Consider the following 144,179-nt stretch of genomic DNA (forward strand, 5'->3'; position numbering starts at 1 on the left):
TTTCGCATATACAAGGACTGCAAGGTGTTTCTGCAGGTGTTGACTAAATGGCCAATTTACATCAAATCTATCAAGTTGTTTAGAAACAGTTAGCTTATTAGCACCATTCCAAGCATGTTTTCCATGTGGGTTAGATTTCCCCATAAAAGTCGTCTTCTGCAAACTTTGACTTACTAATTTAGCATTTATGAGGGATTCTAATTGCCACTGCTTTATCATCTGGTCGGCCATCTGGGAATAAGATCTCTCAGAACATCCAAAAATCATCAAAGCTACAACAAACCCATCAGAAACTGAGATACAATTATAAAATTTGATCCAGACTTTGGGAAAACCCCTTCTTACCCCAAGTGACATCGCTAATATTTCAACATCACCACTTCAGACATGCAATGTGGGCATTTTGCTTTGAAGTGAGACCCACCCAAACAGACTCCAGCTGGCCTGCGCTCTATCTCCACTGTTCAACTCTCTGATTAGCATATCCCGCCGGCTCTTCATTATTACAGCATGTATGTGATGTTTAATTTACGACATCAGCTCTCCAAAAGAGTACAACACATTCAGAGAGGGACAGAAAGCAGCAGGACCAATATGTGAGCCAAGAACAGCGGCTGCATGCCACATGTGAGACCAAGGTAGTGTAGTGAGTGGTCGGTTGCCTACAGAGTAGCGTGTACAGTCAGCCCAGGGTCAAGGAGCAGTCCGAACTGTTTCTGAGCTGCTGACTCATTCATTCAGTCATTGGGTTCATTTCGAGTACATACAAGTGATGCAAAACACTTCCCTCAAAGGAAGAGTGACAGGTGGTCACAAAACACATGACACAAATTCTATTGGTTCGATTTCTTTCAAGTAGGTGTAATGATTGTTAATCTTTTCTATCGTAAACGTGTAACACCACCACCCAACATTTACTTACACTTGTAAGACACCAAATCAGTGGTGAAAAAAGACAGGAACCTAATTTCCTATAATTATACACAGCAGCCAAAGAGTGAGCCCGAGGGATATATCCTGCCACAAAAAAGAAATAAACCTAAAACACTATAGGCAACCATATACATGCACACAAAGATCTTAAACTTTTGGCTAGATTCTTCACATACCCTTCCTCAGGATCTCACACAGCAGATGCGCTCTCATTTTAATATATGCAGATGTCTTTACAGGCATGTTTCTCAGCTGCGTTACCCGCTCGTAGGCGCAACTTTAAGCGTATATTTAGGCTTTAAATCTATTGTTTCAACAATACACATGTAAACGTGAGGTTGTTGCTCAATAAAAAAGCATGGGATAACTGTGTCTCTGGCCATGGACAGACGCATAGATGCACACGCACAGACTCACTCACGCACACACGTGGCCAATGTCCTTATATCCTGGTGGGGATAATAATAAATGATTTTTAATCAGGAAATGTATCCATAAAAATCAGATGAAACGGATCACATCTGGAGAGCAAACGTTGTGCTGTGGTTTGACCAATTTGTTTCTATTTCACTTGCGTCCCATTTATATTTTCTCCTCGTTTTCTCTTCACTTTGATTGAAAACATTTTGTGAGTTTTCTTCACAAGAAGACTTCACTCACTGTAAACTGTGAACTGTAAACAGTTTACAGTGTGTCCTGGCAGCAGGAAACACAACATGTCACGGATATGCAGCCGGATGAAATCATGGTGAAAATAAACAAACAAAAAAACAATTACAAACAGAAATTCTTGAACCATAAATTATGATCGTTGCAAAGAAGTGAAACTTTTTGGAGGTAAAGTAGCAGTGCATTTTTTAGGGACTGCTTAGATCTTAATAGCTGTCAGACAGGAAAATGTTTATGAAATGTTTGTAAAGGTGCGCCATATTTTTCAGTCCAGAATGGGCTTTTTCAGTAAGGGGTCTTAAAGAGACAGGCGCTAAAACGGAGCGTTTCAGTCAGAGGGACAAACAGTATGGGAAAAATGAAGTGTTTTTTTAAACATTAAATTATCTAAATATGTTCGAGTAAAAGCATAAAACACAAGTGTGAACCTGAAAATGAGCATGACATGTCACCTTTAAACATTTAGTGATGATTTCAGACCACCAATTGTATTCAGTTAAAGTTCAAACAAGTTTTATGTGCTGGAAATTTTCACCATAGGGAGTACACCCCAGGTTCAAGGTAGAGGTATTTCTCCGGAGCACAAACATGCAGGCCGCGGGAGCACTGCCAATTGGGGATTTGCACTCAATTGATAACTGGCAGCTGGTGAGTTCATGACAACGTGTCAAGTGTGTGTGTGTGTGTGTGGAATGGAGATGTGGTTGCGTCCACCAACGTGTACGAGTGTGTGAGTAGCCATGCTTTTATGGTCCAACCTGATGTATTACTCTCCTGCGAGCAGAACGCTGCGGAACACTTTAACATCTGCACAAGTATTATGCACTCTTATAATATTTATCTGAGCCCAGTTCTAACTAAAGGCCAATGGAAACTCTCTGTCCTAAAACACTCATATCATCATCTTTAAAACAAACACCAGAAGTAGGGGGTGTTTTCTGTGAGTTTATTTTTTGTCTGTATAGGTGCCGTTACCCCCACAATGGATACGCAAACATCACTGCCTGTCTGCGTGGAAATAGAAAAGGCCTCATATTTCCCCCTAATGAAAATATGAAATATTCTATTCGAGTGTGTGACGGTCCTCTCTTAGCAGGCCCCTCCCTCCAGGAGCCTGAGTCAGGTCATTAGGGAGATTCAGCCCACCTGGTCTGGCTGCGCGCTATCACAGAGATTTAGCTCACTTTAGGCTGGTCAGCCAGTCTTTCTCTCTCCTGGCTTCCACCCCTTCCACTTTTAGTTTATCATTACACTTATTTATCGTCTAGACTTCTTTTTAGTTACAACCTGTGGACTCTCCTCCTTCGTCCAGCCTTGAGCCTGGTTGTGATAACTTGGTGATGGACCACACAGGAGTGTAATAGGTCTGCCTTCATTCACAATCAAAATGGCTTTCAAATAAGGTTGGAAAAATAAAACACACAAACAGACCATTAAAAGTTTACTCATGGTTTATTGTGGCTGGATTTATTGTTCCTTATTTCTGTATTTGTTTTATATGACTTGCCTGAACGAGCAGCCAAATCTCCAACAGCTGCCTGCCTCATGGTTGAGTCTACGTGGTCCACAAGCAGACCGTGTAGACTCAACCATGACGTGATGGTTGAGGTGACACGGCACCGTACGCTGGTCCCATTTGAGAGTTTCAAAAGGTCGGAAAAAAATGTCAGCAAAAACTTTAATATGTTGTATTCATCAAGTCAGTCGGTGCTGCCAAGTTGTCCATTTCATTCAACAGAAAGTTCAAATCACTGCGGAACTGTACTTCGACGAGAGGGAGATCCTAAAGCCGTGTGTGTTGCCCACACAATGGCTGTTGGCTCGTTCAAGAGGCAGCAGGCCCCCGTAAATGATGACCCTGACCTTAAGGTGTTCCTTTTCAATGCGGGAACAATTTCTAAATCCTGCAAGAATGTGGAAAGCTTGTGAACTAATGACCTACTGGGATGCCCATGTTATGTAATGCTGTACAATTTGGGAGCACTACTTTGTAATCAACACATGCGTTCATAGGGAACATTTTTGGGGTATTTGCATTATGAAGGAGAAAGAAGGGAATGTAATTTTTTTTAATTTTTAAATAGATCCGTTTATATTTGGAAAGTTGTGTCTCATCAACATACAGTATAAGCTGAAGAGTAACAATACTGAGAGTCTGCAGCCACTTTAGCAACATGGTGCTTCCGGTCAGCATACATGCTCTCAAAGCTGAACACAATCAGATGCTGGTGTTTCAGGTGTAATATTTACTGTGGTCACCGTCTGAGGTTAGCGTGCTAGCATGCTATTATTTGTTGATTAGCACTAAACACAAAGCACAGCTGAGGTTGATGAATGTCATTCATTTTGCAGGTATGTTAACCAAAGACTAAGACATTGAGGGATGAACAACGATAGCATCACCCTCTCAACCTGTTTGCATCACATTTCATGGCAATCCATCCAAAAGTTGTTGGGATATTTCAGTCCAAAGCGGTGGACTGACCAATCGTTGGTGCCATACCGAGTGCCTCGCTGCTAGAATAGCTTAAGATAAAAGCTGACCACTCATCACGTTAATGTTAAGTCAATTGTTACTTTGATTTTGGTTGTTTCAGTGCAGTTCTGAGCTGGTCACAGTTTGTAAAAAATATTCTTGGCGAACTGCTACGGCGTAACCTTTTTGAGTGGGATGAAATGGAAAATGGTCTGAAGAAGTGAGTGGAATATAAACTGGTGTACATTTTTCAGATTCTCCAGCACTGACTTTGGCCTTATAACAGAAATATGCTTATTACCACTTTGAGATTTCAGTTTAGTAAACAGCTTGGAGTCTGGCGGTAGTCAAATTAACCACCAATGACTCCACCATTTGGAGTATTTTTTTTTTTTTATAAATGTTGCGACATTTTACTCAAAATATCCTCACATCTAAGGTAGTCAGTGCAAAAGACACAAACGTGGTCCTTCTTCTTGAGAAAACTGATTGGAAACAACGAAATTATATAATCTTAAATCAGCTGTTCTACTTTTACAAGAGTGATGTATTTTGTATTTAAAAAAAAAAATATCACACCATACTATCATACCTGTATTAAAATGAACACTTCAAACCTCAATGGACACAGACTAGCAACTTGTTTGCACAGTGTCACTCTTCAGACCTTTGCAATAATGTCACGAGCCGCCTTCAGTGAGAGAAGAACATAAAGCGTGGGTCTTATTAAAACACATGGGTATGAACTGCCTTCCATAATAACAGTCACCACTACAAACAGCCGACAGGGCGGAGCTGGGCTCGCAGGGCTGGGGAAGGAGACATGGTTAGTTAATTCCTTAGACGACAGGCGACAACGCTGGCACTTTTATTCCTGCTGCTTTGGTCGAGGCATTTCATTTTAGGTCTCGTCGCTGGAGAGGTGATACAGCAGTTTACAAAAAAGAAAAGATTTGCCTTCAAAATGCACTGTAATGTTTTATAGGGATGTTTGTCATAGGGGGAAACCTTTGCAATTATATGTGAGATTGGCCTCTTTACATTGTTATAACATATGATTTAGTCAGTCAAGACATAACGCACTTCACATTCATGATGCTAGACAACCCTCATCTAATTAACTTCTACATCAAAGCCAGTGTCATGACTCAAAGTGGAATTTGTTCAAGTCTTCCCCCCACACTGAAGAAGAAAACACGTAAAGGCTTGCTCTCTTTCTCTCACCATCTTCTTGATTTGCTCTGGCTTCTTGTTTTTGGCAACTCTGTGACAACTCTGTGACTTCTTGTTCATCGGTCCTTAAGCACTTCATGTGTCAGAAAACATTAAACGTTCACCAATCTACAAATTATCTACAAATGACACATGATCATGATTTAAAAAACTTAATTTGTGGTGAAAATCCAAGAACACATCCATGTATTTATTTGACATATACAATATGCAATATCTTGACTTGTGGTACAATGGTGAAAGATGCCCTTTGTTGTTTCAATGGTATATTGTTAAGACATCCAAAGTGTTTCAACAGTGCTCATTTTCGATATTCATTCCTATCTCAGTCACCCGCTCAAATATTAGCACTCCAAAAACGTACTATGCCTGTTCTACAAATGCAAATCTAGACTGTAGGTAGCATTTTCAGTGAAGGGGAAAAAAAGATTGTTCCTACATCCTGTGGGGATAAATGGTGAACTAATGAGTGTGTTGAAGTACAGATCAAACAAGACTGTGTGGGTTTCAAACTCACAAGTCCCTTCCTAAGAACACCAATGCAACGGTTTCATAAAACATCACCATGAGCCACAATTGTTTAAGAAGAAAAAAATGAATTCAAGCAATTGGCTGTGGTGATATTTTATAAATACATGCGAATTTTGAAGCTTTTACGTGTCTAAAAAAAGGTGGTTGCTACCAAGCACTTAACGTAATTTTGCTGACTAGTCGCACTCATGCAACATGGTGTAGATAGCTTATAGCCTAACGTTAGCTTTTTACCTCTGAAGATTGCATTGACGCTTCAAAAAGCCGAAGACATCTGCAAGCTGAGTGAGCAGTCATGTTCTTCACACTTAAAAGTGGCGGTAAGTAACCAGGGTCCATCATAATAGAGTGCACTTGGGCCAGTTGTAGCTACCTTACACCACTGCTGTAACTTGTCTCTTTATGCAAACTTTGTTACGTCAATTGTTCTCTTATTTCTGCTTTAATGTGAAACTGTTATGCTGCCATCTAGGCCAGGACTCCTTTTCGGAAAAAAAATATTTTAAATCTCAATGGGACTAGCCTGATAAAGTAAAGGTAAAATAAATATGTAACATGCACGAGCTTAACAATGAGAAACAACTGGCTGACGATTGTTATCAGGGAGTTCTCGGAACACTTTTTTGAAGATGTTCTGCATTTCTTGAATGGCACAAGATGGATCAAGCTCTGTATTGTTAAAACAGGAAGAAGGTCACGGTCCCACTGAACTCAAGGATCATGGAGAACACAGGAGGTTTGCCTTTGCCACATGGGTATAAACCAAACTCATTGATGCCCTCTGACAAAAGCACGTTGTCTCTGCAACCTTTTGAGGATTAGAGCAACAGTTCACTGTTGGCACAAAGGTAATGCTCCCTGATCCTCCCTGCTTCAAGCTTATTTTTGCATGGACTCTTAACTGGTGACACCAGCGGGGGCGCGTGACGTTTTGAGGTGGGCAGCGGTAAGCCATACATGCATGCTTGTCATGTTGTGTTTAGTATAGTTAATACTCATTGATTGAATCATGCCTGGCATCAATATTTTTGGCCTGCGTATTTGTAGAAGAGGAAATCTGTGCTTGCAAATCTTTTCCAATACAACATGTGGATGAGCTGCATTGGGGAGCGTGAGCAGACATGTGCAACTGACTCCTTAAACACCAGTGTGTTTTTCTTCTCTGATGACAGACCTTGCTTTGTCATTATTCCAAGTGTATATCTAACCGTAAAAATATATATATTTTTTCTCTTTCTAGACTTAACAGTCAGGTCTCCTAACACTACAAAGTTTCCCTGCAGTGTGTTTAGGGAGGTGTGCCATAATACAATCTGGCACAGGATGGAGTCACCCACATTGAGGAATGGAAAATATGGTGCACTGCCATGAAGCACCGAGCCAAACAGGCTTTAACAATGCATAACATCACCACTGTCCATCTGACAGGGAAGGCTTTGCGGGTTTGTTTTATTTTCAAAAGATTCTACTACTTTCTTCAACATCAGAAAATCTATTTTTTACACAGTTTTTAATATATTCATTCTGCAAAGTCTTGATAATCTAATAACGCAACACTACAAATTGAGAAAAAAAGATCTGCAAAGTAATCTGGATATTGCACATGTGTGTTTCAGATGGCTGTCTGACTTAATTCTTTGATTGTGGTTTGAAATACAAAACTGCCGCGTCGACTCACGCTGTCCTTTTTCTATTTTTTTTCTCAAAGAGAAAGTCAGCTATTGGGTTTGCCCCTTTTTACACTCGCCTTCTTTATTGCTTCTATGCCAAAGAGCAAACAACACAAGGGACGGAAACATGCAGATTCACACTGCGAAACGGTATTTCAAGTATACCTTTTGTTCCTGCCAGATTCTTGATCTTCAGCACAACATCCTACATTGTGAAATGAAAATCAAATCTCTGTTTGAAGCTGCCAGGAGCTGCTCAGTGCCAGGATTCACGATTTATCTGGTCTTTTGTAGTACTGTATTTGAGTTTCCTCCTTCTGGCTCCTCTATAATCTATCATTAAAGTGACACCACAGAATCAACTTCATTCTGTAATTCATCTCCATCACAACTCAAGAGAGCTATGTTTTGATGGAGGGTATGTGTTTGGGAAATGATTGAAAAGGTCATAAAAGACTGCAAGAAATCGCAAAGTTTAAATGTGTAATTTAACTTGTCGAAAGTTTACAAGTTCATGACAAATGAAATGCTTCGATTTACAGGGAACCTGAGGAGGAAGAGGACCTGCAGATGCAAGTTGTTGTTTGTGTTGTCTCTTCTTTACAATCTTGCCAATAAAGATGTGCTCGTAAAATCCTCCATAGAGTTTAAGACGCTAATGTCCAATTAAAACCTTAAAAAAAACACCATTCTAACCGTTGCAATATGCTAAAATGCAGGCATTTGTTTCAAGTCAAGAACTTCAACATAAAATAGTTATGATGGCGTCAGCAAAATTTAAGTATTCAAAGAATGTGTCTTGTGTCTGCCTTTCCATGGTGGCCGACCTGGATCGGGTTGCACCAACTTTTTAACCAATTTGTATTCAAAACCAGGTCTCGTATAAACAGGAAGTACAATGTAGCCATGGCGTTGGTAAGTTGGCTAACGCTGGCTGTGGGTAACAACTTGCGCAATGTTTACATTTTGGCAAATTGGCACCGTTAAATATTTAGTAAGTATGACGAAATAGCTAATGCCTGTTTGCAAAGTAGCCATGAATGTACCGACAACTGGATTACTTTGACATTGAAGAAAACCTAAAAATGCCAGTTCTGCCATTCTAAGAAGTGTCTTTTTTCACCCTAGATTTGCAAAAACTCTTGCGCGACACGTGGCCCGACAACCTATCCTAACGTTAACCAATTGAGGTCAATGCCTAACCTCAACTATCTCGCCAGGGTTTCCCAAATCGAGGGTTACCATGGACAGCTATGCGAATATTCCAACAAGTCTTTACATAAAACTAAGACAATTTGTGTGCAACCGGTTTTAATTTAGTGATCTCCCTTCACTAAACACTTATGTTATAACTAAGTTTGAACCTGGAAAGAGCTGATTCAAACTGTTCCTGGTGTGTGTATGTGCCGAGAAAACTGGAATTTCTCTGATGAGTCCAATCATCTGTAGGTGTTGCTTTAATTAACAGTGGACAATAATAATGATGAATTGAAGAAGGTTCTCCCTTACCTTCAAGTGTCGGGCTCGACAAAGAGAATGGCTCTAATCGTAGTTGCCCTCTATTCGTAATTCATCTCTTTGTTTCACTGTGTATCTTTTGTCTCGCATGGACTTATTTAGTGTAAGAATGTTCTGTCCGAAAGTCCTCAAATGAGACATAACCACCAATGGTCCAGCCTCATGAAACACCATGTTTCTGGTTAGAAGAGAGTTTAAGGGAGCGAGTGGAAGCCTTGTACAGGAGTAGTTAGAGCTTTGAGATTAGTGTGGTGTAGGTATAAAGCCACCCTAAATACAGGGCGCAGGCCATAATTTAAACCATATATCTGACCAAGTAACCATTATATGGCGAAGTGGTCCGTTCAGAAGTGCTGGTGTATTCGTGATGTAAATATCCTCTCCCCTTTTTGAGGACCAGCTCTTCATGTTTGCAGGTGTGTGCTTTTCTTTTTGCTAAGTGTCTCTATCAATGTTGCCGCTTGTCTGATTCTTACACAAGGACCTTTTGAGATATGGACCAGTCGTGTTATAGCTGGTCTCTTCGTTAACTCTGTGCTCCAAAGCTTAGAGTTTTTAAGATGGTCCAAATTAACACCTCAGAATGTGACTGGCTGTCAGATGTGGCCACAATATCGTGCTGTTTTGTTTATTGCGCGAAAGCCAACTTTTACTGGGCAGTTAATGGAAGTCGGCCCCCCACTGGAACAGCCATATGACAGCTTATAAAAGACAGCTGCCATATTTGGCCGTTCTTGAGACAATGTTCTTCAGTGTAGATCATATTTGACAGTAGCAATATGTTTTTTTTGTAATTAGGCCATATATGAGCTGCTTTTCCAAAGTTGTGACTATTCTCACTATATAAACGACCACAGTGATATCTCACATTGTACTTGATCACCGCTTCCATGAGAGGTTGGCTTTTAACGTTGGTTAGTTGATGAACTAGAGTTCCCTTTACATTTTTGAAACAAGAGTACAATATTTCATGCTGAAAATGGATCTTCCGAAGGCACAAAAATCTGATTTGGGAGTTGTACTTTCTCAAATATACTGAACACTTGAACACGAACACTTTGAACACTTCTGAACACTTTAATTCATTCAAAATATAATCCGTGCAATCCCGTGCAATATCCAATACGTTCTTATATATGTCTGTATATTCTGTATATACTGGTATATTTAATATTCTTCTTTACTGTCTTATTTTATTACTGTTTTACTGTTTAGTTTATTATATTACTTGATTTGTATCTTTTATTTTTTACTTGTGAGCAATGCTGCTGTAATCCTGTAATTTCCCCACTGAGGGACTAATAAAGGATTATCTTATCTTATCTTATCTTAAATAATAAAGTTAGTAATATTCAACAATCATTTTTGAAGCAACATGACTGGTTACATGAAATAAATACAAAATCTTAATAACTTTTCAGTAATAGATCACCAATAGAATACTGGCCCAAACCTATATGTGGAGGTACAGACTGGGTTAAGCGATGCCCACCTGTTGATACCAAATGCCCCCCACACTCCCAGGCTATTAGATCCAGATTAAAGAATCCCAACTACACAGAACAAAAGTTATTAATCTGCATGCCTTTTGCCTTCATCATTTGTCTCAGGAGCAGCTTTTTTCCCGCTCTGACTCTACTCCTCTGGAAATAGCGGACTCCTTGTAAAAGGATTCAGAGCGCAAGAATTGTAGGCGTGAAAAACTTTCCCCTCAACTTTCCCTCCCCACCCACGGCCAATAACAGGGCCGGCTCTAATGTATGGACTGCTCTGATTTGCCCGGGTTTCCTGTCCGCGGAGTGAGTGACAGCCTTGAGACTTTTTCTTTTTTTCCCCTTCTCTGTGTTGCCCCGTTGGACTTGAAGGGGGATCTACGTGACGACCGAAAGAGTGGGCAACACTTCTGAACGGAGGCGCAGCGGTGCAGGACAGTTCAGAGACGCAGCGCGGAGAGGAGCAGTGCGGGAGAGACGGCGCCCATCCGTCAACTAGCTGGATGAACGCACACCAACAAACCCTTATGGCTGCTTGAGAAATAACGATACACCCCCCCTCCCCCTTTTTTCTCTCTTTCTCTGGGACTTTTGGCTTTTTTTAGTTTTGTCCAGACCAGAAGCTGTTGCAAGTGTAATTAGTTGCTCCAAGTTGAAAAGAAAAAGGTGAATCCACTTGCCGTGGACGTCTCTGGCGGTCATGGATACCCATATAAGGTGGAAAGTTAAACGGAGGATAAGGGACGCCCAAATCACTTTAGCGGTGATTCTGCTTTTTGTCACATCGCAAGCAAGTTCAGGTAAGATGCGGCTGTGAGATCTGCGCGTGCAGTTTGGAGCTGCGCTGCAACAAAAAAAAAAAAGTTCTTCACTGTGATGACCGCCCCTGCTCCTAAACTCATCTTTGTGCCTTTTTTGTAATGTATGCATCTTGGTCTGTTTGAAAACTATAGGACTTGTCAGTGTATCAAAAGACTCTTTTGAGAGAGGCTCATATTGGAATGGCCACTTATATTGTGTCTGGGGAACTGGCACTCCGCTGCAGTGAAGTTGTGCAAAAATGTTTTGCAAAAAAACATCCAGCAGCTGATAAATATATAGATCTAGGCCATAAATAAGCTTAATGGCTTGTTGTGGCAAAGTTTACATGCATAGGATAGTGAAAGGGTTAACTGCACACTATGTCCCTGAATTACAAATACAATGTATCTTTCAGATGTCACTTGAAGAAGACATCACATTTCTTTTTGGCATTTTGCAGACTCATTATTAAGCTGTAATTACAACCTTTCTGCAGCGCAGCTCAAAGTTTAAAAGTGCTTTATCTCTAGTTTTTTTTTTTTAACTGATGAGAGGTGTGAGCATAACTTTCATGAGAAGGAGGGGCTGCTGCTCATCTGGAGTGGTAGGGTGGAGCCGCCTTAAAGACTGACATCAGAACTTCAGTTTCTGAAGCACAAGTGCCCTTTTACTTAGGCTCAAAACCCCCACATAGTTCATGAATTGCATTCCACAAATTCCCCACATGCTTCTCGGTAACAGTTATGTCACTAAGAGTGGGAAAATATGAACGTAAAAGTTTAGCATGCCACTTAAATATCAGTTAAACCCAGTCTGTGAATAAGGCTGGAAGGAAGACGAGATATCTTTTCTTTTATCATTCGACCCTTCTGTGTGGTGCTGTTGCGTCCCATGGGTGCTCGGAGGTCACGCGGCGCTGTGGTAGTGGGTCCGGGGTCTGGCCTACATGTATTATTAGCACCTTCAAGACTGCCTGGCATGGTTGGTGGTCTGTTGTCTGCCGCGGGGCTCTGACACGGGGGCTTTGAGGTGAACAGGTGGTTTCTTCCGTCTGCTTCACGGACAGTTAGAAAGTGTCCAAGATTGTGCTGATGGTGTGGACCAAGTCGGAGGCTCAATTTGAAGCTCAGTCAGTCCACACCATTTAAAATGATTGTAATAAAAAGATGCAGCTGAAGTGGCTTTACAAGCTCATATATGGGCTGTCCTGTTAAACATACAAAGGATTTACTGCAGTCTGTTTATTTTCATGTTGCCTATAAACAATAATTGTTAATTGAACACAGCTTAGGTCACTTTACAACCGTTGCATCCATATCTGGGTCATTTTTAATGACGGAGGAGGAGATGGACTTGAGTGTTGGGGACATAAAAGAAATTGGGACTGAAACCATTTTGATGCTGCAAGCTGGATCTGATCAGCTCATAATTCCGATAGAGAGCAACCGCAGTCTTTTTAAGTGATCCTTAAGGGGTCTGGTGCAATTCCTGAAACCTGACATAGTGGGAAGTTGATGAGTAGCAACATGCCACCTACATTCTGGCTTTATTTGACATGCAACTAACTCAGTTTTTGCTTTAATACTCACCCTAATGTGGAATTATGATAAAATAATACATTTTGGTATGAGCCTTCCCCATACAAACGGTAATTGCAAACACTTAGCGAGTTTGTCAGCAGTAAAAGATTAATTTTGACTCAAGCCACATGACCTCTTAGCCTCAGGGAGGACCTACATTCAAGCTTGTAGAGGCCTGCCAAACTCACCAGCACTGCTTATCTAGGACGTGTCAACTCTACACACAGTATACTTGCATTCAAATGCAGGTATAGCAAAATGATTTGTCATATTATTGGGTAACTATAATAAAACAGTAGACACAGTTTAGAGCTGTTACATGTCTGTTAACTGTTTCATTTAATGATGCTTTTGTATAGTATGTAGTATATACTATAGCAGATTTAGTAGTTTATAAAGCTTTATTCATGCTGGCGATGATTTTGTCACCACCTGGTGAAGCAGATCAAACAATCATATTATAAAGTTCAATGCGTTAGCAAACAGCGGCCTATTTCCAAATGCAGCTCTTTAGCTGAAAGGTCCCCCTGTGCTAAGTAGCTAACAAGTTGCTAATGTAGTCTGTGTCCTGGCAGGTGTTGGGCAGCCGGGCAGGTGTAGGCTACGGTTGATGTACCTGAGCTTTTTCACGGAAAACAGCCTTCTGATTTATATTTTGATTATATTTTGTAACTTTAGCTCCAAGGTTGTACTGGTGTAATTAAAACGATAAGTCCGCAGTCCAATGTAGCTTAGCTCATTAGCCTGTTAAATGGTTAGCCTGCCTGAAATGATGTGATATCATTTTACATTGGCCTACTGACAGACTGAGATATACCTCCAGTGTTGCAGTACCTTCAACATGTATGAATAAAACATTTTTTGCACACTACCAAATCGTTTGAAGTTAACAGCAACCTTAGGTTGAGGATCAGCGCAATAAATGCAAGTCAAGACTGAGTCATGGTCCCCAGTTCTTCACGGCGTTCATCTGTCCTTGGCATTGATAAGGAAACCTTACTTTTTATCCCATGTGACAAGTGGTATTAACAGGAGGCCGATAGGACATCGAGGTTAAGAATGAGAAGAGGGGTCAGAGTTCGAAGGTGAAGGCCGGAACTTTGGGATTGCTACTGCTGTCAGGTTTACAGTTTCATTGCCTGAAGAAAGGAATTCTTGCTGTTGAAGCTCCACTGCTCCTTGTATCGGTAAATGCTCCGCTGAGTCTTGGAGTCTGACTCTTGCGCCGGCGGCCGCGTCGAAGGCATTATGCTTTCGGGTTATCCGTCCGTCCCGCTAACTTGAACACAGTCTCTCTCAGGACTGGAGGGAATTTCATTACGTCTCGCACAAACCTCCACATGGGCAATAGGATGTATGCATCAGAATTTGGTCAAGGTGACTGAAACTCAATAATTCATACGCTAATTATGACAATTTCACACAAATATCGAATAGAATAAAATGATGGCGTGAGGACATTTTGGACAGACATGGAAGCAACCTGGTGGTAATTCTAATTAAGAATAGAATCTCTGCAACAATTTTCCTCTTGTTGGACTAAACGGTCCCATTGGCATCTTTAGCCTGAGATGCAGAATTTAAACTGATTTAGATGTTTTGTCTTTCTTGTTTTTAGCTAGTTGATGTTTCCAGATGTCTGACTGAATAACATCCATTTATATGTAATAGACACCCTGGCCTCCTAGTGGGGGACCTCAGTTGCTTTGTAGTTTAAAGATCGACATAACCGCTGTGGACCAAATATACCTTCTTCTCCAAGTGGTTTCCTTTGTGTTTTTTGCTGAGTTGCTTTTTCTACTTAGTTTCCTCAATCAATGAACTCTTTTCATAAATCGTAGAAAATCAGTTTTGACTCTTTGCGCCGTGGTTTGTAATCATTAATTATCCAAAGGTTTTTTATCTGTAACAAACATCCACGCAGGACCAGAACCTATACCGTGTAGAGCACTTTGGTCATCAAAAATACTGAAATAACATTCTTTGAATACCTTGTGCAAATGAAAACAAGGATGGATTTTGGCCAAAGCTACTGATGCTAATAGAGAGCAGTTATGAAAGGACCACTATGCTAAGAAATAAGGAAATGTGGTCATAATTCAAGAATCTATATATTTAGTAGGAGTTGACATTTCTTTTACCCGTATGGAGATTTGAAAGGAATGAACAGAATAAAGCCTTGCTGTTTTACTGAGCGCCTTAACATCTGGATTCGATAAGTTCCATTGTGCTGTCTGCTAAGCCGTCCAAAAAACCTCGAAAAAATGTCTTCCAGATGTTTTCCTTCCATTCTTGGTGGAACAGGGGACCATGAATTTTTAAAAGAAAATACACCGTTCTGTGCTGGTTTTAGAGAAAAGTCCTAATTGAATGGGGCCTAACATCTGCAGCCTTATGGCAGCGTGCCTCCACATCCAAGGCCATTATAAGGTTCTTTTTGTTAAGCCAGCCAACTTCATGACGGGGTTAAAGGTTGAATACAGCTGGCCGGCAGCTTTTCTTCATTAGTGTCTTTGTATCTGGACGGCTCTTCTTCTAAAGGAATTCATATGGATAAGTAAATTGTGCCTTTTTGTCAGTGTGTGTAAAGTGATTCATGAGGCCAATTAAAAGTCAATATCGGTGATTGAATCCATGTCAAATTGAACAAATTGCATAACTTCCGGTGTGCTTCGTTTGTAAATGTTACAGCTGGTTGTCCTGAAAGATGCGATAGAGCTCAGGTCATTCTAATTTTGTAAATGTCAGTCGCATTTATGTGCCTGAACCAAAGGAAGAAGATGCAGTTGCACGCTTACTTTTCATTTGTCTGATACACAGATGTGCCTCTGAGTCATCGCCTATAGCTACATGGCAGCCATGAGTCTCGAGACACTGACATCACCCGCTCCCATCAGTAATCATGTAACTGTACTATTTCCTGGGGTCTCAGCATGTCGTTAATTACTCACCTTTAAGTGGCAATCCTGAGGTCATGTCCGACTCAATCAGATAAGTGGCGGTGAGAAAAAGTGGCTTCTTGTGTGCGCCTATTGCCGTGGCGCTGAGGAAGGAATCTGAGTGAGCTGGACTGTGGCGAAAAGCAGTGACCCTGCAACTGCATGAGCCACTTCAGCCTGTAAATGCGCGCTTTGTGGAAAGGACTCTGTAAATCAGCTCTAATGCCTGAAAACAACATGGGAGATAAAACAAAATATGCAGGGCGAGTTCTTGACCCCGTGTCAGTGTTAAGGAGATCCTTTGTGCAGCACAAACAGTGCATTATCCTGGACAGTCTATCACTTATTCCTTTCCAGACTAATTAAGGGTCAAATAATTGTTTCGAATTGCTCAATGGTCCTCTGTACTCATGACACGGCGTGCTTGATTTGAAGCCAGATGCAGATGGTTTTCTCTTTAGGTGATGCTGGCCCAAAGCAAGAAACTGCTAGAAAAACCCAGGCAAAGACGGATCATTTGTTCCCTGAGAAAAGGGGAAGAAAATGGAGGCGCTTGTGTTTGAAAAGTCAACGCAAACACATCAGTGTAAATGTTGGATGTGCTACCTCATGATGCAACTCCCACTCCTGGATTTGATTTTTTAAAGTATGCTTTGTTGCAGCATGCAGTGCATGACAGGGTGAAAGGCTCACAAGCTGAGTGTTCACTTCAGCTGGGGAACAGTGCTTTTCTCTGTAATGGGGTATTATAATCATTGAGCATGGAAAGCAATGTATGACTCATCCTTTCCAACCCCATTCCCCCCTTCCCCAGCCCGAGCTTAGCCACAGCCTTGTAGGAATACTGAGTGTAAGCATTTCTTTCCTACTTGGGGAAATACAAAGGTTTCTGGTCACTCCAAAAACTTCACTGTTGTCAGATGTATTCTATTTTTACTTTACGAGGTGATGAAATAAACATCAAGCCATTAAATCTGCATTAACTCAAGCCTCAGAGTTTCTGATTATTCAGCAGTACTTTGTAATTATTTGGTTTTGTCGTAACAAAGGACCAATCTTGAGTTTCACCGCAAGCTGAAGGAAACGTGTCAGACAAATGGAGAAAGCTGAAAGTGTTTGAGCAACACGTTACCTAGAAATTACAGTCACATTAATTTGCATAAATTTAATGAATGTGTCTGAAGATGAATATATCAGTAAAATGTTCACTGACAACATATTTTTTTTAAAACCGTGCCTTAAAGTAGCCGTTAGGACTTCCATAAGGTTGTGATGTCACACTTATACGGTCACCAGGAGAAGAGCCGCTAAGCTCCGTGTCGTTGACACTCACAGCGACAGCACAGATGCGGAAGAGAGGAAATGCTGCCCCATAAGAGCAGAGTGGACTTTTTCAGGAGGGGGGGTGCTTAAAGAGACAGACGCTGAAACAGAGTGTTTCAGACAGAAGATGAATACAGGTATATTCAGACGGACAGTATGAGAAAAGTAAAGGTTTTTTTTTTAACATTAAAGCATGTAAACATGTTCCATTAGAAACCCAAATATTATGTATCAACCTTAAAATTAGCATGACATGTCCCCTTTAACTATGGTTATGTTTACACACTCGCAGTATGTGGTTAAGTTTAAGGAAAGACTTGTTTACGAATTAAAAAAGTCAAAAATGCACTGTTACAAGGAACCGCCATCTTTTCCCACACTTAGCCAAAAGTCTATGTGCCAAAGTCTTGAACTTTGCATGAAAACCCCCCAAAACGCCAGGGAACATAACCCAGCTGATGATGACTTAGGTAAAGTAGGCGACTGTCAGTCTGGCAATTTATTGGCACAGTAACTTCTGTTCACCCACAGGGTTGATGTTGCTCAAGTTATCTCTCGTTAAAGTGTCAGCAGGAGACGAATTAATGGTTGAATTGGCTGTCAGTGCAACTCCGGCAGATTATTTGGCACTACGTGATATGGCAAACTTTCCTTACCCCAGGCTGCAAATACAGTATGTTATTATCAGTGGGTGTTATTACCCCTTTCACAGAACAGTGCTTGATAACCTCTCAATGTTCCCTTTATTTTTCCATGTTTGTGTTGTCACTCTTTCCACCCCTCACTGAAGCTGTCGAGTGCTTTTTTTTAACCTTTGCCCATCCTTTCCCTTTTAAACATCGTTTACATTGATTGCTTATGCATCAGGAAATGGCTGCTTTTGATGCATTGCCTACATTTCCTTCCTTTTTGTCTCACGTTGGCAGTATTCAGCAATCCCTAGAATCATTACAAGATTTTAATTAGGAGTTTGATTGTTTTAGTTGCAGGGAAAATATCCTTGTCAATCATTTTGGTGTTGCGTTGTCATCTACTCTTGTTGCTGTATGTTGTCCATCTATTGATTACGTGGACTGGGTAAAAACATCTCACTAATGATGATGAAAGTGTTCCTTTTGTGAGTGTACGTTGCATATTTAGATTGATTCCCATCATTCTTCACCTCAGTGAAGTGTTGGAAATGGTGCCACTTAGCTTTTGAAAGGCCTTACTTGTGTGTCAGCGCAGGATAAAAAGGAAAAAAGCTTCATTCTTGTGGAGGATTTCATATTTTTTAGATTCAGTGTCATTGTTTTGTGTCTATTGGTTGGGTGAGAGGAAATGGTGCTCTGAAGTCAGTGCTGCGGGGACCTATTTTATCATGAATTTCTCAGCAGTCATCCATCAAAACCATATCTGCTGTGGGAGAGACAGAATGGGGAAAAGATAAAATAGGCAGAGGGAAATAAAGTTGCTAATGGAGGCAAGAAAAATAAACAGAATGAAGCCGCCACAGCCGACAAAACTACAAAGGGTGGAATTAGAAGAAGAAGAGATAAAAAGACCGTGATGAAGGCCATCACACATGCACCTCACACATAAACCATTCATGCAGTTTCTTACTGTCAAATGAGCATTCGGAGGTGCACATTGGAATCTTGAGTCAGTTTTTCCATCTTACTTTGTGGTGGACGGCAGACAGTGATTTATCCTCACTGCTGTGAGCTGCAGCAGGAGACAGTGAAGTAAACCATCTGGTATTCACCCTGTTAAAGCAATAAGAGTCTGGCTAAAGCACGGAGAGTACAGAGTACACGAGAGCAGCTCTGGTCAAAAAACTCTCTGTTCTCTGGATCATCTTTCAGGATGGCGTGCTTGGGTTCTGTCAGTACGTCTGTGGATGTAGGGGTAGATATGCACGACTATATCTGCAGCTTCTGGGTGGATGTTTCGGTCTGTCTCTGCATGTGTTTCGGTCAGACTGCTTGTCATTTCTTTTGTTTCTAAATCTTGATTGGTGTTTCCTGTAATTTTGCAATCTGCGGCTGGGTTTAACCTTTGACTATCTCATTATGAATGAGTCAGAGTGGGTTGATCTTGACCAGACAAGTTAGGACATTGGATGTATAAACTGAAAGCGCTCACTCTTCTCATTTCCTTCTTTGCCTCTTCCTCCCTTCCGCTGCTTTCATGTGCAGCGCTCAGCCCCGGTCACTGGGTCAGTGTCCTGAAAAGTCTGGACTAAAGCGGTCAGATAAAATGAAACGTAACGGATACTGGCTTGTGAGGTCACTTCACTTTACTCATGTCGGTGTAAACACTGTCCTCAGTTGCCTTTTGAGAGTTGCCACCTAAATTTGGATTTTTTAGCTTTTAATGGAGCAGCTGTGCTTTTCGTGAACAGCACGGAATGTGGCAACAAGCTGGTAACGGGCAAGCAAAAGTAGAAAGGCGAGTCAGTGAACTGACTCATGCACTGTCAGTTACTCAGCAATATCTACGTAAAGTTTGCCAACATTGGCCACTGGTCTTACCAGACCACATAAGGCTGTAGCAGCAAAACCCCTGTGCGTATTGAATATAAATTAAACTTTTAATTTCTAAGAGAACAAATGTGTTAATTCTACTTTGAGAATCATTTCTGAACTTTTCTAGTACAATATGCTGCACATGTTGGTGCAACTGAGTTCCTCACTGCAAAGCTTACGTGTGGAGGATCAGTGATTAAGTAAGCCGAGGCGCGGAGGTGTGCGAGATTGCTTAGCATCTTGCTGACTGAAATCTCACTCCGTTTTGTGCTGGCATTAGTTTACTCATGTGATGCATGTCTGCAGTAGAGTTGTGTGTGTGTGTTCTCCTACAGGATGTCCATGCAGTGTATATAATGCGTTTAATCTAGCAAGCGTTAATGCCCGCAGTGCGATTTCCAGGTCTGGTCACATGAAACCCAGAAGCAACAATTTAAGGTCAATGCTGATGGTTCTGTCTTGGGTTTTTGTTTGTTATAGCACTCTTGGACCTGATATCTTGATGCTTTTAGTACTTTGTAGTAGCAGAGGAGGGACAAGTTAATGCACTTTCTTGAGAATAAACAATAACTCTTAAGGGGAAAAGGATCAGAGGCATTATTACACACTGTAGTATTGAGTAGGCCTTGTTTCAGGATCCAGCTGGCGCACCATCTCAGCCAGCGGTTATGCTAAACCTAATAAGGCTGTATAGCTGCAATCCTTTGCTTGTGTTAAATTGAGCCAGAGCATTTTATTATTAACTCCACTAATAATTTCTGAGAAGATGAATGTCTTACTTATTTTGGTTACAGAGTATTGCTTACTGAAAGCCAATACAGTTGGCTTCAGTTTAAGTTTGAAACAGAATCAGGTGAAATAAAAAATAATAATAAAATGTCTCGCACCCTCCCTGTCTGTGATGCGCTCTAGGAGGGGGAAGTCTCTTTTTGGGCATTCTTGTTTTTGGCTGTACTGGTTTCCAAGAGAGGCAGGGTCCTCTTTATGGCTGCTAATTACTCCTTGTCCTCAGCGCCAGGTCAAGCATGTGCCTGGAGAGTCAGGCCTCACTTCAGGAAGGGCTGGAGGAGGATAGGGGGGGGGGGGGGGGTCAGGGAAAGAGGGAAGGAAGAATGTTAATCTCCCCCCCATGAAAAAGTCTTAATTCACTGGTCCGGCACCACTCCTCCTGTCAAATGAAATGGTGCCGTCTGGAGTCGCACAAGTGTTGTTGCAGAATGTGTGTATGCATGTGTGCATTTGTGGAAATTGAGGGTAGATGGATAGGTTACGGGAATGGGATCCACCACAGTTTTGGCACCGAGCCGAGAGCCGGATTATGAATCTGGCACTCAAGCTACTGTTTAGAGAAGGAAAGAAAAAAGGTGGAAAGAAAGCGAAGTGAGGTAGGGAGGGGACGAGATTTGCAAAACCACACCATGCCCACTTTTCTCTGTAACAGTCGGTTGTAAAACAGCTAGTGTCACCACACATTTTGAAATAATTCACAGATAAACTACTAGTACTTTTATGAATTCATTATCCTTCTACTCTGCTGCGAACTCATCCAGCCCACGTCTGACAAAACAAACCCATAAAAGGCTGAAGACAAAGTCAACCGCTCCTCTTTTATCACCTCAAAGATACAGCGCGTTGCTCACTCATTTGTTCAAGTTCTCACTGTGCACATGGCTTGAGAAGACCTACCTGTGGGAGTAGAAGTGGGAACTTTACACCTCATACATTTAAGAGTTTATCTTTCAGAAAAAAAGAGCTTTGAAGCATTTAAGACCAGGGTTTCATAGCAATATACACAGTTGAGTTGTGTATAGTTTTATTTACTAAGTCTACGTGCAGTAATTGACAGTGTTGCGTCTTCTCTTTTGCTTTGCTCCGTCGCATGGAATTTAGTAAAAGCAGCAGAAAGGTGACGGCCGACCGGCAGAGAGCGAATGTACAGAAGACCGTGTCATATAAACAGTTTGTGTGTACCCTGCCTCTTGGATGTGAGGGGCTGTGGTCAGAGGGGGAAAGTATTTTTAGCATCCGGTGCCAGAGGTGCTGGTCTCTCGAGGGATCTGCCATGCTAAGTGGGTAAACATCTCAGCTTAACAAGGTGGGACTCACGCCCATAGGATGCGGTCGGGACAGCTTCCGCTGGAAGGTCGACTGCCGGTGACAGAAATCCATGAATGAAGGTGTGCAAGGACATGTGAAAGATGGAGGGAAATCGAGCTGATGATGTTTGTGCCCGTCTCACAGTTTTTTTCTCTCTCTGAGAAAATGTCTCTTAGCATTAGGCGAGTCATGGGCTTTATCGGGGAAGACATTTGCTGCTCCCAGATGGGTTTCCGAAAGGTCTATTATTTTGCAGTTGGCGTCTTGAGCGAGATATATTATGCTATCCTTTCACCTTCTTCCTCGTTTCCTGTAAGCTGCTAATTGGCCCTCTCCACCTGGCTCACCTCCAGATGACCCAGAAGAGGCCCCTGTGGCCGCCTTCAGATCAATCACGGGATCTAAAAACCTGGGTGGAAAAAATAAATATCACGGATCTTGCATGAGGAAAAAGGACAATGGGAAATGGAAATGAAAAAGTGGAACGGTTTGATGATATGACATGAAGAATGCTGATTGATGGAAGGAAAAGGTTATCAGGTTATCAGGTTTGGAACGAGGGGCATCCCGATGACGATTGCTTCCTTCCCAAAAAGCGGCTGATCTTCATGGGATTAGTTTGTGTCAGTGTGGATTAGCAAATGCAACAGTCCTCAACAGGGGTCGTGACACAGTTAGCATCGACTGGATGCTCTTTACAGACCCCCCCCCCCCTTTCCTTCCCCTGTGGTGCTGAGCTGGCGGTTACTATGATGCAGTTATTGTTATTATGACAGCCATATTGTTTTGATGTTCTGTGAATGTAGGCTGCCATTGCCCAAAGGAACTAATTTGAATAATCTATCACGATTTGTGTGCTGTTGTCATCTGTAAAGTGTAAAGTGAAATGGCTGTGGCTTGACGGGAACATCTAATCGCTCCACTGCCGGTGTTTATCTGTTAGTGTTCAGACACGTGGCTGAACACTGTTAGTGTGGGGACAGACTTGACAAATAGGTTTAAGAGCAAGACCAGCATTATGAGCACCTTTGCACACAAAGTGACACTGAAACTAGAGCTAATGTGCTTCCATGTTGACAGGATGATGTTGGAGTACTCTTACACCTCTATGAGTGTTACGATAATACGAGGTAAGATATGAAGTGTCGCCATCAGAGTCTCTAGCAGAAGGGCCGACGCAAGGTTGTGTCCATATAAGGAAATGTGGAAACAGTGGTAGGGAGAGACTACAGGAAGATGAGATGGAGGGGATGGGAAAGGGAGGCTAAGGCTGGTTGGTTATAACAGACTAGTCCCACATGAACGTGATCAACCGTCGGCAGATCTTTACACTGTGGCTCGGCTTCAATGTGACTTATCAGCTCCATCATTTAGACAGTGGTCGTCGTGTTTAATTGTTCGACAATTAAGCTATTTCCGTGCCTTGTATGGGCTCCGTCTGTGCTACAGTCAGTGATCGATTGTTTTGCTTCCCATGGGAATAATGTACCGTCGGCTGTTGGCTGGTCAGAGGGAATTACTGCAGTGTCGACGCAGACTCGTGTGGCTTTTACAGGGAACATTTGCGGCTCTGAGTAAAGTGCAACAACTGTGAGCTTTGCTTTTGGTCAACCATAGTCCTTGTTAAACATGTATTGAGTAAAAACGCTTTAAGTGCCGGTTTATGCGTCACTTGCGTCTCTCATACTGGTGTCTGAGGAACCGTGCCTGCCTCACTGACACTGATTTTGAAGTCTTCAGGAATTTATAGTGAACGGAGTCCTTTGCTTTAATGATGTATCTTCTGACAGCTTTACTCACCTTTTCAGTTTGTCGTTGGCATTCACGCCCCTAATAGACAAATAATTGATAACGATGTAGGAGACATTTTTGATTCATGACAGATCAATTTGAGCATTTGTAACAGAACACTTTGTCATTCCGACAAATGATTACCCCGGTGCAGATCGCTCAGAGAGGAGCTCATTAAATGAACCTCCTTCATCACCTCATGGTGAGTGATGGAACATTTTCTGGCCGGTGGGGGAGTTTCTGTCTGTCTTCATTATGAGCTGATGACAGACAAAGCTGTCTATTTGTTGGGACCCTTCACCTGCTTAGAGGCCCCATCGTCCTGTGGTATGCACTTCTAGGACTATCAATAAAGTTAACCATTTGGCATGCTTAAATGCCGGACTAGGTTGGTTTTGCAGCTGATGTGGCGCTCAGATTAATATATTTCTCTCAGATGAGGTACTACGATCTGTGCAGAAAAACAATTACAGCGTTTTTGGTTTGGATAACAGGCTTCCTCCAAGACAGGAAGAGTGGGCTGGCTCAGGAGAGAGATGAGAACATCCTGATTGGGGAAATCACCACACACCAAATTAATCAAACTCAAATTCCACGGTTTCTCCTCCAAATGGTGTCCACCGACTTGTTTCAGACGCTTTATATTTATGTGTATAAAGTGTGTTTGTATCTTATTTCACTTGTTGACCAATCAAAAAAAGTCAGCCTACTCCATGACTGTCCGTGGGGCAAACTGAAGTTTTTATACATTTTACAAACTCTTGGTCTTGAATACTCTGTGGGCTGGCTTTAGTTGGGTCTTTGTCTTGTTGATTGCAACATGCAATCAGACGATGAGGAGGAAGTTGTTTTTTTCACCACTGTCACTGTACAGCTGTGGACGGACACGTGCAGCCAGAGGGTTCTTAAATGGAGACCTCTGTTTGAGAATGTCCACTTTGTCTTTTTTTTTTTTTTTAATTGATCTGTGCTGCACGTGAGCCATAATGACATCCAGCTGGAGGTTGTTGCAGAGTGACGCGGAGTGTACAAACACTCTCGCTCTGCCCATTCGTCTTTCCACCTTTCCCAGCATCCCTTTCACTCTCAGATGGATGGGGCTATTGAACGTTTTTTTTCTTCTTTTTCCTCTGAACGGTGTGTGTGGTCTTTGTAGCCTGACACCGGGACTTCTGTACCTGTGTGTGTGTGTGTGTGTGTGTGTGGGTGTGTATATCGGTGTAATGTCCATGCTTTTATACTTGTCCGAGGGGTTGCCTTTGAAACTCCACATTCACATGACAACATAAAAATGCATCCAGCAGAATTCCACAGGATGCTTTTGTCTTTGTTGTATTTCTTAAAGAACTGTGGCATAAAATCCTTCTGCTGTTTGGTTAGCTCCCTCGCTTTAGTGTTTGCCCTCCTCTAAAACACCCTGACAGCTCCCATTCCTTATGTGACTGTCCCTATAGACACGACCCATTGTCCCTTCTTTTCCAGACTTGATGCAAATGGGTTTCATCGTGTAGCTTGTTGTGTGCACATCTGGCTGCAGGAACAGCTGTTTGTCCTGGGTGGTTTTGGCGTGCGAGGGTGCGGTCCAGGGTCAAACCCCATGTCACATTGTTCTGACCCAGCGTACTTCTGCGGTGGCCTGGTTACAGCCGGGACGGCCGGCCTGAATGTGTGCTAATTGCATGGTTGTGGCCAAAGGGAGGCACTGGTAGGTTTAGCATCGCAGGGGAATGGATGGAAGGATGGGTTTTTCATTATGCAGCTGTAACCCATGATCATGGTGATCTATAAATGGGCTCATCTCTGTTTAGCGCCTAAATAGACAACTAAAACCTTTTCTGAACCACTACAATGGGATCTCCTGCTGAGTAACTAAAGCTTTTGAGTCAGCAAAAGACAGAAAATGGAGGTATTTGACAGATTCTGGGCTTTCAGAGGGTTGTATCTATATATAACCAATGATATTTGGGCTGTAAATTTGGACACAATTTAAGTGCTTTTTTTTAACCAATTAAAACATGACAATTAAATTGTTTTTCTCTTTGTGTCTCTTTCGCCTCCCTGCAGTGGAACCAGCAGACCTCTTGAAGATTTTAGATTTTGACAGTTCACCTGAGGGTGTTAAAAAAACGACGGGTTTCTGCTCACATCGGAGGTCAACACAAGGACCCGATGTGGCTTACAGAGTATCCAAAGACGCCCAACTCAGCGCCCCCACCAAACAGCTGTATCCAGGTGAGTGTCTGACTCAACACACACACACACACACACTACTCATTTTCTGTTTTAAACATTTTCTCTCCAGACTTCAAACAAACCAGGATCATTTTTCCATACCAACTACTCCAGGTTAATCACTACGGATGTTTTTCTTTTTCCGAGATCTTGAACTTCTCTTACAAGTTGCCTTGCCATCTGGTTCGCTTTATGACCTTTTACCCCACATCATAGTAAACTGGGATTATAACATTTAAACGTGGCTGGAAAGCAATTTATATCTACTCCCACCTATAGCCTGTTCCTGTCCTTTCCCTCACAGCAGCAGTTTTATTGGCTTCTGTAACTTGATTATTTATGTCAACTCTTTGCTTCATGGGTTGTCAAGCAAGCTATGCCTGCTGTTTCATACTTCACTCCCCTGTCTCCCTCTTATTAGAAAGCATACTGTGTGTACACAGCCTTTGCTGTAAGCCTTGTACATGTAAAGAAATATGAGCACATCTGGACAATTCTGCGAACCGAGTTAGTCCTGCTGTTCTTTCACACTCGAATGATGAAGATAATTTAGGGATAGAAAAAGATAATGCATGCTAATTCCGCCCTTTGAAAACACACAGCAGATGCATGAGAAATCCAGCCCTGTAATATTTGATGTTGTAGGAGGAGCCTCGCGAAGGAAAAGCAGTGAAAATAGGGGTGGAAAAGGGGAGGGAAGTCTGGGGTTCCACTTCTGCCTTGTTCTATTGCGCTGACGTGGCTTTGGGTTCCTGCTTTATGGTGCTCTGCAGTAGTACTTTCCTCTCTTTCCCTGCTTCTCTCCCTCCTTCCTTTTTTATTTACCCTCAAGTGCCTTTCTATTTTCCCTCTATCATTTCTCCGAGACCACCGCTGCCCCGCTGTGTTTTCCCCCTTTGTGTTTCATCTAAACTTTGTCTGGTGAGACATGCTAGGCTCCCTTTCTGTTTTATTTCACGGTCCAGAAATTCAAAACCATAAGTCTCTGACCGAGACTGCCGACTTCTAAAATTATTGTGATTGGATTTCCAAAAAAAGCAAAAAGCAAAACCTCTTCCTTTGAGCTAATCTTCCACGAAGCTTAGATTGGCTGGCAGCCCGGCTCACGGTCTTTTTGAGATGTTGCATTGGCCTCAGTGGACCTTTGATCCACGTCGTGGCTCTTCTTTGGGCCTTAGAGCAGAGTAAGAGAGCTCTTGTGGCCTGCGTGCCCTATCATGCTCTCCAATCAAACAAATACCGCTCACTTTGAAGCTCCATGACAACAGAGCCCATATGAGTCTCTGTTTAGACACACATGCTATAATTATACATGCTACAATGGATCATCCAAAATAACAGTCCACATAAAAAAAACAGACTTGGAGGAGTTCACAACAGGCACCACGTAGTCTCGAGGTGCAAACCGAATAACTAGCCACCTGTGGCTTGACGAAGTCTAGTCGAAGCGTCTGTGACGTGATCCCTCTATTGTCTTGACATTAAGAAAATGTACAGCTAATATGTTCCAGAGGGCAGCTAAACGTGTGAGCTCATTTCATCCATCTCTTCTTTTTTCCTGTTAAGTAAGTTTGCTGCTGAGTTGTGACTTTGGCCTGCATGAGGCCTTCGAGGTGCAAATTGCCCAAATTATCATCACAGCATTCTGCCTCCAAAAGGTTCGAAAAATGCCACATTTAGGAAACAAAGGCATGCAGACCTGCTCGTTTTGTTATAATGTTGGTAATAAAAACCACAGTGGCTCTGATTGAGAACACTCCAGCCCGTGACCCCATAACCACAGACGGTCTGTGACGATGTGTCGGGGGAAAAACGAGCAAGTGCAGACATGCAGTCATTAGGCAAACATGTGGAAGGGATGATTCATTTGAAACTACTGAGCCACTGAAAACAGAAGAGTCCTGTCTTACCTTTACGATGTGACTGAGAAGTGAGGAAACAGGGCAATGAAGCCACCGGCCCTCTTTAACTTTTGCACCACACACTTCCCCATGTCTCAGTAGTCTGTCCTCGTCTTGCAACTCTTGCGAGAGTTGCATCTCCGATTGATCTGGCTGTTAACAAACAGAAAGACATATAATGCTGTAGCGCCAGGTCTCTACGGTTGAACCCCCCCCCAAGAATAAGTCTTAGACTATTCTCAAACTACAGAGCTTTCGTCGCATGATGTTATTTGGTCCCTGAGCTTGAAACACTTCCATCCCGAGTCCTTCCTTTCCTCATTAGAGCCCTGTACATCAAAGACACACACATCCATCTTCCTCTCTTTCACTCTCTTTGTCCATGTTTCCCATCCTTTTTTTGCACACCAGCAGACAGGTACACTTGTTGTCTCTGCAGCAATGTGCAATCCCACTGGAATGCTGCTTTTCTCATACAGAAGGAGGGATTTGGACACAGCGATGACTGAATGACCAATTACTGGACACAAGACTTTCGACCCCATTTACCTGCTTGTGTGCGCACTGACAGATGGTGGAGAGGATCAGTCAAAGTGCTGGCATAGGTCCTACCCCTCCCTGACGTTCTCAGAGAAGTTTGGTAGATTCCCAATGCCTCCAATGTAAAATTAGAGACGGGGTGGTAAACCACTCTCTCCGTCTCTTGTAACTTTCAAATAAGACCTCTCTCCATCAACCCAGAGAATAGTCCAAGAAAAATTTAAAACGAGTTATATCACACCTGAGACATCATATCAAATTAAAAAGCAACTTTTATTGGTTATTTAATCTAGAAGAAATTGGTGGGTCGTGCCTGGTTGGCTGGTCGCGATGTCTTGTCTTTGTGTCTCTGACTTTCTGGGACCTTTTGAGTCTGACACTGATGATGGTGCTGCCAGTGTAAACTCCCAGGACTTCTGGCACCACAGCCCCCCCATTCCCACCATGTCCTCTCACACACACACACTACATGAGGAATGAGGTATCGCTCATCTGGTGGCCTGAAGTAGCGGCTTGAGAGATACATTCCACAGAAACCTGAGCGTTTCTTAATGACCCCCCCACACACACACACACACACACACACTTTGCTATGGGGTCCTGAGGAGAGAGTAAGCAGGAGAAAAGGTCACAGACACAAGAGATTGCTCTTATTTCCTCTTCTCGTCCTCAATTTTCTATTTTTCAATACAATCGCCTTCTTTCACCCTCCTCTCAGATTGAGGTTCTCTCAGGGCATCTCAGTCCTCGTAGTGATGGCAGGGAGGACAGGCCACACTGCATAAACACAAACCCACAGATGAGAAACCCTGCTGCATGAATGCCACTTCAATTTAATTCAGAGGCAGTTTTATTCTCAATTTCAGCCCTGAGTGGTCTGAGTCATGTCTTTCTGCCCTGCACTCCCTCTTCTTCAGTGCCATTGTGTCTCTTTCAACCCACAGCTGACCCCCACAGACACAGTTGTCCTGAGCCAGCGCTGAGTCATTGGGTCTACTTTAATGCAAAATAACTGCTATTACCCAGGTGTGCTGAATCATGAATCCCACTTGATGGGTGATCTTGTTATTGTTAACATAGGTGATGCCCCCTAAACAAAATATAAAAGGGCAGGTGTTGTGCCCTGTGCACATGCCCAAGAATTGGAGAGATGCCACCAAGAAAAGGCTGTAGCGAGAAGAACTTCAGCAGTAGTGAAATTGAGGTACTGAGAAAGAAACTTAAAGAAAGTAAACATGCTCTCGACCACTCATACAAGTTTCCATTACCTAAAAGAAGAGCAAAAATAAGGAAACATTGGTGAATCCTAGAAACCATTGGGTACCTACAGAATAAGAACAAATTGTGGATACGAATATCTTATACCTCTTCCTGCACGAGGCCCATTGTCTCTGCGACAGACATGGCTGATCCAACAGGATGTACTGACAATCTGTCCTTCATCTGGTTTCTTTTCCCGTCGTCCTAAATTCATCAATTTCCGCCCGCTCAAGTCTTTCTCTCACCAAACTCATCCATACGATGGTGTTTGAAGGGTCTCTTCTTCTTCTCTCTTACACCATCCTGTCGAAGCATCTGTCAATTAAAGCAGTCTCTCATATGATGCCAAGCTGAATTCCTGAGGGAGCGCACTGCCAAGGCATGTGCTCGCTCCGCATGATGTGATTTGATGCCTGCCATTAATGAAAGGAGGAATCATAGAAAAAAGGGAGGAAGACAAACAGACTCCCAGATGCTGACTGGGTGAAAGACAAAAGAAAAGAGAGAACAGAATGAATGCATGGCGGTGCTTCCATTTACTTTCTTCTTTCTTTTTCCACTATCTCTTATGGTTCCCTTTGAGACGCCACTCATTGGCTAGTCATTCCGATTTCGCATTTTCCAGCCTGTCTCCTATGATTCTGAGAAAAATGGTGGCAGAGTAAGGGGGTTTAATGGCTGCACGAGGTGCTACAAAACCACCGCAGCCGCAAACCCTGCCTCTCTTTTCCGGCCGTCTGGAAATCTCCGCTCTGCAGATACCGCACAGCAAAGATCTGCTACTGGAATCCAAGTGGTTTCTTTGCTTATGGTAAATATAATCCAGATATCTGGGTTTCTCTTAACAATAGTGGTTTCAACAAAGTCAGATTGGCTTTTTTCTCAAACTAAAAGATCAGACAGCCTCAAGTGTGGTCTGATCTCGACATTAGCGAGCAACAGTCTCCCCGGGTGGCTGGAGAGGCCGCCCTCTTTCTGGGGTCCTCAGAACACCCCACGAAGGGAATCTGTCTGGCAGATGTGCCCCACACTTCAGCAAAATGGAGGAAATAGTTGAGGCTGCACAGTGGAACAGTTGGAAGCAAACCTGTCTTTTTCTAATGTCTGTTTCTGCACTTTTTATGTGTTTGAATACCAAAGTATTACTGGTATTTCCACACTTACCGGTATGTGCCTTTAACGCTGCCTCCTGTAAGTTTATTTTACTCCCATTCCCTCATCTCCAACCTTTCTTTGGAGCACTTCAGTGTCTGTTAGACCGATCAGCTGTGGGAGAAGAGAGGAGGGCGGAAAAGGAGGGGTTTGAAGGATAGTTCGACGAAGTCTCCCAGGATCACATGCTTTTGTCATTATGCTTCTCATCCTGTACTGCGCTGGAAATGCTCCACTTTGCACTTCTAACTTTTTGTTTTCTTCCCCCTTCTGACCGGCCTCTAGTCTGCCAGCCATCCCTTTCAGATTAATCCTATCCTGTTACATTTTGGAGACTCCACAAATTGTTGGCGCTTCCTTTCGGTGCTCAAAGCCCATCCTTTTCAATTCTTCCATTCTAAACTGTCTGTTTTTGTAACATTTGTAACATCTTTCCATTTGAAGTAAAACAATTATAATTTACATATTCCCTCTTAACACCGACGAGCACAGCCTGTCTCCGAACATAATATCAAGGTTACAACATCCTGAACACAAACACAGTATTTCATTTTCTCTTTTGATGATGAATGATTACTGCTGCTACGTATAACTCTCCAAAACGTTTCTGTCTCTGTTCAACCCGCCGTCTGTCCTGCCAGGTGATGTGTTCCCGGAGGACTTTTCCATCTTGGCCACAGTGAAGGCTGTGAAGGGCAGCCAGTCCTTCCTGTTGTCTGTGTACAACGAGCAGGGCATCCAGCAGCTCGGAGTGGAAGTGGGCCGCTCGCCGGTGTTCCTGTACGAGGACCACACAGGCAAACCCAGCCCTGAGGACTACCCCCTCTTCAGAGGAGTCAACCTAGCTGACGGAAAGTAGGTGCTCCGGTTGTTGGTTCATGCAGCTTCCCCTCTAATCAAAGTCCAGGTGGATGTGTTAGACTTTGATGCTGGTTTAGTTTGTGAAGCAGCACCTTGCCCAGGTGTCCCGTTTTTGCAACAGCTTTGTTAGTGACATGCAAACTCGTCAGTGTTCGTTTTTTGATATTGTACATTTGATCCCTTAAAGTAAATGTGGATCTTTTGCATGCAAACACAGTGTTGTATTTGTATCACCGGACAAAAAAGGGTATTTTAAGAGAGCGTGAGATGAGATTCAATTTCACAGAATGGGATGTATTTGAATTTGAGAGGCCTAACACAAAAGGCACTCTTGACAGTGCCTTAGCAGTGTGTAAGTGGACAGCATGTAACCCAGTAAGTGTGTGAATTAACTTCACCTTCCCCTTTCAGATGGCATCGAGTGGCCATCAGTGTGCACCAGCAGACCGTCACCCTCATTCTGGACTGTAAAAAGAAGGCCACCCAGAAGCTGCTCCGAAGCCCTCACCCCATCATCGATACCAAGGGAATTGTAGTATTTGGAACGAGAATACTTGATGAAGAAGTCTTTGAGGTAGGCATTATACTTTCACTCCTAATCTACACGTTTTAATGGCATTATTCTAATATTGCACCGCTTAGGACCGTCTGTATGTCTGTATGTTAAGTAATCTTACCAGTTGCACACTTGTTTTCCACTCGACTGTGTCCATTTGGTATCTGTGTGTGAATTGATCGATTGGTATTTGGCATCTCCCGTTCTACGCTATTTCCAAGGCTACGAAGTAAGGAGGCCCAAAAAAATCCTTTGTGGACAATTCTCAGGCCAACTTGATTTAAAATCCTTAAGCAGATGAGATTCTCCATTCCAACTTCAGTACAGACACACGTGGCTGTGGTGTAAATGATGGCCAATCCCCAATTCCAAAGTCTGCGTGTCATGGCGCACAGAATGGGGATCGTGGTAGTGTCCACATCCTCAATAGATGTGTGCATTTAGCTTGTGGAACCCCCGCCATCTCACAAATCAAATATAATTGAACACATTTTCCTCATCTTCCACACAAAAAAACACAATGTCCCTGAAGTCTGTTCTGTTTACAGCTGTACCGCATGTTTTTTGCATGTTCAACTCTGGATCTGTTTTTGCCGTTTTGAAGTTTCGCCTCTCTCTTGTGGCTGCTCAGCAGTTAAAACCCAGTCCAACTTAAACGTTATATTTCTGTTTGTGGTTTCATGCCTGAATTATTTTTTCTCAATTGGCTGCAACATTTTTGTTTACAGAGGTTTTTAACAAGTGGTGACAGGTTTTCATTATAGGAACGGGGGCTTCACTTCTTCCGACCTCTTCTCGTATAAATGCTTCGTGGCTGGAGATGAAAGATGAATGTTTAATGTGACTAGTGACGGGAAGCCTTTTGGGGGTTTCTAATACCCACAGATACCTGATGTGCATCATGACGTCAAACACTTTTTGCCTCTAGCTAGTGTGACGAATCAGAGTTAGTTCGTATAGCGCCTTAAACAAGCTTTTGTGTGGATATTTGTGGCTCTTAAACATGACCCCTGTGAGGGCCACACACACACACACACACCAAAGCGCACACAGAGGGAGCACAAGGCACAAGGAATAGTGTTGTCTTTGTCCCGTCAGAGTTGTGCTTGTTTAAAGGCGGATTAGTCTGTGACGCTGAGGCCCTCAATAATAATTAGTAACAGAGGCTGACTGATGTGACTGATGCTGAGCCAGCTGACCTTTAACCTCACTGCTGCTCAGCGAGAGCAGACAAAAATAATGAAATATGACATCACTCCACCCCCCCACAATCCCGAAAAGTTGGTCTCGCCAAGCCATAGGGGAGATGGACATATGATTAGTCAAAACCATTAATCACAGTATGTACTGTACTGTATATGTATGTCATTATATACACAACAGGGTTTGATGTGGTTCATGAGTGAACCACTGTTTTATGTTCCACGGATTGTGTTCACATTCTATTGAAATTGTTGACTAGAGCTATTTAATGAGGCATGAATACAGAAGTGGTTGGTGTGTGTGTGTGTTAGTGTGTTACAGCTAGCCTAAGCCTAATGGCCACTCGTAAATTCCTCCAGTTGCCAACAGGATGACTGCCTTTATCCGGCACAGTTGTATTACAGCTGTAATTTCATTACTGCCCGTGGCACACTCGTCGTCAGATTGAATTGATACGGGAACAATTGAAATCCTACCCAGCAATCAGAGCAGCGGTATAACAGTCCACTGGCTATCGTGGGAACAGACAGATATTTTGTGTGAGATGTTTAAAAGCCCTCCTGCTGTGCATCCGCCAGTCGGGAGACGGGACAGGCTCCAGTGCGTGCATAAAATGGAAAATATGCCACATAGTTTCCAAATTATGCTCAGCCTGCACTCCTTTCCTCCTCTTACTCCCTTCTCCCCTCTGTAGTTTAGTCTGATCCTGTGTTGACTTTAGCCAGAGTCAGTTACCACCAAGAGAGCATGAAAACACCCACAAAATACAAGTTTTCCTTTAGAGTCCCAAATGCATCATACGGATGACCGCTGAGAAAGACTTTCCCTTTAAAAAAAGAGAGAAAATCAATGTTTTTGGATTAAATAGATAAAAAATCGTAAAATCAAAACATATATTTGCATAAAGAGACTTGAGGATGTACATATAATCTTTAAATTGACACTGAATGGTGTCGAGGAGCCTGGGCCTTTTCTCTACACACAGCGGTCAGTAGGCACGTTGTACTCACTGTATGCAGAGGTGGTTTGTGGTTTGGTTTCTGACATGGTTATTGTGGTCACAGAGAAAGCGTCTACCCTCTAGAAGTACCATCATGTTATTTTCTTCCCTTTGTAGCTTGTTTAAGAGTACTGAAGGGTAACGATTATGTAAGAAGACGGGTATTTTACTTGGTAATCTGTTTTAAAGGAAATAGTAATTACTCCTTGGTAATGACTGTAATGTAAACATTCAAATCAGTCATTAAGAACCAGTATCTTCAATGACTTTTAGTAATGTAGTTTTTCTTCATGCCTGTAGGGTTATGGATGTTGAAAGCATGTGTAGTTTAATCTCTGTTGTTCAGAATTTAGGGCTTAGTCTGTCTGCAGAGTGTGTTCCTTGCTTTCCGTGTTCACTGTTTTCCCGAGAGAAAAAACAGAGATAATTTAATGTCCATCCCTCAGCCCTAAGTAGCTTTGAGTGAAATAAATGGCTGAGGGGAACACAAACAGGACAGATGGACCACTTGGCCTCACTCAGAGGGGACCCCAGGGGACCTCGAGTGAATCGAAGTGGCCGAGGTGGAGCTGCACAAACACAGCAGTTGTTGTCCGGCCTCCATTGTTGCAGTCCGAGCAGAGCGAAAGTCCAGTATGAATGCGGGCGATCATATGGTGCAGTTTATTTTGTCACAGAGAGACGTCAATTCAGCGTATCGGAGAGTTGAGCAGACTAGCCTCGATCAGAAGAACAAGATGTTCAGAATTGAGAGGAGTGGGGGAGCGGTAGGGTCGGGTAGCGGAGCCAAAACCTTTGGGTCACACTCTGGAAAGAATGAGGAGCTCTCTTCCCGCTGATGTCAGTCTTGGAACAGCAACCATACCACATGACATCATCCAGAGGTTTCCTTGGTATCCGCTGATAGGCTGTCCCAGACTGATGGTCTGAACAAGGGGGAGGGAGGGTGGGTGGGTGGTTGGTAGAAGAAGTGCATGTGGGGATAAGTTGGGGAGGATCGGTAGGAAAGCGTGATGTGCTTCAGAAGAGGAGCATTGGGGTAAAATATGTAATGAAATAAAGGATCAGTGATGGAATGAGTGGGGGAGTTTGAGGCAAATATGATAAGAGTGGGAGGGGAGAACCACATCAGTTGGGAGGCCTTTAACAGGGCTGGGATGAAGCGAGTTGTGTGGCTCACGTGGTGCAACCAGAGCCAAGAAAAAGTAGTAAAAAACGCACTCGATGCTCGTTAAGAGCTTTAGTAATGTAATGGCACGATGAGTTGTACACATCCTGTTTCCTCATCTTTACCCCATGACTTATCTTCAGTTTTCCTGCCATGAACTCAGCGCCCCTTATTTACAGTTCACATGTACTCATGTGCGGAGGCTCTGCTGATTTACTTCGTGACTGTTTTACAGATTTGACACCACTTGATGTTCCGAATTCAGAATCCTATTTAAGCCCATTTTGGCCCGGTGTCTGAGGTAGTAGTACAATTAGTTAGACCGATGTTTCCAGCTTCTGTTTTATTACTTGTGATTAGCTACACTCAGTAGCTCTAGTAAAGCTTTTGAATCAGTGTACCGTGCCTCTTTGATGGATGGTTAATAGATGGATATTGGTTTCTCTTATGGCGCTCCATTAGAGGAGACCTGGAAATGTTATGCCCTGCTTGGGTCTTGATGAATTTCAAACAATTCCACTGTTAACTTTCGCTCCGTTTCATGCTGGCAACTTTTAGCCCTGTGTTTAGTCGATTTTAAGGGGATAACCCAGCAAACTCGGTGCTAACCCTGCTCTGGAGTAGGGCCAGCAAGCCCTGCGCTAAAATCAGGGCTAGCCCACTTTGGGATGTGCCAGCGTGAAAGCTTTCTTAGCCCGTGGCTAAGGACAGTGTGAAAAGCCTAATCATAACTTACTTGAAGATAATGTAGTGTATTTTTCTGCAGTGTCGAGTGCAAATGTGTATGTTTTTAAGGTTCGAACAGTTTTCCTACGAAAACAAAATCATGTCAGTGGAGAAGCTGGGAACTGCAATCTGTTCCAGCTGGATTTAGACATACAGTCATCCAGATGTTATTATCCAAATGACAATGGATTGTTACAGATTCGAGTAGAGCATTTGTAGTGTAAATATTAATAGTGTATATCACTTTGTAAAACTGTAGCCACAATGACACATCTGAATGGTATGCAGTGGGGTAGTTTTGGAGTCAACTCTATCCCGGCTTAAAACATCCAAAAAGCTTTTCCAAAGCAGACAAAATCGAATCCCTATGCGTGTACATTGCTGTGCTCACGCTTGCATGCATTATCTTGTCCAAGGTATAAGTCATGCTTCACTGTCGGAACACACTACCTCCATACATTTCCGTCTGCGGACTAGGACGTAGACTTCAGTAGCCCCAGGGAAGATGAAGTTTCCACCATGATAATTAAGAGAATTTCCCTAACTCATGTCAGATGTTTGTCTTTCGCCCCCATATTCCCTCTGTTATTCCTTTACTGTGTCAGCAAGCCCTGAAGTGTAACCTCAGCACTTTTTTTTATGTAGATTTCAGCAAATGGCCAAGCCAAACAGTCAGAATCTACGTCTGTTAGATGAGGCCAGCCCGCTCTGGTTTCCACCACCCCAAAAGAACAGGAAATGTGAATATGGCTGCCCGTAGTCCTCGGAGACGTGGAATTAGAATCTTATACAGAAGGGAGCGGGATGGGGGCTGAGACGCTGAGGATTGAAATGATGGAGAGGCCCAGATGGGATCCAAAAAAACAGGACATGGGGCACGGAGGTGAGGGATTGGTTAAGGTGCTGTGCGGTGGATAAGTGGGGTGGCAGACGGGCCTGTTGCTCTTGGCAGCTGCTCTGAGTTTTGGGATTGAGCTACAGTCTGGAGGGGAAAGGGTATGTGGGTGAAAACGTACCTCACGTCTGGTAAAGTTCTGTAAATTTCTTGGAGTGGAAGTTCTCTGAAGGCATATGCGTGTTTTGAAACATGTATGTCTGCATGCGTGTTGTTAAACGCATCATACAGCTAGTTTGTTTACGTGTCCATGTGCATTTTCGTGTGTGTGTGTGTCCAATCCATGCTGATTAATGGCCTCTGTGCGGCGGGCTGACCTCTGCGATGTTTTATTTGGTTTTCGTGGTCAGATTGGAGTGTGGCCAGGCGCTGGGACTGCGAGTGTGCCAGTGTGGGCTGGCAGAGGGACCAAGGCCTGGCTCAGAGCTCAGGGGTGACTGTGTAAATATGTTGTGAAAGTAGCTCGCCTTAAAATGCTGCCAGAGCTCGGACCTCCCAGAGTCTTATCCTGCCCTGTGGGGCCCGCCTGCCCAATTTTTCTTTGCTGACATATAATCCAGAAAAAGGACGAAAAACTAGACTCTTTTCTCAGTAAGTTCTGTGCCTCCTGTTGTGCCGGAGCCATTGACGGGTGTCCCAGAGGATATGGAGAAATAATGAGCATTGATTTGTCCTGTCTATTTCGTGCTATGCTGCTCTAAGCATCAGCAGGGTTGACGTCACCTTACTCTAATAAAATGATGCCTTTTTAGGCTCCCCCTCACCTTATGCTTAAAGTATGTATGTATGTATGTATGTATGTATGCTTGTGTTGCAATAATTTACCCCACTCATTAGCTGTCCACTGTGTCGTGATGTTTTGGAAACCGCACCAATATTGATTTCCGTCCCATGCAATCATATCTTTTAATTCAGAAGATGGATGGCAATGAACTCGATCATGCATGATTGTGGGTCAGGCTCAGATGGAGACAAATGTTTGGCTTAATGCTGACGAGAGCACTCTCCTGCCCTCACCTGGACAAGACCAGAACATCCAGTACGGGTTCATGTGTGTGGGCCGAACTGGGTGAGGCCTGGGAATGAAAGCCAAAAACTTGATGTGACATTGGAGTCGATAACACACAGAAAGAGGAATAGAGTGACGCTTTTGTTTTAGTGTTGTTGATCGGTCTTTGTTCCGCTTCTGTAATCTTGGAAAAACTGCAGCTCGCTTATGGATTGGTGCGCGTGTTTTGTGTGTGCATTGCGAGTGTCTTCAACAGTTTCTGTCGGACAAAGTATGTGAAGTGAGATCGGCTGTTGCTCACAACAGCCACAGGCAATGGCTTTTCCACCAGAGCATTGGCCCGGAGAAGAGTCATATTTCAGCTGAGTCCAGGGAGATGCTGACAGCAGCAACCCTGTTATTGTCTGAAATTTCTGCCTTAAGCACCACTCTGATGTGCCACATGATGCTCCAGAGTGAAAAACGTTGCTGTCCCCTCTCAAATATGAAAGCTGATTGCATGTCTTTCATGGTTCCCCCAGGGGGTTTGGGTGCGTTTGTATAATTCCAGGTTTTTTTCTCCCTTTGGTGCGCTCTTAAAATGCCTTCTGCTCTTAAAATGCGACTTGAAGTGAGCAATAAGTTATCATGTCCTGCTCTTTTTCAAGTGTCGGGTTTAACTAAGCGCCGTTATCAAATTCAGAATCCCTGACTCTGCACATAGAGTTGTTGCAGTGCGGTTTCCTGTCATCAAAATATTGAGAAGTAGCCCCCATATACAGTAATGAAGTAAATATCTCTTACTTAAATTGGTTGCTGGACTGAGTTTACCATTCAACGGCAGAATACTAAATGAGAAACTTGGTATTAGCATACAGCTGGAGAGCAGCATAGGAATATTGACTGCTTCCCCACTATTAAGCAGCAGCTTATATAAAGTTTGGCACCAGAATCTGTGGAGCGACGTGTGGTGAAAAGAGCATCGCAACCAGCGATGGGTCCAGACGATGGGTCCAGACAATAGTTTCACTGTGAAGGTGTGCGGGTTCAACTTCCGTACTGTATGTTCTGTAAAAATGAATTGGGCCCCTTTTTCATGTCAACCCATTTGTTACTCAGGGAGGGCACTACAAAGCCTTTGAAAATATTTGTATGATGTGTTCTTCGAGTTTCTGTCTTTATGTCATCAGGGATACATAATAGATAGTTTGTCATAGAAAGTTTGCGTCATAAACAGGCTGATAAACGTCTGCATTTGCAATCCAGGGCTTGTCTAATGATGGGACGCTATGAAGCTGCATTATGGGAACTGTAGGATGCTGAGTAGTCAGAGCTTCACCCACACTAAGAACTACAAGTGAGGCTGTCTCTGAGATGGCTGCTTTGCTTTTCGGCCATTCTTTTTTTACTTTGGCCAAGTGAACAAAATGTTTCTTTGCCTATTCATCTGCATTTGGTTTTGTGCAGTTCTCAGTGCCTAACCTCCCTTTTTTATAGCCCAAAACTTTTTAACTTCAGACGGCTGGAACTGTTCGTGCTGAATGGTCCAAAATTAATAAGCACAGCTCAACTCAGGTCCACATTCCCCATCCAGCTTCTTTTCATCCTTTTCTTCCCTCTCATACGCCTTTGGCTTCAGAGTTAGCACAATCAAAAGCAGCCATCAGCTTTTCCAGCCTCAATAAGATCCTTAGAACAGCACACTTTTCTCTCGAGGCATGCAGACGCCTCTTTCTTTCTCTGTGTACATGTCACACCACATCATTAAAAACGGTCTGCCACGGTGCTCTCTGCGCTGCGAGGATGTTCTCATTAAATGCTTAGGTGTATGATTGATTATGGTCAGGAGGTGCCCTGACAAATCTTTGACCGCTTTGCAAGATGGAGAAAAAGGAGTGTGTAAGAAATGAAAAAGGAAAGCAGTAGACTGGCAGATGAATAGGAAAGCAGTTGCAATGCTCCAGACTGCAGGGCTGTTTTGTTGTACAGAGGGCTTATTCCTTATTGAATGTGATCTCATTTCAAACACTGAATTCCCATCATCCCCTTTCAGCGCAGCTGTTGCACACAGTCTTGCCAGGATAAGGGAGAAACAGAAACTGATACCAAGTAAAGGCTCCTTACAGAACCCGACTTTGGACTAAAGGGTCAGAGGCTCAGAGGTAGCCATTTGAATGTTTCCTGGGAGCTCCCGAGTTCATAGCTGGGGAGAGTTGTGTCATGGCCACTCCAGTCTTTCTGCCTTGGAGGAAGTTTTGGGATTTGTTTTCTCGCATCCACCATAAACCCCACTGATGGCATGAGCCGTGGACGGAGCAAGAAACATCATCTCGCGTAGTCTTTTGCAAGAGTTATTAACAGACCGGAGACGGGGGAGTGGGATCGGTGCTCCTCTGTGAACTGTCACTGGTTAGACCACAAATGCAATCCATCCTGGGAGAAATTCAGCTGGAAAGATATCTTAAGGGGTTTCAGATTTTCTGCAATTGGACATACCGGTAATTAAAAACATTTCATCCTCTGTGGCGGTCCGTTCCCATAGGCGGTCCGTTCCCACTTCACATTCTTAGGCCCCCCCCCCCCTCCCCCTCAAAAAAAAGACATTTGTTTCAGCTAAGTTAATGTTGTATTTGATCGATGTTGAATGACATCACTGCATTTGATTAGGACATGTTTGGATAGATGCAATACAGTGTTTCGCTGCCATATATGCATGCTGTTCAGAAACATGTGGCAAACACACACACACCCAGCTCCCGATGTAGCCCGGGGATCCTTCTGAGCCTTTTCACTTTTCCCTCTTGTTCTCTCGTGCTCTTTTTCTATCAATCTCTGTTCCTTCCTCTTCCTCACTTCTGCTACTGTTCCACCCCACTTCACCTCCACATAAGTGTAATATGCACACACTCCTTGAAGTCAAATGGCTCCGCAGCTGCAGGTCTGCTCATGTTCACCATGTCATGGCATTGATCCATTCATCTTACACAATCAGCTCAAAGGCCAAATGTCCTCAGATCTGGGGCATGGTTTGTGTTTCGATCAATCTATCTGTCATCTTGTTGAAGACTCACTTTGTGTGTGTGTGTGAGCCTGCGGTTCTTTGTGTCATCGTCCGCGGCGACATGGAGTCGGTTGTTCCATGTTCTCGTGTAGCTCCGCTCCGTTTGCTGTGAGCTTTTTGTCTCACACTCTGGTGCTCAACTCTGATGCAAAACAACACCGGACAAAGTTCTTCATCATTCTGTCAGCCTTAGATTCCCCTGACTTGACCTAGTTTCAGGACTGCCTGTTCTGCATGTGATAGTAACGCACGCAGATGTTCTCCCTCATCTCCATTTGTTTGTATGCCTTCATTTTCCCCCGTGGGTCACAGAGTGTGAGACCGACGTCTCTGTCGCTGCCGATTGTTTGCTTGTTTGTTGACATGCGTGACTCGTAGCTGTGTCCAGGGGGGCTCTCATGACTTCTTGTTTCTTGTGGTTTCCAGGGAGACATCCAGCAGCTAATGATTGTAGCAGACCATCGTGCTGCGTATGACTACTGTGAGCACTACAGCCCCGATTGTGAAGTGCCTGCGCCCGACCAGCCTCAGAACCAGGACCCCAACACGGACCCCGACACGGATGATTATGTGAGTAACAAGACCTTTCTTTGAAATGATGTTCCTTGAAACTCAGAGCTCACAATGCGGCTTTGCAAACACAAGGCCATGACATTGCCCATAACTAGAGTAATTCTGGTGGATTTTTGCATACAGGACATTGTAGAAACCAGCAAGAGTGTTCTCATGGCTGACCTTACTCAAGGAAGTTCATTTCCCTTAATCCATAATTGCCTGTAATGCTCAAATCAGATCTCGGTTGGACCCTGTGCTGAAAAGAGCATCTTGGCTTATACAAGAAAACTGCATTCTGCCAGAGGAAAGTGCTGACTGGGAAGAACAGGGTTATCAGGCTATGCAGTTAGTTAATAATGCTCAGGAATGATGTGGTGCCTGCCTAAGCCTGCATCCCTGCGCCTCGCCATTTCCTGCACGCTGAATACCAGCACCCTGCACACTGAATAAAGGCATGTCAGAGAAGTGTTAAAATAGGGACAGGAAGTCAAGTTTTCCTTGCCCCGGGGCCTGTCAGTATGCCTGCAACGTACACAAAAACTTGACCTGTTTTTTTTTTTTTTGCTAAAGATGTGCGACAGATTCATTAGGGAAGCACTGGAAAAACTAATTTGTCATTCAGTCGTAACAAGTTGCAACAGGGGGATGCAGCATGAGGTTTCCGCGAGTAGAAGGCATTCCTGTGTGCTGCTGATCGATGGCCAGTCTGTCGCACATATATCAGCCGGACCCAGCGGCAAACGGAGCAGTGGATCATGTTTGGAAATCATGTTTTTTTTAAATTGATAGTTATTTTTTCTCTCTCAGTCACACTCCCGCTCAGTGTGAGTGTCATGTTTCTCTCCTTCAGAAGACAGATGAGGACACCTACTATTATGAATACCCTTACTATGAGGACGTGGACGGCAGGCCTTTGGAAGCAACAGCTGATATTGAGACAGCCACAGAAGAAGTCAAGGTAGTCTACCAATAAGTGTTTTGCCACAAATATATACGTCATGTAGTAATGCAAATACAATCATACAAATGCGCCAAAGTCAACCATATATTGTCTGTGCCTTACAGGGGACAGATGGAGACAGAGTGGTCACCACAGCGGAGGAGGTTTTGAGGGGTTCTGGTGCCATCGGCGGCAAAATATTGACCAGCTCATCCTCTGGCACATCCTCCAGCTCATCCAGCAGCTCCTCGGCGAGCTCTTCAGGTACCGCCACTGGCGGAGGAGACGCCTACGGAGGGGAGACCAGTCCTTACGACAGCTATGACGGCTACGGTAACTACGACGGCGACTACGAAGAGTCCACGGCGTCACCCGACGGTGAGCTGGATCTGGGTGCAGGCGGAAAGACTGACTTGGGCACAGGGACTGGAATCGAGAGAAAGGTCATCACCAGTGGAGGAGGATCTTCGATAACCATCACCGCCAAAAACACATCAGTACGTGGACGTTAATTATACTGACATCCTCACTTAATTGTTGTTTGTTTTGGACCGGTAGGTCTAACAGGTGTATTGATGAGCTGTAAGAAACATTTAAAGTCTGTAATTATGTGTGGGAGACATAAGCAGGGGCTTCTTTGGGCTCATCCTCGTGTTATAATCTACCAATCCACATGGGGGAAGCAAAGCCAATGGATGAAGAGAGAAATACTTTTCGAAAAATCTCCAACATTGAAGTTTTTGTACGGGATAGAATGATAAGTTGATTTCACTTCGATCGATTAAAAGTCGTTTTTTAAATTCCTTCCTCTAAATATGTGATAGAACAGGCGATGTCTTTGGGTTTCGGACAGTCGGGCAAAACATTTAAAGACGGCACCTTTTTAGGAATTTGAGAAACAGCATTTCTCTGTATTTTCTGACATTTTGCAGAGCAAACTATTTCAATCATAACGTGCAGATTTATCCATTATGAAAATACTCCTGAGTTGCAACTCTAGTCCGCTTAGTGTACGTTTTAATTGCTCCGCAATTTTTTCTTGTACGTTATTTGTTTACACAGGAAGTTACCACCATCAGTTGCGTCTAACTGAAACCAGCAGTTAACACTGAATTGACTGTGATTGTGTTTTCATAGGGGGGAAGTTCCTACGATGAGTTCGGCAATGAATACGATTATGACTTGGAGGGCAAATCTACCACTGGTTTGGGCGGTGTCAGCAGCAGCAGCACAGTCCACGTCGGAGGTGGAGGCAGCAGCAGTTCAGGCCATGTCAGTGGTGGAGGCGGCGGCAGCAGCAGCAGTTCAGGCCATGTCAGTGGTGGAGGCGGCGGCAGCAGTTCAGTCCATGTCAGTGGTGGAGGCGGCGGCAGCAGCAGTTCAGGCCATGTCAGTGGTGGAGGCGGCGGCAGCAGTTCAGGCCATGTCAGTGGTGGAGGCGGCAGCAGTACAGTCCACCTTGGAGGTGGAGGCGGCAGCAGCAGTTCAGGCCATGTCAGTGGTGGAGGCAGCAGCAGTACAGTCCACCTTGGAGGTGGAGGCGGCAGCAGCAGTTCAGGCCATGTCAGTGGTGGAGGCAGCAGCAGTTCAGTCCACCTTGGAGGTGGAGGCGGCAGCAGCAGTTCAGGCCATGTCAGTGGTGGAGACGGCAGCAGCAGTACAGTCCACCTTGGAGGTGGAGGTAGCAGCAGCAGTACAGTCCACCTTGGAGGTGGAGGCGGCAGCAGCAGTACAGTCCACCTTGGAGGTGGAGGCGGCAGCAGCAGTACAGTCCACGTCAGTGGTGGAGGAGGCAGCAGCAGTACAGTCCACGTCAGTGGTGGAGGAGGCAGCAGCAGTACAGTCCACCTTGGAGGTGGAGGTAGCAGCAGCAGTTCTACCATCACCATCGGGGGCGGCTCTGCCGGAGGTGGCTCCGTGTCCGTAGGAGGATCTTCCACCACTAGAGGGGGATCGGCCAGCGCCGGCACCGGAGCAGGGGGATCCATCGCCACCGGAACGGTCCTGGGCGTGGAAGGCGAGGGTGACTCTTCGGATGTGGAGCATGGGTTCAAGGAGGAGCCCCTCACTGACTATGACGGACTAGATGTCTATGGGGACTATGGGGACCTGGACCTGGAATACGAAGACATAAAGCTGCCTGCTCAGACCGACCAGTATTTTGATCAGGTGAAAAATAATGGAAGGACATACTGGCAAAAGACGTGGTCTATAAGATGAGGATGTGATGATGATGGTGTTGAAGAGGAGGGTTGGCTGATTATGTCTGTGTGTTTGGTGTGCAGGTCGACGGAGCTCGTGGCGAGAAGGGACAGAAGGGAGAGCCTGCTGTTATTGAGCCTGTGAGTATCACTATTTGAACAACATACTTCAGCAACAGATGCTCTTGTGTGCACACGGGTGTGTGCGTGGATGTTTATATTTGCCAGTACATATGTATGATCCACATCCAAACACAATCAACCTCTCACTTCTGAATGACAATCCTATGGCCTAAAACATCAGGGCCCTTCCTCACAGTGTTCTTAAGCAAGGCCTCGCTCCTTCTGGTCATCAGACCCAACAGCTAAACATTTGGAGAACGGACATGCAGGGATTGTCAGTAATCTCTAAACACAGTGTGGGTAGTGTGTAAACATGGGGAGATGGAGGGAGGGACGGGATAGAAGAAGAACAAAAGGGAGCAAGAAAGCCTTTTCAAGCCTCTCTGCCAAAAAACTAAGCTTATTTTAAACACGAACAGGGTAAATACCACCAACCTTTATTCAGATACTCACACAGTATTTACAGGTGAGGACAACTCCTTTGATTTCTTTGCAAAGGCACATACAGACACAGACGGAATTTATATCTCTCACACAGCTACAGCTGTTTTTCGCTTCAAACAAATGTCACTGAGCTCCACTAAGTATACATCGCTCTGTGACTGAGTATCTCCATGTTTATATGTGTGAGAGCAGAGAGGAGTGTGTGTCTTAAGTCCACTTCCGTAGATGACCGCTTGTGTATGTGTGAGTGTAAGCATGTTCGTGGACCACATCACCACCCAGCATGTCGTTTCCTCTTGTAAACACGCAAAAAGCAGGTTATCACACAAAAAAAAACACAAACACACAAACACACACACACACTCCCCCCCCCAAGGTCTAGCAGCTCTTCCCATCACTCACACACTGCAGGCGAGACGCGGGCATAACCTGGGGACTGTCAAAGATCAATTGAGCTCAAAACGTTGAGCGAGTACAGCTTGGGGTTTGATGGAAAACACCACAAACTTCAAATGAGTTATGACAATGTGTGGGTTTCTGTCCTCGTACCAAAAAAAAAAGTTTAAATGTTACCACAAGAGCAACCAAACAAAAAATATCTCTGGGGCCCAAAGAGCTGCAGCGATGAAATGAATAATTATCACTTCATTAGTAATCTCCTTGGCTTGTCCAGGTAGGAGAGCACCTCGGGGCGTCTTTGCCTTTCTGGCTCTGCAGTCACTCACCCTGCTTTTCTCCATAGATTAATTGATTAATGCTAAATTAACAAGGACTTTGAGATGTGGAAAGTTGATCGGCAGGTGTGTCAGGACATGTACTCACGGACACTTACCTCCTTTAACCAAAGCCCTGTGCTAATGAACGAAGAATATGCCTGCGGGTGCGTCTGCACGCTGAGAGATCGTTGTGCACAGATATGTGCGGCCATTAGATAGACTCTTGTGGTAACTGATGATATCTGTGCTTGTGTGTTTCAGGGAATGTTAGGGGAGGGTCCGCCTGGGCCTGAAGGGCCAACAGTAAGTCTCTCCTTCCTTATTTCCTTATTCTGTATAGTCTCTGTTCTATGTATGGTCTTCTAGTCCATGCTACGTCCTGTGGATAAGAACAAAAAAAAAGGTTTGCTGTGAAAATCCCCCCGGCTGCCTGATTTGTAATGCAAAGGGAGCTGCCAAAACTGTTCCCCCGAAGAGATATGGACTTGCCCAGATGTTGAAGAACTGAATTATTCATCGAGGACGATTCTTTCAGACACTGTTGCTCTTGACACCCTGCCGATGGAGTCCCACAGAGGCCAGCCATTCAAGCGTTGATCTATAGACAAACAAAGAGCGCCTCGCTCTGGATCTACTACTCAACAAGCTGTCCCATATTGCCTCATGCATTCCTTTCTCCCATGTGTGACCACTTTGCAAGATAAAGGCAGGGACCTTTAGTCCAGCAAATATGACTGTTTCTTTGTGATGCATTGTGCGTGTATGATGTGTGTAAAATGAGGTCTTTTGCTTAACTTAGGGTCTCCCCGGACCCCCAGGTTCTTCTGGCCCACCAGGCGGTTCTGGAGATTCTGGAGAGAGGGTGTGTTTTAAAACTGTACATGTCACACAGATATTCAAAGCTCTTAGAACACAGAAACTAACCACGTTTCTGTCCCCGTGCTTGTGCTCGTGTTTGTGTTATTTTCCATGGAAGGGTCTTCCGGGTCGTTCTGGTCTTCCTGGTGCCGATGGTCTGCCAGGAAGCCCTGGAACTATGCTGATGCTGCCTGTAAGTACAATTATCATGTTTTCACGTTTTCCAAGTTTACCGACGCTTAAAGCTGGAAAACGTTTTCCGTGTGGCTTTACATCCATGTTCAGCCTTGTTTAAAGCCAAGTGTGATGCATCCTTCCCTGTTATCAATAACTCTGACATGTGGTTCACAGTGTAGTGGAATGAAGGGAGTTTCCTTTGAAACCATTTGTGACATGTAAATATGTGCTTCAGCTGCCCCTAGTGGCATGTTCAGTAACTTAGAGAGCCTCCTTCTCTATCACTTGTAGTCCTCGCTCAAATCTGCATATGTAAGGTCTTTCTCTCCCGACATAGTTTTAACTCGTGCCACATTCTTTCGCCAACATTTGAGATGTCCTACCGCGTGTCCGTCCAGGAAGTCGTCTAGCTGTGGTCAGGAAGCAAAGCAGTGCAGTTCTCCCTGTAGCTTCCGCTGCATCGAATGGCTTTCAACCATTGCAGTTACACAGCCATGCTCTCAGCTTCCTGCGCTGTCCACCTTTCTGACTTTTCTTCCCCTTGTACTTGCAAGATGTCTGATACAGCTGCTGTTGGATCTGATTAGTTGTACAGATGTGAGGTTGTGGTTTTCGGGGGTCCACAGAGCTGTCTGGGTGAGCCATGAGGCAAGCTCCGTCTGGACAGGAACCCAAGTCGTTGTGGTGTATCCACCGGCAGAAAGCGCAGCTTGGAATCTGATCCCTGAGCTCCTGGGCTAATGGGAAACATGCATTGTTGTTTCGCCCTCCTCTCACCAGACGACTCTATGGCTCAGTGTTCAAAATTGTGGCTTTAAACGGGGTTGAATTGCGTTTTCTAACACGATGTCTTTGCTTAAATGGTCCAGTGACTAGAGATGCAGCTTCTCTTTATTTTCTGTGCTCTACCATAAGTCAGTGTTGTGTGAAAGAAATGATGTAGTTCCCATCGCGGTGCTTTTCTCTTCCCCTCGCCTCTCTTGTCAACAATTTGATGTCGCGGAACATTTTGCTCAAGGTTCGATGATGCACAGGAATGTCGGTAAAGAATTGCATACACAGATTGGCAGGAAGGAAACAAAAAAAAACAAATAGCTGCATGTATTTGATTGTGACTTAAGATAGCACAGGGACGGGCCAATATTTAATCAAACTCAGCAAATTGAGTCAGAAGAAGGAAATGTGAGATTTGCACAATGCTTGTGAAAAGTTCTGGATGTATGCGGTTTATTGTGGGTGAGCTGCAGCGGCTCTGACTCGTCCCTGATGTTCTGAATCAACGGTTTGTATTCTTGGTAACACCGTTTCTGTGATGGTGGAATCCTGCACAGTATTTCACTGGTGTGTTGCTCCGCGTCTGGAAACCAACGGGGACGGTCAGCCTCTCGAGGACTGTGCTCTGTAATCCAAGCCGGGATGCTTGGCCCAAACAAACCGGCGTTGCGCCACAGCCCTGGATAACCACCTATGGTGCAATGCTGGCATATCACCACCAGATGCCAGTAGAATTCGAAGCTCAAGGCAACGTCTGATGGTGCTGGTTTGACAGCTGGAGGCACATGCTTCACTCAACATCTGCTGCAGAGGTTCATGATGGGAATGCCATGTTAAAAAAATATTGAAGACATTGTTGGGAATAGATTCAAATGAAATATTCATGTTGCTGCAATGGCCATTTCCCATTTTTCTCAGCGATTACTTTTGCCAGAGTCTCCTGTGTGCTGGTGTCACCTTTGCGGCAGCGATCGTGTCACCAATCTGTGATTCCCTCCATAGTTCAGATTCAGCGCTGGAGGCGACTCTGGTCAGAAGGGACCTGCTGTGTCAGCACAGGAGGCCCAGATGCAAGCCATCATGCAGCAGGCTAGGGTAACAGTTCACACATAGACAAATAGAAAAAAACCCAACGTGCATTTCTATAATATTGACGACTGCACGTCAATATTATAGAAATGCACGTTGGGTTTTTTTCTCCAAATTTTCTCCAAATTTGCTTCTCCTGTTAAAATAAGTCCAACTAGTTCTTATTGTGTTGTAAATACTTTTATTTTACTTGTTTTGCCATAATTGCATGAATACATTTATTTTTTGACATGTGTCTCTTTGTATCGATACACATCATTACTCCTCTATTATCGTCATTCATTTTCTTTATTTCATCGTCACATTTTATTACCCCGCCGTTGCTCACAAGCATGCATAATTCATGTTCAATTTCACACACCGAACACATGAACACACACAAATACACTTACAGGACACACACACACACGCAAATGGATTTACATCCATGTTATATTTAATCATACATCAGCTACATGTACAGCAGCCTTCAATGTTATACATTCTTCTATGTACATATACAATATATATATACATATTCTTTCCTCTTATTGCTTATTCTTTCCCTCCTGTGTTCAGCTGGCTATGCGCGGCTCTACAGGTCCAATGGGTTTGACTGGCAGATCCGGCCCTCTGGTATGTATTTCAAAGCACCTTACGACAGACACAGACTAAATATCAATAGAAATATTGTATAATCAACAGTTATAATACAAACAGTTTGTACTTGTATTAAAGCTTTTAATTTCTTTCCTCTCAGGGTCCTCCCGGTGGATCAGGACTGAAGGGAGAGTCTGGAGATTCAGGCCCTCAGGTAGGAGATTCATTTTTTTATTTATATATATATATATATATTTCTGAAAAACAGAAACAACTAAGTCAAAGCAAACCCCATCTGAAAATGTGGAGTATTGGATTCGTTCAAACTCATTCTTTTTGCAACCCTTTCATATCAAATTGGTATGCAGTGTTTCTTGTTTTAGTATGTTTAAAGCAAAGTGTTATTTTAAAAAGTTGAGTTTTAATCGAAGTGTTTTCGTTTCAGGGACCACGTGGACCTTTCGGTACCTTTGGACCCTCCGGAAAGCCTGGCAGAAGGGTAAGTGTAACACAGACTGAGTCGAGAACAGCAAAGACGTATAAACGTTTGGTCGTGCTTTAGATTTAAAAGCCAGGAATATTCTAGTCTTCATAGTAATTCACAAGGCCGTGTGTTAACAGTCATGTTATGTAACTGTGCTCATTTTTACAGGGTCGCTATGGAGCCGACGGTGCCAGGGGCATGCCGGGACAGTCTGGAACCAAGGTACCTTGCCCACCACATTCATAATGCATTTCAATGCGCCGTGCTTCGTAATAACCAGTTTAAAAGCCTGTTTCTCAAGCTTGTACAAGAGGTATGCAGCCTGATTTTCCTTTGCTCTTCAGGGAGACAGAGGGTTTGATGGACTGTCCGGGCTTCCCGGTGAGAAAGGACACAGAGTAAGTTCTTTTGTGGTGCTGTGAAAAGTGTGTTTTTGTACGTGCGTGTGTTGTTTTGACGCGTGCCACTGTTAAATCGAAATGTTTTGTTGTTATAGGGTGAATCTGGCCCGTCTGGACCTCCTGGTGGTCCTGGAGAGGACGGAGAAAGGGTAACAGAAAAATCACAATTTCTCTTTTTCTGTTTTCATTTCAAAGAAGCAGCATGTGTATGCTTGTGTCTGATGTTCCTCACCCCTTAGTCGTTATTGTTATGCTGCAGGAAGTCAGATATATTACGTCTTCCTCTTACCAAAGTCACCTTCTTTTGTCGGACCCAGAATTTTGACTTACCACTCCACTTAATATTTCTTTTTTTTAATCTCTGCACACCTTTATCTGCCTGTAATCTCCCTCGCCATCCTCATTATCCACAGCTGATGCAACCTGATCCCCTCTTTCCCCGGCTTTTTCTCCGTGCCTTCCCATTATCTCTCTCATAACACACACACACACACACACACACACACTTTCTGTCTGTTCCTCACTCTGACCTATTATCTCTCTCTTTCCCAGGGAGATGATGGAGAGATCGGGCCCCGGGGACTTCCTGGTGAACCAGTGAGTGATCCCACGTATTTCCATTTGATCTTACACCGAGAGATTCTGAGTTTTGAGTTCGATAGAGGGCCGGCGCTCATCGTGTTGCCGAACAATCAAGGGATCTGATATATCATCTGCATGCTGCAGCCGCTGTTCATATTCACATAAATTGAGGTTTTTCTCAGCGTTATATTGCTGGAAAGTGAATGTTGATGAGGCTTTGCTGGCGTTTCATCTGTACAAGAGGAGCTTTGGAGGTGAGAAATGCAGGCAGCTCACATCAAGGTTGTTATAATAGCCTCCCACTTACTCAGGCAGGATATTCCCCACGGAGGACAAAGACAGGGAAAGAGAAACCAACAGAAAGCGCTTGATAGCTGCTGTTGTGACTTATTTTGTCCACCAGGGTGTGCTACATTGGTTTGCATTCACAATGACATGACAACAGGTCTCCTGAGGTAACTGTAGCTATGAGGCAAAGCACAGAAAGTCAAAGCAATATTTGACAGGCATAGCTGTGGGGAATGAATGTGGAGTAAAGAGAGAGAGAGAAAAGAAGGGCTTTCAGCTTTCCATCACAATCTGACTTGGTAGAATATCCTCAAGGACATTTGGGGCGTCAGGTTGTTTCCAGAAGTATCATTTTAATACCTGAGTGTTTAATAATTCATCAAGCCTTTCACAGGTATGATATCCTTCTCAATCTCATTTCCCTCCTGTTTTGTTTTTCCTCCCTAGGGGCCCCGTGGTTTGCTGGGTCCAAAAGGACCTCAGGGACCTTCAGGACCCCCTGTGAGTCCCCGTACCCTCCTCTCACCTTTTCACAGCCACGCTGGTTAGATTTACTGTTTAGTGAGCAGAATCATATTACCATCCCATAAAACCAAATCCACAGCAAACAACGCCCACAGGGAAATCTAACTCAATATATTTCAGACAGCATACACATAGAGTAGTATACGTTATTGAGTTAAACTTCAGCGTTTCAGACAAATGACTACAGCAAAGCTAAAACTGAATGTAAATACTGTTTCAACTGATTTAATTTAACGTGGACAGTGCATCAATCAAGTGGCTTATTTTCCACTGATATCCTTGTGCAGGAAGTAGAGATATTTTGGGACTACAGATGAAAAATAGCCTTTTGGCTAACTCTGGCACATTTGCAGAAATGTTTTTATTAATGTGCACTGTCCCGTTCAAATAAACCAATAAATAAAAAAATTAAAAATATCACATACAATAAATCATACCCTCAAAAAAACGCAAAGAAAGCTAAAAGTGTCGGCGAAATCCTATCCCCTTTTCAGTGTATTACAGATGTGCTGGCCGTCCTTTACATGTGCTCAACATTGTGTTCATCTCCAATGCTGTAGGGCGTTACTGGAATGGATGGCCACTCTGGACCCAAAGGAAACATAGTAAGTGAAGCTGGAATTGATTCAAATGTTCCGTATCATTCCCCAAATGAAACCAAAAAACGTGCAATTTCAGGAAGTGCAATTGTCCCAAAATAAATGGCGAGTCCCCACAATGTGACTGTGTGATCTGATTTATGTCCCCACAACATGGGTTAAACACTCCTCCTCACACACCAGTACAATCAGAGGATACTTAACGGATAACGAAGAATAGACCAGCTGTGTTTAGGTCCATTTGAGCAGTCCACCGCCGCCGGTTGTATCGTTCCAGGTCAATCTCTTGTAGCGCCTGACAGAGAGAATACTTGGCTGAAGCAGCTCGTCTGTTCTGTTGGGAATGTTCCAACTAGGTAGAAATGGAAGATCAACACCTTTCCCAGACTCTTGGACCGGGGCCATGTAATTGATTGTTATCTGAGAGTGAACGTGTGTTTGTGGTTCAGCACTTTCTGTCATTAGGAAAGCAGGTGTGAGAATGTGTGTGTGTGTCCCGAGCAAGATATTGTGCTATTTGCCTCTTTAGGTATAAGAATGTAATAATGCAGTGATGCACTGTTGGACAGCTTCTGATTTATAGCATTTCTCTTCCCTTTGCGAGGGAGGTTTTAGTCAACGAAATAATTGAAAGTATTTAAATGAGATTTCTAAAATTAACTTTTGTTTTTCTTCAGGGACCTCAAGGAGAGCCAGGACCTCCTGGACAGCAAGGCAACCCAGGTACCCAGGTCAGTGATGAACAGGTTGTCCGACGTTTGATTTTCTCTCATCCATCAAATAAATAGTTCTGAGCATTTTCTATCCTCTCCACAGGGACTCGCAGGGCCCCAAGGAGCCATCGGACCGCCAGGAGATAAGGTAAGACATCACATGATCACCGTGTTACAATAACTGTGTAACGTGCCGTTTCTGCAACTCCACAGGAAAATAAAAACCTGCCAGCTTGATAAAAAAGTTAATAAACGCCGACCCGGAATCTGTGAAATTGCTGGAAGTTGTCTTATTAATTTGCATGAGCTGAAAGCCAAGTTGCTCATCACACTATTATGCAAACGGCTCCCCATCCCCAACGCTGGACACAGATACTGCTGAGTAGACAGATTTGAATCCCGATACATTCTAATCCAATTTCAGCGAAATCACATTTGCCTGTTTGTATCCAGTTTGTTGTTGAACAGTGTGAGAATGAATAATGCATGTATTATGTTTCTCCTGATTTGTAAATGGAATACTCGAAGGCGGTGATATTTGATGAAGCAAAAAATATAATCAAATAAGGAATAGGTTGTTTATTGTGTAAAACGTTGGCTCGAAGAAGTAGAAGTTAGCATGCTGACGTTAGCGTTCAGCTCAATACAACACTGTGTGTAAGTGCAGCCTGACAGAGCTGTTAGCAAGACTTTTATGATACCTTTAACTTCTGATGGCTACGTGATGTCAGTGATGTCTTTTCTGTCCTAACATCTTGTCTTCCGTCTAGGGTCCGACAGGGAAGCCAGGCTTTCCGGGAATACCGGGAGCTGATGGTCCACCGGTGAGTTCATACATACCACACACATCTAAAGAAATGGATGCAAGGTGAAACAGCTCCGCTTCTAATTTCGCACAGCTGTGAAGAACAACACTTTCAAAGCAGTGCATGGAATTGCCACGTTTAACGACACGCTGAGATGATTATTTGTCTGAAACATATGTATGATGCAACACATTCACACAGCTGTGTAACAGTTGAACAACCCAGGGCCGCAGCGTCTTAGAAGGCCCCGGGCGTCAACTAAGAGGCCGTGAAATATGAATAACTTTATATCGTGAAAGAAAGTCGGATAGGCGGTGTAGAATACAAGGGGTTTGGGGAAAAAGAGGAATTAGAGAAGGAGGAGAGGGCACACCGTACAATGTCTCCTGGTCCTTTAATGGCTTTTTGGATTAGAAATAGCTCTCCGCCATTGACACACTCTTATTTTTTATCCATCCACGTGTTGCCTCCTCCATCAACCGCAATATTCTCTCTCTCAATCTCAATGCTCCCTCCCTGCCCCTCATCTCTGTCCTCCCTCGTATCTATTGCCTTCTCCATCCTCTCTCGCATCACTAAAAGCCCATCAGAGGCCTTGCAGAGCTCCTTTGTCTCACGAGAATGCAATCAATTTTCTTGTGTTTTGCGTCATCTGAATAATGTGTTTGCATACACGCACGCGTACGGTTCGTGTGTAATGTATTGTGAAGTCCCAAAACGGCAGTCTTGGCTTTTAGAGCCCAGTAATAGCCGCTAGTGCCTCTATATTACTTGTGCATTACGGCTAAAAAGCCCAAATGAGATTGAACTCTAAAGGCTCTGATTCCAATGTTCCACTTTGATACATCCTCCCATAGTTTTACAACGTAATCCCTCAATAGGTGGGTGTTGTAGTATTTATGGTGGTAATTATCCTGAGATGAGATTCAATAATGTTTCCTCTTAATAATTCACAGGGTCACCCTGGAAAGGAGGGGCCTTCTGGAGACAAAGGACACCTGGTGAGCTTTATTTCTTACATTCGTTATTTTTCTGAATGTATTCCAGCTTTTCTAGGTTTCTTTCCTCTCCCTTTGTCCTAGTTTAAACACACATTTGCATAAAACATTTTGCATGAATGTAGATAACATTAGCATTGTGTGTTTATTGTAATTGTGTGCTACAAGCGCTCGCTAAACATCTATCTCCCCAGGGCCCTGCTGGCCCTCAAGGACCCATTGGTTATCCTGGGCCCCGAGGCGTGAAGGTGAGATGATTATCGACCACTAATGAACCAATTTTTGATGTCATTAGGTTGGGGTACCCTGCAATTATCTTATTAAAATGTTATTATTTCTTTTCCAGCAATTAAGTAATATTTTGTAAAAAAAAAGCTGTAGTTTAACAAAATAAAAGCCTGAGCTGCCTAGCTGCTGGGAACTGTCTGGAATAGAATAGCCTCTGCTTTAGTTACAGAGACATGAAAACGATCTTTGTAATCAATAGATCAGGACAGACGTAAGGTTAGTCACAGGGGCTGATGACAGCCCTTTATCAGCCGCCGATAAAACCAAGACGAAAAGAATTCCCATCAAATTAAATCTTGGCAAGAGGGCATGACTCAGCCAATCATTAAAGCGCCCACTGAGAGAGGGGATCACACAAGTGCTTTGACTTCTTGCTAAAAGTCCCCCACTTCCATGGCTGAAGTCTGAAGTGTCTGCTCCCTCGGGGAAGGATGAGAAGAATGGGCAAGAAAAAAGTAGTTGTGAGGATTTGAAATGCTTTTACAGTCACTCTCTAATCTGTAGACACTTTAATGAACCCCTTACATTGTGTACCCTCCATAACACCCTTGTTTGACACATTTCAAGAGAACCCACAATTAGCTATCGGCCTGTAACATCTTTGTGTTTTTGCATCACAGGGAGCGGACGGTGTCCGCGGTCTTAAAGGACACAAGGGTGGAAAGGTAAGAGAGCTCGGGCTTATTTGCTGAGAAAGTTGTCTGGTCTGAAAGGAAAAGAGTGTAAACGTCAGAGAGATTGTAGGATTTGTATGAATTACACTGGATATTTGTTGCGGTCCTTCATGGAATGTTTCATGCTAATGATGATCTCAATGAAATCCTGTTAAACCGATGCTGGTACGGAAGAGAGGAAAGAAAAGGCCATCAAGAGTTTCTATGGCAACAGGGGATCTTGCCAAGACTCCGCATCTGTGTGTGTGTGTGTGTGTGTGCTCGCCTTTGAGCGTGTTCTGGGTATATTAACACCACACAAACGGTTTCAACATCTGTAATATTCCATTCTTCATCCTTTATTGCATCCTCACCTCTTTGCCTCCTTCATGTTCTCACCAGGGAGAAGATGGCTTACTCGGCTTCAAGGGAGACTTGGGTATCAAGGGCGACAGGGTGAGGAATATTCGTTTACATCGTGTCAATCACATCTCGAACGTTTTGAAACGTCATTCTATGAAAAAAAGCTAATTAGGCAACTCTTACGTCTGCTCCCAACGTTGGTTTTATTGGGGAGGTGGCCTTTACCTGAACTCAGTGACCAGCCACCTCCTGAGATGTTAGCCTAAGCCTCTGTGACTGCTGTGGAATTGTGGGTAATGAGCAAACATAAGGTGTTGCCCCTATTGCCAGCTGTGAGCGTGTGTGTGCGGGTGCGCGTGTGTTTGCGTGAGCAGTTTCAAATCCCTTTCCTCGCCCCATCTGTCACTTTCCAGTCGGCAACTTAAAGGGAAAGGTTGACAGGTGTAACCAGGAACAGTTTCCTTCTGCAAACTGCATTCGGGATTTACAATGTCAAGTAGTCGGGAAACAGTCTTTTACAGTGAGAAACATAACCCGCACTTCAAACATCAATCCCCCCCAATGCCTGACCATAGAGAACAGAAATGAAGGAGAAATCAATGGCGCTCTAAACCCCTTCATACCCGAGAGAGAGAGAGAGAGAGAGAGAGAGAGAGAGAGAGAGAGAGAGAGAGAGAGAGAGAGAGAGAGAGAGAGAGAGAGAGAGAGAGAGAGAGAGAGAGAGAGAGAGAGAGAGAGAGAGAGAGAGAGAGAGAGAGAGACCCCTTTTTCCTCCGGAGATGTAGCGGATCCCGATGAAAGCAAGGATTTGAGGAGGCCCTCTGTTCTGGAGGAGTCACACATGGACTAGAATCTAAATGACTCATTTTGAAGCGTTCCTACAGAAAGTGTGTGTGTGTGTGTGTGTCAGAGTGCTTAATTTCAAGTGTTCTCTTTGATGAGCTTGCAAGTGTGAGTCAAGTACAGTTTGCTTGATGCCGTTTTATGTGGACTTGAGTGGGGGGGCCTTTCATTCAGATACCTTTCACACACCGCTGGGTCTCCGCAGCAGCGACTGCTTGTCAGAGCGAGTTTGTACTCCGTCATTTAGCCGGTGTCCTGCTAGAAGGGGAGCACGCTCGCCGAGAGAAGCAATCATAGGATCGCTTACTGCTCTGAGGGGCAGGCGGCGATGGGGAAAATAGCGTGACTTGATTATTGCCGCAACTTGACGCTCGCAACTGTTTTAAAAGGGCGAACCGAGTTACACGGGGCTTGTTTGCTTTACCAGAACAAAAGGTTGCGACACAAATGAAAATGTTATGACATGACATTACCTCGTATGTCGAATGACTTGTCCGTTGTTGTTAATGCTCCTGAAAATGTGGTTTCAAATCTTAAGTATGTCTCCAGAACATGAAATATTCATGTAAAGTTTACAGATTATGTTGAAGTATTCGTCATGTGATATTTGTGCTTTGCGCTTCCTGTGCTTTCCAGGGAGAGCTTGGACCAGGAGGACCCAGAGGAGAGGATGGTCCCGAGGGACCAAAAGGTCGCTCAGGTCTCCCTGGAGATGCCGGTCCTCTCGGAACGAGTGGTGACAAGGTGAGCTGCTTTGGCCGGTTTTGCTTCCACGACTCAAACACTCACACCTTACAGGTGATGTGTCCGACATGTTTGATCTGGGATGATAGCTCAGCAGGGCTTGAACAGCAACCCACATGTTTCATTGCTTCTGCTCTTTACCCAGCTGGGAGCATAAAGTGGCCTCTCACGGTTCTTTCTCTTAAGGCATAAAACATGTCTTGAGTAGTTGTTGTAGACTGTGCCAACATACTTACGTGCTCTTAATCTGAATTGCATTTGCATTACGGCGGTAACACCGGTCTGTATCTGGATCACACATGAGGGGACAGCTGAGTCATTCTCATATTTCATTGAAACCTGCACAGACGGCAACATTTCATCATTCAAACGCTGGTGCTGTGTTTGGCAGGTTTTCATATGTTAATTTGGTTTTACTGCCAGAATAACGCTACTATTCTGTATACATTCACAGCTGTACGGGTAGAGGTACAGTGCAGTCGGCTTGCCTTGTGTTTGGGCTGGAAAGCTACTCGTTAGGAGATCACCTTTGGATATAAATTCTACTGTTGATTCTAACATTTCTGCATCACTGATAACTCATTAAAATACAATATATTTCTTAAATGAAGTCAGATTACTATACCAGGGGTCTCATTTGTTTAATTTTCGCATCATAAGCATCAGGTACAAAAGAATGACACAATGTGGGACAGTAAATAATGTCCTCTGAGGCTCTGGAAGGAGCTACATTTCGGTGTTAATCCGTCTCTAATTTGGTTTTTCTCATTATCAGGGTAAACTTGGAGTCCCCGGATTGCCAGGATACCCAGGAAGACAAGGACCAAAGGTAAATGCGTACATGTATTGCTCAGGAATCAGTACAGAGTAACTTTAAACCGCTATTGATAAAAGGACCCAATTCATTTGGCCACAATCTCCCTACACACGTGCGTTTCTGTGTGTATTTGAAGGAAAGTTCATACATGTGAAGTCTTTTGATGGTTCATCCTTTTAGCCTCTTTAGCAAAGTCGCAGTCTGACAAGTGGACATGCTTGAAGCTCCCCGATCAAAGAGCCGGGGACTTGAATATGCTTTTTGGTGTCGGCTCTCAGCTCCTCACATGACAACAATAAAACACTGCTTTTATCCACGGCTTAATCTATCTCCGGTTTCATTGAATATGCTCGGGATATCTCAGGGGAGTAAACAAGGGATATAATATTGAAGGTTTGTCTCTCAAATGATGAATTACTCTCTTACTCTCACACAGGGATCTCAAGGTTTCCAAGGTTTCCCAGGCGCCAATGGAGAGAAAGGAACGCGGGTATGTCAGACAGGCTTCTTATTATTCTTCTCATTCCTACAAGGGTTGGATCAATACTGGCGTAGCGTTGGAGACAGGCTGCTGTCCCAGCGCCACATTTATCAATGTAGAGGAAGTTGCATGGCTCCAAAATAAAGGACAGAGAGACAATTGCATTCCTTCTTCTTTACAACTCACGCAACTCATTTCAAACCACCAAAAGCATTGTTTATCACTTTCTTTGTTTAAGGGATTGGCCATTAGCATGGCTGCAAGAGTAATGGTTCGCCACCACGAGTGGAACAAGGCACATATCGCTTTTCATCTCCACAAAACATTTGTGAAGTTTATGAGACCAAGCTCCCAGACAGAAGGGGATAATAGTGCCATTAAGTAGCTCCAGAGCTCTTTTTTCTAAAACCTAAAAGCCACACAAACGATGTAATTGTTTTTCTCATTAAAATTGTATGAAGCCATTGTAATAGTGATATCGCTTTAAAATCATTACACTATGCATTATTGTTTGTTAAAGTGTCCTATTCTTAGATAGTAATGAATCTAATGTAAGTCATGATCAATAATTATGGTAATTTTGAAACGGTTAATTCCTAATTAATGATAAAAGCTGATCTCAGATCTCCTAAACCGCACATTTCTGTTGAAATCTGTTTGCAAATGTGACTGTCTGCTGCCATTAGATTGGTTCATTTAGAGGAAGCAGCCTCTCCATGATGCGACTCCTTTGATCATCGTGTGTGTGTGTGTGTGTGTGTGTGTCCACAGGGAACAGCGGGAAGGTCTGGCCCACGCGGACAGAGAGGACCAACGGTTAGTCTTACTCAGCAGACTCGTGCTTGTGGACAGATGGCGAGCTTGGCACTTGGGTGAAACTGGAAGTTCAACCTCGGCTTCCGTTAGGGGAGCCCACGCCGCTTCAACCGATTCATTTCAGGTCACAAATATGTCTGAGGACACTTTGTATGATTTTAATCACTTTGTCTTTTTCTCAAGGGGCCTCGAGGAGAGAGAGGACCAAGAGGACCAACAGGAAAAGCCGGACCAAAGGTGCATCAACTCCTTCACTGGTGCTTTCTTGCGTATTTTGCGGTACAAGTTCACCACTTACTCCTGATTTTGTCTTTTCAGGGTAACTCAGGAAATGATGGCCCACCAGGACCTCTCGGGGAGAGGGTGCGTACCCTCGCATGTTTATAATTGAATTCTCATAACATGTAGAGCGAAAGTGATGATTGACCAGGAATCGTTTGTTGTGGCTTTCAGGGTCTTCCAGGGCCTCAGGGACCAACAGGTTTCCCAGGACCAAAGGGACCTCCTGTGAGTTCCAACTCTTTCAAAAACACACAACTGTGCATATACACCCATCACGCTTTTCCTTTGTCATTCTTTACGCTCACATTCATCTGTATTTCTCAGGGACCTTCAGGGAAAGACGGACTGCCCGGACATCCTGGACAGAGAGGAGAGACTGTGAGTAAACTCGTTTGATGATTCAGCTCTTCATCTGTATTCAACGGAGTCAGTTGTATGGTAATGTAACTCTGATTTTTCTTCTGTAATAAACAGGGATTCCAAGGCAAGACTGGCCCTCCCGGCCCCCCCGGCGTGGTTGGACCTCAGGTGGGTCACAGTCACTGACCATCTTGCTGTGAGGCTCCCTCACATGTATTATCAGTGCAACTTATTGATTATATTATTTTGCGCAGAGACACATCTCCATTAAGTTGCTTAAAAATGACTGATATGTATCTCAAAATGTTTTAAAAGTTACACTCACCAGTGTGCACCAGTAAAACTGCCAGAAAGCTCTCCGCATTTTGAATTTCCCACAAAACAAATGAAAGGATTTGTCCTCGTACCTATATCTCACCAGCCATGACATAAGTGTTGTTTATCCTCTTTCACATTAGCAATTCGTCCATTATGCATAAGCATTTAACAGACTTTCCCTCCCGGCCGCTCCGCTAATGCCAGCTGAGAACATTGATGATAACGGAGCTGTACGTGGCCTTAGTAACGAGTGGGCCTCCTACGCAGCAAATGCTCAGCTTTTGAAATTGTAACATCTTCTTGGTACTGAATTGCTGATTTTGCTCACAGTCTTCCTCTCACTGTAGTTTGTCTTCTTCACACCTCCTCTGCAACTGGGCTGTAATGTCTGGGTTTATATTTCATCTTTTTTTCAAATTGCAGGGACCAACAGGCGAGACTGGACCAATGGGAGATCGAGGTCATCCCGGACCCCCAGGCCCACCTGGTGAGCAGGGTCTACCGGGAGCTGCAGGGAAAGAAGGAGCCAAGGTGAATCCTGAAGCTCGATTTAATGTTGTATCTTTTGTTTCGCGCTCCATCAGCATCATGCATGTAATAGCATTGCTCTCATCCATCCATTGTTTTGAAGGATGATGTAACTACACTCATCTGGGTGTAATTTGGGTCGTGCAATCACAAGACACTGACAATGCATTTATAGAATTAACGCCATTGTGCTTTGACCTACAGGGTGACTTCGGTCCTGCCGGCCCAGCAGGTAAGGACGGCCCTCCAGGGCCAAGAGGATTCCCGGGAGAGAGAGGTCTGCCTGGCCCTGTGGTTAGTATTCTGCTCAGAACAAAAGCATCTCACAAAGTCAATGTCTCTCACAGCTTGGTTGTTGCATAATAGTTCTGGGCTATTAAATCGCTGTAAGACTTTGGTTAACTTCAAGAATCAGACATGATATCACGTCCCTGAGTGGGCTATACAAGAGAACAGTGTGCTCGAGGCCGTTTGTTTTTGAAATCTTTTATTCTTTGACAAAGTCATGTTGTGCTAGTTATGCAATTCACACTATTTCCTTCCTGCCAAGGAAGAATTAAATTGCAGAAAGCTTTTTTGTTGAACTCTAGGGTGCAGGAATCATACGACACACCTGTTCCTTTGTAATATGAAGGATGTTCACAGCCGTTTTACAGAAGAACTGTTCTCCCCGGCTGCTCTCAGCCTCCACTTTGGGGACTTTAGGAGGTTTTACATTTCACGCTGGGCCTGTGCGAAGCAGTCCAGCGCAAGGCAGGACGTGTGCTTCCCCAACAGATGCGTTTGTTTTCTCAAGCCTTCATTTTATTCTGCTCTGCAGGGGGCTCACGGCTTGAAAGGGAGCGAAGGACCTCATGGACCACCTGGCCCTGCTGTGAGTACAATTTACTGCATCCTCATCCTCAGTTCGTCACTCTCACTCTCGCTCTCGCCTTCCATATTCCGTCTCCATCTCTGGGTATTGTCTTCACGGCAAAGTTGCCACCCTCAGTTGTTCCAGGCACTTGCATAATATAATGATATGCCCAGTGTGCTACTTACATAAGAGAGGTCTGACCTATTTGGTCGCTGTGCCTGATGTTGTGATTTTGTTTCTCTGATATTTTGTGCGGTGGTGCTGTAGGGTTCTCCTGGCGAGCGTGGTCCTGCTGGCTCAGCCGGACCTACAGGTCTCCCTGGACGTTCTGGCCCCCAGGGACCTCCAGGCCCTTCCGGAGAGAAAGGTGGACCGGTAAGAGCATCACATTATAGAGATCGCTGCGACGGACTGAGAAATACCTAATATCACAGAGTAAAGCATGGCTGACAAAATTGTGAAAAAAATATATATTTCAGGGAGAGAAAGGACCTCAAGGCCCAGCTGGAAGAGACGGTATTCAGGGACCTGTGGGTCTGCCAGGACCTGGAGGACCTCCTGGACCATCTGGGGAGGACGGAGACAAGGTGGGTTGCTCTTCATGTCTCGTTTTGCCGCCCACGTAGCTTGAAGTATGATGAAATTCAGTAAAACTGAAGCTTTCACTTTTTGCGAGCTCACCCACTAATATACAGACCATAACGCACACCTAGAACCTCACAAAGACACTGAACTTTGCAGTCGAGATCAAAGCCAGACATGCTCTTGTCTCTTTCCCTGTGACCTTAAATGCTCCAAGGGGAATTTGTCAGACAGCGTTTGCATCGATTGACGGATCTTTAAAAGGCGAACCTGCCGTGTTGCAGCTTTGTTCTCCTCCCTACAAACCGACAGATGAGAGGGAGGCATTTTGTGGCAATGGCGGAATGTGTGAAAGTGACCCTTTAGTATTCAGGAGCGAGAACAACTCTTCATCCCCTCGAAAAATATTTGTATGACGATCAGCCACATAGATACTCGGAGGATAATCTCTGATCCTTTGACGAATGCCTCAGTTCTTAGCCGGCATTGCACCGGCACCGGCCCCGGACGGTATTTGCCATGCAGATAAAAAGGATCTCGCGAGCGAATGTTTACTCATTCAGACACTTTCTCATTATAAGTCCTGTCCACGGGGAGCGAACAAGTCCAAGGCCTTTGTTTTAAGACTAATACTGCCTCACAAAGAGCACCGTCTGACTCAAACCCAAAAGTAAACGCCATTGGGGTTTGGACAGATATTAACATTATCTCTCCAAACACCCACAGCATGTGGAGGCTTTGAAAGAATGATGCAAGGTTCTTCACTGTGGGAATGCTGGTGCAAACAGGTTGAGATGGGACTAATGAGCTCTTCTGTTTCGACTGCTAGTGGCACCAGTGACTCAGCCCACACGATAACCCCCCCCCCCCCCCCGCCCTCCTCTACCATTTGTCAGACGGATGTAATTGAAATATCCATGTACAGATCTCAAAAAAGCATCCAAAGGTTGGATGTCGTTGCGTGCAGGTTGTATTGTGCTTTGATATGTCAGTCTCCGTTCTGGGAGGTGTTTGATGCTATTTTAACATAATTCATTGTCACATATATTTATCTCCCTCTCGCTTGTGCTTCTGACTTTACTTTGAGACTTTTAACTGTCTTCGTTTCACACTGTGATCGTGTCATTTCCACAGGGAGAGCTTGGAGAGCCGGGCCAGAAAGGAGGCAAGGGCGACAAAGGAGAGCATGTAAGTTGTTGTTTATTTACAGCAAAATCATAAATACATTTTTTTACTACATTTTTACTGTATATTTGTGGGTTTTTGACAGTTTTGAGTTGATTGTCCCTTCGATGTGTTCCTTCTCCTCTGCAGGGTCCACCTGGTCCCACCGGCCCCCAAGGGCCCGTTGGAGCACCCGGTCCTGCTGTAAGTGTCTAGTTTACACCGGGGGTTCAGATCATCCAACGCCTCATCTAGAGCACCACCCACCAAGCTTTGTGTCTCCTTGATTGTGACCCCCCCCCCCCCCCCCCCCCTTTTTCGTCTTCCGCGTCGTGCAGGGTGCAGATGGCGAGCCCGGTCCCAGAGGTCAGCAGGGTCTGTTCGGCCAGAAGGGAGATGAAGGGTCAAGAGGATTCCCCGGACCTCCAGGTCCAGTCGGGCTGCAGGTGCGGACTGCGATGAAACACATAAAATACGGTCAAATGTTGTCACTGAGGAACACAGAGGCAGTAATGGTTCAACCCTCTGCACACTCCCACAGGGCTTGCCTGGTCCACCTGGTGAGAAAGGTGAAACTGGAGACGTTGGTCAAATGGTAAGTACACACACAAGGGACTGTGTTATCACTCAATGCAAGACGTCCTGCGTCTGATGTTTGTCTTTACTTATTAAACCGTGTCCTCTCTCCCACGTAGGGTCCACCCGGCCCCCCTGGTCCCAGAGGCCCCTCGGGGGCCCCGGGAGCCGATGGCCCTCAGGGACCTCCTGGCGGTATTGGAAACCCTGGTTCTGTTGGAGAAAAGGTAAACCTCTCTTCTACGCTCGGTTTGATAGTGGAGCGGTGCAGCTGAGGTGATGTTCAAGTAGCATAATGCGAGTTTGTTGTTGGCAAGAAGTGTTTGTACATTTACACCACCTGCCACTTCTTCGGTCGGTGTAAGTGTAAACACAGACCTCTCCAAAACAAAGAATCATTTGTGCCGCTTTTCATTTCACACTAATTATATCTGTCCTGCAAGCAATTAAGTAAATAGACAATATAATCACTTCAGTAAACAAACTATAAAAGCACATTTTATTGTGCTCCATGTCGACACGCTAAACCTAGGTATTTGACACATATTTACACGCAGACGTTATGATTTAATTGTCTCTAAAACAACATTTCATCTGAAGAAGGAACATCACCCACCCATGCTAAAGCTGTATTGTACTGTTCAGTCATGTATGCAGTGCTGTGTACCTGCGTTGCGGTACCCATGCACCTCCAGGGAGGATAGGACTTTGCGGGGAGAAGCCAGCCTGGACTAAAGCTGCCTTATGGCTCATAAAGTGGATGGGAGTAGCTGTTGTGATTGTCCATTATGGACGTCCACTCAACCTGCTGAAATGTATTCTTTCAAATTGACAATGTATTCATCGTGCTCCAGCCTTTTTGTTCCAGATGGCACCTCTGGTCCCGCTCCAAAAGACACTGAGTGCCACGTCTCTCTCGATGTGCATTGTTTGAGTAACGATTCATTTTTCAGAGACGCAGACAACAAAACAAAGTGTTTACATAATACAGACACGTTTTTTATTGTAACAACCCTATAAGAAATACATGATGCAGCTTTAGTCCGGTTGACTGATTTTTACTTCACTCTGGAAGCGACGGATTCGGGGCGCAAGCAGTTTGTTTGAGTGCTCTGTGGTAAAGACTGTGAATGATAGTTTTTTTAAAGGCTTCTGGGCCATTAATATTCACATTCCTATTCATATGACACCCTTTTAAATGAGACGTGACGGTTCTTCCTGCCGCAGAGTGACAGATGCACAGAAAATGTAATGGACATGTTGCCACCAGTACTACTGCTGGGTGCAAAGATGATGAATGAATTCTCAAAGACACTGCGTGATCAATGCATTATTATAAGGGAGTGCTCATATAATCAGCTACTATTTGTTGCAGCTTTTTCATTATGAAAAGGCCTACTTTGGCAGCAGCTGGACTGTTGTGCACTTTCTCTCCGTAGTGATGGTGTGATTTTCTTTAATCGGGTTGAGTCAATAGAATCACCTTTTGCTCCTCTATCATCTCCCTGAGGATAGCCTGATAGCTCTTTTGCCTAATCACTCTTTAGCTGATCTGGCATTTTATTGGCCAGCCCAGGGAGCTGGCAAGCGACTGAGCTCAAGTTGTTTTGTTTTTTTTCGTGAACAAATCCCTCATATATCTGTGACGAGCAGCTGTCTCGAATGCTCTCAGTTTCCCCGTTGTCAGCAGATTTCCCAGGCAGCCCCGAGGTGATCATTAGTAGGTTGTTGTGAGGATGTTCAGGGCTCCTCGGATGCAATGTTGCATAAAGACCCGCTTCTAGCACAGGAGGATCAGTCATGCTTTGAAACAGGCGTAGCGACTGGTAAGAGTGGATTTCCTGACGGCAACAACAGACGGTTTGGAAGACAGCCACACACTAATCTGGCGTATCAGCTGATGTTCACAATACAGAGCTGTTGTTCATGCTCGAGGGAATCTGGATGTCTTCATCGTAACACAGCTCTGCAGAGCCGTCCTATCGATTGGCCCCCCGTCTCCGAAATATGACAAAAGCAGTCCCTTAAGCAGGTGCGGCAGACTGCCTCTGCGGTAAAACCCCGGCGGCGAGGAGTGTAGGCTTATGTGACAGTGAATAACGGTAGTGCCCTATGGGTGAGTCAACAGAGCAACTATCCAATAAGCCAGGGGGAAAGAGGACAAGATATATGGGCCGCTTCCAGTGAGAACAGTGAGGTCAGCCGCCCGATCTGCCCGATCTTGATGGATTGAAATCTCTCGTGTCATCTCTTTCTATCCCCATTTTGGTGACAAGGGTACCGGGACAGTGGGGGCTGCTGTAAATGATGGGATTTTTAGAACCATGTTCGATCAACAAATCACCTTTCTCTCTGTGTGTCTCTCTCACCCTCCTCTCTCTCTCTCTCTCTCTCTCTCTCTCTCTCTCTCTCTCTCTCTCTCTCGCTCTCTCGCTCTCTTATCAGGGAGATGCTGGTGAAACAGGAGAGCCAGGTCTTCAGGGAGAACTCGGCCCACCAGTGAGTTATCCGATTTTCTACCAATTGAATCACTGTTGGTCAATAGCTCGACCTGTTTTTGCTTTTACTTTGATGTTACCTTCGTCATTTTCCTCTTAAATCTACGAGGACCTCATTACTAAAGTACTGCGTAATATTTTAGGGTCCTAGAGGAGAGCGAGGAGAAAAGGGAGAGTCCGGTCCGGCTGGTACAGCTGGACCTCCCGGCCCTAAGGGTCCCCCTGGAGATGATGGTCCCAAAGGCAGCCCAGTAAGTCTTTTTCCACCTTCGACCTCAGACAATACAAATCAATGTACCCTCAAAACTGATTTGATCTCACCCAAAGGATGACCATTGTGACTTTCAGCTCAATATCTTTTCCAAGACAAAGTGATGGAAGTTTTATTGATTTTCAGGGTCCAAGTGGTTTCCCCGGTGACCCTGGCCCCCCCGGAGAGACCGGTCCAGCTGTACGTATGGCCTGAGCAAATGAACTGTGCAGACTCTATCCCCTCCACTGTGTTTTTGATGCAATGCAGCATGACTGAGGCTCTCTTCATTTTGTATGCAGGGGTTAGACGGCCCCGCCGGTGACAAAGGAGATGATGGAGAGGCTGGTCAATCTGTGAGTGTTGTTTATTGTGCTGCTTTACTACGACTCTCTGTGCCGAGACGGAATTATTGTAGGATGAAGGCCATTTAAATCACAAAAAGAATACTGTTCAATTTTCGTTTTGTTAAAATTCAAACTAGGGTTCTCCTGGACCCACCGGAGAGTCGGGTCCCTCCGGACCACCAGGAAAGAGAGTAAGTACTGTCCTTTGCTCTCGTGTCCTTGTTGTAGCAAAATGTAATCCATGTCAAAAGTGTTGAAATGTTCTTTGTCTTCCACAATGTTCATCTCTGTCATCTATTTATTATTTTTTAAACAGGGGCCCCCTGGACTCACAGGACCTGAGGGGAGACTAGGAGAGAAAGGAGGCAAGGTAATAAATCCAACAAATGCAGATTGTATGCCAGCAAGTTCACCAACAAATGAGCAAGAATCGAATGGTTTGTGTGCGTCCTGATTTTGTGTGAAAGGGAGAGTCTGGCATGGAAGGCCCCCAAGGAAAGACAGGTTCCGTTGGTCCTCAAGGATCACCTGGCAAGCCCGGTTCTGAAGGCCTCAGGGGTATCCCTGGCCCAGTTGTAAGTACAGCGTTTCTTGCCATCACACCAGTTTATTACAGTCGTACCTCAATGTTGTGTGGTATTGTTAAAACAGCTTACAGAGCAGGTGTATGTGGTTTTCAATGAACATGAAGGAGCCGTGCTGTTGATGGAATCGTGTTTTCTTGTGAGCCAGCGGGTAGAAACGCTGTGTAATCTGTTTCTATGCAGGGAGAGCAAGGTTTCCCTGGTTCCCGAGGCCCAGATGGACCTCCGGGACCTATGGTGAGTAGAATTGACTTTGAACTGAGGAATCTCACATAATGTGTGATCTGAATCCTCATTCAACAGTTGTCTTTCTCTCCGATGTGCCCCCCCCCCCCCCCTCACAGGGTCCTCCTGGTCTACCCGGCTTGAAAGGAGACTCTGGTGTCAAAGGAGAAAAGGTGAGCTACCTGCGCAGCTGAACTTTTGATGCAGAGCATTAGCTTATTCCAAGACGAATGGGCCTCTTCGCCAACAGATTGATTAGGTCTGTTGTTTGCCTCCAGCTATCAAATCATTACCGTAATGATTCGCCGGGTGAGCCAGAGAAATGCATCATATGGCTTGTGTTTGTGATGGTGTGTTATTGACTGTGTGTGTGTGTGTGTCTTGTTCTCCACCCGCAGGGCCATCCGGGTCTTATTGGTCTTATCGGACCTCCAGGTGAACAGGGAGAGAAGGGTGACAGAGGTCTTCCTGGTCCACCAGGATCACATGGTTCCAAAGGAGACAATGTAAGTAAACAACACGAGTCATGCCACGTTTTCTGCTCGAGTCGATATGAAGCATAAGGAAGAAACGACGCTTCTCTTCTATTCACATTCTCTATTTATTTTCTTTCAGGGTATTTCAGGTCCCTCAGGGCCACTTGGTCCCCTTGGTCCTCCCGGATTACCTGTAAGACTCCTCAAATGTATTGTACTACGGCATGTCCTGAACTCAATAGTGTGTAATGCCTGAGCCAATATTGATGACTCGGCCATATTTGTGTCCTCAGGGTCCCTCCGGTCCCAAAGGTGCTAAAGGGTCATCGGTAAGTGTCTGACTGAATGCTGCATCCCATCAGAAACAGTAACAAGCTTTAATCAGGACACTTGAAATCATTTGTAGTTTAAGATCAAGCATTGCTTTAATTTGTCCTGCTCAGGGTCAAACTGGACCAAAGGGAGAGAGCGGTACATCTGGACCTGCCGGCCCTCCTGTAAGTCAAAGACTCCATCATCATTTTGCATCTCACACCTTCTGTGAGTCATTATCTCCAGACATTTACATAATCTCCCTCCTCATGTCTGACTTGGCATTTTGTCTCTCATCTCGCCATAACAGGGCCCTCCCGGCGATGTCATCCACCCACTCCCCATCATGTCGAACATGAAGGGACGAACTCGCAGAAGCATCGACGCCAGCGAGATGTCGGACGCCGCGGATAACGCCGCGGACGCCAACTACAAGGACTACGACGACGGCATGGAGGAAATCTTTGGCTCGCTCAACTCCCTGAAGCTGGAGATCGAGCAGATGAAGCACCCGCTGGGCACGCAGAACAACCCCGCTCGCACCTGCAAAGACCTGCAGCTCTGCCACCCCGATTTCCCAGATGGTTCGTATTATGCTCCGTCTAAAATGAGGCCCATTGTCCAATCCTTCCTCTCCACAGTTTTCAATTACTCCACCGAAATGGCCGTTATCACACAACAGCTCTCTATAGATGAGAAGAAGAAGAAGAAAGCGGGCCCTGTCCTCATGCTGTGCAGATTTGAGCTGCTAGCCTCACTTAGAGCCAAAACATACGTTCCTTCCAGCCACACCTATGTGATGCACACCCACTGCAGTATACGCCCACACATTTAGGAACATCACTTAAAAGCCAAGCTTCGGCAGGTCAGAGGTTATTTTTCAGGCAGAAATGCCAAACTTGTCATTTGTGAAGATTTGCATAGTACTTGTAGTTGTTTAAATATCATTAGTTAATGCAAGTATTTCTATTTCCGTATAATATTCCATCTGCTTAACAAGTTATTTCATTTTTTATTTAAGAAAGGCAATATTCGGGACTTTTCCTGCAGTGTACAACATCCCTGTATAAGATTGTAGGCACAATAGAGACTGACTGTGGAGACATAGAGACATACTTAGCACAGGCCATGTAATGTCAGACATTGCCTTGACCTAAGGGAGTACAGTATAGACTTTAAATCAGACATACACCACTCTGTAATCGCTCTCTCTTTATCTCCATCTCTCCAGGTGACTACTGGATTGATCCAAACCAGGGCTGCTCTCGGGACTCCTTCAAGGTTTACTGCAACTTCACAGCAGGTGGAGAGAGCTGCATCTTCCCAGATAAGAAGTCTGAAGGGGTAGGTCTCGCGTGTACACACACACACACACACACACACACAGAGTGGAAAGCCAGGTTGAGGATATGTTGGGACTCTTTCCAGTAAGATGATGTTGGAGAAAGGAAAAAACATTTTTACTGTTTTCAGTCTCCAGTTTGTGATTTGATTGACAGTGAAGTGAAATAAGTGTGTTATTTTCCTCACTTCTGGAACTAACCGCTGAACATACTGTATAAATAACCCGAACATTTCAAGACAGCAATGGTTGCACCGGTAACTCTGTTGTGTCCACTCATAATTAGCCTCCATGAGATTACCTCGTGTGGTGTTATGTGGAAGATGACGCCACAGGGATACCTGCATTTACAACGAGGGGCCATTTTACAAACTAAAGCTGAATCTCAGTTTAGTTCTGGCAGTTGGTAACCACAGGGAGACAACTCCCTCATTCAAACACACCCATTCACCCACCCGCGCTGTTGTTTAGATTGAATGCCATTAAGGACCCGTAAAACCCTTTGGCAGGTGACAGACTCACTCTCGAAGAGTTTCGCTTCATTACGCACGAGTGTGTGGAGGAGAGGAGCAGAGTGGTGCAACACTGGAAACGCTGTCTTTGACAAGTCAGGGTTGTGTAACAGCACACTGCTCCAGCCATTTTAATGATCCCACTCACCGAGCCTCAGAGGAGCAGGAGTTTGCTTCAGCTTAGAATAATGAAGCAGACTTTTTTTATGGCGTGCTGGTGATGGGCTGAAGAAAAGCCTCTGCTGTCAGTCTCCACGTGGAGACTGCAAACACACCCACGTGCGTATAGATTGGCACGGCTATTATGAGAGCACACACACACACAGTTATACGCCGTCCACGCACTGTGCAGAATCACAGTCACTAAGCCAGACACGAACTCACGGATGCTAAACAAGAAAAAAAGTCACAGAAAGAACATATATTTTCTCCTCGGCTCAGCTCATCCCAGTGAAAACAACTGCCGGTCACCTTCAAGGCAGCACGGGTCTAATGTATGCCATCTCCATGGCGATAAGTCATCTCCGGCTCATCGCTCATTAACGCATTAAGCTGTCGATGACAGTTCCATATCAAACCCTGCTATCTAATCTGAGAGAAATCCATCATTGTCATGGCTGAGGTCATTAGAGCTGTGCGCTGTTGGCCAATTTACAGCTTTTAATGGCATAACCAAGTTAGTGCACCGTGACTGCACTGCACTCATACTGAACAGCAGGGACAGAGGCCGCGGTATAAGAGCGCCTTGCAGGCGATCATTGCTTAATTAATCACTGTGTACTCATGAATGTTTCAGCAGCAATGCGCTGCCAGCCACAGTTTGTGGCATAATGGCTGACTAAAATCTTCTGCCCTGGACCGGTTGATCTGGTTGATCTTACTGAACACCGTTTGAGGTCCGGAAGACTCCTCTGAGGACGAACAGAAGGAGGAAAAAAAGAGATGGGGTGATTTTCTGTCAGATCTGTGTCCTTTCTTTAACGCTGCTGTTTTTCCCTCCTCTGCCTCTCTGTCGATCCATGCCCCCAGGCTCGGCTCACATCCTGGGCAAAGGAGAACCCCGGCTCATGGTTCAGTGAATTCAAACGTGGTAAACTGGTAAGCCACACTCCCGACTTTCCTTTTCCCTTTTCCTGAATGCCTCTTGTATTTTACAGAGCAAAATGGCAAAATGGCCCAAAGACTCGCCAGGCACATGGTATAGTCACTACAAGAGAGGTTCCATGGTAAGTGGCCCCGCCCGCGGCCACAGAGTCCTGGCTGAGGCCTGGACTCTGTGTGCCTGAGGCTCTGCATGCTTTTGGTTCTGCCCTACAGAGTCTTGTTCATGTTGTTGGTTGTTACTTCGTCGGGGTGCATGACTCAGCACGCGCTGCACTCGCCTTCAGTCCGACGTCAGAGGCGATGCTCTTACGAGGCAATGAAGAAGAGGTTTGTGGACCACGCGGGCGAGATTTGCCTGCGATGAATCAATACATTTGGCATCTAATGGAGTTTAACAAATGGAAAACAATGTACTGCTGTTGCACTCCACTCTGCCACACCTCTGCTACATTAAGAGAGCATCTCCTGGTGACTATGTGCCTCAACACTCACATGACTCAAGACAATAATAGTTTGGAAAACAACACCAGAGAGTGAATACATCACTTAACACTTCCTTTCCTCACACATTACATTTTTTTTGTTGTTGTACATCTCAACAAGTTCCTGCCTCAGCAGGTCATTTATCCTCCACAAGGGGAGAAACATAAGCATCAGTCCCTCTCTGCTGCAGCCATTCAGCTGCACTCACATTCCCAGTATCTCCCTTAAACACTACTTAGATCCGGCGGAGTAGCTGTGAGTCAAACAGGTCAGGCACTCAGTCACCACCCAGGGGCTTCTGGGTACTCAGTCACTGTTGACTTGCGGCTGTGATGATAAAGAGGTAAAGTTTTTCTGGCGATTTCCGGCTGGATCCACACGCTGGGCTGGGAGGGGAGGAAAGGGATGAAGAGTGGTGTGGTGAAGCATGGGAGTACCCGACCACTGAGGATGAAAACAGCAGAAGAGTGGCACTACGTAGAGCCACGATGCCGACACTCAATCGACATATTGCAGAACAAAGTGGTCATTGTTACCATTAAATCTTGTGATTAATTAGCTAATTAATTCAGCGGCACAACATTTCTTTTCCACAAATAGATGGAGAAGATGATCCGCACCCTCTGTTAATGTGACGTTTGAGTGTCGGTCCTCTGGGTTTGTATGTGCATCGCTTATGTGATCGCTTATGTGCAAGAACAACCAGTCGAGAAAGACCACGTCCAGGTTTGCTGCTCTGGCTGCACGGTGTGGATGCTGCATGCGCTCTACTCTCAGTAAGTCCTGTGTGTCTGAAAGACGAAGCGGCTATGTGGATCGAATGGATTCCTGACGGTTGGTATGTAGATAGTCACGGACGGAGGTTAAACGGAACCATAAATCCAAAGCTGCCATCTTATCAGCCAGGAGGATTACAAGGCGCTGCAATAAGCTTCATTGAATATAGCTCTGTTTTCTGTGAAAAAGAAGAAAAAAAAGCGATTAATTATAGGTTAATTACCAGGCAATTAACATATCATTACTGCAACACATTTCCTATTAGGGATAATTACATGTTCATGTACAGAAAATCATTTGCTCATATTGGGTATATATTTTACATCATTACAAAATCAACATTTAAATGAGATGTTTAGTTATGCTTATTTTTAGTACTTTGATGGCGGATGTTTTATCAGTACAGCTTCCAGGCATCAAACCAAAATATTCTGCGACCTTCTTCCCCAACAATAAAGCATCATCACCTGATGTTTAAGAACCAAGGACTTGCTTTCACGCTCATCTTCACCCCGGAGACATTTGCATATATTTGCACATTACTTTGGAATAAAAAGGGTAATGTTCAACATCTTTTATTCACCAAAACGCCATGAAAAGACAAAACCCTGCAATGTTCTACGAACAACAATTCCATTGTCCAAAAATTATTTAAAAACAACAACAATGAAAGAACACGAGTGAGCCGCACAGTTGCACTGGCTAGTAGATAATAGTGTACGAAATAATTATTTATCCACAAAGATTCACTTCTTTGAGTAACGTTTGCTAAAAACGAGTGGTTTGCTGTTGAAGGAAACTCAGTGTATTTACGTCTTCAATAGGAATGAATGGGCTTAGAGCCGAGTGCCACAAAGAAGGTAGGTAAGTCAGAAAGTATTGTGAGTATTTTGGTCTTTTCATGAGATTTGTTGACGCTAAGAAAAATATAGAATATCACCAACCGTATCCTTTAATCATCAGACAAAAATGCCGTCCTGTATCGTCTACGATTTTAGTTGTTCGTTAGTTTTGAATCCGTTCTCGCAGCATCGTAGCATATTAACTCTGTACCCTCGGACGACACCTCCTTCTTCGAACGCCGTTGTCAAGAAGAAACACGTCCTAGAACTCCAAACACAGCAGTAAAACTCGAATACAAATTCCTACTCATAACTTTAATCAAAACATCCCCCAAGAGACACGAACGCTGCACAACGGAGACGCGACGGCGTGCTCTGTGAATCTTTATAGGATCTTCAGGATACTCCTCAGTCTTTAAAGTCATCCCTTCTCCTGCTGTTACATTTTTAAATGTTCAACTCCACCTCTTTGCAGCTCTCCTACGTGGATGCGGAGGGCAACCCCATCAGCGTGGTCCAGATGACTTTCATGCGGCTGCTGAGCGCGTCAGCCAGACAGAACATGACGTACAACTGCTACCAGTCGGTGGCCTGGCACGACCAGGATCAGGACAACTACGACAAGGCCATCCGCTTCCTGGGCTCCAACGACGAGGAGATGTCTTACGACAACAACCCCTACATCCGCGCGGTGGTCGACGGCTGTGCGGTGAGTCAAAGAGATGTGTCCTTTGATGAACACCGTCAGAAGATGATGCGTCTGTTGTCTTTGTGGTGGCTCAGTCGACAAGAGCCCTGCTGAAGTGTGTGATGTGTTTATGTCTGAAGAAGACTTTTTTTTAACTCTGCCTCCTGCTGTGTCTTTTCTCTCCCACAGTTGAAAAGGGGTTATGAAAAGACAGTACTTGAGATCAACACAGCAAAGGTGGAGCAGGTGCCAATTGTGGACATCATGTTCAACGATTTCGGCGCCTCCGCGCAGAAGTTTGGATTTGAAGTGGGCCCCGTCTGTTTCGTCGGCTAAGACTGTTTACCGAACAAATGGAGGAAAAAAAATAAAAAGCATAATATTTGTTTTCTCAGAAAATAAAAAAAAAACAATTGAAAAACAATAGGACAACTCTATTTGTAAAAAAGTAACTTTTGTTTCCATAAAGCAACACGTATGAGTAAAATGAAATCAAGTTGAGAATGCAGTGAAATTCTAGAGGAATACGAAATAACCTTGAAACCTCAGTGTGCCTTCTCCATCACATGCAAGTTTTGAAACTGGATGTCAGGTCCTGCCTCCTCTCACACACACACACACACACACACACACACACAACCCTAGCCCCATGTCATCACACTTGATTTAGACTTTAAACAACGAAGGCGACCCTGAGAGCTGCAGCCGTTCCAGACGGCCGCAGTACACGGACTCCATTTGATTTGGCTCTTTTCTTTTTCTCAAGTTCTGATCTCATGTTTTCCCTCATCTCCCTGGCTGCTTTCCACTTTTCTCTTGTTGGTTTGTTTGCTCATTAGCTTACGGGAGCTTTGTTTGTGCATAATTTCTCTCCCCATTCCCTTGGAATGGACCTTATATATATAAATATATATAAATAATTTTAATGTTTGTAAGTACATTCTGTATATTTTTTTTTCCCTGGTAATGTTTGTTGCTTCTGGCTTCAAAACGTGCATGTGACTTTATTAATTGCGAAGTAGGAGACGATGGATAACATCTAAATTGTAGAAATATATCGACAGTGAGGAAATTTGACTTGTAAATTGAAAAGCAAAAACAAACGGAAAAGAAAAAGCAACCTTATTTGGAAGTCCTGTCTTGTTGCAGTTGTGGACGCAGACCTTGTTGTAATTTAAGAGCAGAATGGAAATAAAAGCGGAAAACAAGCTCTGTGATATTATGGGACAGTTTGATTTGCGTAAACGAACAAAAACAAAAAAAGAATACATTCCTCCTTTTGTGCCGTCTGAACAGAACACACGCCTCGCTGGTGATGTCATTAACTTAATAAACAGCCTCCATTATTTTCCTGAAGCACACATCTGTCTGACTATGCAAAGATGATGTCACATTTTCATGAAAACAAAGAAATCAAGACCTAGGTGCTATTTTCTCTCTTCTGTGGTGCTATGTATTTTTTTTTTGTTGCTATGTTTGAATGAAAGGAAATCTGTGGTTATAATATTCCATCCGCCAGCAGCCCCCCTGACTCTCTTAACCCCTACATCCGACGCAGGTGGATCTTTGCTGCATCCATTTATTTTTTTATTGGTTTTTCATGTTCATCTGCGGTGTTTGCATGCCATCTCTCTACGTATCCACTCACAGATCAGTGCAGCATGATATCTCCTGCTTCCGCGGACTCCACAGATAGGACACTTGTACCAAATGTTGGAATAACCAAGAGGAAACTAAGATGTCGCTGTTGGCTTTGCATATCGCTGCTCTGAGATGCTGCATTATGGCTCTTGCTCTTGGATCATCTGTGCCACATCGAGTGGCGAGTGGACATGTGATCGGGCCAAAGCGTAAAGGGATATTGTCCAAAGTTTTGTTTGGTGAATGAAACCCTAAACTCTCCCACCAAAAGGTTTTCAGGTATATATTTAGCTTTAAGGGCCATGGTGGCTTGAAATCTTTTTTTGTTTTGTTTTTGTAAAGGAAACAACTTGGATATTTTTTGAAATATAGTAGAAGCAGGTCACTAAATTAGCCCGATTAAAGCGCAAACAGAAATGCTTGTTGCTCTACTATTTTTGCCCTTATTGTAATTATGCTCTTTGTTCAAACTATGCACTCTTTGCTTATGACCACTAGTATCTACCACAGAACCTTTACAGCCCTTCAAACATCGGTTTGTTTTGTTTCCTTTTTTTAAATCTTCAACTATGTGACTTGAACCATTTCTGTTAAGAGAACTCTATGCTTGTAGATCTTTGGCTTTATTTTTTCATTGGGATGCAGTACACCCAAATAAAAAAACAACAACTTTCCTCTCAATAAAAAGGAGAAACAAATTTTCTTTGTAAATTTCCAGAACCAGCAGCGATTGTTTTGTTTCCTTTCAGTTTGTAGATTTCCGTTTGTCTGTCTGTCTGTTTGTTTTCACAGTCTTGTCAAACCTGTGTAAGGATAAGAGGATAGAAGTTATATTGGTTTTCATGTCAATAAATTCAAGTTTACTGTGGCCATCCACTCTTGTATGTCTTTTGAAGCATTAAAACCTGTATGCATGAAATTGTAAAGTTTTTTTCTCTTGTTATGATCGCCAGTCCTCGTTTTATTCATCGGGATACATCGGTGCTTCAGTGATGAATAAAGGGTCATGTCCACAATTGTGAAGTGGAGAGAAAATGATGAACTTGTAACTCTACCAAAGCCAATGTTCGTTTGTAGTATATTTATTGTACTATTTAAAATAAAAAAATAAATGTTAAATGATACCATAGTTTTAAGTGTAAGAGGCCCCCTCTTTACATGCACACAGGAAAACAAAAGGTATTGTTATACGGATATATATTTACATGAGCTCCTTTTTAACGGAGCCTTTCGGGATGCGTTTGGCCACATCGATTGAATATGCAGTCCTGTTAACGTCTCTGCTGTGTGAGAGAATGTGTGTTGAACCTTTAGACTCTATGGCTGCTGAATGAATGAGAGGTCTGTTTAAAGATGCATCAGGTAAGGCTACAATTCATTTACTACCATGTATGTTTAATAGTGTCAAACAACTCTTTCTCCACAAGAAAGAACTTCTCAGGCCGCACCTCGTGATCGGACATGCGGTCATCCAACGATTGCTCCGCGCCGACGCCTCCAACGAAGACTGCTGAAAGAATCTCCCTGGCGAGGCTCTTTTGGGCGGCTAATGTTTGCACTTCAGGCTAATATCTACCCTGCCAGCAACGCATTATGATACGCCAGGAAAGATATGTACCGGTATACTATTCATGATGACTTCTGCACTGTTATGTGTTTCATGCAAACCTTGTTCAGTTAAAATAAAATTCTTCTCTTTTTAACCCTCTCATGCACCACAAATTTCAATAATCAGTATCTTTAAGCTTTGATCAAATCGGTGGTGCTGATGATGACTTGCAGCACTTCTAGTGTCTCATTAGGAGAAACCATTGCACGTTAAGCCTAGCACAGCAAAAGCAAAAACAAAGTTGTTGAGCATGATACCATGATCAATATTTAATGCAGTGTTTACAGGATGGATTTAGGACGATCGGAATGCATGGATTCTACTGAGGCGGCATCCTGGGTGAGAAAAGCAGAAACCGAAGCAAATTCCTCATCCAAGCACAGAACTACTTGCAATGCAGGGATGATAAGTAGGCCATCAAAGTGGGTTAAGGATGGGGGGGAAGAAAAAAAAGAACAGGTAGGGATTTAGCTCCCTCCAACTACGACAACAGGTGATGTGTCACAAGACCACAGCGGCATCCACGTGTAATAAGCGTGGGGAACATTTAAGAAGAGCAGATTCAGGACGTGTGAAGAGGTCACTTTGGGACATGCAAATGTATTTGGAGCAAAGTGACGCTCACGGGGTTTTATAGTTGAGAAAACGAATCAACCAAACACTGAAGTGTGCAAGGTAAGACTGAGCTGCCTGGGGATGAACTTGGAAGTTATCAGATCCCTTCCTCAAAAGTCCTCTAGTCGACACTCAGAGCATGAATCCAGCAGCAAACTGCTGTTAAGATCCAATGTCTACCCGAGCAGACCATGAAGTCGCTGTCGACGTCTTTCTCGGTGTCACTGTTGTGCAAACTGTTCCTCGCTGTTATTTGACAACTCTTCCTTCTCTATGATTGCTTGAAGTTAGAAATGTATATGTACAATTATGTATTCAATCACAGAAAGTCTCGTGGTTAAATGTTAAGGAGTGCTGTTAATATGTGGTCTGGGCTGGTAAGGGAATAGCTAAAGGGTCAAGCGGCAGACGTTCAAAGGGAGATTTGGGACAGAGCCCCGTGTTAATGTGTAATTGCTTTGAGCCGGTGGATCTTTGGCTAACAGAGCCCATTCATAGCCGAAGCCCCGGCACCACTGACCTACTTGCATATGAATCAGATAGCGGAGAGAGAACGAGATAGTGTTGCAACGCGGGGACTGTCATATTGGGTTATTAATAACAGCCTTTTCCGCTCTAATAGACTTTGAGGAGTGGCTGCAGTTTCAAGACGTTGGCTTTTTCTAATGTAATTATGGTTTTCGAATGTGATTATGGGACGGCCACCCAAGCACTATACATCTCCCCAACAGTGTGAGCCTCATCCTCATTCCATTGAAAATTAAAAATGATTTATCGTATTATTTAAGAAAAACCCTTTTGTCTTTGTTTCTTGACCGAATGACATTTCATGGTTGACAGCAATCACCTCGAGCTGCTATTTGATTTGTATCAGAGAGCGAGGATGCACCTGGCTCAGCAGGTTGTAATTGATCAGATCAGAGGCTTACAAAGATGCATCTAAACCACCAACTGAAGACTAAAACTACTCGAAGCACCAATTCATTTGGGCATTTATTTTTTATTGGCAAAGACAGAATGAAAACAGCAAAACATCATTTTAGCCTCAAGCCATCTTCAGTGTGCTGTAGCGGTGGACTCCACCCACCCTCTCACAGCTGAAGGCCCTCAGTCATTAGCTCATCCAATTACATGATGCAAAAGCTCTAAAGAGCAGGAGACACCGAGTACAACCTCACACCGGAACCATGAACGTGAAACTGGAGACAATTTGTTTTATCCAGTGAAGCAAACAAATTACAAGAACCATTTTTTTTAATGAAACTGTCATATAGGAGAATATTTAGATAAGATAAATATGATTAGAAAATAATCACATTAACACAGAATACACCTCAAACATATCTTATACATGCTACTCAGAGGTGCATTGCACACTTATAGGAAGTCAGAAGTTTCAGTGGGAAATTGCTTTTTGCATCACCAGATTACGGGAGGCGTTGAATATTATGGGTACGTCTTCAAAAGTGTTCTTTTTTCAAAGCCCCTGCTCAGCCACACAAGTGTTTCAGTAAAGGCTGATTACCCCCATTTGAGGGTAAACCCATGCCTGCTGAGGACACAAACCTCCAAGCACTAAAAAACAAATGCATTTTACTCTCATTAAAATCCAAAAAAAGGATCTCTAAGGTGCCACGAGACTGCCAGGAGAGTCGGGCAGGTGTCAATCAAGCGCCACCCGCCGATGCAGAGCTGAGGTCTAATCAGCTGAGCAGCGACACCTGTGTGCGTGTGCAGAGGCTAAAGATGCCAGTCTTCTGAATTTCATTTGTGTTCGTGAATGAATGCTTGAAATGTAAAATATTCAAACTCCCCTCAAATCAATTATTAACTGTGGCCGTGTCTGTTTACCCGATTCTACAAGCTTGCAATCATTGAATTACAAACGTAATGAATTTTACACTTTAAGATTATACTTCCAAGATGAGTAAAACAAAGATCATAGGATAATACTGGCATTTGAGAGCAGGAGGGATGAGAGCAGATGGGAGAGGATGGGAGGAAAACTAGAAGACAAAAAAGAAAGCAGGGAAACTGCGAGCGAGATGTTTGATGTGTAAATGCATCACACACAGCCGGTGATGTTTTCCCTGCAGGAATGCAGGTAAATAACCCATGAGTTTGTCTTTATATTTAGAATAATATTCAAATAAGTGTCAGCAGATATCATTAGCATGTGATGAAAGAGTTCGTCTTGTGGTCCTGTTGTTTTTTCTTTGTTCCTCGCTGCTATTGTCATGAGGGGCACAAGCAGCTGAGAGGTTGTTACATGTTCCTCAGAAGAGTCTCAGGTGTCTCCAGAATTGAAAATGTTTAAAGTTAGAAGATGAGACAGATTAAAGTAGATCATATTAACATATATAAACTACCACATGTACTGTGCTTCAGTGTAGGGGGATAAGAACGGAACATGTGATTTTGCTTGCCTTTGAGGTATAGTTCTTGGCATTGAATCTGTGCCAAAAAAAGTGGTTAAAAATATGACTTTGAACCCTCTCTCAGCAGGAGAAGCTTTGTCCCACTCATGTAAAACTCAGCACTTGATTTAATTTGATCATCTTGTTTCACTGCCAGAAGGAAGAGCATATGGTCCTGCCCCCCCCCCCCCCTTCACTCACATACAGTAGCTCTGATCTATTTTCAGGATCCCGGAGTATCGGCTTTGAAGCTGTGGGCCACTCCTCCACACTTTGGTGGTCCCCTGTAGAGAGAGAGGGTCAAACAGACCCGTGTGGTACAGGACCCCAAACAGCAGCCAAGGACGGGCCCACATTAACGCCATTAATTAGTTTTCCTGGACACAGTGTGAGAGCAGCTTTCTTTCTCCCTTGATGTCATTCAAGAGAGACAAACGAGGACGAGTACATTATTGCAGCCTGGTCTCACTGAATGAAATATGAATTACATGCCAATTTCTTAAGTTATGTATTGTGCTATCACAACGCCGTGCACTCTGTACTGACCAGGCAGCAACCTCCAGTTCTGACAATGGAAGCCAATATGGAAATGCTTTCAAATTGCATTCTTTCAAATCCTTTCTTCTGTTTGCAGAAATAAGTCTAATTGTATAGAAGTCAATGAGAAAATGACCCGACTTCTCACTTGATATGTTACCTCAGTCAGCATTGTAAACATGAGTTTATGGTAAAACAGACAATAAAGCAGGGTATGCTTTAGGGCGGGGCTACCTCGTGATTGACAGGTTACTTTTTGGTCAGGACACCGGTGTTCATAACCTCAGCAAAAACAAAAGTTGGTGAGTTATTTTGACGTTTGTATACACATTTTACATTGATTATTCACGTAAAGGACTTGCTTGTTGACTCTCTGGTTTGTTTGTGTCTTGTACATGTCTGCCCTAGAACTGTTGTGTGAGCTAGTAGAAAGCCTGGAGCGTCATAAAGATGCTAACGGGTGCCTTGTGCGTCGGTATCATGTGATCATCCATCAGTCCAATTGTCCAACTGAGTCCCACAATCCCAGTGACAAAATCATACCATGCAAAATAACCAGAACTGTTAAAAGATTGAGCAATTTTTCCGCCCAATAAAACCAGAGAGACAATAACCCCTGACAAGCCACCAGGCGACTAGGTGGGAATTAACTTAACCTTTTCCACCAGCACACCTTTCAACTCCGATGGAAATGAACAGGTCTCTGTTCTGTCCTGAGGTGCACTCTCCAGCGCACAGAGACAACGGTTGGGTGGCAGAGCGGCAGGAGGAGATGGATCTCTTTGATAGCTTGACATTTAGAGCCAACAAAAATGATATACTGAAGAGGGCTGGGTCGATGCAAACAGAAACCAATATTGTTTGCTCTCACACTCGATTGAGTGATTTTCTTTTTTTTGTGGATCAACAAACAATTTCTCATCAATTTTGCTGTCCTCTCCTAACAGATGGTGCACGTCTTTGCTGTTGAATACATTGGTTAAGGACCGGTGGGAGAAAAATGTGGAGAGTTGTTCATGGATTTGAAAAAGAAAAACAGTGAAACGCAGCGCACTTGTTTATCATGCAAGTGTGCTGCGTGGCTGCTCTAGTAACTCAAGGATTCAGCCAAAGGCTCTTGACGCTGTTTGAACAAATATTTTGGACTCATTATTTATTTTACGTGTCCATCATTTGAGCTCTTAATTGTATATAATGGTGTGAAATTCATCATATGTTTAAGTCTGGGTTTGATTGGGATTATATCGCTTTAGTTTAAGAGGAATGTGCACGACTAAGTAGCCATTATTAGAAGATATTAACAACATGTACTGATTCATATTTCTGTTTGCTCAAAGGTCAATTAAAGGGGACATTCCATGGAAAACTCTTTTTTTCTGTATTTTCAGTTCTCGTGCATACATTTGTGTATCTAGAGTGTCATACTTTCAAACTGTGAAATAAGACATCCCAGTCAGTGTTTGTGGGCTTCCTGGATCAGAAAGCATGTGATTCAGCAAGCCATTCAGATCTGGTTCCCCTTCATACCGGCTAATTAGAAGACTCCGCCCCCCATCTGAGTATTTACAACCACTACAGGAGAACCTTTGCAAAGTTGCATCCTATTTTTTATCGCCAGCCAATCAGAGCAGACTGGTCTTTTTTTTCAGGAGGTCTTAAAGAGAGCTGAAACAGAGCATTTCAGACAGAGTGTGAATATACGTACGCAGAAACACAGTATGAGTAAAAATAACACTGAACCTTTTTAACATGAATGCAATTAAACATGTTCTAGTAGACACCCTAAATACAAGTATTAGCCTACAAATGACCACGAAATATATCCTTTTAGATAAACTGTACATCGTCAAAATAGCATGTATTGCACAGCATTTATTAGCAACAATGTGAGGAAATATGAAGATGTCAGTTTGATTCAGTCATCAGCTCGTACGCATTTTCTCGGGTGGGAAACCACATCTCTCAGCTCTCATGGGCATATGTCTGACAAGATCAGGTGATAAAATGATTTCAACTCAACTGAATATTTCATGATGCTGGCAGAAGCTACCGACTGCGCTCCTGTGCTTTTATTTGCTGTTAAATCATTCGCGCAACAACAAAATAGAATCCAGTTTGCTGATGCAAATTCAGCGACTAAAACACACGCATGAATTAGTGTAGAGAGACTTGTATATGCATACCCTTGCATGAATATACAGATTCGAAATACTGGCTTTATCACAATGTGACATTTTTTGTTATGGTCTATATATGAAAATACAAAGGGAGGACCAAGGCTCTTCTCTTTAGCTCTCTGCAGACTGAGACACTGACCCGAATGGCCACTAAAATAGCCACTTGTCGGCTCCTTGGACTGGCCTTGATCACATTCAGTGCCTTCGATACTTCAGTCTGTGTCATTCAAATGATTTGTAATACTGTTTCTACAACGCAGGGTTTATCATTTGATGTGTGTGTGCATCTCGCAAAAGTCTGACCCTCTCAGCTCCAATTCTTGCATTCTGTCCCTGATCCCCTGTAATCACTTTTTGGTGTTTACATTTTGAAAGGCCCCAGGGTGCCAACTTGCCCAAAATTAGATTTTGCATTGATTAGAGCCACCTGGAGTCATCCACCTCCACTGCATCCTGCCAACAAAAACAGATATAATTTGAAAAAGGGGAATATTAAATTACGGAAGTGTGAACGTACCACCCGGGGTCACAGCGCATGGAGGTAATTCATCACTGTCATTTCAACATCAACACCTTTCCAGCAGGTCAACAAGCTTCCTCTGATTAAACATCAAGCGGATGGAAGTGATGCCAAGTGCGGAGGAATTTATAGCTGATTAAAGAATGGCACACAAACACTCATGCACACGCAAAAAAACCAAGTCATTATTTGAAAGTGCAATACATCGTCAACATGCAGCCTCTGTTCTTATGCTCCGTTTATTGGAATGACATCAGTCAGACTGGGCCAAGTGGACCACAGCTTGTCAAGCTTGTGCTATTCTCTTTGCAGAGCCAGACTGACTGATGGGGAGAATAATTTATTTCATGGTATTACGTTGACACTGCTCACTGCTGTCATCAGGCGTCTCCCCTGGTACCAGCAGAAGCCCAGACTGTTGGCTCTCCACATTTTTACACACACACACACACACACACACACACACACACACACACACACACACACACACACACACACACACACACACACACACGGTGGACAAGTATGTGCCACGTCAGATTCAGCACACACTCCTAACTTCAGATAACTGTGTAAATGACCAGCGTAAACATGATGAATGCCAGCTGTGTATAAATGAGCGCACATTCACAACTACACCATACATACAGAGTGCCCCACATAACCTACGTTGAGGTTCATAAAGGAATATCTATAATTCTTGACAGGGTCAGCAGCGGATTGAAGGGACCTGCTGTCGCCGAGGAATGGGATCATGTTCATGTTGTGTCACCAGCGGGTTCCAAATGAAAAACGTCTTGCCACAGCAAGGCGGTCGATGACTGCAATGGGTGGAGTTCAAATGATTTAAGTCGTTTCGCAATTTGAGATGTTCATATTGATATTGTAGTAGCATAAATAGCCAATTGAAATTGGCTATATGAATACATTTAAGATGAAACTGGATCATATCAACATAAAAGTGTAATTTATAGGCTTGTTTATAGGCTTAATTTATAATATATTTATTTATAGGAAAGCATAGGCTTGCATAACAGCAGACTTATTGCACGCGACTCCTACGACGGCTCTGGACCTCTCGCAAATTGTATTTGTGTCCGAGAGAAAATGCATAAGAAAATTCGTGAATGTGGCAAGTTCTCCTAAATCACTCCTACAAGCCAGGACTCAGTTTGTACAAGTGGTTTTGCATGAGATCCATTACTCATACCGTGTTGCAATAATAAAATAAGTCCTCAACAAAAAGATAACCTCTTTAGTCTGTAGGAACCTGAAAACGTCTCGACCTGTCGTGCGTCGGCAGCACGACTCCAGCCACCCCTGATTCAGTGGTACTGATTCTGTTCCAGGGCTGACTTCACATCACTTTTGTCTGTGCGAGTTGTCAATAACCGTCACCTGAAATGACAGCTGGATCTGGAAATGTCAAGGACCTGCCGCTAGAAGTACAACAAAGATGTTTCATCATCAAAACCGAGCTGGATCAAAGAAGCTCGGCTGATGCATCTTTAATGGCGCCTAGGCAGGCATCAGGAAGCATTAGGTTTTAACGGAATAATCCACCCTCAGCTGCTCTTACACTGTTAGTTATCATCATCATGTGACGTTCCTGTGATGAACGTCGGTAGGGTGCTTTTATGGGGCACCCAATTCATGCCAACCACCCTTGACTTCTATTTCAGTTTGATTTCCTGTTCCCCTCAAGGCTTTCAACAAAACCCAGAGAAAATAAGCTTCAATTCAAAGGTGGAAATAAGAGCATATGAATAGAGCAAGCGCGCCAATTAGTACATGCACATTGGTGAGTGCCTGTCATTGCTGTCATGCCCTTTATTCAAATTGAAGTGTGTCTTGCAATGGTACCTATTTCCTATCTGGTATGTTGTGGCTATTGTGGAAGAAAGAGCCTCTTCCCTGCTCCTCCTGTGTGTTTGATGACTCCATCCATCATCTTTATCTATGTCCAGGTCACAATTGGGAGCAGGCTAAACATGGTAGCCCAGACACCCGTCTCGCTAGCTACGTCCTCCAGCTCCTCCTGAGGGACACCAAGATGTCCCCGAGCCAGATGCCCCGGGCCCTCGTTGAAAGTTGGACATGCCTGGAAAACCTCGAAAGGAAGGCGACAGGAGACATCCCTATCACATGCCTGAACCACCTACGAAAAAGCAGCGGCCCTTCTCCAAGTTCCCCTCGGATGTCTGACCTCCTTACCGTATCTCTAAGGCAATCTCACTCTTTTGGTCACTACCTGAAGATCACAACCAAAGGTGAGGGCAAGAAAGTAGACATGTTGGTAACTCAGGGGTTACACCTTTGGACTCGGCTCCCTATTCACTGCAAAAATCTGATACGACGCTTGCTTTTCTATTGGCGCTGAATCCAGCTGTGGATCTCATGGCCCATCTTACCCTCTCCCCAACTCCCAACCCAGAGAGCGCTGTTATTATCGAGCAAAGTATCACAGCGTCAGACACTGAGCTGCTGACTCTCCTGCCCAACACTTCACAAACCGTCCCTGCATCAAGGGTCGATGGAGCCAGAGGAACCCCAAAAGGAAGACATGCAATCCTCAGGTCCCCTCACAAGACATCCTCCACCAACCCCTGCACCCTGAGCTTCTGACCATGACAGTCCCAACGGAATAGGCAGGACGGCACGATTCTTGCAGAGCATGATGCCCACTGAACACGCTTGCCTTCCTGAGGACAATTAATTGTTGATGAGGCACAATTATGATGAGGGTTCCTGTGTAGAAAACTAGGTTTAACGACAAATTCTAATTTTGTGCGTACTTAATTACCATTAATTGGAGTCCTGGTAGTATTGCAGCATAGACACACTGTACACACTGAGAATAACAGGGTTTAGTAGATTCCCACCAGCATCTAATTTGTTGTCCCCAAACAGGTTAGTCAGGTCATGCGGCAGGAAGTGTCAGTGATGTCATGTTTTGTAAATGTACTCACTCGTGGGTTACATGAATCACTCACAACAACATGGGCCCAGATATTCAAGGAGCAGCATCAACAGCTGTTTTTAAAAAAAGACAATATGGTAAAGGCGAAAGCGCACATGCTGTTCCACATGATGTGTTACGTTTATCAAGGCAACAGTATTGTGACAAGCTGCTTCATATATTTTTTGAAGACAATGCGAGCCGATGTAGTCTCCAGCGAGTAAGGCAACAGACGGTAGTGTTTCATTGTGGTGAAACGATCTTCGGTTCAGATCTTTACTATGAATGGCGATAATAGAAAGAAACACACCTGTGATATGCTCTGAGGCAATTTAGGATAAATTCCTCCTTTAGATGTCATATGCCAGACGTTATGGATATCAGTCTGGGGAGGGTAGAGGGAAATAAGATAAGAGCACCTCATTACAGTCAGATTCTTTAATGCACTTCTTTGCAATAAATTGATTTGGTTCCATTTCCATTCCTCTCTCACTTCAATCTCCTGCTCTTACAATAACTCTACCTGAATCTGCAACCCTCTGAATCCTGCTTTATAAATTCAGACTGGTCTTTTTTTTTTTTTACAAATAATTACCTTCTTCAGTTTCTTGTTCTCTCTCTGACTCTCTTGCTCCCAGACATGCAGATCCATAATTTTCAGTCGTGAATAACTGTATTCCATTAATGATAAATCAAGAAGATATATTTCTCTATCCTCCTTCAAAACACACACACACACACACACACACACACACACACACACACACACTCACGTCTGTTTTTGGAGTGTAACTTCTTGATGAGATTAAAAGGGGATAAGTCTCATGAGCATATGCTTTTCTTCTTTCTAATTAAGGCTCTAAACAATGAATTGGAGATGAACCCGACCAGTCGTTTGTCATAAAGTGGCAGTCTGTCACCAAACATCCAGACGCTTCTCCATGCCTCTCCACCCCTCCTCACCATTTGTCGTTGTCACTTGCTGTTCAACTGAGGAGATTTTCAGAGGAGGGTGCAGCCGTGCCTGTCCGACATGTAGATGCTACTGAGTGCCAGGACAGGTGTGCAGTTGGAAACGAGAGTGTCACTCAGAAACAGCTCTGACAGCTGTGTGATGTCTCACTAACCACTTCAAAACACCGGCATTACTCTTCAGCATTCTAACAGCGAAGCAAAATGAAGCAGAGAATGTGAATGAGGCCGTTGTGTGAGCTACACATGGGCGGGCAATTTTATTGAAGAAACAGTTTGAATTAGAAGTTTAGAACAAGTAAAAATGTGATGCATGGCCTCTGAGGACAAAAACTAGAAAGCGGATTGTCCGCTCTGAATGCTAATTACGGCGTGGCCCAGTTTGGAGGAAAACAAAGATGTTCACCTAAACCCAGGTGGGGGGGGGGGGATCATTATGGGAGCCACGTCTGCTGCAGTAGCTGGTAGCTACAGCCCTCGCTGTGGTGCAACTGCTGACAGGATGGAATTAAACCCAGTTTGAGCTCCGAGAGTGAAGGCCGTGACCATGAGAATGTTTAACAGCGGGCTCTCAGACATCACAGCGGCCTAATGTCAGGTCCGTCCTCAGCAAAAGCGTCCAGCATTGCATCCACTTTCAAAGATGAGAGTGCAAGAGTTGGGGGTACATTGCAGAACATCTCGTGTAAAAATGGGATCAGTAATTATTCGGAACATGTGTTGCCTTTTTGCACGTGTGTGGGAAAGGTTGAGCGATACTTGTGAGGACATTTTGGGTTGGAAAGACATTTTGTATGCTTATTGTTATCATTACATCATTACATTTACAACATTAAACAGATGAGAGTGGGATTGATGTTCTCATCAAACTCTCAGCAATAAAAATGATCAGCGTACTTTCCAAAATGTCAAACTATTGCTTTGAAACGACTCAAAAATCAATGTGTGTGTGTGAACAAAATGACAGTCAAGGCGGTGCTGCTCCTTACCCTCTTGGTCTCAGATTGGGATGCTTGTCACTGGTGCCACTGGGACAGCATCATGCGGCTCCTCCTCCGGTCAGGAGGAGCGCTTCATGTCGCTGCTCCGCGGGGCCCCGCTTGGAGCCAACACCAACACCACATCGCTGAAGGTTAAGGCCGTGCTGCTGGGCCCGCTGGAGGGGAGGGAGGCACGGGAGAACCAGAACCAGGACTGCACGGAGCAGACTGTCAGTAAACAACAGGTTTTCTAAAGGGACTCGGGTCCTCAGGGCCCGTCAAAATCAACAAGAAATTAAAGTCTCTCAAATACGCTTTTAAATAGCTTGCCTCACTCAGAAAAGAAAAATATAAAAAATGTGGTCGGGTCATAGGTGACTCATTCACTTCTGCATTTGGAGAACACAGCAATTACTCTCGCAGTCTGTTCTGATATCCATGCATTACTCTGGACATGCCTTTCAGCCATCTGTCTTTGTTGACTCATTTCATTTCTTCTGTGTTCCCTCCTCTTTCGCTAATTTGCTATTTCTTCTCGATAACTCGAGGAGTTAGTTGCACAGCAGTCAGATACCCTGGGGTTACATAGGAAGCAAATTGGATCTAGAGGGAATGAGAGTAGGCCGTGTGATGTCATATATTACGATAGATCAGTGGAGAGAGGTGGGCTATCACTCATTACAGAGAGCAGCGAACGCAGCTGAGCCGCTGTGTAACATGTCAACTGGCTCCAGGAGCCATAAACTCCAACAGGGTCTTATATGTAGGTGGCAGTAACTGACTGAGCAGCGCACTGTGTTGGTGTGATTCACTGCCACGGCGATGAATTTGCATTGACGGTAAAAAGGCCAGACAGCCTTCATATTGTCGTCAATGCCTGCGTTCTCTCCGCGTTTGCCCGAGTGAGCAGAATATTAGGTTATTTATCATCTCGTGTATATCTCTGCGAGAGCGACAGTATATGAGAGAACAGAATGTCGAAGGCTCATAACGGACGTGTGGTCGCCAATTTTTGCTGTAAATAAAAGGCAAATTCAGTGTGTTTTGCTTTGACACGGAAATAGGTTTTGTAGTGCGGCCCACATGGTTCTCTCAGTCAGTGCATTATTAATGATGTTTTGTCGTTTCAGGGGGTGAGCAACGAAAATGAAAGCAATTGGAGCACAAATGATTCGTTTTGGTTCAGTAGTGACAGTAGAAGGTTGCAGTATTTTCATTGTGACACACTCCTTAGTTCCAGGATGCAAATTTAACCTGAAAAGCTCAGTGCCAGTATAGCCTTGTAATTTCAATTGGGCTCATTTAGGCATCAACTGGCCTCAGAGAGGGAATGAGACATGGGGAACATGGAATTAGCTGGAAGCCAAGTCACAAAGCATTCAGCACCTGATTCTCAGCTCGGACAGATGGCAGAATTGCAGCACGATGCCACAAACATGCACAGAGACCGAGCGGAAGAGGGAGAGGCAGCACACACACACACAAGCACGTCTCAGTGTTTCCTTAGGCGTGTGGCCAAGAAACTCAATGTTTCATGAGGATTAAAGTCTCTGTATGAAACCTGTGACTGCACATGAGAAATTGGATCATGAAGCATTGCCAAAACAGCTGTCAGGGGCTCGTCACGGTGCCGGCAGTGATTCACAGTTCCTGTCCGCGGGCCACTTATTTTGTCATGACATGAGGATGTGAAAAGAGATTTTCAATTCAGCGACCATCACGCATAGCCCACCATGGTGCAAATCCTCCTCCGCTCGCTCGTCATCGACCTCTGAGTTGTTGGACTTCCTGTGCCGATGGCGTCCACGCAGCTCACGTCCCAGAACTGGTTCCTGGATCGTAATGGCTTTCATATCACGGCTCAGATTTGTGCAAAACGGCATTAGCTGTACCCTTCCTAAGCTGCCCGGTTTCTCAGGGGCAGTGTTTATCCATCAATGTTTGGATCTGTCTCCCCACTCCTCCATGATAAACAAAGCTAATAAAGGCATGATCGGACAGAAGCTGTTGATAACACATTATCCCCCCCATCTAATCCCTCTTCTAATTAGAGATGCTGATTTAGACCACGAAAAAACAACAAAACGAGGAAAAAGGAAAAGAGACGGTGCCAGACTCCCAACGGGTTTATTTCTAATTTGTATGAACTAGTGAAACACCGGCAGATTTGTATGTTTAAGGACCATTCATTACAATTCGCATTGCTGTCGACGGTTTTCCAAAGCATAGCAGAAGTTTTTAGATTGATTTCATTCCTTCGAGGCAACCATTTGTTTCCAGACATTGGTTTCATCTCAGCACTTCAGAAAACCTCATTAACTTAGAGATCAATTTTAAAATGGCTTGTTATAGACAATCCATCAAAGTCAACTTCGATTTGAATCTTTTTTTGGTGATAAAAGGTATGTTGGGGCTTTGAAAAATGTCATTTATTTGCATAATGGCAACACAGCCCACAGAGAATAGTTATTTGTTTGACATCAAACAGCAAACAAAAGTAACAACTAACTGGTTAACATAGTGGATGAATGGCACGAGCTGGTGGAGACCAAAACTATATTTAGAGGAAAATGACAGAACATGACTCCAAATTCATTTGAATGTTGCCCCATGTGTCTTTTGTTGTTTTTTAGTAATTTCCAATGACCTACAATATATAGTTTGAATTTTTATTAACCATTTCAGATTTTGCAAAAGGTCTGGTTTTTTGCAAAAGAAAAAACAAAAGAAGAGAAGTAAAATGCGAGAGAAATGGACGCTACAAGTTGTTGACAGAGTGAAAGACTTGACTGATAACTTCTGTCTGTCACCTTTACAATTATTCTATAAACCCGGCGATGAGGAGAAGGCTGCTGCTGTTTTTACTCTCTCCATTTCCCACTTGACTGCGTCACTCTCTGTACTAACTTTTGTGTGTGTGTGTGCATATCTGTCACTTTTTGAGGAGGAGGCAAAGATGGAAAGATGGTCTCGGTGACACCATCCACTCCTGTCACTCACGTCTCCACCCCATTATCTTGGCACAGTCACTCCATCCACCTCCACCACATTGTCTGGTTTACCTTCCCTATCTGACGTTTTTTTTTCACACCAACTTTACTTTCACTCTGTTTTATTTTCCATCACTCGCTGTGATTTTCTGCTGCTTCTCATCCTTTCTCTCTGTGTTGGACATCATTGCTGTCCTTTCCTCTCCCCGTATATAGGCAAGCAAGCTGAGGAAGGTTTTTTATTTCCCGGGGGAGACAGGATTTTAATGATGCTTTAATAATTCCTAACTGTACATAATGAGAGTAAAAGAGAAACAGGCATTGTAGGAAAATTGCGTTTTCTGAACTGCGTGGACAAATTGTTGGGCATTTAAAATAAAATAGACAAAACAGCTGAGTTACAATGAATTACGGCACATTTTTTGGGACCTGGAGAAGCATGGCAGTTGCATATCAAAAAGAGACGACTATGTGAACTTCAGAAGGCTGCTGATGTTGTGAAGCTACTATGCTGAGCCCGGAGAATAGACTGGGCAAAGTAAACGGCAGAATGAAGGCTTTTAGCATCTCTTTCTCTCTCTCCATGGGAGAAATTGAAGCACGTTTACTTCTGGACAAATCCTTCTCAAACCCTGGCTGACACCCATTGTCAAGAGTTATAAAAGTTGTGTTGAGCTATGACGGTAGTGATCTCTAATTGGCTCAGCATGCTTTGCAGTAAAAGCTCTCCCAGTGACTTTTACGACTTACGGAAAGTAACAGGAACTACAGAGCAGATGTGTCAAAAGGCAGGCAAAGAGGTGCTCTCAATAAACCAGAATTGGTATTTTTCTATAATTTCTTTATTATTATTTTACTTTGCTGTTGATGGAGTCGGTGAGAAAGCCAGACAGACCCAGAGGGTGGTGTTGTTAGATCTATCATCCTCTACTGATACACAGCACTACATCTTCAGCGACTCCAGGTTCAGCAGTCAATAGCACACACAACACCGGATAGAAACGAGGGAGCCTGCATGTTTTTATTCATGAAGAGTACCTTCCAGATCACATTCTGTGTGGAATCTGTGTAATGTAAGGTGCCTGCATTGGCCAGCCGAGAGCAGCATTAGCAGACAATGGAGCTTAATGAAGGCAGCGTGTTGTCCTATGGGGAAACGTAGCTTCCCAGAACACTTGGATCACTTGGATAGCTCAAGTTACCCAGAGGCGGACAGGTCCGCTCTCACTCAAGGCAAATCCTCATCTCCTCCTCTCACCAAATGCCCCATTGTCTGGCTAAAGAAAGGTGTTGGACCTCTTGCTTAGGCTACAACTGAACATCCAGAAAAATGCGTCTATTACATTTTTCCCGACCTTTTGTATGATGTAAGTCAAGTGGTTGGTCTCTGGTTACCGTTCTGCACGCTTGATAGGAGCGATAAAGGGTTATCATCCACACATTTAAGTGCCCAGATTACATTTACTTGAGAAAAAGCAGACAGGATGTTCAATTACCCCTTCCTCTTCCTGCTGGAAGAGAGTAGCTGAGAGGGGTTGTGCTGCGCTAACGGTCAATTACATGCAATGGTTGTGACTTTAACAATGTTATTGTACAGTAAAAACTATAATGAATTACTCACAGACAGAAATAAAAGCTTGAGAAAAATTCTCTTTTCCCATATTGCATCTTTTCCTGCCTGCAGAGTTTGAGGGTAAGGACAAAAAAAAACAAGCAACACTCACTGGCTAAAGATTCGTAAAGGAGCTTATAATGATGCCCAATGTGATGCAAATGAATCATTCATAGCCGCTGCCTGGCTTCGCCTAGAATAGATGGGGGAGAAACTCAGACCTAATGATGTTTGGATGGAATCTCTGTTCTACATCGGGGTGCAAATTCACTTGCAAACACAATATCCTTTCTCATACCATTGCAACTAAATAAAACACAGAAGGAAATCCCGACGAAGCCTTGCAGATGCTTGTTCAAATGACATTAGAAATTACTTTTCAAAATGAGCAGTCTTCAGTGCTCATCATCACACTGACAATTTCCTTTCCGTGCCTTTTTGAGGGAGCTGAGGAAGCCGAGCAAATGGCGCCATTCAGAGACTTCATCCAGAGGACTGTTGGTGCAGTTAAATATCACATGCTTTGGGCATTAAGTCAGGCTTGGGTTAAGTACGCACAAGTCAATTCCGCTCAAGTAAACAATCGCACAAAAAAAAGAGAGTGGTGAATGTTTTCAGCAAGATTGTCGATATTTATATACTCAGTGTCCAGTTGGAGCAATAGATATTATAGGCATGCTGTTTCCAGCCAGCAGCACATCAGCGCACTCTAACATGATGTGGATCTGTCAACACAAATCTGAATCAGGCAGGCACTCTGTTCACAGACAGCGCTGATATATGAAGACGTCAGTAAGAGACCCACAACTTCCTCCTGTAAAATGAAAAATATATATATATGTATGTGCCCTGTCAAAAAGCAACTCTGCAGGGTTGTGTTGATTTACTCTGTTCACTGTGCAGCCTCCTCAAATAATAGAGAGGCAGTGACTTTATAGAGTAATCGAAACAGTTTGACGCCTCGAGCTCGATGAGAGCATATCTGCTGGCATGCTGCATTCATATTTTTTTATTCATTGTTTTGCAAACAACCCCTACTGGTCCGAGTAGCGCTGACCTAGAAAGCATTGTGCAATCAACTGATTCGGTTAATCACAGTGTCGCGTGAATAATCATGTAAGATATGAAACTGCACAAAAAAACATTACAATGTCAATCAATCAACACTCAAGAAATACCTTCTTTTATTTGCTCAAACAGTGAAAGATTTTGACACACTTTATGTGACAAAATACTGCTGAAAACCTCGGTCGCTCCTTTAGATATATTTCCAATATCATGTCAACACAGTAACTGAAAATTGCACAAGATTGCCTGCACAATGCCGACATGTCAATGACAATTGTCTGTGAGGTAAATACATTTACAGGCACACTGATTGGCACGGCATTGTTGAACAGCAACGGCTCGTTTGCTTGCTGGCGTCTTCGTTAATCTTTAGCGAGGACAGCTGCACGAGTGTGGTAAGCCTGCAGGAATGGGGGAGGGGTGGATGAGTCTGATTGTGTCTTAAGCACAGGGGTCTCTCTCTCCATCCCAGTGTTAGTGTGAGATTCCGTGAAGGGGTTAATGCTCCTGTGCACATGCCAACGAGCAAGATGGATGCTCGCTGCTACGCAGGTGTAATTGGATCACGCACCTGCCTCGGGTTTTGTCATTGATCTCTTCCCCCGCAGGGCCCAATATTTAGGGAGACTGAGCTCCCGATTGATTTTGCTCTCGAACTGATCATGAGACGTGGACGCACGTGAACATTAATCTGCGGTGCTGCGTGATGGGTCTGCTAACAAGGGCTCAGCCATTCCTTTCAATGAGACATTCATAGCTGTGGTGAAGCTGCTCCACTGCTCACATGAAATAGATAAAACTGCATGTTGACATTTTGCTTTATTAGTGTGGCAACGTATTGACACCCCAAGTGTTGATAATTGATGATGCAACACAAAGATTAAGAGAAAACAGGGCAGGGAATAGCTTCGGATCATGAAAGGTTAATTTCGTCTATCTAGGATGATAATGATTTTTTGTGTGTCTGGGGACGAGCTGTTGAGAAAAGAGCTTTGTATGGAGTCATTTTGAAAACCACCAAACCACAGCCTGTTGACATTGATTTCAGAATTCATTACAGCGCCACCTATTCAAAAGTCTCTTAACATCGTTTGACTGCTCACTTTGTGGTGACTCTGCGCTTATACTATCTCACATTTGAAATAATTATGTGCTCGGGTCTGTGAGAAGAACTTCACTCAATGGCTACACATATAAAATACTGCTTTTCTGCAAGATACCATTCAAGTGCAGTCACTAAATATAGACTTTTCTACATAACTTCTAACAACATAATCTAAAGACCGTGTACGGAAAATAAGGTACATTTAAGGATTGAACTGCTGTTACATCAGAGAACCAACTGATCTGTTTCATGATTGTACTTTCAATGCATCTATTGAAATAAAAACTAAAAAAATTGAAAAATTTGAAAGCAAGAGTGTTTTATTCCCTTCGATGACATTTACTTGGCTTTAATGCTTCAATGGCACTCGCACAAACCCAGGGGACTGCACTGCCTGGGGGGCATCGACAAAGCAAACAGTTAAACAGCATCATTATCATTCATGGAAGCCAGGCAAACTCATTCCATTTTTAATGCATATAGGTGTGTCTCGCTGTATGTGTGTGGCACAAAGGCGATAAACAAGTCAAAATAAATTACATTTAGACAGGCAGGCTGCTGGCTTTCTGTGAAACTGTGTGTGTGTGTGTGTGTGGTTGTGTTTTACCCGTGTTGCGGGGACATAAATATGTTTACACAGTCCCATTGTGGGGACTCGCCTTCCTTATGGGGACAAAATGGGCATCCCCATGAAGTAAATCCTTTTAGAGTGAAGACTTGGTTTCAGGTTACAGCAAGGCTTAGTGTAAATGTAAGTCAATGTAGTATCCCAAAAAGTCAAGAAAACATGACTGTGTGTTTTCTGACAGTGTAGATAAAAGCATTCTGGTGCATTTCACTACATTTTTCTCATAGTAGCTTGACAATACTGGTGTTATTTTACTGCACATTGATTCCGTTTTATTATGCATGGATTTTTGTTTCAAAGGCTTGTAGAATGAAAAACAAAAATCTAGATCTCCGCATAGTATTTCCTCACTATTAGACATGCTGTGTGTGTGTGTGTTGGACCTCTCCTCCAGCAGAAGAAATGAATTTGGCAATAGCCATTTCGTTCATATCTGGGAGTTCCACCGGATTCTGCTTGATATCACTCTTTTCAATGACGCTCTTTGACCGGCTGCAGAAGTTGCCTTCGGCACCGAAAGCAGAATTATTACAGCCATGATGAATATCGAAAAAATGCAGTGTGGGGTTTTTAACAAGTGCTTCTACACGGCACATTAGGATGATGCATTTCCCCGCCTGGGCATCCTCCAGATACAGCACAAAAATATGAAAACTATGTCACACACAGAGAAAGAGAGAGAGAGGGGAGACATCAATAGAACAAATTGGGAAAATACCTTGTTGTCTGAACTTGATTCAAGATGTACTGTGAGAAGAGGTGGACAAAATATTAGGTGCAGTTTATACACTTCAATCCGTTATAACACCACAAAGAGCCTCCCTCACACACTCTTTTAAAGAAAAGCAAACATTCTAAGCTTCACAGAGGTGCATTACGTTTGTACAAGTGTGTGTGAGGTTGTAACCACCTCCTGCAGGTACAACTGACATCAACTGTCAAAAACAGACCGAAAACAGGAAAGAGTTTGCAGATAAAAGCCAGAGCTTCTCTCGGATCTTAGAAAGATTATCCTCATACAAGACACCGAAGATGCTCTACTCTGTCTGATTCATGGATTGTCTTTCTTTCTACACAGGTTTTTTTTTTAGCACCCCAGTGTTCAAGCCAATGGAACTTGCAGTTGCCACTTTGAAGTTGTAACACTCACACTGTGATGTCTCAAATGCATCACTATAATCCGAATGCTCCCTTTGATGGGCTTTGGAATAGTGTTTAACTGAATTCCCCGGTGCCGCGTATAACGTTCACGTAGGAACCCTGAGACGCATTCAAATCACTATTAAACTGAGAGGGCAGTTTTTGCTCTCAAGAACAAATCAGACATATTCAGCCTCATAAATCACTGCGAACAGCTCGGCCATGTTTCCCTCGGACCAACCTTGAATACTAACTCACTTTTCTTGTCTACTCATCTCGCCGTTCATTTTCTTGTGGCCCCGGTGCTGTTCAACCAATTTCACTCGCGATGTATAATTAAACAATTTATGTTTGAAACAGTTTCACAGCAGACTCGCAAATCCAATTTCCAGACAACTCGTGAGATGCTGTTTTGCTGAGACAGATCTACCAAATTGTGTGTACTGACTGAGGTTCCATTAAAGCCAACACATTCCTCATATATCTTATTGTGTTGTGGAAATGTTACACTCAATGTCAAGAATGAATTCATAGTTAACAGCAGCAAAGCGGGGGGGCTTGTCTGTAATGTTATTGTTTACTGTTAAATGCTACGCACCACCCGCCACGACTAATTCCTTGTAGGTGCAAACTTGCTCGGCAATAAACGGTTCTGATTCTGATTCTGAAACAAGGACAAGGCAAAGGAGAGAACACAAACTGCTTCAGCACCATGGACAGAGACATATACCCAGTGGCCCGGGATCTCGCCTTTAGCCAGCTGCTGGTACCTCTTGACCCGGGACTTCTTGTTAGACTTGACGCCGATCCGGTGCAGCAGAACTTTTTGTGGTGATGTAAGCTGAGCCCGGTTCAGGCGACAGAGGTTCTGGCAGGGTCTCCTCTAAATATTTCACAAACTGAAATACATTCCGGAGGTAGACGATGGTCGTTGTAATTGTTTTGCCCATGGACTTGAGGTGGGATGACCGTCTGCAGAAGCACAGGCTTGGATTTAGAAGCTGTTCACATCGGACTTGTGTCATAGCCGCTTACTGATAATTGATCAGGATAGCCACACTAACTATCTGATGCCCTCCATGCCGTCCAGGCACAGCGAGGAGTAGAGGTCTTTCTCTCCGTGGGCGATTAAAAAGATGGCAGAGCTTACCCTGCTGTCCTTAATGAGGGCATTCTCCAGCTGCCCTCGTGGAAGCTCTGGTAACCCCTCAGGTATTTCTCTGTGAATACATATTTAGAATTATGGGTGTCACATCTAATTAGAAAAATACAAAGCACTCATGCACATAGATCCTACCAACTTTATTACCAATGGAGTCAGAGAAGAAGAGATGGCGTATTCCAGGACTGCGTCCGCTGCCCCTGAGCCTCCTCAACCTCTTCACCTTTTCGTCCTCTGGCAGACTGCTTTGGCTTGGCCCTACAACTCTGCTTTCCTCCCTCTCTTCCTCCTGCGCTGCAACATGCCCGGGTGGCTTCACCTCAGGTGGCTGCTGATGTGGTGTCTGCTGCTGGTTGGGGGTCTGCTGAGGTGGCCGCCCGCTCGGCACCAGCTCTTCACACCCCTGCCCTTCATCGTCCTCTTCATTCCTCTAGTTGCTGGCGTCTAATGGCTTTGGTTGTCAAAAAAACTGAAATACAGAAGGCAAAATGCTCCTCTATGTTCACCAGCTAGTTTTATGCTGTTTGGTGCAGAAGACAGACAAAACAGGCCTGTACTGGTTGCATACAGGTGTGTCCCAGCTTGACCCATATGACAATGGTGAGAGGGAATCAAAACAATAAAGTTTTGAGCTCATTTTAAAAGCCAAACAATTAGGTACAAAATACACTACGAACTACATCCTTTCACATGTATGGAATCATTTCTTCCATTGTTGATCTAAAAATGTCGATTGCATCTATTTCAAACACAACATGGTGACATGTACAGCTTTTGCAATGATATTGTTTGCACACTTTAACAGCTGTAGCCTACACAGTTACAGTAACAAGCATTTGAATGAGGGTTAAACTGCACTGCATTGACCTTCAAGGCAAAAACAACAGTGAAGGAATCAGTAGCCCAGCAACGCTATTATTCGAGGACACGCAGAAGGTGGGGCATTGCTGCGAGCTAATGCGGCGTAATAAAGACATTCACAAGTCTGGCAACCCAGTAGGGTGAAAAGCACATTGCTGAGATGCAGCTCCGTCCTCTAACTACTGATCTGGCAACTGGTGGCATCATCGTACAATTATCTCTGACATGAATACAACAACCATGCAGAGATGCTGCGTGTGACGAGCGAACAAAGGATGGCACCGTATGACAGAAATACTAACGTAAAGAACGACCTGTCCTTCTCCTCTGCATACTCTCTTCTGTCTCTTGTTTTGCTTATCCATCAGTCCGTCTCCTGCTGCATTTTCTCCTATTTCGTTCTTTCTCCCCGTCTCCCATTTTCTGTCAATGTCCCTCTGTGCATGTCTGCAGCATCGTTCTGGCATGACCTACATAACCTCTGGTCATCTATTTTGTATATCGCTGATGCATTATGATGCATGGATCTCTAAGACAGAGGGGTCCCTCCAGGGGCTGTGAGCAGCGGTATGTCACTAAAACGCGCACACACACACACTCACACACACACACACACACACACACACACACTCACACTCACAGACGAGCATAAATCAGAGGCATAGCAGTCGTTTGCTGATATGTGCCCCCCAGCAACAACACACGCAGACAGCACTGCAGCCTATTCGGGGGCAGACAAACATGGAGAGAGACCGCACTGTCTGAGTGATGATAATATCTCGGCACAGAACACTGGGTGTAGTAAGGAATGAATGGAACGGATAATTAAGAGATGAAGGAAGAAATACACAAACCTTAGTTTTAATAGAGGGTTGAAGCAGCTGAATGGACACAGTGGGAAACAAATAGGCTCATAAAGTGACATTGAAACCTTCTATACCCATGCGGTCACTCAACTGTAAATACGTTGTGACAATGTGGTTGTGGGCAGCATGCGCGTACCAGACTGGATATACAACCTTGAATAAAAGAGCATCCACAGCGAGTGTGTTGCACAGTGAATGCGTCTGGATCTTTCTGGATTGGCTGCGTTTCTGGCTGAAGGTGTAGGCGTGACGTGCATAACATTTGTCAATTTGGGATTTTGTGCCGTTGTTGTAAATGTCTGCATTGGTCAAATCAAAGGCAGGGCCTGAGGGCTGGCCTGTAGGCTTCTCCACCCTGCAGCCTTGAGTTGCCTGTGTTTACCGGAGCAAACTGTGTGGGCTCGGCAACACCCAAAGCAACCAACACCACCTACAGAGCGCCCTCGGAAACGTCTCCATCATCCGCCTAAACACCTGCAGCTGTACAAAAGATGGATTCAGGGGCAGGAGTGACTCGCTACACCCCGTGCTCACCCCCTTAGTTACTGTACTCTGTTCTTGCATGGCACATATGCAGTGTATACAGTTCTAAGGGTGGCAGATTGACCACTCAAAATTCCTACAAATTGATGAAACATTTCACGCAGAGGTAGACAAACGCAAGCTGTTTATTTCGAGCCAGAAACTGACAATTCTACCAACTGTCCCTGGCATATTATATTATATTTTAGCTGGGTTGTGTCCGTTAGCTTGTTTTAAAACTGCAATCCTAAACGTAATATTATTGGTACCTCTAAAATCCCATGTGGCCCCGGCCTGGACCCCCATTTGAAATAGTCTAGAGCCGCCTCTGTATACAGGTGCACCTAATGAAGTGTGAAATGTAACATTAATGTGATGCAATTCTCTTTCCTCACGGCCACGGATGCTTTGTTTGCTACGGATATTATTAAACATTCATACTTGCTCACGTGACTGACTACTGACTTCCACGTTTGTGCCGTTTGGTGTTTTTATGACGTATGACAGAGCTGTTGAATTCAATCAGATTGTACAAGTGTACCTAATAGAGTGCCATAGCTAGTTCGCCTGCTATTTTGTGCAGCTTAAGTGACAGCAGACAAACTCACCGTTCAAATTCTCACACTTTTGCTGTTGTATTTTTGTCTTGGAAAGGCTATAAAAACCCACCATTGTCCAAACTCTTTGAATAATACGCTCTTGTGCCCCCTTGTGCACCACTTCAACATGTGGGGAGATACAAAGCTTGATCTGCCGTGACTAGTTACGGTTGCTAAGCTATGATTGGATGATTACTGCTCATGGGATGGAATTCAGCAAATTGTCAGTTGCATAAATGTCTTTAAACTGTTCAGTGTTCTGTCGGCTGCATATATCGAGATATTAGTCCGTCCTTAAAGAAGGAAAGCCGGCAGTCCTGTGATGGACGAGGTTCGGCCATGGATGTTAGATGTTAACGATCTAATTCGTCTCTGTGATTCCGAACTTCCCATAAAGCTTTCATGATTTTTGGATGTGGTGGTTGGAGGGGCCGTTATAATGCGACTTCATCCCGACATCGAGTCAATGGCTCTTGAATTGCTCGAGCAGGGTGTCTGGTGACATTACCATCCTGCAGTATGGGAGCGGTGTTTGCCTCACTGTGTGCACCTGATGCTGTAAACACGGTCTAATATCCCTCAGCTGGTATACAATCACGGGGAGCAATCATCTGAACGAATGTGTCACGGTCGATGGCTGCCTGTATCGCTCCAGAGCTAGAACCATGTTTAACATCTGGCATCTGACAGCCAGCGTCAAAGGCTGCATTTTTGGATTTCACGTGGATCTGCCCGGATGAAGATAAATGACTGAAAACTGATTCATTCCACCACACTTTTTCATTTGCAGTAATCCGGAATTTACACTCTGTGCCAGAATATTTATCTTTGTCGAATGGATATCTCCAGTTTCTGAAAGGCCGCCCTGCCATAAATGCCAGCTATACATGAATCTCAATAAGTGCAGAGGCGTTGGTTCTATTCAAGTGATAATTGTTTGTTCTCAACACGACTTGTCATTTGTCAAGATAGATAGGAGAACGATGTTTTCATCCTGGCTCCCCTCTTGCACTCTGCTTTTGTTAATTTCCTCATCTCCCTCCTCCCCCTCCCCCTCCTCCCCCTCTCCTCTTCATTCTCTGTACAACACTGAGGCATTTTTTTCCTCTCAAGGTCTGAAGGCTGAATGCCCATAGAGTTGTTATCCAATGCATTTATACTGACTTGAGATCAACACACACTGGGGCTGTTAATTCATCTCCCTTTAACTGCAGAACAGATCAAGGTCCTGGACCCATACAGACCAGGTTGGCAGCGCACTGAATGAACGGAGCATTGCTGAGCTACAGCAGACGAGCGAAACATATCTTTGATAGCCATCTTTAGCATCAACCCTGCAGAGAGCAGAGGGACAGGACGTGATGAAAGGGGGAAGTAATGGCAGCGTGCCTGAGAGGAAAGACGCACATTCTATTGGGACCTAAATTTAAACTGGAGCTCTTTTACTCACTTTCCCTGCGTCTCTTTCTCATGCACGCACACACACACACACACACACACACACACACACACACACACACACACACACACACACACACACACACACACACACACACACGAAACACTGGGAGAAGAAAACAACTCAATTGGCGAAAGAACTGGGCCTCTATCAAACGAAAAGAAATTTTGGATGGTTTAATCAATTTCCCTGTGAAACTCGGAAACATATATGCCAAATCTCATCTTTTTAGTACATTCTTCAAGCAAAACAGGAAGCAAAGCGAGTGAGAGGAAGTGTGTGTGTGTGAATGGGAGTGTGCAGTCTTAGTCACCATACAAATGCAATGCTACTTCACAGAGCGTTAATGCAGCACAGGCATTTTACGCGGTGACTTCCCCTCCGATGCACCTGCGATGGAGACAATTTAAAGACATCTGCATGCAAACAAGACAATTCAGCAGTTTGCATTTTCAGCTCAACGGGTCGGAAATAAATCTCGAGGAGGAGCAGCCATACAAGCGGCCACATTCAATCAACACCCCCGCTCAGCTTTAGTTTGGACAGCTTTTTCACTGAATTATTCCAAATCACAGTGGCGCTCCATTGTCTCCTGTGTTGATCACTTGTTCACCACTGTCCTCGGTCTGCTATAGCATCAGTCGACTCGGAAGCGAGGAGACACATTAACCAAACCTGTCGTCTTAATTGGATTTTTTGTTTTCGCAAAAACGTAAAGGTAAAAATGTGCCAAGATCCGCAACGTAGTAATTAATCTATGTAGCCGAGTGTCTTCTCTCCAATGAATAAACACCCAAAAGGCAAACAAACACGCATGCACGGTGCCTTTCCTGTTCTACTCTGCAACACTTTATAACAGAATCAGCTCATCAGTCGTGATAGAAGGGGACTGCTGTGCTCAGTGGTGGTGTCCACAGTGGCTCCGTGCAACAGAGACACACTAATATCGGCCAAATTGCCGGTGAGAGGTGTCTCCTGCTGTCCAGTGTGTGCGCTGTGTGTACCACCACGCAGAGAAAGGCTCCTGCCGACAAAACGAATGTTCCTCTTTTTGTCGGCAGCGTTCCACTTTCATTGCTCATAGATCCCGTTCCCTTGCTCCACAATCAAATCCTCATTGTGAGTGAGCTGAACACACACGCATGCATCTGCATGAGTGCGTCCGGCGCGTGATGGAAAGCATCACAGGAGTTGCAAACACAATCAGACGCCCACGAAGCACCCTCACTACCCTGAAAATCACCAGAGCTTAAGAACCTGTCCTCGGTTTGACCTTGCTTTGCTCCGCTCAGGTGCGCAGACCGGCCAAAAGAATCTGCTAACAGACAAATGAGAGTCCGCGTTCAAGAATACAGATATGAACTTGGCCCGGTTCCATTACCGAGGTGATTTATGCATCTCGGTGCCACCAGAAGAGAATTCATTTCAGCTGAGAGTCTACAGGCCACTGAGCTGTTAGCGTATAATGTGGTTGAGACAGTCACAGGCAGGAGCAGAGCAGCCGCAGACCCACGTGACCTCCCAATTAAGAGCCTATTGTTGACATCCACAGAGTGCCTGTATCAGAGTAGTATTCTACATGAGGCATGAAGCATACTGATAACATGACTGGATCTATAAGGGGACCAGGCATTTATATTAAGGATGAAGGATACATTTGTTTGGATGAAAGTGCTATTTGTCCCGTCCTCACAGATGCAACGACATTATCCTGAAGGTGAGGGAGATGTCAGTCAAATACTGTACTTGCTCGCACAGTCCTGAAGAGGTCTAATCATGCAAAAACAATAAGAGTAATCATCGTAATGACTCTACCCTGGGCCTGATTCCAATTCTTTATTTTCAGGTGGAGAGTAACGCATTCAAGTACACTGGAGCACGAGAACATTTTGAGTTCTTTACATTTCAGATATAGGAATACTTTTTATCCCATCAAATTCAATTGGCAGGTTCTGTGAAGATTACGATTTGACATACCCCTGATGAAACATAAAATGCTCACATATTAATGCATTATGTTACGGAAACTGTCTATTAATCGGGAGAAGAGTCAACGTTTTCAATGATTGACTACTTCTGCAGGGATCTGCTGTGTCACTGTCAGAGAGTGTTCAAAACATATTTTCCCATTACCATTAGTATCATAATCAAATGATATAACTGGTATTATATCCAATGATGTGATATAACAGGAGCCGCAAGACTTTTGATACTTCGTGCAGATCGCTATACAGTTATGAATGCATGTCTTTGACCTGTAATGTCATGTTTTTATAGTGTTGACTTGTATCGCTGTACTTTGACTGAAGTAGAAGATCTCAATACTTCTTCCACCACTGATTTTAAAACTTTGTCAAACTACTCCAAGCCCCCAAAACGGCAACGTTGGCTCCAGAAAAATGTAGTTTTCACAGTTTTTAATACCTTTTTTTCAAGAAGATGACATCATTTTGGAAGGAATACTCCAGAACATCAAGACAAGGCAGCATTTATTTTTACATACAGTAACGCACATTAGGCACTGCAGATTGATCTACATTGCTGCTTCATCTTGTGTATTTTCATGAAGATAGCATATTTATTTTATTAAAAAAAAACTTATGTTGACTTGGCAATTTGTTCTTTTTGTTGTTGTTGTTGTACTAGTTTACAGAAACCCATTCTGGCGAGGCATTTCTCCTCCTGCCAATTTAAACCTCCCTCTCTTGCCGATGCTACTTCCGTTCTCAGCATGCTACAGCGCCGTCACGCTCCTTTTCTTCCTCCTCCATCGAGAGCTTACACGGGCAGCTCAAGGCGGGGAGGTCAACTTTTGGCAATATCCGAGTGAAGGTTCTGTAGCCGCGTGCCCGAACAGTGTCTGCGCGTCTTCAGCTCAACGCTCATCGCAGTCCGTCGCAGCGAGAAATAAAGTGCGGCCACGAAGGACCGAAGGGGAGAGGCACCGAAGAGAGAGGCTCCCGATATGAAATGAATATGCACAGAGACGATTCCGTGAAACCGATCCGTCGCTATCTGCCACTGGGTTGCCGAGGGACCAAATATTAATAATAACAATAGTATTAAAGAGAGAGAGAGAGACAGAACCGAGACATCGCAACGCAAAGGAGAGCCGGGAGGAGAGGACCGCTGTGCAGGGGGGGACGCGAAGGGACTCGATCTGCATGTGAGACCGCTGGTCCACACACACCGGAGGCAAGAGATGCAGCCCGCGAGCAAGCTCCTGAGTCTGGTTCTCCTCATCTTCATGGGCACAGAACTCACACAAGTAGGTTTTTTTTTGTGTGTGTGTGTTTCCTGTGTTAAAAAGCAAAAAAAGCTGGCGGTTAATTGGCTTCAGATCCACGGAGAGATTACCCGTTTACCTCGCGTAAAGGGTCCCCGTGAATTAGCCCTCTACCCCCTGCTGAAACAGATTAACGGGTGGGATTACATGATGTGAATGCATTGTGCTTGACGGGCGCGGACAGATCCAGCAGAGCCAGTGCGGGGGGGGATTATTGCATGATCTGTCAGTTTTCTCATCAGATTAATCAACTGCAGGGCTTATTTTTTTGTTGCCTGATACAATATGTTGCCTGTAGCTTTCTCTAAAAAGGCCACTGTTGAATCAAGGGCTGCATGCTCTTAAATCAGGGCTCCACAATCAAATGCAGTGTCTCAAAGAAGGTGTTTGGAGCATGCTCCATGACCACATGTGACTTACTGTTTGCCTCTGTGAGGGGGGGGGGGGGGGGGGGAAAGAACATTCAGTCCAACAATGTAAAGCGACCCAGCTCAGCAGTATAGTAAACACATTTACCGGTCAATGAAATGCATCTCTGTGATCCTTTACTGGAACTATTACTTCCTGCTCTCTAGGCCATTTCCAGCAATACATATCATAGTTACTGTAGCATTAAGCTGTTGCCTTCATAGATCCTCACAGACAGTGTTATGAAGGGGGAGTGAATTTATTAATCACCAGGCCCTGCCACCACCGGATTGAAGAATTTGACGATTTAATTGCCCATGCTCGAACAGAGAGTCACATTTCATTTGCCTCTCTCTCTCTCGTGTGCGAATCCAATTGTGTTTGGTAATTGGAGACTTGCAAACTAAAAATCCAATCTGACAGAGGTATCAATAAGTGCTTCTCTTTTCCCAGAGTATCTGTAATATACTCCAAGAGACAAACTCAATAAAATGTGTTCGAAGTAGGCTGCTGCAAACCCTGCTGGCCCTGATAACCAATGTGTTAGAATATTGATGGAATGTTACCTTGACACAACTGTGCCAGCAATATTGATTTCAGCAAATGTATGAGAAATGTCGGCGTGCTGTGAGCGGAACCATTTTTCATTACGCACAGTTATCGCCGGTGCCCTTTCATCTCCTGAAGCAGCAAACGTGTGCGCCTGTAATCTGAACTGGACACGAGTAGTGCAGCCGTACAGAGTGCACACAAGTGCTGACACGATGGCACATCGGGGCTATGTGCACTGATTGATGGAAGCCATCGGCCGGAGGAGGGAGGAACAGAGAGCGTGCTCCACTTTGTCTTTCGTGACAGTCGGGTTTCGGGTCAGCCCCCACGTTACGGTGACAGTGCTTCTCTGGTGGCCCGAGAGCTTGTGTTCATCTGTTTGAAGGTAAGTCGATGTAAGTCCACAGGAGAGCAGAAACACCAGAGACACTGACAGGCTCTATTCATACAGCCTCTGCTGGAGAAACCCACAGAACATCTCACTGTAGGAAGGCCAGCCCTCTCCACATCTCAGCTCTGTTTGAAGACAGATGCAAAAAAAAGAAAGTGAGAGGTGTATCCAGAGACAGAGGCTTTTTTTATTGCCGGATTACTCATGAGCACGGCCCATGCCCTTTGCTGCTGAACAAAGACGCTCTCTTAATGACCACATGGAGAAACCTCGCTTCAAAAGTCTCACGCAGCTTCAGACGGCGTGGAGGGCAGCTGTGGCTCTGTCTCTCAACATCTGGCCGAGGGAGCCGCCTGATTAGGAGGCGGCTCTCCTCTTAATTCTACCTCTATCCCCACCGCTGAAGGATTTCACCCCACCGCTTGGTGTTCTCACAGAGAAGAACTGAGCAGCCAGAGCGGCATCCGTTCCTCACCTCGTGGCTCCCACATGGCTTCGGGCCCACATCCTAAAGCATCTTCGCAGACACCTGACAACACAGATGGCACCGTGCAAAACCCACATTCCACAGCACAAACAATCGTCGTGCGAAAAAGAATGCATGTGTTGTTACATTCAAGAAATCGCTTCCAATTCACATGAATCAAGTCCGTGTAACACGGCTCAAGCTGAAACTATCAGGGCTCCAGCGAGGGGATGATTTTGAAACAAGTTGGTGGGATTTTAAATGTATGAAACCATAGGAATCAATCCGGGTTTTTTTGATGTGAGAAACTGAGATGGAGTTGAGCTGAATTGCAATACGCGTGGCAGCTGGGGTTGAAGCTATTTATTATTCAGTATGGTTGGTGAAGCAAGTGGAGAGAGAGAGGCAGAGAGAGCAGAGGAGGAGTAGGTGGAGATGCGGTGCATTTTGTGGTTCACTTGCAGGCTGGAAATGTGATTTTTTCGCAATACTGTTTCAGCATTTATTGCATTGCTAGGTGTGTCAATGTGGTTATCCTACTGTACAGCCCAAACACCTGTTCGCTAAGATGTAATAGAGTGAAAAAGCCCATAGTCAGAAATACTATTCGAGCTTTTATTATGTTATAAAGATGTGTAGAGCTTTTATTATATTATAAAGATGTGTAGAGCTTTTATTATATTATAAAGGTGTGTAGAGCTTTTATTATATTATAAAGATAAGTAGAGCTTTTATTATATTATAAAGGTGTGTAGAGCTTTTATTATATTATAAAGATAAGTAGAGCTTTTATTATATTATAAAGGTGTGTAGAGCTTTTATTATATTATAAAGATGTGTAGAGCTTTTATTATATTATAAAGGTGTGTAGAGCTTTTATTATATTATAAAGATAAGTAGAGCTTTTATTATATTATAAAGGTGTGTAGAGCTTTTATTATATTATAAAGATGTTTAGAGCTTTTATTATATTATAAAGATGTTTAGAACTTTTATTATATTATAAAGGTGTGTAGAGATTGTATTATATTCTAAAGGTGTGTAGAGCTTTTATTATATTATAAAGATAAGTAGAGCTTTTATTATATTATAAAGGTGTGTAGAGCTTTTATTATATTATAAAGGTGTGTAGAGCTTTTATTATATTATAAAGATGTGTAGAGCTTTTATTATATTATAAAGGTGTGTAGAGCTTTTATTATATTATAAAGATGTGTAGAGCTTTTATTATATTATAAAGATGTGTAGAGCTTTTATTATATTATAAAGATAAGTAGAGCTTTTATTATATTATAAAGATAAGTAGAGCTTTTATTATATTATAAAGATGTTTAGAACTTTTATTATATTATAAAGGTGTGTAGAGATTGTATTATATTCTAAAGGTGTGTAGAGCTTTTATTATATTATAAAGATAAGTAGAGCTTTTATTATATTATAAAGGTGTGTAGAGCTTTTATTATATTATAAAGATGTGTAGAGCTTTTATTATATTATAAAGATAAGTAGAGCTTTTATTATATTATAAAGGTGTGTAGAGCTTTTATTATATTATAAAGATGTGTAGAGCTTTTATTATATTATAAAGATAAGTAGAGCTTTTATTATATTATAAAGGTGTGTAGCGCTTTTATTATATTATAAAGGTGTGTAGAGCTTTTATTATATTATAAAGGTGTGTAGAGATTTTATTATATCATAAAGGTGTGTAGAGCTTTTCTTATATTATAAAGGTGTGTAGAGATTGTATTATATTATAAAGGTGTGTAGAGATTGTATTATATTATGAAGATGTGTAGAGCTTTTATTATATTATAAAGGTGTGTAGAGCTTTTATTATATTATAAAGATAAGTAGAGCTTTTATTATATTATAAAGGTGTGTAGAGCTTTTATTATATTATAAAGATAAGTAGAGCTTTTATTATATTATAAAGGTGTGTAGAGCTTTTATTATATTATAAAGATGTGTAGAGCTTTTATTATATTATAAAGATAAGTAGAGCTTTTATTATATTATAAAGGTGTGTAGAGCTTTTATTATATTATAAAGATGTGTAGAGCTTTTATTATATTATAAAGATAAGTAGAGCTTTTATTATATTATAAAGGTGTGTAGAGCTTTTATTATATTATAAAGATGTGTAGAGCTTTTATTATATTATAAAGATAAGTAGAGCTTTTATTATATTATAAAGGTGTGTAGCGCTTTTATTATATTATAAAGGTGTGTAGAGCTTTTATTATATTATAAAGGTGTGTAGAGATTTTATTATATCATAAAGGTGTGTAGAGCTTTTCTTATATTATAAAGGTGTGTAGAGATTGTATTATATTATAAAGGTGTGTAGAGATTGTATTATATTATGAAGATGTGTAGAGCTTTTATTATATTATAAAGGTGTGTAGAGCTTTTATTATATTATAAAGATAAGTAGAGCTTTTATTATATTATAAAGGTGTGTAGAGCTTTTATTATATTATAAAGATAAGTAGAGCTTTTATTATATTATAAAGGTGTGTAGAGCTTTTATTATATTATAAAGATGTGTAGAGCTTTTATTATATTATAAAGATAAGTAGAGCTTTTATTATATTATAAAGGTGTGTAGAGCTTTTATTATATTATAAAGATGTGTAGAGCTTTTATTATATTATAAAGATAAGTAGAGCTTTTATTATATTATAAAGGTGTGTAGCGCTTTTATTATATTATAAAGGTGTGTAGAGCTTTTATTATATTATAAAGGTGTGTAGAGATTTTATTATATCATAAAGGTGTGTAGAGCTTTTCTTATATTATAAAGGTGTGTAGAGATTGTATTATATTATAAAGGTGTGTAGAGATTGTATTATATTATGAAGATGTGTAGAGCTTTTATTATATTATAAAGGTGTGTAGAGCTTTTATTATATTATAAAGATAAGTAGAGCTTTTATTATATTATAAAGGTGTGTAGAGCTTTTATTATATTATAAATCACAATATGCGTCCTTTGTAAAGAGAAAATAACTTTGACGGCACACCTACAGTACCACCACAAGTTGTTCTCTTACAGTTATCATATAGTTTGAACAACACCTCTCTTACAACGTCCTATTGATGCAAGGTTTTTACATCAGACCGCGCCACTGATCATTGTGCGAGCGTTGCTTTTGAGATCTTGTATGAAAAACAAAATCAATCCTTCTTCGAGGCAGCTACTAATGAGTGGTTTTAAATGACACATGTCTCTATAAATAGTGATTGATTGATTAATTGATTTCTTCCATTGAGTCAGTGCACCTGTGGCGTTCCTCCTGAAGCTGCCGTATAAAATACTGACTTTGTGTTTGAGGTGGGAGCAAAGCTTTTGATCATTTGCTTCCCCACCATTAAAACGGAATGGGATCCACGCCTGGGAGGCTTAGAAGACTCGCTGTACCCTCTTGAAGGCTATATGTGATTAGAGGGCGCTGCGCTGCACTGAGCGGCACCGTATTAACACCAGACTATAGAATGGACTCTGGACAGCGGTGCACAGCGGTGAGCTGACCCCAGCCGATGCTTCAAAGTAATCTGTGGAGCCATCAACGACTGCAAGCTCTCACCTCAAAGGTCATAAAGAAGTGGGAGAGACAAGAGAGGCAGGGAGAGAGGGGGGGGGAGAGCGATATGGAGGTGCAGTGAGTGCCGACTGTCTCTCAGTCTGTTTCATTTTACCAGAAAAATGCATTATGGAGCTGACAGAAATAGTTGTGGACGCAGAGCACTCATGCTGTTCTGGAGACCTCGTGTATCATGCAGTGCTGCAATTTAGGCCGTCGTCTGGAGTCTGGCCCCGATGACAACTCAGTTATTAGTTATCTTTGAGAGATATTATCATTTACACAATCAGCACAATTCAACTGCACTCTATAAAGCAGTTATAACCCGTGTTCACTCTAATACTAACCATGCATTCAGTGCATGGACGCAACGTAAAGTAATTGGAAATCGACAAGTGTCTTTAAAAAAAAACAAGTTTTAATTGTTGCAGATTTTGTGCCGCTTCCTTGTATTTTAAAAAGCGCCTCTCTTTTGATTTCGGCAACACTCAAATCAGCTACACGATGGCGCCAGAGTCACGCGAATGACAAATATAAAAAGCTCACCTCTGTTGGAGCTCAAGGCATCCGGTTACCCATCAATAATACATAACCCCGAGTTCTCGCACCCCTCTGTCCCTGAGATGCGACATTCTGCACGTGCGTTTTTTGTTTTGTTTTTTTTGTCGTGTGTACTCTGACATGTGGACTTTTTAGTGGTTGCATCACTGTGATGTGCATGTTTTAGTTTTAATGAGCTTTACCGCGCACGATCCGGAGCACGTTTGCCTCTATGATGGAGAGCCTCCTCTCCTGATAGGGCAGCGGAGAAAGACATGTCACCGTCCGCTATGAAAATATCCCTCAGCATCATTGTCGGCCGACCTCAGCCGCACTGCTCATTGTCATTCCCTCTGGAGGGGGGGGCAGTCAGTGTCGGGCAGCTGTGAACGAATCAGGCGCAATCCCAGATATTACCACGTACGGACCCCAACCTGGCTGACATCATTGAGTCTGGCGGTAGAGGTAGATCCGTAGTACCTCCTCCTTCCTCCTCTCATCCATTCGGAGCCGCCTCTGTGTGTGTGTAGTCAGTGGCACTTAATCACAGAGCTCACTCAAGGCAGGAGGCGGACCGTCGGGCGTGAACCAAATAGTAACGGTGAACCGGAGAGGCAGCAGTGCGCGGGACAACGCATGCAGAGGAGCTATCCAAAAGACGCTTCCAGCTCTCGGGTTTTTTTCCTGTTCTTTATCCTCCTCTGGAGAAAGTGTTGCAGTTTTTCTTTTCTCCGTCCCGAGCTCCCTTTTACGTTCAGGTCGTCTCTTTCGCGTCCGACTCGTTCGTCGCCAGTGCTTCGCCGGAGATGTCCAAAAAAAGACCAGCCGAGCCGGAGTCCCGGGTGAAACAGCAAGCCGCTCTGGGCAACATGACTCGCCTATCTTGTTTCTCACCGGAGGAATCTGTAGAATGAAAACGGCGTCAAAAAAAATTTGAAAAAAATTGAAAAAAGTCCAAGCAGCGCGCAAAGATGTCGGTTCCTTTGCTGAAAATCGGCGTCGTGCTCAGCACCATGGCGATGATTACCAACTGGATGTCGCAGACCCTCCCCTCTCTGGTGGGGCTCAACACTACCAAGCTCACGGCGGCACAGGGAGGGTACCCAGACCGGAGCACGGGAGTAAGTGCGCAAGTTTCGCATATTTCCTGCGGCTGGTTGAGGGTTTTATTTTCCTCCTGAATGAATGTTGCAATTGCATTTGAATTGAAACATAAGCGTGCCAACAATATGTGCGCTTTGGTTCATAATTAATGATGCGCTCTGCTGGACGCATGCAAAAGTGGGGGGGAAAAAAGAGACTTGGAGAGGCATCATAGAGATCTTCTTGCGTCTGATGTTTCTCCAGCCACCACTGGGCTGCTGTCCCTGTCAATATGAGCAGCCTGCACTCAGTGGAAAGTTATCAGTCGGTTCTTTTTTCTTCTTCTCTGGTATTGCTACAAATAAGAGATCCACGGTAGAGTATTTAACCGACTGACATGAGAAATTTACAGGCAGTTTTTTTTCTGTCCCAAACAGCGGGGGGGTCCTCGTTTGTCCTTCCCCAGCCTGTGTGAATGAGAGAGGCGTTCAAAAGCCATGATTCTGTTCTGGAGTCGAGATGAAGCGTCTCTTTGTCCCTCTGTCAGGCTCCTGGCAGATTGTGAGCTGCCTCTGTGCAGGTGTGATAATGTGAGCGCTCTCTGTCAAGTGGAGGTTTGCACTGACATTTAGAACAGCGGATGTAAAAAAACTGACAGTTACTCAGTTATCCTGAACGTGCCATGTTTGCTTCATGATTATGAGAAGATTCAAGCATTATTTTTTTTATGATTCATGAGATTTTATTTTCATTTGTCAGTGGCCGGTGGAAGAGGACGGACTGAGTCGGCCTACAGATGCACGCCGAGATGCCAAGGCTGTTGCTCGATAGTGATTTTCTTTGTCTTGTCAGCACATCCTTCAGTAGAAAGCAGTGCGGCCGAGCCGCTGTCGTTGCTCCTTTTTGGATTTTGTGAAGTCACTCGTTCTTTCTAATTGACTCAATCAGCAGATCTGTCCAGTGATTGTTATCGCTGATGCAGTGATGAACATCTTTATCAAAGTCACTCACTCCGTGTTATCTGATCAGCAGGTTACTCTTTATCTCTCAGGAGGAGAAAAAAACAACCCTCTTTCTGACGTTGTACACGTTACACTTCACACTTCCACACACCCAGCCCGCTGAAAAATGGGAGTAGCTCCAGCTGGCTTGATTGGCTGCATCGTCCCTCTGTGTGGATTTACACACTCTCTGATGGTGCAAAACGGGTGGAGCCAGGTTGAGGTGGTGTCCTGGTGGGGATGAATGCAATGCGGCTTTCACGTCCCACAGGCACAATGCCCTTAATGGGCAAATAGCATCAAAGTGACCTCTGTGATTTCATAGAGGAATGCCAGGATGTGTTTTTATGGTACCCGTTTGTCTTTTCCGGCTTTTTTTGTTCTCTTATCTGCTCCAGCATCGCTGCTCAACTGCCCTTCTCTTCTTTCTATCCACTCTTTCGCCCTCAGGTGTTGCCAGCGAACCCGGAGGAATCGTGGCAGGTGTACAGTTCAGCCCAGGATAGTGAGGGAAGGTGTGTCTGCACTGTGGTGGCGCCCCAGCAGTCCATGTGTTCACGGGATGCCCGCACCAAACAACTGAGGCAGCTGCTAGAGAAGGTAATGACCGCTTAACTCCTCACCAACTCATGAGCATAGCAATCAAAGTCATGCAATACCCAGAGTGACCCCCCCTTTACTGTACAAACACACACACACACACACAGGCTTACCCACGACTGTGGTCTGCCCGTTGGACAAGAATAGGAATCATGCTCTAATGAGCTCCCTGGAAACCAAACATGCATCATGGGAGGCAGCTACACACCGTGAGTTTCTATTCTACTGCACACAGCCACGGCAACACATCTAATGATGCAACCCGGTCCAATACACACAGGCTGCTGGTGGTTTCCTATTTACATAAAAAGAACATTTAAGCACATTTATGAAAAAATTAAAATGGAGTCGATCCACACCAAGAAATACAGACATCAACAGATATTTCATGAATAAACGGAAGATGTGCCAGGTTTCTGGAGTTTCTAGACTCCAACAGTTTTGGAGAAACCAAATGTCTTAACAGTATGCATTCCACACGTCCACCATGTGTCTGAGGCCCCTGACGAGTTGGTCTGATGTCAGTTTGTGAGTCACTGCGAGAAGACAAAACAACATATTGACAGTCTGTTGCGTTCTCCCTGCATCTCCTACTCATTGCTCCAATTAGACTGTAATAAAATAGAGATTTGATTTCATGACTCGGTCCAATGTGTCCATGTGGCACCTCAGGTCCAGAACATGACCCAGTCCATCCAGGTCCTGGACCAGCGAACCCAGAGGGACCTGCAGTATGTGGAGAAGATGGAGGGCCAGCTCCGTGGTCTGGAAACCAAGTTCAGGCAGGTGGAGGAGAACCACAAGCAGAACATCGCCAAGCAATACAAGGTACGGAGCCGGATCTCCAGCCATTGACCCAACCGCCATTCTGTCATACCTGCTCTGTAGCCCATTGTGCACAGCCTTACCCATTTTGTGTCTCCGTGTTCCCACTGTGGAGATGCTAAATTGACTCAACCACCATACCACATACTGAGAAATCCATAATGCATGCATAATCATAGGAGGTTCAATAATTGGACACATAAACTCAGCTGCAAGAATTCATGTCCTTATTTCACTCCAACTCACTTTATGAGACCATGTGATGGAATCCTAAATCAACTTGGACATTAGGAGATTTACGTTTATCACACACTTTTTCTTAAAGGGACAGTGTGTGAAAACGGAATATGAATATGTAGTATTAGTAGTATAATCACCTGAAAATAAGAATTGCTTTCGTTACCTTAGAATGAACCGTGGACGGGAGAGCTTTCAGTTGGTAGGGTGGGGTATCCCGTAACATGTTTTGAAACTAGTGCTGATATGCCACGTCTTTGTTTTTCATCCAATAAGGACTGCTAATAACTTGGCTTTATTAACTCTCAGTTCAAGGAGAAACTGGCTATAAGATAATGAAAAGTAACCGTCACAGCATCTTTAAAGCAAAATGTAACATTCGCAAATGACTTGGTTTATCCGACCAAGAGTCCTGGGACGGAGAAAAGCAGCACGTCTCCACCATCGAGGAGCTGCAATTGAGGAATCTGGGCATTTTCCTTCGAAAAGTGACTTTTAACGATCGACCAATTTTCAAAAGATTGACGATTATCTTGCTGCCGCCTGACCAATTGCATAATCGACCAATCGTTTCAGCTCTCCGTTTCACAAAAGAAGTTCTCGAGTGCTAACCGGTTGTCTAAACGCAAGCGGCCATGCAAGAACTTTCAAAATCAAAAGAATAAGTAAACAAGACGCATTCGATGCCAATTTAAAAACATTTTTTTAACTTTGTTTCATTCTCTGCCACAAACATTTTCCAGCTGGTACCATGAAAGCATTGCGGTTCAACACCCAGCCCTGTCTCTCACACAAATGCATTGTTTCACTTGTACCTGTACGATCTCACCTGCACAATACACGCGTGTGTGTGTGTGTGTGTGTGATCACCGCTGCATGCTCACAACACCTCATGCCACCAACCCCCCCCCCCCCACATTCAGTGCATGTGTGCAATTTTCTGTAACATGTCTGAAGTGCATATACTAAGTGCGTGTGCGTTTGTTTGTGTGTCTTGTCAGCGAGGTTAGCAAGCTCAAGCCCCTGTCAACAGTTTGTCATTTTCTTGCTTGCAGGGCTAACTTTAAGACATGTAAAGAGAGCCACAGGGAAGAAGAGGCAGGTCAATTCCAGATTCCCCTGAACTGGGCCACAGTACTGAGAGCATTTGGGCGTCAAACAGTTAATTTACCGTTAGCAGCATTAAGACTAAGAAACCCCAGCCTTCTCCCAAACCAACCCACCACTGATCTCTTCCTGCATGTTACTGCTGTCAAAGTTTTCCATTTAAAAGCTTTCTTTTTCAAACCTCGATACATTTATTATTATTATTATTATTATTATTATTATTATTATTAACAATTGCTGTTATTCATTCTATTTTTCTTTTGGCTTTTGTCTATGCATATTTGGTTACTCAACAAATCTATACGTAAAACCATCGACGTAAAATTCGAGTCACTTTGTTGTGTGTGACATGTAAAAGCATGTAACCCTTAATACGATGTTGCATTTTAAACGATGATGACCAATAAAGAGCTTTCCCAATTGTTGTCGGTGTACCGAGGGCTTGCTTTTTAACGGCTGGTCACTGCCGGGGACGGAGCCACCCGCTCTGCTCGTCCAGCGGGCGGAGCGTGTTACCTGGGTTTGTTTGCTCAGACACACACCTGCACAGACAAAAAACACACACAGCTGCTCACACACAAACACTGAACGCAGACACAAACAGGGGTCAGTGAAGAGGCAGGATAGAGTTAGAGTAGTCAGGTTCAGTCAGGTGTTATTTCTTTATTTTTCTTTTCTTTTCTCCTTTTGTCACGCATGACACTCAACCGAGCTTATTCTAATCCTTTCAGGCCATAAAAGCGAAAATGGAGGAGCTTAGACCGTTGATACCAGTGTTGGAGGAGTACAAAGCCGATGCCAAATTGGTATTGCAGTTTAAGGAGGAGGTCCAGAATCTGACGTCAGTTCTAAACGAACTTCAGGAGGAGATGGGGGCCTATGACTACGAGGAGCTCCACAGCAGAGTGTCAAATCTTGAGGAGAGGCTCCGAGCATGCATGCAAAAATTAGGTAGGCGCAGAAAGTTGTTGGCACACACTTTTGCTTCAAACATGTGCATGCACAAACACACCCCTGTACTGACATGTAGTATGTTGTGATTAGCCAGAAAGATTTCCTCAGGCATATTCACAGGATTCACAACATCACAGGGACATTGTGTGTGGCTGAAATGCTGGAGCACTCACATGCATATTACATGACATACATATGACCCTTTGTGGTTGTATTTCACTGTGCTCGCCCTCTGACAGACGATGCTGTCGGTATATACTCTCACGTGTTCAAAGTAAACCGACAGTGACGTCTGTTACAGGGCTTCACCTGCACTCATAGAACTGGAATTACATCCAGAGAACGTCTGTGTCATCTGTGTTTCTTCCTTCAAAGGACACCGATGGTCGGTTGTCAGAAAATCAATTCAAGACATTATCAATCAAAACAACATCTGTGCTGCTTTTCTGTTACTGTAAATGTTATGAATATGAATATTTGGGGATTTTATACTGTTTATTGGACAAAACAAACTTACAGATGGCACACTGGGCTCTGTCAAATTGTGATAGATATTTTTTTCATTGTTTTACAACATTTTATAGAATAACTCAACAATTGACAGATGAATTGATCATGCAAATATCTTAAATGGCATCAGGCCTGACGGCCCACCTTTTTAACTTTATTTGTGTGGACAATTGCGCAAGTTACATTGTAATACATTACAACGGAATTTGCGAACCTGCATGAATCTATGGTAGCGTCCAAAAACATGGCCGCCGGTGATGAAAGAGATGGTCTGTTTAAATACACGATTAGGTGTTTCACACGAGTGCACACACACACACACACACACACACACACCAACGAGGAAGAGAGCAGCACACAGGAAGTTTCTATCGCAGTCTTATCTTCGGTTTCAGTCTCTTCACACCGCTGTCACAGCCCACAGTGCTAATAGATGCACACCCACACTTCAGTGACTAAGATAAATTGCAAGAGCAGAGACACTTACACGCAGCACATCACGGGTATATTGTGTCCCTGTTCAAAATATTCACAGTGCAAGATGACAGAAAGGAAGTGGGAAAATACTTTAGGTTACAAAGCCTACTGTTCATTGTGGACAGCTGGTCGAGACGCGGAGATTTTATTTGAATTGAATACGTAGAGTACAAGAAGCAGACGCCTGATCTCAGCCCACACAGTTTTACTTTCTTCATTTACTGGCCACATGTGTGTGTGTGTGTGTTTGAGATCAGACGAGATAAGGGCGAGGTCACCCAGCGAGGGACCGGCTCGGGCCGATCAGAGGGTGGCTCTTCCTTTCATCTTCACACGGTTGCATAGGCACTCATGCATAGTGCACACAAATAGACTCCGCTGCTCTCGTTATTGAGAGTAAACTGGCAAAGGTCGCAAGACCAATTTGCATCTGCAGATTAACAGGAGGAGGGTGCGGGGGGGGGGAATGAAGGTAAAGAAGGCCGGAGAAATGTGAGCATTGAACAATAGATACAGCGACAGGAGGAATTGATAGGAGGTGGTGAGGGGCAAGGAGAAAGAGTGATAAAGTGAAGGCGAGCTGGGAAAGTGAAAGAGAGTAACTCGGGTCCCTGCAGAGCTGTCCTTCAAGCTGTTTTGTGCTGCAGAGACGAACAGACCGGCGGCTGCAGGGACACAATGGCCATCGATCAAGGGGACATGCCAGCTTGCTGGGCAATAATCAAATAAATAAATCACCCTGTGCCATGCCCCAGAACAACGCAGAGGCACAGAGAGCTTGAGGCAAATGCAGTCCCGTCACACCCAAAACACTGATGAATGGAGCAGGAAAGTCATACCAGCACGTAACCCCCCCCCGGCTACCTGCTTTGCAGCCATTGTGTTCACCCTCCTTTTCCTCTGGAGAGAATACAATTACAAGGCATAATGTATAGCCACGTTCTCCTGCCACAGAATCAATAGTTAATCATTTCTCTGTGACATAAAACAATAACTAAATATGCTAACAGAGAAGAGAAATCTCTTGTGTGAAATAACCAAAAGTGTTCTACATTCTAAAGATAGAGGGAAAATAATTCAATAAATCAATGGCCAATGTGCTACTGCGGCCTCTAATCCCACTGAGGGTTACGTAAGGGACTCAAACCCCCCACTGGAGATAGTAGATGCTGCTCATGTGACCATGTGTTCGTCTCTCAGCACCGCCGCTGAGGTGTGATGCCCACACAGTCACAGGCAACACATGAAGACACGCCGAAACTCATGACACACACTTTTCATTGTATAAGGGAAATGAATTTGACCTGATTAGAGAGTGAGAGAGAGAGCGACTTCAAAGCAAAATGATCAAGAACACCAGAGATGCTGTGACGAAAGAGGGATGATGAGTCTAACAAGGAGTTAATGGATGCGATGCTTCACAGCGGAAGATGCTAATGTGACCTAAAGTGAGCCGCCGTCACAGTCCCACTCTTTAAATTAGCATATCAGAGCGACTCATTGGCGGCGTCAAATGAACTCGTCTCATTGACTTTTGTCTTGAAAAAACGCCAATTTCATAACCAATGGATGCGCTGCAGCGGTGTTCTGAGGTGCTCTCAGTGAGGCAGGGACACAGAACCCAGTGTTAGTTTTGTCAAATTGAACCTTAATCAACACTAATTAACACTGCGGCAGCTTAAGAGCAGCACTCTGGAGCAGAACACACAGTGGCGCTCCCTCTTTCTCACACATCCACACACAGCGGTTAAAAGAGGCATCGGCATGTGTGAAACGAATAATAAGCAACTCGTGTGCAGCGCGACGCGCAAAGGGAAAAGCCTCCAGCTGGACGTCGACTCACTCAATCTCCAGGCGAACTCGTTTTGGATTTGAAATCGGTTTTTGAATTGGTCTAAATATCCCAATGGGTGTCGCTCTAGATGTTCCCCTCTCACCTCTTTCCTTTGCAGCATGTGGCAAGCTGACGGGCATCAGTGAGCCCATCACCATCAAGACGTCTGGATCCAGGTTCGGCTCCTGGATGACTGACCCCCTGGCACCTGAAGGAGATACGCGGGTATGTATTCGAGTGTTTTAGAGCTGGGATTGTTCGTTGATCGACAGAAATGTGATCTGCATCAATTTTGATGGAATGGTTTCACCTTCTCAGATTGTCTCTGTCGTCTACGGTGTGATAGAAATATCATTGGGCTTTAAAGAGTTGGTCAAACGACACAGGCAATTTGCAGTACTGGCAATATTTGACACGCACTGAGAATATTAACACAACCACACTGGCTGTAAACATTTAATGCTGAATAGACAAATCCCCGGAGCTCTACTCAAACAGTGATAGATGCAGACTCTAAAGTAAGAGTTGGCCTTGATCACAGGTGAAGCTCAACTCTCGCTGTGAAGTTTAATCAGCGGTTAATTGGTCACTGTCTTTATCAGCTGATCAAATCTGATTTCCCTCTGATTGTGGTTTCTGTCGGCTCAATGCGCTTTACTGCTAGAACGTAATAAAGTGAAATGCCGGGGATGAATCTATGGGGTCTTAACAGGAAGGGAGGTAGCTTGAAATAAAGAATGTTTATTTGTCGGCTACGTGCTCTTTGTGCACCGGCTTCATGAGAGACAGAACTCACGTCACATGGGAGGAAAGGGGATACAAACCGGCAGCGTACGGTACAGTAGCTGCCGGAAGATGCAGTTTGCCTCCTGCAGGCTAATTGTCATGACAATACAGGCTGCATTTTAAAATATAGTGGAACTTACTGCTGACTGAGATTATATCAGCACACTGTAAAAGGCAACGTTTTTTTGTAGAAACTAATACGTTGTGAACTGAACACATGAAAGATGTGCTGCGGTATCAAAGGGCGGAAAAGGGAGAATAAATGAAACTGATGGGAGCAGACAGTTCTGAGACATTTCTTTTCATCTCTTTGTCTCCGTACTTCCATTTTTTGTTTTCCGGGCCCTTGGGGACCTACTTCCTTGATATGAATCATTCATTAAGTAAATCGCAGCAGCTCATGGAAGCAGGTAGGGGGAAGTGCTTCAGGTGTCTCTCTGAGACAAAGGAAGTGTTTGAGGCACAAGTTCCGGAGTAAGAGCTCTCTGCCCACCATCCCGGGGGGGGGGGGGGGGGGGGGGGGACAGCAGCAGGAAGCCGGGTGGAAGCAGCTGAGACAGGCCTTTGATCTGGAATGATGAGCGTTACCCCTGCGGGGCTCAGCTCACGCCACCCTGCGGCTGTCACGCTGGCTGTTTGCATTCGGAAGCTGCCGGATCTGAGCTTCGGTCTGCCCCTTAAGGAAGTCTCAGCGCTGCCTTAATTGGGATGCATGTTGAGTGGCGGGATTTGTTTCATTGTGTGTGATCTGCATTAAAGATCCAGGTGTTCTCGGCACACTGACGGTGATCGGGGTTCTGAGGTGCTGCTGTGTTTGATGCGGATTCTTCTTTATTCCTCTTGTCATGATGTTTAGGTCTGGTACATGGATGGTTACCACAACAACCGCTTCGTGCGAGAGTACAAGTCGATGCAGGACTTTATGACGTCGGACAACTTCACGTCCCACCGGCTGCCCCACCCGTGGTCGGGGACGGGTCAGGTGGTCTACAACGGCTCCATCTTCTTCAACAAATTCCAGAGCCACGTCATCATCAAGTTCGACTTCCGCACCTCCTCCATCAGCAAGTCCCGGCAGCTCGACTACGCCGGCTTCAACAACGCGTATCACTACGCCTGGGGCGGCCACTCCGACATTGACCTGATGGTGGACGAGGGAGGCCTGTGGGCCGTCTACGCCACCAACCAGAACGCCGGCAACATCGTCCTCAGCAAGCTGAACCCCAGCACCCTGCAGATCCTCAAGAGCTGGACCACCAACCACCCAAAAAGGAGTGCCGGCGAGTCTTTTATGATCTGCGGCACGCTCTACGTCACCAACGGATACTCGGGAGGCACCAAGGTGTACTACGCCTACTCCACCAACTCCTCTACTTACGAGTACATCGACATTGCCTTCCAGAATAAGTACTCGCATATCTCCATGCTGGACTACAACCCGCGTGACCGAGCCCTCTATGCCTGGAACAATGGCCACCAGGTGCTCTACAATGTCACGCTGTTCCACGTTATCCGCTCAGAAGAGCTGTAACCGCGGAAAAATGGATTACATACGTAAATACATATTGTCTGTGTAGAGATCTCCCTATATACAAAAATATATCTGTGAAAGAAAAAGACCACGGCGAGACCATTCTATTTATAATATCAAATAACTTCGACTGAGAGACTGCATCAACACAATGAATGTGCATATACACAACACTGAAGAAAAAACAAATCTAAAATTGAAGGGTTTCATTCCAAAATGTGATATATTTGTTACAGGGGGAAAAAAGCTTTATCAGTTCATATCACAGTATCAGATGATTGTCAATAAAACAGAACTGTTTGTAGATAAAAGGTCTTCATATAACTTGTAACCCATAGTAGACTTTATTTTAATAGCTGCCATCATTTTGTCAGACGTATTTTAACTTTGGGATGAAACACTTTAATTATTTGACACATAGAACATGATTGTAACAGTAGACTAATATCAGATTTAAAAAGAATAAGATCAGATGCCAAAAAAAATAAATAAAAAAATCATCACGCCTTTTTTATATTGTGGAATATCAACCTTAGCTCATTCCTGTGGCTCTTCTGTAGAACGCCTCCCAACAGAACTTTCCTTTTTGGTCAACGGGGGTCCTCCACACAAAGACTTGTTGGAGATGAACTGCCGGACCCCCGGGTCCCACGGACAGACAGAGCAGCGGGAGGTCATTCTGCTCAGAACACTTGATGGCCTAATGGGTGCAGTCTGTCATTTTGTTTTGATCAAGAACAGTAGCAAATCAAAGTCTGTATCGAGAAACAACAATAACAACATCCACCAAAAGACCTGAAGGCACTGACTGTTGACAGCGCTGCTGTTTGAGATGCTTTTCCCGTGTTAGTGACGGTGTGTGAACAAGGCTTTCTTTGCATGAGTGTTTTCTATCACTGCGGTCTCTTCTGAATGTCTTTTGCTGTATGATACTATAAAAAGGAGGGAGGGAGGAGGGAGGGAGGAGGAACAAGGTAGAATACCTTTGGGATTTGAGGATTTGCAAAGACATCTACTTGTTTTTGCCCCCCCCCCCCTCCTGCTTCTTTCTATTTAGTTCTTGTTTTGTTCATTTTCCGTCTTCTTTGCAATCATTTCACTTTTCAAATGTTCTTGTATCACTGTAGCTGTTGGCACCGGTGTTGCCTCTGTACGTGTTTGTTTGGACTGCGTGGGATGAATCTATCCAGCTCACATCTCTCTGAACAAAAAAAAAGAAGAAATCACAGAATGTATCGAGTATTGTATCCTGGGAACCTGGTCCTCCTATCTTCAATTCACATCATGCGCCTGTAGTAGGGAGAGCGTTTTTTTATTGAGGATAATCCTGTCTCATGTCCCCCCCCCCCCCCCACACTGCTAGTGAAGGATAATGCTGTTTAAATGTATACCCTCAAAAGCTTGTCACCCCTTTTGCGCTTTGCTGGACATGTGTTGTATCTGAGATGAGATAGTTAATGATTCGTGTCAATAAACCAGAGAAATCTGACGCTGGGATTGTTGCCTTACAAACAGCTGCAGGCCGCCATGTGACCGCACACCGAGCGCATGGCTGTCCATGTGGAGATCACGTTCACATCAAAACTAATGCGCTGACTTCCTGCCGTTTGGGTGAACTCCTTCATTCAGATGGTGCAGGGAGGTCTCCCCGTGATGAAGCATTCACAGGCTGTGTCACATTCTCAGGAGTCTGAAAGAGGCTGTGTATCTTTTCAATGAAGACTTTAAGGTATTACCAAGACATCGATCATCTGACCTCGTACAGTTTGAGCTATTAGTTTGTTTTTTTATTCCTATTGGCTTCTGATAACACTAGATATCAGATACCTCTCGTTGTATTGGTTGTCTAACAGAGTTATAACTGGAAAAAACTTTTTGTTCACTCAACAATTTTCTCCCCGTCTTTGTTCTCCACTCAATTTCACTTCTACCCCCACCACCTCCACCCCCCCCCCCCCTCCTTTATCATCAAGTCTTATTTCCCCGCTCTTTGTTGCTCCCACTCCCCCACTGCGCCTTAGCCCTCTGATGTTTCGATCGATGAATAAATGATTGCTTCTATTTTCGCTCCCAGTGCTTGGCCAACACGAGCTGCTCTGCTCCCCAGAAAGAATTGAGAGACAGGATTTTGGGAGACACACACACAGAGTAACATGCTCGGCAGAAGGTCTCGCAGCGTACGACACTGACGAGCTGTCAGTCAGGAGCTGAATATAGCTTTAAGCTGTGATTGGCACATCAAGACACTTGACAGCACTCCCTCTGGTCCCAGTCCCCCCCCCACCCCCCACCCCCACACATGCATATGCCTATGAACCTGACAGTTGCATTTCATTTCATCATTTTGAACGTCGGCGGCTTCTTTTTCATTTCCGCGCCGCTGTCTTGTTTACTGCAGACTTAAATAAGCGCACTTAGCTCGTTATCTGGTGGTGTATGTCCTCTAAATGCCATGACGACTACAGCAGCACTTCTGGGAGTACAGGACGGACACAGTGAGAGGGTTGACCTTGTTTTGGCCAGCTGTAAGGTTCATCATTCCCCCCCCCCCCCAAGGACAAAACCACTTATCAGTGATAGAGGTTTAGTGTGCATGTGCCAACACGAGGGTTGCAGAAATGTTGCATAGCGCTGCAGTTTACACTTTATATTGCTGCAAAACAAAACAAAAAGAAATGTGATGGCTTGTCACGATTGCAGACGTTTCCTGGCGCCGTGTTACATAATTTACCTTTGAAAATGACTCTCAAGGCAAGGCAAGTTTATTTGTATAGCACATTTCAACAACAAGGTAATTCAAAGTGCTTCACATAAAACCATTAAAAGCATCAAAACATAAGGCAAAAGAAAAGGAGATTTAAAAACAATTAAGAGCATTCATTAAAACATGAAAAAACAGTGCAAGAAATAAAATGCAGTAGTGAAATGCAGAAATGCAGGAAATTGATTAATATATTAATTGAATGTGGTTCAATTAAAGGCAGCAGCAAACAGAAAGGTCTTCAATCTTGCTTTAAATGAGCTGAGGGTCTCAGCAGACCTGCAGCTTTCTGGGACTTTGTTCCAGATATGTGGAGCAGAAAAACTGAACGCTGCTTCTCCATGTTTAGTTCAGATCGGAGATGTATTTTGGCCCTAAACCATTCAGTGCTTTGTAAACCAACAGCAGGATTTTAAAGTCAATTCTTTGTTGGACAGGAAGCCAGTGCAAAGACCTCAGAACTCAGGCAGCGTCTCTGTGGCCTCTTTGTGCATTTGAAGGTTGAGTTATGTATCCTTGAGAACTCTGAGTGTCAGAATGACATTACAGCCGACACAAACTGCTACAGGAATTTATATTCAAGATTAGGACGTGTTTGTGCAGCTCCCTCTGCGGTAAACAAGCCAAAGAAGTTGCTAGAACGGCAGCAAAGGGGAACAGTGATCATAAATACACTTGACTGACAACGTACGAGTTGCCAGTTGCTGCTTCAAACATGCTTCACAGTCAGTGACGAAGCTGAAATCACTGCAGATCACAAGCTGCATGTTGGTGCCAAGTACTTGACTTTGTAAGGTCCGACCAATCTGCAAATTGCAGAATTTCATTGACACTAGTGCAATATTAAATCTAACCCTGGCTTTTAGTTTTGATTATTCCAATAAATGTGCAATTTTAGTTTACTTCCATTTCCAACCAGAAGTTGCCGACACATTTTGGTTTGGTTTCCCCCGAAAGTTCTGCAATCCACCATAGAGTTAAAGTTCCATCTGAGATATAAAACCGTGATTAATCCCGAACTGTCAAGCGAACCAAAGGGAGTGATAACATTTCCACGGCCTCGCACTCAAGCACTTAATGTGAGCCCTTTTAAATTCAATGCAAGGTGACACATGCCGACAGTTTCTCAAACGCGCGTCTTCTTTCACTGTTCCATTACCAATTCTTCCATTCAGATTCCTCACACTGGCAGCGGAACGACAGAGGAATAAAGCCCAGGACTCACGTTTTCAGGTAGCTGGGAGCAGTCTCCGAGGGAAAACGATTACAAGCCCGGTGTGGGTTGGAATAACAGCCAATAGTAAATCAATAGAACCATAAAGGACAGGACTGAGGGAGCAAAACAACAGCAGTACAGACAATTCATTTTAATTGTGTTGCAACAAACAAGGCAAAGTAAGATTTCCCGTTTGCAATTCTCGGTGCACTCGGTTTACAATTGTGTCCTTGTCGGCAATTCAACACCTGCTCTGTAACAAAATGTCTCCTTTAATGCGTGCATGCGTATACATACTTAACAGTGTGTGGTGGGTCAAACAAACACCGCACTTTTAACAAGGAGGCCGGTGTTGAAAACTAGGGTTAACTGACTTTAACTGACTTTTTGGCCACCTGGGGTCAGTGAAAACAAGCCGTAAACACAACGCTGATATTTTGTCACTTAAGTTTGTACGGCCAACTTGTTGGGAAACAGATGCTTATTTACACATCCAGCAGATGCGCTGCAACATTAAAAGTCATCTGTCATCATGTTCCCGAGCCACGTTTGCTCTCCACCAACTCCTGAGCGGGTTCACTTTTTCACATTTTATGTTGCACCCAAATATGCACACAATACACCTCCATTCATGAAAAAGAAAAACTCAAAACTGAGATATCACAAAAGTGTTCAGACCCGTTGCTCCTTAATTGTTCAGTTCAGGTGCCTCCCATTTCTCTTGACTAGCTTTGAGATGTTGCCGCCCCTTGATTGGACTCCACCTGTGGCCAATTAAACTGATTAGACATGCTTTGGAAACGCACACGCACCGGTCTATATAAGGTCTCACAGCTGACAGTGACAGCTGATTCTGAGAGCAAAAACCCTGCTGTGAGATTGAGTGAACTGCTTGCAGAGGTCATATTTATTTATATATATTTATATAGATTAATATATATTAATATAGGGTTGTGTCGGATCAGGCAGAGATTTGGGGAAAGTGAAAGACATGAAAGCTTGGAGTTTGCAAAAAAGAAAAGCACCTAAAAGACCGAGAAAAAAAGATTCTCTCGTCTGATGAAACCCTGATTGAAAAGTTTGGCCTCAATTCAATCAGCACTGCTCATCACCTGAGCAGCACGGCGCTGAAGCACGGCGGAGGCAGAGTCATGCTGTGTGGTGTTTCTCAGAGGGAGGGACTATGGGACTGGTCAGCGTATGAGATGAACATGCTGGAAACCTCAGACTGGGCTGAAGGCTCACCATCCAACAGGACAATGACCCTCAGCATGCCGTCAAGACGACGCAGAAATAGCTCAGGAATTCTCCTGTGAAATGATTTTACAACATAGCAAAACGTATAAAAAGCCGTCCGAATACTTTGAGAACGCAGTGTATGCTCAGCACACGAACATGAACTACTCTATTCGTACAGTTCTTCATCTAACGGAGCGTCTGCTTTTAACCGATAAAACCCCACTTGCCTGAGGGCTTACCGGGAACTAATTAGACGAGCACTATTAATATTTCCCATCATTTCTATACCTCAGTCAAAAGGCTTTGGGTATTGTGTGCTTGTGGATCATTTGTGTCTGTATACAAATGTTGTTTAATGCTGGTGTACTACCTATAACTGTGCCCTACCAAGCATACACTTGCTTTCACACGTAAGTGGGCATATGTAGAGATGACAGTCGTGCTGCATGCAGAACACCCACTTCAGCAATATGGGTGGTCTTTTGCCAAGGGTCAAGCTTTGTGTGTGTGTGTTCACGTGCACATGCATGTGTATTTTCGTGTGGGTGCGTATTACTAACAAGCTGTGGTGACAAAATACGTGCCATCTGTGCACACGGGAGATTTCACACTCTTGTTCATGTTGGAGTTGTGCCAGTATCCTCATCGGGCGCACTGGCCAATCATCACAGGGACGCAAAGAGCAACAAGCCCCAGCCTGTTAGCCTGTTAGCCTGTCGCATGTCCGCCACACTGGTTTTCAACAATACACGGTTCAATGAGTCTTTGGTGTGTGGTGACTCATGGGTTCTGATTCACGACAGGCATTTCAAATCCCTGCGTCCAGATGATTTGAGCACGGGCTGTTTCAGAACAATGAATTATTCAGTCTCGCTGTTCACCTGGAATGCAACCAAGCGGACAAAAATCAAAATGATGTGGGAAATCACATTTAAAGGGTGGCGCTGACAAACCATGTCAATTCCTACCTTGTTTCAGATCATCAAAGAGACTCGCATGTTGTCAAAATCGCCACCTGCCACTGATGAGGGACTTCAAATGGAGCGACACACATTCCTCACCTGAGGCGAGACTCCACATTCCAGCAGTGCAGCTTTTTGTATCTTGCCTGATTTGTGACTTTCTGGCGACTCCCACGTAAGATGTCAGTGTTACTTTAGTACCTTAAGGGCCCGCTCACTGAGCAAGCCTAGCTTTTGTCAAATCTCTTCAATTTGGAAAGTAATTTGGTGCCGTTCATCCATCTTCCTCCGCTGCTGTTCTGCAGGAGTCCTGTCGGTGCAGTCTGATTACTCAGTTTCACCCGACGGAACAAGTCGCGACAGAATCCGGGAGAACAGCATTTGACATGAGCGGATCAATATATCTCCAGGCAACTTGCACCATCAACGCATAATTACGTGCCTAACCCCTCCACCTCAATCACACGTACAGTCCCTGACCTGCACTCTGAAGGTTCCACCACGCGCCGCTCTTTTCTGCTAACGTCTCTCGTGGAATCGTAATCGCATTGCCCGTCTCCGTCGCCGACTCCCCGCCACATTTCATCTCTCTCTGCCTCTGCCTCAGTCATCAAGAATGCAAATTAGGAGTGACAGAGCAATCCTGGATTCCATCACACGCATACAGAGAGAGAGAGAGGGAAACAATATGGCTGCGATCTGGGGGGGGGGGGGGGGGTTTACAGAGTGTTGGTGATTGAACTCGTTTGTCATTTTGTGTGCATGTATGATGATGGCTGACATCTATAAACTCGCTGCATAAATCTGGGATTAGCCTCAAAATCGTGACGAACGTCAATCCATATTCTGACAATAATCATATGTGGTGCACAGCAAATCGACCTGAAATCAGACACACAAACCAGTGCAGGTTAGTACTTATCTGCTGATGCCTGAACATCAATCAGCATTGACCGATGACTAATCCTAAACCAATTTCACATACCAGTCCAAAAGCCCACTGATCCCTGTGCGTACGTCTGTGCACATATATGAATTGGGGCAAATCCATACGTGTGCTGCGCTGAGAGACTCTGGGATGCAATTTCAAAACCCTGCAGCAAAGCCGTGACAGTGACATCCATCGCATGCAATGAATAATCAATGAACACCATCTGGTGCGTACAACAGGGGAGCACAGCTCCAAGCGCTGACTCCAGGATGCTTCTCTTTCGCTCTTTTTGTCCATCACACTCTCCCACCCTCACTTCCCCACTTTTCCCACACACATTACCTCTACGCAGCTAATGCCCCGCGTCCTCTCATCGCCTCCCCTCTCTCTCTCTCTTTCTACATCTCTGTGCCCCACCACCACTCCCCATGCTCCACAGTGGCCTCTGTGCCGGGGCTAGCCGTGGTATTCCTCATTCAAATTCAGCGGTAAAGTTCCCAGGCAGCTAATAAGATGACCTGTTGCCCTTTTAAAAGGACGTCCACCCTTTTTTATGATTTATAGTAACTGAATAGCCTATTACAGTGGTCTAAAGGCACTCACAATCTAAAGGACACCCGGTTAAGGAAAACGTATTTCTTACACAGAATTTACAAAGGTCTGATTCCAAGAGGTTCTCTTTTTTTCCTCCGTTCTCCTTTTTCTTTCTTGGCTTGAGAAATAAAACGATAATACCAGCCTTCAGTGACCAGTGCATCAGATTCCGTCTGAACTCGGACTTCCGTGCAGCTGCTGTGTCTAGAGTAGCTGTCTGAGCAGGTCTATAACTCCTTTCCCGCTTGGCACTCTATTTAGCTCCCTGTATTTCATCCAGAACCGCTGTCTTGACTCGCCGTCAGCTTCCCTAAAATGCTCCGACGTCGCCCACTTCCATTTCCTCTCTGTGGAAGCCTTCATCAAACTCCAACAATTCCTGGCAAGCCCTCCAAAATCCGGCACCTACAGCCCATATCGTCACGGTCACGCATGTGTGCAGAATGTTAAGCACCGAGGTTAGTTTGAAAAAGGCACAATGTGTCTGTCACTGCACATAACAATAGAAACAATGTTAGGGATCGTTTTGTTTCGGCCGAAGCTGAAATCCTAACAAGACTTTGTCGAGGTGAGCATATTCAAATTGATTATGTATTGCAGAGCAAATCATGGCTCATCCCTGCAGTCTGGCCCAATGCTTCTTGTCGATGGAGGTTTTATGCAATAAAGAGAGCGTCACAGTGCTGAAAATGCTCTCCGTTCTCTGGTGTGTGTGTGTGTGTGTGTGTGTGAGACTAGACTGTCAACGCCATGCACCAGAAAATGGCATGAAATGTAATTCTGTCAATTTCATTACGTTCTAGATCGTCGCTGAAAGGCTGAGCAAGCATGAAGACAGTCACTTGATCGTCCCCTTTTTTGCTTTATTAGAAAGTCAATAAAGCGTTCAATCATCTTTTTGATTGTTTGGACCAAAACTGCGACTGTGAAGTGTGTTATTAATGTGAGATTGTTGACTGACAAGTCTTTTATTGGTATTGATTTAATGAATTGAATTCATTAGCCCCAGGGCTGTGCCAGCTACAGGGAGATGCACTGAGGATTGTGTGAAAGCGCATCAAGTCAGCGTGCTTAGAGAAGGCTTTTATTTCATCAGGTGTACATTTTATTTGCCGTCTGACAAATGTATGCTTTTGGCTTGTTAATGAAGAGAGGGGACACTCGGGGTGGAAAACTGCAGTGCGAATTAGATCTGTCGTGTAGGCTGCTACTGTAAATGCATTCAAATTGCAGCCCGTTTATTTTGGTGTCGACGTAAAACTCTCGTTCAGATGCAGCTCCTTCTCCAATGTTTTTGTTTGCAATTAGTTTGGGGAGGGAAGGTCTGCAGGCTGGAGTAATACCCTCGTATAAGCAGACATTCTTCAGGAAAAGTTATAATAAAAAAAATAATCAAATTGTCCTTTATGCTCTCATTTAGTGACGGCAAACGCATCCAATCACATTTACTTCGTGCAAAACATTTCCTGCAATACATCGAGGCTGAGATTAAAAAAAGACTTTTTAACAACCTCACCCAACTGTTCCCTCAAAATGAAATTGCCTTTTTTCTCTATACATCCTATTTGTTTACACTAAAATTCACCATCAGATAAAATAAGCAAAATGCCATTTTAAATGTAATTTTTTGCTCTGGATGTGCCGCATTATCCGAGACATGTTTACTCCTTTTCTCCTCTGCCTCCTTCTTTCTTTAGTGACCGAGGAACTGATGCAACCTTTTCACTGAAAACGATACGTCTCCCTCAACCTGTCTCCTGCAAAATGACATTCCCATACAACTACACTGCACTCTAATTACATTTCAAGGGGAACGGATTTTCTCCGAGATACGGTTGCAGCTTGAACCGCGTGGTCAACATTGGAAGTTGAAACCAACCAAAACAAAGTTAGGTTTCGTGAAAATCTTCCTGTCGTGTCGTACCCAAATACAAGCTGAAATCAGTGTTCGATCACACATCGAACGCACCTTGCATGACTTACAAGAAATGGGGAAGGCTCACAGCAGCATATGAATGTGAAATACACATGACAAAGCTGTCCCTTTTTGTTTTCTGTACAGCAGCGACTGCATGCTGAGTGCCAGCTCCTCTCTTTGCCTTTAATTCATGTCCTGAATGATTGAGCACAGTTTAAGAGTCCTTTCCGAGCTGCCCAGCGGCGATAACGACGAAAGCAGCCGAATGGAATGGAAAGGCTGTTTCTATAAAAGCTCTCGCTATAAATTAACCTTCACTCTGTTGCTTGTGAGGTTTTTATTTTTTGGTAAACATCGCTTCATTCTAGGGGACACATTAAGCAGCCAAGCTCAGGATGAAATAAGTTACACAGGGTGATCAGCTGTTAAAATGGTACAAAATAAAGATTTACAGCAAATGTCAGCTCACCCACAATGTGTGACTTTACTGCAAATGTAGCCAACTGTAAAAGACGGCGCATGTCTTTAATTGCCGCTGAGGAGCTATGAACGTCACCCTCTGTGACCTGCTGGGACTTTTCTCTTTCGTAAGGCAGAACTCCAAGAAAACACCAGGGAGGGACGTGTCTTGCCACAAAATTCGCTGGAGCAAAATCACTTGTGAGTCGTGCCTCCATTGGCCTGCGCAGACTGCTCTGGCATGCAGCCCCTCAGTAACTGGCACACGCCAGCCAAACATGGCTGGGAGACAGGAGAAGAAAAGCAGTCCTTTGTGTTTTAGTTAATCCCAAATGTCCCATTGGTGTGAAATGATTTCGGTTTGTGATTCTTGGTCTGAGATTATGAGAGGAGGGTTTCCAGCTCCCTCGCCATCTGATTGCTCATGTTCTCTGTGGAGTGAAGTGATGCAGATGCCACCGGCTGTTCAAACACCGCATCGCAATGGGCCACGCGTGTAATGAGATTTGAACTTCTTAGTCACAGAAACCTCATGCATCTAATTAAAGCAAAAAGCATTCGCCATAAAACAAAAGGTGGAGGCCGTCTTTCAACTTCCTGTGCCGCACTCTCTCCCAGTTGTTGCATTTTCATCCCTGTTTAATTAAGGCAAGGTAAGGGACACCCCCGCTGCTCCCTGGGCTGAGAGCTGCCACTGCTGCTGACCTCTCTGTATAAGGAGGAACCGGATGGTGACAGGGTGGTAGGTTACTTTTAATTAGCCAGGTAGCACGAGGAGGGTTTTTTTTCTTCTGAAAACTGTGAATGTTCAAGCTCAAGCTTGAATCGCACTCTGTCCTAGTGTACCTGGGATTCTCCTTTTTTTAAACTACACCGTCAACTGAAACAAAGCCGTTAATGACACCAACTGCTGTACTTTGGCAAACAAGCGGGGGAAAGCAGGCATTGTGTTTGCATTTAAAAATGGACAGAGACGTTTTAACTGCACCGTCCATCTGTCTAGCTGTATGGTCACAATTTGCCTCGTGCCACCATGAAGAAACACCTCGTTATCTGGCAAAGGAAATGCTAAGCTAGCCTTTTGCCTGGTGACACAAGGCTGTTATGTGTCCCTTGTGAATGCAATATGTCTCCCAGGGGGGAGCGGGATTGACTGTCTCACCCGTGCAACAATACGTCCGAGCTCATTGGTTGTTTTTCTTTATTTCGGTATCATTAACCGACGTCTGAAGCAATAACTGCACCGTCACATACATTGCACAAAATGGAATGTGGAGACGTTGACACAGGAAAAGGGAATCGTTAAAAGCCAACAATCTAACACTTTTCGTCCAATAATTCAAACAGTCGACTCCCATCAGTGTGGCGCAAAGGGCTTCGCATCCTTTTTGTATGGAGAGTTGTATTCATCTACAGAATCACTTCTCTGTCATGGTGAGTGGAAATAGATATGCATAATTTAAAGGATTCGGCTGTACAGGCGCCTCACAATTTAAAATGAACAGTGATTTTTGGAGTTTAGATTTTTGGAATATGAGCCTGTTTACAGAGTGCCACAGTAACACTGGAAAGAGAGAGAAGCACCACTGAGCGTGGAGAGCTGCAGACAGAGGTGTGAAAACGACCCTCACAGGAAATGAGCTGACGGGATGTAGCCTACTACATTGTAACGAACGTTCGGCTGCTCTTTTTTTATTAGTTTCCACTTTCCACGAAATGTTATTGTGAAAAGAGTGATGGGTTACGGTTTCCATGACCACCAGGCCATTGTTGTTATGTTTTTAGCTCTGTATTTTTCAGTAATCAGTGATTCACATGTGCTCTGTGGTGAATTGGGGCCAGAAACTGGTCTTACCTCAAAGAAAGGAGTGAATTAATGAGCACTATCGCTGGGAGCCAAAGTCTCCACTAAAACCTCCGACGACCCTCGAGGGGAAATTGGCAGCACCGTTTTATGGCCTCATCTAGATCGAGCTTTAAAACCAATGGCAGTGCACTCAGAACATCCTCTCAAAATGTTTTAAAGCAGCCACAGCGTTTAATTGAAAGAGGTTTCAAGTGAAGTGAAGATGAGTTCGATCACATGCACCTGCATGGAAAGAGCAAAGGACAAATCTGCAGTGAAATCACAGTTGACGCAATGACTTTGTTGACTCCACAGATTTGCATTCATTATGAAGCATTTGCATCATATCACTAATCAAAGGCTAGAAAAGCAGAATGAGCATGAAAGGCTCTTTCTTTCTCTCTCTTTGACACAATCAGGCTCGTGCAAAGCAGAACAATCAGAATTTCCTCTTTTTGGCTAATTTCTTCATTTCACTCTCTTTTATTAGCAACGCGGAAATCCTGGAATCTACATTTCATCTTCCCATTAAAAGACTCCAGCACTGCTCTAGTATGCAGAGAGCTGGGGATAATCTAAATTGACCATTTATTTTGAGATTTTTCACGTGACACGTGGTCGAATTGTTCAAATTGTGAAGCAGAGCAGCAGATTTTTCGTTTTTCTATCTGCACTGCGTATTGAAAAGAAAGTATCTTGAGCTTCTACAACATGTAATGACAAATCTTTAAAATAACAGAAATCAAGCATCAGGAGTCTTTTACTCTCTGTGGAGTCATATCGCTGTCTGCTGCAGCATCGGGGTATGGATTTCTGAGTCGGGGACCTGAAACGGCATAATGATATATACACAACGCAGCTGACAAACAGAGAGAGAGTGATGGCGAGACAAGGTCATGTTTTCTGTGCGGAAGCAGGACATCTCTGTCTCTTTACACAGAGAAAAGAGAAAAATCTGTTCCACTGATTGTCTGTCTGGCTCGAAGCAGAGCAGAAGTAAGCGTGCACTTTATTTACTGTTTATCAAAGTGAGCAACACATGTCCAATTTGTTTCTAGAAGAGTGACGCTGACTAAATGTCAAACGAAACACAAATACCACAAATAGATTGTGAATCTATAAAAGCAACAACCTCAATCACGTTGTCTTGCCTTCCAATAAAGCCCCTGAAAACGTGACATCAAATCTCATTAAATATTCATATCTAAATAAGCAATCAAAGTTTAAAAGGACAATCATCTGTATTATTGATTTAAAAAATATATTTTAACCTCTTAATACCTTACTTATGAATTACATAAAAAAAATGCACGATTAAATATGCTACTCTAAGCTAAAGTTTTGAAAAAGACATCCTCAGGTATTGTGTATGGGTCATTTATTAACAGTCAAAAACTCACTGATCAAGCATCAGGACTATGTGGGTGTGATGTGATCAGGTTTTATTAACGGTGGCAAAAAGGGAAAAGCCCAAATGTGAAACTGACAAAACCATTCAAACTTTTGCAGAAAATTGTGTTTTCATATTGGGTTATATCTCTCAAAGTAAGAAACGTATTAAGGAAGTCAGTTTTCCTGGTCTTTTAAAGGGTCTGTCCACCCAAATTACAACAACATACATTTTCACATGCCTCCAGTTCACCATGCAGATATTTTCAGGTTTTATTTGCTTGGACTCTGAGATATTGGAAGTGAATTGCATTTTATTTGTGGTGCTCACAGCAATGAAAGAAAAATTCAGATCGAGCCAAATGCAAATTGCCTCAAGTTCAGTCACTTGAGGCAACGGCGGTTGGAGCTGAAGACGATGACTGACAGCATATGTGAGGGTGTGGAGAGAGAAAGAACGGAACTTACAGACGTCTGCAGTCCGCTCGGTTCAAGGCTAGGCTAGTAGCATAACGCACGTTTATATGCTGTGGGTGATGTTTCCTGAGCGTACATCAATGCACAACACTGGTGATGTTCATGCAAATATACACATAGAATGAAATGTACAGAAAATGAAGACGCCGTCACCTTCTGCACACATCCATCTTATTTGTTATCACACACTGGCTCCCTCCCACGACATCTCTGTCTTCATCTCCTCCCCTTTGAGCTTGCACCATATCCACTAATTCATCAGTTCATACATTTTATCCCAGAATCATGCATTATGGATTTCTTTCTGTCCTCCCTTGCCACAGAGCATGCTCTTTTCCACACACCAAATACGACTTCTCCTCTAACTCTATGGCTGCCTGCATCAGCAGGCACATTTCATGGGGGATTACAAAGTGAGGTCAACACACCCAATCTCATTTGTTTGTTCTGTTTCATTTCCATGGAGGCACATTTCCTCCCCGCATCAGCCGAGAAATAGGAGCGAAGCAGCAGGAGGGAGAGAGGAGGTGGGGGGGGGGGTTGGGGATCCGATCAAAAGCATGGCGTCTTATACAGCACATGAAGCTGTTTCATCATCTCTTGATCCTCTTCTGACACCTCGTAGAATGGAGTGGTTGGTTCTGGGGGAGGTGTGTGTGTGTGTGTGTGTGTGTGCGCACTTGAATGGCGGATGATTGAGATGGATATGCTGAGCCTATACGAATGTCAATTCCTTTGGTGATCTTTAGCACGGTGGTTTCTGCCATTTCTTTCTCATAGTGTTGTGATGATTTGCTTCATGCAAGTGGAGTTGACCATCAGATTTCCACTGGGACACGGCAATATTACAATGGAGTAAAAGTTCCATATTTCATGGTATAAAACCACATTTTTTATACATAGTTTGATGGTTTGAAGTTAGCACTGACCGCTATGGTCTACAAAACAAGACAACAGTCATTTGTGGCATTCTTCTGATAGGACCACAGGTCCAGAATAGTGTAGGATATAGATAGAACATAGAGTGCAGCATATGACTACAGATTGAAACCCAATTATCAGAATTGGGCAGCCACAAAGGAGGTCTGACATTTTTTTGGGAATGTAAATTAGGGAGACAAAATGAGACAGGAACCCTCCAAAAGAGGCCAATTATCTGTGCCCAAATTGCAGATGTTTCTAAATGAAGACGAGTGTACTTCAAGTCTCATCTCTGTTACGCAGGACAGCTGCTACACTGTAACTTACATGTAAATGGAATTAACTCTTTGTTAAATTCAGTTTTATCTGCCAAAAACAACTGTGTAGTTAAAAGTGTATACGATTATTATGAACAATGTTTTTCAAGTGTAGAAAAGTGTTTTCTTTGACCAAACGTCTTCATAATCAAATGCAGCCCCCTGTCCCCTTTCCTCCTCCAGACATTTATCTATCTTCTCTTGATGTTTTGATTATTTTGAAAATGGTAAGTATATGTCTGACTTTATTCGATAAGAAAAAGCTTATGGAGTCACCATTATTCATATTACAAAAAATGGTCTTTGTCAGCTGTTTTGGGCTGAAGTCATCTTCGTCGTCGTCGTCATCTTGACTTTCGTATTCCTTTATGCAGTGCAAACATATAGATATTGGCATTTCATTGTTAAATAGATTTCCAGAGCTGTGTTTTGCTGTGAAGGTGGGTGAGGGAAACGGTGGAGAACAGACGGGTGGAGAGCGATAGATGGATGCATGAGGAGTTGTCGGGGGGGGTGGGGGGGGGGTGGATGAGAAAAAGCTTTTACTGGAAGATCACGATGCGCTATCCCATGATCCTCTCTTGCAGCACTATTCTCCACTACAACAGCTGAGACGAGGCAGAGGGATCGGCAGGCTGTAACACGACAGAAATATTGTATTTGTTTTTCCCAGTGTACCGACTTTACTGTTGTAGGACGTCGTTAGCCGAGTCCACATAAAAGTGCAGACGCAAATGTCAACAGCCCTAAATTACCTCCGAGGGTTTACCGTTAATGTCGCTGTTGCTACTCTTACACCAGGCATTTACAGTGTAACACCGCTTCTTCTTTTCCTCCAGTAGCTCTGTGTTCATGCTCTGGTCCACGGCTCAGCATACAGTATACACTCTAGAATGCGGAGATCTTGACAAACCACCATGTATCTCCCCTTTCTCTGTGTGTATCCCTGAATATTTAATAAATGGCACACAGCAGATGTTGTTGTAAAGCGCATCAATATTTGATGCACTTTCTGTCTCCCTTTATGACATTTTGTATTCCGGTGACATTGGCGTCGGCATTCATGTTGGCCTAACAGCCACCGTGGTTTGTCTGTTATGAGGCATTAGGTTTGAGCTGTGTTCTGCGTGGCGCTTAATGGAGAGAACAAGTCACAACATTGAGCGAGCGGCAGCGTGATAATCAGTGTGCCTGTTTGCAGGTGGCTAATTAGCAAGGCTTGCTCTTTTATGTATTTAAATTTTTTCCCCGGGATCCTTCATTCCAGCATGTCATAATTGTCAATGAGTTCCTTTTAACTGCAGCCTAACAGTGTTGATTGACTTCATCAGAAATGGCTGTGGAGGTTGCACGGAAAGCATTTGCTTAATGCCCAAATTGTAGAGCGCATTTTGAGTCACCCAGATGAATTCATTCCGGTTGGCAGAGCGACTGCATGGCCATGAATGAACATGAGGTACGATTGGAAACGGCATATTTCCAAATGTCAAACTACTCCGATTTTCTCAGCCTGTCTGGGCATGATGTGTAAAACTACATTTGTCAACACTATCACATATGGCCTGGCATGTTCTTATGCCACACACTGCTTGTTTTGGATTAATACAGATTAGGACAGGGTGGGGGGGGGGGGAGAATCCCAATATAATCTGGATTACCAGCAGCCTCATCCCCTCTGGCCATGGCAATTCCCTGGAGAGTCAAAAGCCTGTGTGCAATGGCATTTTATTATGTTTTACCAATGTGCAGCAGTGGCGGTATTGCAACATGGAATATGAATGAGTGCCTCCTCCCCTAAGAGCTTCCGTTAGAGATCACTTAAGGGGCCCTGGTCCATTATTGAGAGATTCCAGGGGGTGTGAAGCTTCTCTCTTTGAAGTCAGAAGTGGTGGTGAAGTACATGCATGAAAGGTATCTGGAGCACCTCTGTGTCGTTATAATCACTGTGTATCTAAAAATGGGAAATGATTACAATAACATCATTTACTGATTTCGATTTGCGTCCGTACACTGAGTGTGGTGCATAGATTGACAGACAGACACACACACACACACACTCAGACAGTTAGACAGTGTCATATATATATAAAGTAATACTTGAAATAATTTCAATATTCTCCGTGAAAAGAAAAGTGCTCTGCTGTCCTGATACGTGCATCTCTGCTCCGAACGCATTCTCCGGCCCCTCCCCCCCCCCCCCCCCCCCCCACACACGAGTCGATCTGGCAGCCATTCCTCATGGGAGAAGCGGTTACATAGCATCTAAGAGGTTATTAAGACGACTGTGTCTGGGGGGATGAGTTGAAACGGCACAGAACGACCGGGAGTCAGAGACAAAATGGCCTCTTCTGACAGGGTGTTGTTCCATTTTAGAGTACAGCAAAATGTAGCTTCAGGTACATTGTGGTCCATTAAAGTTGTAACCAATAAGCCAGTAGTTTGTGGTGTGTGTGTGTGTGTGTGTGATTTGCCTCGGGGGGTGGGGGAAGGGATTTCTGCTCTGCATTTGATTTCCATGCCTGTGATCATTACATTTTCTTGTTGGTGGGGATCAGCTTCATCAATCCTCCTGGTGCGCATTTCATTCCGTCACAGTAAATCAAAAACAATAAAAAGAATAATGTCAGTTGACATCATTTGTCTCCATCTCCGACTAGTCGGAAGCACGATTTTAGAAAAAAAAGCGATTGATGATCAAAGGAGATTTTGGATTGTCAACGCTTAAGTAAATGCCAAACAATGACGGATACAAATGAAAAGAGCACAGTGCCATCTTTTGTCTGCATTAAAGATTTGCTGTGCTAACAGGTGTTATCAATGGACTTGACAAAGGCAAATCACTGCGGATACAAACGGCACTCATTACACTCTGCTCTGCTATAATGTATTTAAAAGTGAACTTGTTGGTAATGTATGACATCAGTTTTTCCCCTCCAAACCAATATCAACTGCAAAAGAAATTTAGTAGAACATCTAGATTCCGACCCTGAATGCCCTCAACCTTTCCCTCTCGCTGCAGATATCCTTGATGTGTACCAAAGCTTCACATCAGCAGCAGAGTGGCACTCTCTATCATAGCAAACTTCTTCAATAACACTGTGAACCTGTTTTGATGTAATTGGTTTATGTCCCTATAGTGCCAATATGTCCGTACGTTGCTATACAATTTCATGAACCTGGCGAACTTTCAAGCTTGTTCTTCAGCCTCTCTCTTTTATACAGTTTTGCTTCTGTCATTAGAGAGGCGGCCTGTACTGGAGTTAAAGGAATAGTTTAACATTCTATGGAATCTGTTTTCTTCAGAGTTACAGTACATGAGTACAATCAACACCACTCTGATGTCTGTCCGCAAAATATGAAGCTACAGCCGGGTGTCTGTTAGCTTAGCATTCTTGACTATTTCTTGCTCAGCCAAGAATAACTCCCTCAAAATCCATAACATCATACGGTCCCATTTTTGTGTATTAAAGAAAAATTTTAATTCGTGAGTTTATGAATGGCTGGTGGATTTTTAGTTTTACCTTCACACAGAGCTAGGCTAGCTGTTTCCCCATGCTTCCAGTCTTTATGCTACGCTAAGCTAACCACGCAGCCATGGGAGTGTATTTGATCCCCAAACGTCAAACTAGTCCTTTCATCGCTTGGTCAACTTCAGCTTTGCACAGTTACTGGGAGTGACTCTCTCTTTTCATAGCTAAGGTCGCTGTACAAACAATTATGAAGTTATTTTTGCCTATTTACAGTTAAAACAAAAAGAGGCTCTATCTCACTGATCTATCACTGACGCTCAGTAATTCGGAGCCATTTGAAAGCGTGTTTTAGTTCAAGCACAAGTCCATGTGCACATTGTCTATAATGCATGCATAGCGCTCTTCTCCAAGTAGCTGTTCCCATCCTGCCTCATGTCTCTCTAACATGCCAACTCGATTTCTCCAAGAGTATTCACAGAGGATACATACATCAGAGCCTGTGTACCGATGTCGGAATAATGAAGGCTTATATTGCTCCATTACGGGTGGATGAAGGATGTTGGCCATTTCCATTTCATGTTTATGCCCTATCATTTTCAAATTGACAAATAATGAACAGGGCATTTGACTAAAGAACATTTCAAAAAGCTAAATTCCAACTTGAACAGCCCGGAGATAATTACTTTCAGCAATATTTATGATAATGAACTTGTGTTTATGCATAATTCAGTGTCATTTAGATATTTAACAGAAGTCCGGGCTGTGATGTGAGTGACTGTGCTGATATATAGTCATTGATTTATCGAAATCTAATGATGATAGCTAAATAGAGAGATGTATTCTTCATCGGAAGGCTGTTTACTCACACACATCCAAATATGGAATGTCTCCTCAGATGTTGCTGCGGTATTGATGTACAGTATGTAAAGACCACGGAAATCATGAACTGTACAAGATGTTCTACTGACTGTAGGTCCTTACAGTTCTAAAAAGAAGAAAACTGCACAGGCACATAAGAGCACCTTGTGTTTTGTATTGAATTCCTATTAACATACTAAAGAAAGCAACTTTTCTGAAGGAAGCTGAAAGCTGGCAAGCATTTTAATTACAGAGACCACTCACAGTTTCAGTTTGTCTCTTATTGTTTCACCAACCACAGAATAAATTAACTCACGCAGCCTGTGGACATATCAGTGTGACACCTCCAGAAGGCTTGCAATAATTAGAACAATGCCAAATTGATCCCAGTAGTGTCTTCGTTTTGTAACCTTTCATCAGTTGGAGACGGTGTTCTCCATCAATCCTCTGGGAGAAACTTGTGTGTAATTGATTGTGCTCTGTGATGGCATCTGGTGATTCAAGCTCTTTGTTGGATTCGGTGAATTTGTTTCTTGCATTTCTCTTCAACTGCAAATTCTTAAAATTGTAGATGTAAAAAAAACACATTAAAAGTTTTCAGTTTTAAGAATGAGTCAAATTTGGTCATCAACCCAAGGTATAGAACAAATTAAAATCCTGACTTGATGATGGAGCTAGAAGATCAAAAGTCAGAGGATCACCAAGATCATTGGGATTCATCCTCTGGGGACCATGAATGTCTGGACAAAAAAAATGTGGCAATCCATCCCGGCAGTTGGTGAGATATTTCAGTCTCAGAAAAAGTGACGGACACACTGAAAGAAAAAACGGGCTGACATTGTAATCCCTATAGACCCACAGCAGCAGTGTTGCTAGAAATACGCACACACACACACACACACACGATTAAAATTACTACATTGGGAAACTGTATGAATACTGATGCTAAATACACCTAAACGTTTCTTTCCAATGTTTCAGTAAATCCAGGAATAACATATCAATTCTAGCCCTTCAAAAGATGATCAAACTGTCCGGAGCAAAGGCTGTACTGTAATATCCAGTGCAGGCATACATAATGGATGTCGGTACGTAAGGTTTCACTATAGCATTTAAACCCGTGCAAATACTGTGGCCGGA

The 144,179-nt window shown here is 43.8% G+C and overlaps 2 protein-coding genes across 6 annotated transcripts; both read left to right on the forward strand.

Moving 5' to 3' along the window:
• Window positions 1-10,915: 10,915 nt before the first annotated feature.
• Window positions 10,916-77,627, forward strand: col5a1 (procollagen, type V, alpha 1). 4 transcript variants are annotated; one of them, XM_079290116.1, is made up of 67 exons: window positions 10,916-11,323; window positions 25,626-25,793; window positions 31,288-31,501; window positions 31,919-32,081; window positions 41,531-41,674; window positions 42,510-42,617; window positions 42,725-43,096; window positions 43,737-44,235; window positions 44,311-44,768; window positions 44,885-44,941; window positions 46,345-46,386; window positions 46,883-46,945; window positions 47,060-47,134; window positions 48,895-48,987; window positions 49,540-49,596; window positions 49,721-49,774; window positions 50,006-50,059; window positions 50,213-50,266; window positions 50,389-50,442; window positions 50,541-50,594; window positions 50,998-51,042; window positions 51,763-51,816; window positions 52,401-52,445; window positions 53,117-53,170; window positions 53,256-53,300; window positions 53,923-53,976; window positions 54,915-54,959; window positions 55,151-55,204; window positions 55,865-55,909; window positions 56,300-56,353; window positions 57,740-57,847; window positions 58,623-58,676; window positions 59,101-59,154; window positions 59,917-59,961; window positions 60,145-60,198; window positions 60,280-60,324; window positions 60,415-60,468; window positions 60,568-60,621; window positions 60,718-60,771; window positions 61,345-61,452; window positions 61,654-61,743; window positions 62,270-62,323; window positions 62,573-62,680; window positions 62,785-62,892; window positions 64,022-64,075; window positions 64,202-64,255; window positions 64,390-64,497; window positions 64,593-64,646; window positions 64,747-64,854; window positions 67,073-67,126; window positions 67,269-67,376; window positions 67,523-67,576; window positions 67,678-67,731; window positions 67,860-67,913; window positions 68,039-68,092; window positions 68,190-68,297; window positions 68,490-68,543; window positions 68,651-68,704; window positions 68,930-69,037; window positions 69,147-69,200; window positions 69,301-69,336; window positions 69,451-69,504; window positions 69,630-69,903; window positions 70,551-70,663; window positions 72,203-72,271; window positions 74,855-75,088; window positions 75,257-77,627. In XM_079290116.1, exons 1-67 carry the CDS (start codon window positions 11,224-11,226, stop codon window positions 75,401-75,403), a joined length of 6,429 nt encoding a protein of 2,142 aa, XP_079146242.1. In that variant the 5' UTR covers window positions 10,916-11,223; the 3' UTR covers window positions 75,404-77,627. The 4 variants fall into 4 exon arrangements, with proteins under 4 accessions (XP_079146242.1, XP_079146239.1, XP_079146240.1 ...); XM_079290113.1 differs by having other exon boundaries at window positions 43,737-44,768; XM_079290114.1 differs by lacking the exon at window positions 72,203-72,271 and adding an exon at window positions 72,331-72,399 and having other exon boundaries at window positions 43,737-44,768.
• Window positions 77,628-106,311: 28,684 nt separating this feature from the next.
• olfm1b (olfactomedin 1b) lies at window positions 106,312-125,085 on the forward strand. Of its 2 annotated transcripts, none has more exons than XM_079289471.1 (6): window positions 106,312-106,774; window positions 115,271-115,420; window positions 116,093-116,248; window positions 118,321-118,540; window positions 121,483-121,589; window positions 123,007-125,085. In XM_079289471.1, exons 1-6 carry the CDS (start codon window positions 106,709-106,711, stop codon window positions 123,679-123,681), a joined length of 1,374 nt encoding a protein of 457 aa, XP_079145597.1. In that variant the 5' UTR covers window positions 106,312-106,708; the 3' UTR covers window positions 123,682-125,085. The 2 variants fall into 2 exon arrangements, with proteins under 2 accessions (XP_079145597.1, XP_079145596.1); XM_079289470.1 differs by lacking the exon at window positions 106,312-106,774 and adding an exon at window positions 113,376-113,857.
• The last annotated feature ends 19,094 nt before the right edge of the window (window positions 125,086-144,179 follow it).

Source organism: Melanostigma gelatinosum, assembly GCF_949748355.1.
Source record: "Melanostigma gelatinosum genome assembly, chromosome: 18".
NCBI lineage: Eukaryota > Metazoa > Chordata > Actinopteri > Perciformes > Zoarcidae > Melanostigma > Melanostigma gelatinosum.

Coding starts and splice junctions, on each gene's coding strand:
- olfm1b (XM_079289470.1), top strand. CDS start 113,708: ATGTCGGTTCCTTTGCTGAAAATCGGCGTCGTGCTCAGCACCATGGCG. Junction 113,858..115,270: donor ACCCAGACCGGAGCACGGGA/GTAAGTGCGCAA, acceptor TTTCGCCCTCAG/GTGTTGCCAGCGAACCCGGA. Junction 115,421..116,092: donor TGAGGCAGCTGCTAGAGAAG/GTAATGACCGCT, acceptor GTGGCACCTCAG/GTCCAGAACATGACCCAGTC.
- col5a1 (XM_079290113.1), top strand. CDS start 11,224: ATGGATACCCATATAAGGTGGAAAGTTAAACGGAGGATAAGGGACGCC. Junction 41,675..42,509: donor ACCCCGACACGGATGATTAT/GTGAGTAACAAG, acceptor TCTCTCCTTCAG/AAGACAGATGAGGACACCTA. Junction 64,647..64,746: donor CTGGAGACGTTGGTCAAATG/GTAAGTACACAC, acceptor TCTCCCACGTAG/GGTCCACCCGGCCCCCCTGG.